This window comes from Rattus rattus, chromosome X (genome assembly GCF_011064425.1).
Source record: "Rattus rattus isolate New Zealand chromosome X, Rrattus_CSIRO_v1, whole genome shotgun sequence".
NCBI classification, from domain to species: Eukaryota; Metazoa; Chordata; class Mammalia; order Rodentia; family Muridae; genus Rattus; species Rattus rattus.
In genome coordinates, this window is record NC_046172.1 from 10140612 (window position 1) to 10284790 (window position 144179).

General features: G+C 42.1%; 2 long non-coding RNA genes across 2 annotated transcripts; both read right to left on the reverse strand.

The window, feature by feature from the left end:
* Positions 1 to 38130: 38130 nt before the first annotated feature.
* On the reverse strand, positions 38131 to 74489 carry LOC116888981. The gene is made up of 3 exons (XR_004386357.1): positions 74360 to 74489; positions 38825 to 38858; positions 38131 to 38255 (listed from the first exon to the last, which is right to left on the reverse strand). It is a non-coding gene; the product is annotated as an uncharacterized LOC116888981 (long non-coding RNA).
* A 280-nt stretch (positions 74490 to 74769) lies between these two features.
* LOC116888982 lies at positions 74770 to 84043 on the reverse strand. The gene is made up of 3 exons (XR_004386358.1): positions 83849 to 84043; positions 79500 to 79558; positions 74770 to 74914 (listed from the first exon to the last, which is right to left on the reverse strand). It is a non-coding gene; the product is annotated as an uncharacterized LOC116888982 (long non-coding RNA).
* Between the last annotated feature and the right edge of the window lie 60136 nt (positions 84044 to 144179).

The following is a 144179-nucleotide window of genomic DNA, read 5'->3' on the forward strand; positions in this document are numbered from 1 at the left end:
GCCTCTGTTTCTCTTCCAGGATGTTTCTGCTCCTCTTAGTACTTTTTCTTGGACCATTTCTGGCTGTACTGATTGAGTGTCTGGATCCATTACTTGTGGAGCCAATTCAACCAGGATGAAGGAGGATGACGATTATCAGCCTATAGGATGAGTATCCTACAGCTATAAAGGGAAGATGAAAGGTAGGGAAGGGATGTCAAGCAATTAAATATTTTCTTGTCTATTTTAGATAAGGACAATGAACTTGAGGGCATTCTTAAGTCAGGGTTTCTATTCCTGCACAAAACATCATGACCAAGAAGCAAGTTGGGGAGGGAAGGGTTTATTCAGCTTACTGCTGTTCATCACCAAAGGAAGTGAGGACTGGAAGCAGGACCTGGATGGATTTTACTCACTGACTTACTTCCCCTGGCTTGCTCACTTTGCTTTCTTATAGAACCCAGGACCGCCAGCCTAGGGATGGCACCGCCCAGAAATGGGTCCTGCCACCCTTAATCACTAATTGAGAAAATGCCTGAGAGCTGGATCTCATGGAGATATTTCCTCAAGGGAGGCTCCTTTCTCTGTGTTAACTGCAACTCGTGTCAAGTTGACACACAAACCAGCCAGTACAAGGGTAGAAGTGAAAGTAGGGACTCCCATAGTAGATGTCCTGCTGAGAGCTAGAAGTACAGTACTAATGGCTACACAAAGTTTCAGAAGTTAGTGACATCTATAAGTGTCAGTAGATATCCAGTGATGAGCAACTGATTTCAAAGAGAAGACCATAATGCATAGCCTGTAGTTGTGGGCAATGTTTATAGATGGGATGGAAGTGCGGGAGCTGCTGAAAGAGAATATGAGGACAAAGCTCACAGATGAGAACCATGGAAACCAAAGCAAGGAGCCTAGCCAACTTTGTGTGATAAGAAAAGGGGCAAGGAGTTCAAAGTCCATGGACCAGCTCCTCCTCTATTTAAATGACCATTGGTCACTTTTAGGAACAGAAGAAAGATCATAGTTTAATCCTTTCATCCAAAGAAGGCAAGGCATGAAACCCTTGTTTGAATTTACAGGAAATTCCTAACAATTGGTTTGGCAGTTACAAAAATCTGAGGGCATCTCCAAATGTCTGCAATTCAAGCTCCAAAAATGTCTTCTCAGGATGAAGGCAGTCTTTAATTACAAAGAAACTTGAGCTTCCCATGTATCCCCCAAGAAGGTACCAACCTACACTTCTGGAAGCACTGTTTCACTGAGATATGCCTGGTTTCTAGGTCTTGAGTGTCTTTAAAACATTTAGTCAAGTGGTTTGGTAACAGTGCAGACAGTGGACAAGCCCCTATTGCTCACAGGGGTGCCTCTGGGGCTTCTTTCACTGCAGTTAATTTCCAGGACATGGCGCCACTAAATATTAGCATGTCCCCTCGTGTTAATGGCAAATGGCAAGAGGCTCTCATAATTTAGATATTTTTATGGCTGTTCTGTGGAAGCTAATTTTGTCTAACAAAACCCCATTAAGTTTTAGCTCTATCCTTTTCCCTTCCTCCAACTCCCAGAACTGGGACTTATATGTTAATTGCAGCCAGTCTATGCTAATTAGGTTCCATTTTCTATTTCTTAAAGAGACAGATGCCACCAGGTCCTGCCCCAATCATCACTCCTTCCCACCTCCATGGCTAGTTTTTCAGAAGTTAAATTCCACACTGGATAAAGAATTCACTTAAGGCGTGCATTTGAAGTTGGAAGGCAGAGAGGTCAGGTGTTTCCATATTCCTCACAACTTCCTCTGCAGGAGGAATGCTTCCTTCCCATGAAATTCTAAGTGTAGCATTTCTAATTGAGAAACAAATCAAAACACTATTAGATTCCTTAACTACACACAACATTCAACAAAATACCCCTAAGGCCTACCATAACCATTATGTTGAACAAAAGACCCTCAATCCCAGAGCTTTCATTTATGTTGTGATAAGTTTGGGCTCGTCACTGTAAGCTGAGCAGAGAGCCACAAGGCGGGAACTGCCTAAATAAAAGAGCAACTTCCTGTGTCTCTGCTTATTTCCATTTGCTAGGACCCCAGCAGACACCGGGGAGAATAAAAACTATGTGGGTAAGACAAAGATCTTACCCATAAAATGTCTCCAGACTAGTGGGAAGACATAGTAGTACGATTTGAAAGAACTTGCCCACAAGCCCTACTGTGAATTGCGTTCATGTGCATTATCTCATTTGAACCATCATAACGAGATGAGGTGTGTGCTGATTTGTCATGATACAGAAGGGAAAACTGAGGCCCGTGAAATACTTGTTACAGTCCATGGGAAAAGCCTATGTTAATAGAGACGAGTATTCCACATGGAATCAAATGGGAAAAGATACAATGGCACATAAAGAAGGCTGTGTATGTGGGAGTCTAGAAGAAAGAAGTCATAAAAAATTGAACCCAGTCATTTCATTTACAGGTATGGGTCAGAACTGGTGGAAATAGGATGCAAAATCAGAATGGTCAGGCTCTGAAGCCATTCTTCACTGTGATGCTGGACGGCAAGCATCTAACAGTGATCACATCAGTCAGGGAAAATGAGTAATAGGGAGGCACTCTGACTGCGATCCTGACCCAGAATTCAAGAGATGGGACCTGACTGTGACTTGAAGAGAAGTTTTGGTAGGCAGAAAGTATAATTTGGGCATTTCCACTGAAGAAAAGAGCGGGAGAATGAATAAAGGGTAAGATGCAGCTGTAAGACAAACACAGGACTCTGGATAACAAGGGATGCTGGGAGATGAGGCTGGAAAGGTGGGATGGGACAGTCCTGGAGTTCTGCTTGTTATGCCACATGAACAGATGTGGAATCTTCTTCGGGCTAGAGCATCTCAATATTACAGTCCCCAGAATTTCCCTGGGAATCTTGTCAAAAATTGAGATTCTGATTCAGCAAGTCTTGGGCAAGAGGCCTGAAATCCTGCATTTCTAACAAGCTCTTCAGTAATGTAGATGCTATTTTTAATCACATGGGTAGCAATGCTTTGAACAAACAGCCTGCTAGCCACGCAAGGTCAGGGACTGTGCTTTTCTCTCTTTGTTCCCATACAATGTCTACCCCTGGTGGTGTGTGCAGAACAGTCCCGCTCTTGGGTTGGATGCTGCTGACCGTGGTCATAATTTCTCTCCCCTGTAATCAGCCTCTTGCCCTTCCCCAAGGCTTTGCCCACTCAGCTGTAACCAAGGCTTTCCAATACCTTGTTGTGGAGACTACTGGCAGACCTATGCTCCAAGGTTCTTTTCTCTTTAGAAAGGGGGGTAAAAAAAACCTCAAATCTCTGGGTGTGGGGGGAATCCTTCCATTACTGGAGGTCTATGCAGATTCATTAGCACTTTGAGGAAGCCATCAGAAGTTGATTGTGCTTGAAGGGGTTGCTCGTCTCCTCCCATTTCCTAATTTGATTTCACGGCTCTGCAATGAAGTCAGAATTAGAGGCGCATTAAAGGTGGGGAAAGGGGAAAATAAATTCCACCACCAATAGAATCCTGAAATTCTCAAGGTGCCTTTTCTCAGTGACCCCAAGGAAGGACCCATTTCACTAGAACGAATTGTCCTCCAGGAAGACCACAAGCTAAGGCTTCAGGGCTGTATACTCAGAGTGCAAGACAGACTACAGAGAATTCTCACACTTGTGGGGGAAGGGGAAAAAAATTCTGGCTGTCCTGGTTTGTCGAAAGCCCATCTTGGGGAGTGCTGAGTGAGTTGCACTGAGTTTCGTGCTTCACAACACCCTGTCCCCTCTGCATCTCCTTGAGCTTAGAAGTGCCTCTGAGTTTAATGCCATGGACTTGCAGCCCTAAGGTCAAACAATGGCCAGGTGCCCACAGCTGACCCAGTCGCTACCCTTCCTTCTTCCCCTTCACCCTCACTCCTTTTCCCTGCATGTGTATATGCCAAACACCTGTTAGGCTCTGCCTGAGGACTTTATTGTGGTCTTCGGACATGTTCAGACCTCAAAGCAGATGAAGCACAGATGGACATGGGGTTGGGGAGCTCGTTACTTCCTAGCCTGGAAAGCATCCTTTCAACCAATGAAGTTGGCAAATGTATCCCCCGCTTCTTCACTCAGGCCCAGGACATACTCTACTGCTCCTGATATCTCAAGCAGCAGGACTGAGCTCCTGTTGCCCTGGATGGTCACTCACTTGAGAATACTTCATGTAGATGCTCTTTTCCTTCCCCGCCCTACTTTACCACCTCAGCCGCAGCACTCCTGGACTTGACTTTCAACTCAATTATTTGCCCTCAAGTGTTTACTGGTGGATGGGACTTCTGGAAAAATCCAAATTAAGAAAGTACCTCGAAGCATTCTCCACTAAAATGCCACTGTTTCAGGCTGCCAAGGGTTCCTGGCTTCAGGACTAGATGGAATTTTCTGACTGAATGTTTTCTGAACGAAGTGAGAGAATTGCTCAGCATAGTCCTATGGATGGGGGTAGAAGGGAGCACACTTGGGAAATCTGGAAATGGCACAGCACAACCGACTGGTGGCCAAAAGTAAAAGTAACGGTTCCAGCACATCGGCCATTGTGGCTCTTTAGGGACTGTCTCCCATTGTTGGGTTTTCCCTGCAAATGTGGAGAACGTCATGGGTTTTCTAAGCCATGGGGTTTGAACTTTGTCTTGCCTCTTCCTGTGTGTGGCCTAGAATGGAATCATGTTTTCTAAGCTTTGGGTCCTTGGGGGTAACTGGAGAACAGAGTAGCGCTCATGGGACTAAGCTATCAGCTACAGGTAGCGTTTCTTGGAGCCCCTGATGAGTCATTGGCTTTGTTCTTGACTTGCTGAATGGCCATGTGTCAGTTTCCTAACAATGCTGAGTCTGTCTCTTTTCCAGTGAACAACTCCAATGAGTTTGAAGCTCACGAAATTACCTAGATTTGACTTCTTGATCCATAGAAATGGCAATTTCATGTGTTGCGCCTAAGATCGTGCAGTGTTTCTGTGAGGATTTATAGGCATATCGTAGAAATACTTAGTGTGTGGACTAGGACATAGTAGACATGCATCTTATTATTAAAGACAGCTGCTATAAATATTAATTAGCATGTTCTGGTCGGTGATTGCACAAGAAAACAGCAAACTCCACCTTCCCTACCTGAGATTTCAACAAATAATAATATTCCACCTCCACAAGGATCCTGTTTGTCTACCCAGAGAGCAAGGCCACAAGACAGTAATAAGCACTGGACAGCCAGATGCTTCGTGAACGACCAGGCTCTGCCTAGTTCTGAGCTCCCTGAATGACACAATTTTTTGTTTGTTTTTCTAAATATCATATTGAAGCCATTGTGAATGAAAGAATGAGAGATGATTTCAGCTTCCATCTTTTGTGATGCTCAGCTTTAAAAAAAATAAAGGAGGTCCCAGCAAAATTAACTTTATCATTTTAAGAAACAGCCGCAGCAAATACATTCATTATCCTACAACACCAAGCGCTGTGCAGTAGTGCGCGCGGCATCTGTCTGCTCTCTAATTCTGCCGTTATTATTACTCACTGAAAGGGTAGGCGAGAGAGAATTCCAGGCAATCTCCCTTAGCAGAGGTGTGCAGGTTTCATGGAGCACTCAAAACTCCCCTAAACGTGCTCCAAGAGCATTTGGCTTGCTAATCATGTTGACATGACAGGAAAAAAATCGAAAATAGCTAATGACCTTAATTTTCTTATATCTGACAGCTAACCAATTCATCCTACCCCAAACACTTACTCATCTAATTTCCTCCTTTCCTCCCATGCCCCTGTCTCTATCTCTTTCTCTCTCGTATATGCAAGCATATGTGTATACATGGACCACTCTTTTCCAAACCTGTCAATAACAGCTCTATCTATCCCCGTCTCTTCCTTCTTTGAGTTCATGGGCCTCTGTGTGCGTGTGTGTGCATGTAACCGAGCTTTAGTTTGTTTTGCAGACTCTCAGGAAGGTCACAAACTGCAGCTGCAAATGTGCTACTCAGATGGCAAGCAGGGACCTAAAAGCAGAATGGTTTCATCAAAGTCCTATGACAACTAGGCACAATCAAGAGAAGAAGTGGCACACATCAGTTAAGGTGGCCATTGTGCGTAAGATGGCGGTGCAGCCATGGGGCCTGGGAGGGAGATGGGGAGCGTGGCTACTGGATCTGGTCATCGAGTCTGGGCTGGGGAGGCAACTGAGCTTGCGCTGGTTTCTTAGAGAGCAGGAAGCCCAGGGAAGACAGGTAAACGTGAGCCCGGCACCAAGTAATTCAAGATCTAGGCTCAGAGAATCTGAAGCCAGTGCTGTATCTGTGGGCAGGAAAAGTATGAGATCACAGGCTGCAGCTGCGCCAAATGAAATTGAACTATTCTGTCTCTCTCTCTCTCTCTCTCTCTCTCTCTCTCTCTCTCTCTCTCTCTCTCGCTCCCTCCCTCCCTCTCTCCCTCCCTCCCCCTTTCTCTCTCCCTCTCTCCCTCTCTCTTTCTCTCTCTCCCTCCCCCTCTCTCTCTGTGTGTGTGTGTGTGTGTGTGTGTGTGTGTGTGTGTTACACAGGAAGGATTAATAGTTACATGGCTATTTTAAAGGGTCTGCTGTCCCACAGTTTGTATTGCAAGATTGATTTCTCAGAATGTTTTGTTTTCACTTTGCAAATCACCTCTCTACCAGAACTGTAGGTTTTGTGTTGTAGAAGAAGCAAACATTGGGTGGAGTGGAGGTAAAGTGTCTAGTAGTTAAGTTGGACCTGTACTGCACCTTTCTCCAGAGTGTTTTTCTCCTCTATATTTCCTTTGTCTCAGATTACCTTGGTAACATATAGTTAAAATAAAAAGTCTAAAATTTTGTTTACACACCTTGGGAAGACTGGAATTCTCTTCTCATTTACATTCGCATGACCCCCACCTCTCCTATGCTTTCAACATTGCAGCGCTCTCTAGCTTAAGTATCATTAGCTTTAGATATTTCCACCTCAACCCCCGCCCTGAGCATTTTACTCACTTCTTTCCCTTGCTGCCTTCTTCCTCTGCCCCTCTTCCTGCTGCTACATCTATCTGCCTGTCTGTCTGTCTGTCTGTCTGTCTATCCGTCTATCATCTATCCCTATCCATCATCCATCTCTCTCTCTCTCCATCTATCCATCTCTCTCTCTCTCTCTCTCTCTCTCTATCAGGCTTAGAACTCCCGATTTTCCTACCTCAGGCTTACAGATGCTGGGATACAGAATACAGTTTTTTGTTTTTTTTTTTTAACCACCATACTTGTCTCAGAATCTTCTACTCCTGTCTCCTCATAGGCCATTTGTTTCTTCACCTGGAATGGTTTGATTTCCCTGGTGTTGTTGTAGAAAGTCATCTCCACTTACCCTGTATTTACCAAGCTCCAAAGCACCAGGGCTCCCCCAAGGTGATGACCACTCTCTAGAGCAGTGGTTCTCAACCCCCAGTATTGTGATACCTTCTAGTGTCGTGACCCCCAATCATAAAATTATTTTTGTTGCTACTTCATAATTGTAATATTGCTACTTTTATGAATTGTAATGTAAATAAATATGGTGGCCTTGGGTGACCCCCCTGAATGGGTCATTTGACCCCTAAAAGGGTTGCAATCCACAGGTTGAAAAAACACTGCTCTCCAGTTAGGCTCATCTTCCTCACTTTATTTCTTGACTCAAGCTTGGGAGTGGGGAATGGGGACCTGCAGTAACTAAAGACCTCTGGCGAGGGGCAGCAGCCAAACAACTGAAATTTACAGAGGAGTTAAACTCAGGCCATAGGGACCCTCCTGACTCTGCCTTCCTCGGTGCTGGAATTACAGATGTCAGATGTTTGCCACTGTACTTGGGTTTCCTGGGGGTTATGGGGATCAGAAATCCAATCCCTATGCTTGTGAGGCAAGCACTTTACCTAGTAAACCATTTATTTTTCAGTCTCTGTAATGACAATTTTCAACCAACTATCAGTCTTCACTCTGGGAAAGGGACAAGGTCAGACTAGCAGAAACTTATCATGTAGAGAAATAACTGACTTAGCATGAATATCTGCTGAGGAAATGGTTTATTTCAGCATTTTATCATATTCAACATCTACTCTCTTCTGGTCTCCTTTTGACTTTGATTACTGAAAAAAAAAACCAGCATAATAGACAAAGCGTGAGTTCCTTAAACATGGACCATTCGAAGGTGGGGGGAAAGGAAGGGAATCAGAATGGAAGATGCCAGTTTGCTCATCCACTATTCATTTTTTTGGTTTCTGTTTGGGGTGTCATCCTTTGTCACTCTTTGTCCTCCAGTTTGGGTGGTCTACAGTACTGATGGGTTCATGTTTATGGCTACTAACTCTGATTGTACCATCTCTTTCCAACTTCATTTCCAATGGCACTATGCTATACCTGGGAGCAGTCAAGGTAGACATGTGTATAGGACTGAATTTGGCCAGTACTAAAAATGAACATCTATTTTCCACCACCTGTGGTTGTGAAGAATTTGCCAGCACAACCTTGAGCTTCTAGCTATTTCCCTAGACATGTGGTGTGAGAATGACCAATCAACATATTATAATTTGCTAGTGTGTTGGTTTGTTTTATTCTTGCTAAAATCCAACACCTGATAAGGGTGACTTTATAATAAAAGAAGAAATTATTTTGACTCATGAAACACAAAGTATGTCTTGTGATAGGCATGGGGACTTCATGGTCGTGGCAGTATGTAACCAAGGATCCTCACATCTTGGTGAATCAGAAAGTAAGACCAGGACATAGCCCTCAAAGGCTTACCCCCAGTAGGTTACATCTGCCACCTAGTCACCTAGTTCTCTTGTCCAAAATGATCAAAGACTGCCTGAAACAGAATCACTAGCTGATGACCAAGTATTCAAACACATAAGTCCTTTGGGGATATTTCCCATTCCAAACCTAACCTTTGGCCTCAGTGACTGCTTTAGAAATGAATGTGAATTGAAAGCAAACCAGTGACGCATAATACTTGGATATTTTCTGCAAAAGAATTTATAAAGAAAATTTCTCCTCACACAGACTAGAACTAGGTGGCTTCCAGTATCTAGCTTACATTACACACATACATACATATAATTCACCCGAGACAAGGAAAGAATCAGATACCAACTGTTAGTAGCAGGCCAGGCAGATCCTTGGCTTTAAAAGGAAAGTGACCCAATACATTTATTTTCTCTTCATTTTTTTTACAAGTCTATATGAGTTGGAGTGGTTTTGTGTGAAAATATGTATTCCCACTAACACACACACACACACACACACACACACACACACACACACACACATATCAGATGATACCTAGTATCTGGGTTTCATCAGGCTGTAGTAAGAGCTGCAGATTCCTCCTATCCTATAGTGATGGTATCCCACACAACCCAACAATGTTATTTTTTATAGCTCTATTCTTCAAATAGAGACTGTTTTCCTCTCCCATGAGTCTGAGCTGACCTTATCATTTGATTTTTCTCAGTAAGATGTAGTAGAAATGATGTTACAGAACTAAGGATAAAGCTCCAGTTTCCGAGAGGCTTCCACTCCACTCTCAGAAGCCCAAGACCACAGTCCCCAGAAGCCATCATCAGTGTGGAAAGAACCACATGTAAAAGGACTCCCAGTTCTTTTAGGCATTTCTTCCGAAACCACACTCCTAGGCCATCCTGCAAGTTTTATCGCTGTATGACGAGAGAGTCTAAAAAAATATGAAAAGAAAACAAACCTATAACTATGTCACTAGAATCTGGAGCAATGGAGCCATTGTTTGATATCACCAGCATCATATTAGTTGATACAGCAAATAAGAAAGAAAGAAAGAAAGAAAGAAAGAAAGAAAATAGATAGATAGATAGATAGATAGATAGATAGATAGATAGATAGATAGAAAGAAAATAAAAGTATGTGCTTCTTTTTGGCATCCAAATTTTCTACTTTAATGGGAAGATCAAAGTTTTATACAGAGGAAGAGAGGCTAAAGACTTGGGCTGGAACCCTGGTTCCTCTACTTAATAACACCCTTGGGAGATACATTTGATGTTTTTGTGCCTCCATTTCCATCTCTACTAAGGTTTGGAAATAGTCTACATTGATCCTCAAGGTTTTGCTTGTTGAAGCTCCATTTTCAAAGTTATAAGTTAATACCTATAAAAGGTCAGAAGGATCATTTACAGTGCTGGTCAGAGATGGGGCTTTGGGAAGTGGTTATGTTTAGATGACTTTGCAGAAAAAGAGAGCACACATGAGCAAACACATGAACTTTCTTCCTATCTCACCAGGTAATGTGTTGGGACTCCTTGGGGCTGATTAATAAGATAAAATAACCCTTTCTCAAAGAATATGAAACTATCCTGCCTGACGGATTTCTTTGTAGTGATGAAACACAGACTCATGTACTCCACTACATGACTCCTGCCCAATTTCTATTTTAAAGCCCTACCTAACTCTGATATCTGGACTGTTTTATTTGTTTGTTTGTTTGTTTTAGAGAAAATGGCCCCCATAGACTCATAGAGAGTGGGATTATCAGCACTTTTGGCCTTGTTAGAGTAGGTGTACTTTTGGAGGAAGTGTGTCGAATGGGGTTAGGCTTTGAGATCCTCAGATGCCTGCCAAGCCCAGTATGGCATTCTCCTTCTGCTGCCTGCTGATCCAGACACAGAAGGTTCAGCTCCTTCTTCAGTTCCATGTCTGCCTACACACCATCATGTTTCTGGCCATGATAATAATGGATTGAACCTCTGATCCTGTAAGCCAGACCCAATTAAATGTCCTTTATAAGAGTTGCCATTGTAATGGAGTCTCTTCACAGCAGTTGAAACCCCAACTGAGACAGGTTTAAACAAGATTGTAAGGTTGAGAAAGTCATGTAAGGATAAATATCCTTTCCATTCCCTCCCCCTTACCCTCCCTTCTACCTTACCCTCCCCTATGAAGCCACCTTGAGAAGATAGCTATTTATAAATCAGGAAGAGATCTCTCCCACAATGTCACTATGATGGCATTCTGATTTGAAGCTTTTAACCTCCAAATCAGTAGTAAGAAATTAATTTGTCAAGTCATTTAGCTTATTATATTTTATTTTCGCTGAGGTTTTGCTGACAGGAAGTTAGGTGTTTGTGTAATAGGTGACTGAATATGTGGAAGAAGCTCACAACTTAGCAATAGGTGGAGATTAGAAGATCGCTGATGTTCTTGCTAGGAAAGCAGATGCTAAATGTGACTCGGGTGAGGTCTCAGATGGAAATAGGAAACCTATGATTGGAGGTTGGAGGAAAGGCAGTCCGCGCTACTGAGTAACACATAACTGAATTTCACTTAGTGCCATGTGGAAAGCAGAAATTACAAGGAAAGGAATGGAATGTTTAGCAGAAGAGACCTCAAACCGAAGTGTTGAAAGAGCAGCTTATGTCCCTCCTGACCATGTGTAGTGCTTTCTTTCATTACTTGATGACCAGAATACCTTCTCAGAAATGTGTGATTAAATGCTGTTGTCATTCTTTGAAAAATCATAAATGGTACTTACAAAAACCTAGATTGTAGAGACCTAGTATCCAGCATGGCTGTTTGATGAAGTCAAGAGACCTAGTTGATATAAGACATATGAGGTCATTGTCAGCATTTCGTGTCATAGGAGTTCACAGTGCATTATATTTAGAAGGCATAAAAGGAGCAATGGTTTAGTCTAAGATGATCTTTAAAAGTGTAGTGTAATAAACACATAAACAAGTGTTTATTATAACTCGTTTTTTTGCATACAGTGTATAACTGTATCTGGTGTTCTTTATAAGACTGGAAGCACATTACATTTGTTTCCACCAGTATTACCACAAATGCAACAGTGACTCACTGTACTACTCTGTCACAAGCAAATAAGAAAATTTTCAGCTCTATTTAATCTTAGGTGATCTATCATTAACTGAAGCATTACTGTGCAGTTGATGACTTTAAAGTATGGAGGCTGAGAAATAAACTGAAGAAATAGCTGTTAAGAGCGACCAGATCTTGAAGATTTGGAAATATCAAGCTCTGTCTTCAGGACGAGAGAGAGAGAGAGAGAGAGAGAGAGAGAGAGAGAGAGAGAGAGAGAGAGAGAGAGAGAACTTGCTGTGAACTTGCTGTGAAGAGAACATGAAGGGTGTTGCTGAAAAGGTTTGATAGAAGGATTATGGGTTCAACTTGTGGAGTTAATCACCCATCCGCAGAAAAGCCAGAGGCATGCATGGTACTGTTCTAGCATTTGCACTGCCAGTGCGAACAGGTGCAGAGGAGAAAATGTAGGGAGGCTATTGTGCTCATTGCATGTTATAGGATAGGATTGTACAACTATTCGGCTGTAAATGTGTCTTTAAGTTGGGGGAGGAATGATCCTGAAGGTGACTGAGAGATCATCAAAGATGGTGTTCCTGATAGGCTCAGAATGCTCAAGCAAGGCAGTAAATCTGCCTCTGGCTCAGCTTCAAAAGGCAAGACCACTGCCTAATTGAGCTGTGCAGTCAGTCCCTGGCAAAGAATCATGTGGTCAGCAACATCTTGCTTAGCTCTTAGGGTAGTATTACCACTTTAGTGGACTTGGAGATCCAGGCATGAATGAGGGAGAATTATTCTTGGACCCTAAGTTCTAATAGAATTTGCCTTGCTGACCTTTGGACTTGCTTGGAACCTGTCACGCCTCTCTTCTTGACCACCATAATTTCTCTCCCTTTAGAGAAGAACTCTAATATATAAAACTACAAGAAATAAACTTCTGTAGTATATGCCACCCACTCTATACTATTTTGTTATGGTAGACTTCTATACCATTTGCAAAATGGCAGTAGTAATGTACCTACCTCATAGGCTTGACACAATGGTAGACAATAAACAACTCTTTATATGCCCAGTACCTAACACACAGGAATATCCAATAAATATTTGCTCTTATAGTAATCAATATTGATACCTGTGCTATGCGAAATACATATACATTGTTGAACAACAATTTTATCTCTAGGAATTGTCCCAGGTTTAGCCCAACTTATGGTTATATCAAGATCCAAACTTGCTTTATCATATTTACAAGGAATGGAGAGAGGAGCAGACAGCAATCTATTATTATTTGAGATTAAAGAGAGCCCTGGAAAGAGTTCACCATAAGAATGAAAGGTAATGTACCAGCACTTTACATTTACTGAGTACTTACTATGCACTAGACATAGTAACAAGAGCATTACGAGGGGTATTCCAGTTCAGCTTCATGAGGATCCGATAAAGTAATTTCTATCAATATTTTCATGTAATATGTGAGAGGACCCAAGATACAGAGTTAGATGACTGACTATAATCATCCTGTTGGTGAGAGTGGAGGCAGGCATTTCAATCAGCCCCAAATGACTAAATCTTATTTTTCACTTCTCATGACACTACTTTGGTTCTAGAACAACCAAATGGGGTGGGTCAACACCACTAGCATTCATTAATATGACAATACATCTAAGTTGGCACAAAGGAAAAGGAAGATATAAAAGGGCAAAGGGATTCTCCAGCAATTGTAGAATAGTGAATGTGATGGAGAAAAACTGGCAGTGCTGACACCAGCCTCTTGATGGAACAAGAGAGGTATTTCCCGTGCCCCAGCACCAGCTGTCCAGTGTGGCATTTCAACACTGGATCAGACCTCAGTGATTATCTACAGCTGCCAAGCATCTCTGGCAGAGTTGGGTTGGAGTGGCAATGTCTTTGGCAGACATTGGAGGTGAAAAGGCCATTTGGCTTAGGCGGGGATGAAGAGCTCTATCATAGTAGCTGCATGGGAGGAACGGTGTTGACACCACAGGTTGCTAAGCACAAGAACATGCTGAACACAGTGGGAAGGCTCATAATCATTGGGGAGGAATCCTAGGGGTTCTTGGTTCCTGCAGTGCATGTGGGAGTAGAGCCAGAGACACTCTGTTTTCCATGGCTATGGCTGTGATGCTCTTCTTATTCAAAAATATAGTATGCAGAGCACATTAAAAACAAACATGAAGCCATGTGTTGGTCAAGAGAGAAGCTACTTTTATGCACTTTTATTTGCCAAGAACATCTTTCTCCATGAAGATGACTCTTCCATGACTCTTGAGACTTCTGTCATGCAATCGACTCTTCTGAGTTAAGATAATACCTTTGGGGAGTTTGATTGAAGGCAAATACAATAGCTCAGCCTATTATTATTATTATTATTGCTCTTCCATTAACACCTGTAACCAATCCTGATGTAGTGTTCATGATTACCTGGATCTTTCCCATCTACAATACTCCTGGTGGTGGAATATGGCTATAGCACACCAGTAGAATGAGCAGAATGCTTGCATAACATGAACAATCCCTGCGTTCCATCCCCAGGACCACAAAAATAAAGTAAAACTCTCCCAGCTGTCCCTCATAACAGGATCAGCCTGTCATTTCAAATATATGGAGACAGCCTGAGATATACCAAAGAATGAATCTGCTTGAGATCCCACCAAAATAAGAAGGAGGATTCTATTCACCTTTCTGATTGCTAATCTTGATGACCAACTTGATAAATGTGGGTACAAGGACCATCAACTAAAGAATTGCCTGCATCAGATTGGTCTATGGAGCTTGTCTGTGGAGTGTTTTCTTGATTGCTTGATTGCTAATTGATGGAGAAGGGCCTGGCCCACTCTCAGCAGTACCACCCTTGTGTAGGTGAATTTGAACTGTATAGGAAAAGTAACTGGATATAAACCTGGAAAGAAGCCAGTAAGTATCATTCCTCCACAAATTCAGTTCTTGCTTCCAGGTTCCTGTCTCAGCTTCCATTTATGATGAACTGAAACTTGTAAGATGAAATAAACCCTTTCCTCCCAAAGTTGCTTTGAGTTATGGTATTTAGCATAGCAACGGAAATCAAACTGGAACAACCTCATTGTCCTCGCTCCTCCAGCGTGTGCTTGTGAGCGCTTCAGCACATACGGATTGCTGATCCTTCAAAAGAAGTATGGTGGTCACAAGTCTGTTGCACTTTTTCCACTGAGGGATAGATCTAATTCTATCAAACCAAGACGCTACGTTTGTAGTGACACCATGTGGCATCTAAGTCTAGGCTAGAAGTTTTGTAGGTACTGCTTTGATTCATATCTCCCTACTCTTCTCTTTCCTCCTTTCCTTTCCCTTTTTCTTAATGTCATGCTGTAAATACCCACAAACTCCATGGAGTGATCACTTACCCAATATGCCAGTGTTTCCCAAATGTTCCTTTGCACACAAGTGATTTGGGGCTCTTGTTAGTCTGAGCCTTTCATTCTGACTCCACAGGAAGGAGAGGAAGGGCCGGAATATCTGGTCCCCTAACTGTTCCCAGATAATACTGCTGCTACTGCAACCTAAAGACCTCATCCAGAGGAGTAGTGTGGCAGTGTGAATGCTTATATATTTGAATGTTCAGTCACCAAGGAGTGAACTCTTTAAAAGGATTAGAAGGATTAGGTGTGCCCTGGTTGGAGTAAGTGTGTCTGTCACTGGGTGAAGGTTCATGTGAAGCCCAGTATCTCTCTCTTTCTGCCCTGCAGATTAGGATGGAGAACTCTCAGTTCCTTCTCCAGTACCATGTTTACCTACATGCCACCCTGCTTCCTGCCGTGATGATAATGAAGTCAACTCTGAAAATTTCAGCAAGTCTCCAATTAAATGTTTTTTTTTTTAAATAAGAGTTGCCTTTTATCATTGTGTCACTTCACAGCAATAGAACAGAGACTAATACGATTGGACTACCTTATCCCCCTGCCCTCACAACTACAATAAAGAAGGAGTTCTGGTTTATAGTAACTAGTCTCAAGGGTCCAAATATTAATGTGACTGTTCAAACTTTAGGGAGTTTGACGTACATCTTTTGTCACCAGGCTCTCACTCTGGCCTCACCTTCATTCTCTGATCCTTGAGCTCTCCATTGAATAAATTCAGACGAGACACACAGAGCACAGTAAAGAAGATAGACAGAATTCATTACACTGGGTTACCCCCCAGGGATTAGAATTCATTAAATCAGGATATTCCCAGGGTCTGAGATTGGACTATGACCAAAGAAACAATTGTATAAGTCATATTCTTGCCGAGTGAGAGTGGACAACAGCCAGAGAAACCATGTCAACCTACGTGCACCCAGGTAGACTTTATAATATTTCTTAAAGTTTCTTGAAGAGACAGCTTTCCTGAAGGACAGTTTCCTGTCTAGGTGATTGACAGTCTTTAAGAAGAGTAATATGTCTTTGTTTTTTACTAGATAGCCATGTTACCACACAGTGCCAGAGATACAACTCTTTTTCTCCTTTCCCCCAAATAATCTAGAAGAGTAGATTTAAAAAGAATTAAACTAAGAAAAAATTAAAAATCTATAAAGTAGCCATGCAGGTGGAAATAGGCATCCTTTAATGGTTTCTGTTGTACCAAGGTGCAACGGTTTCCACAAAGCTTTGCTACTCTATCATTCTTTCTTGGTTGGTACTTTAAATACTTGGAATGGACAACTGTAATACTCCTTCCCATACATTCCTCTTCACATAGTGTTTTAAATTCAAAGGAGGAGCAATGTGATAGTCTTACCTTCCTTAAAATAAAATTAGTGTGTTACCAGGGATACAGGGAGTAGGGGGTTCAAAGCTGATTACACAGGTGGGGTTCATCCATAATGGCTTTCAAGTCTGCTAAATGCTAATGAGATACCTAACAATTTAAATTATACTTACTTTAAGGCTAATATGTAGAGGTCACTTAGCTTCTATACTAGCATGATTTCAGAGAAATTGCTAGAAACATTTCACTTTTCAGAGACTTATAGGCTCATCAGAAATGTATCCATCAGAAATATCAGGGCTCTATAGCTCTCGACTGTTCTCATTTCTGCCATTAATCAAGATGTCCAAGAAAAATATAGTTCTGTAGGTATTTATTCATTAATTTAATGTAAATGTATGGAATACTTTTTCATTGCTAGACCCATGCCAGGTGATAGGTTAGGAGTGTTATGGGGAAACCTATTTCTTCCTTCACAAGCAAGTTATTTGCCATCATTAAGCAAAGATTGTCGTGACCTACAGAATATCTGTGCCTCAAAATCAGAGCAATTAATAAGTAAAACAACAGGAATAATACATGACGAGTAATGTGACTGCTAATATAGCCCCATAGAAAGAGATTCTAACTGCCACCCTGTCTTAGTTAGGGTTTCTATTGCTGTGAAGAGACTCTATGAGAACAGCAACTTATTAAAAAATGTTTAATTGAGGCTGGCTTACGGTTACAGAGGTTTAGTTCATTATCATCATGGCAGGAAGCACGGCACTGCGCAGGCAGATGTGGTGTTGGAGATGGAGCTTAGAAATCTATATCTGCATCTACAGGCAGCAGGAGCAAGAGTAAGTGAGCAATCAATAGAGAGAGAGAGAGACGGGGAGAGGAAGAAGGAGAGGGAGAGACCTCAAAGCCAAAGCCCAATGACACTGTTCCTCCAACCAAGTCAAAAGCACTCCAGCAAAGCTACACTTCATAATAGTGCCACTTCATGGTGATCAAGCATTCAAATTTATGAGGCTATGGTGGCCATTCCTATGCAAACCACCACATATCCCCTCCTGCCTTTTAGCTGCAGAAGATCTTGGGAAATATCTGTGCATAAGTAGAAGGCTGACCCTGGGTAGAATTGTGTGCGATGTGTTTTCTTGAATCTTTATCTGTGCTTGAGGCTCAACTTTTCTATGATGCATCTGCTTTTGAGTCATTTATGTTCCTCTAAGTAACCCCTCAGACATCTATAAATGATCTCCCAAAGTCACTGGTTCAAAAGTCACTGAACTTGGATGGGAGCATTTCTGCTTTAGGGTGAATAGATACTTGTTCCCATCTTAAACAAGAGGTAAACAAGAGGTAAAGGGAAACAGTAAAATAATCATGGGCCATGAAACCACAGAGCTTACAGTTTAGGGAAGTTGGTTCTTATACTACTACTACTACTACTACTACTACTACTACTACTACTACTACTACTACTACTACTACTCCTCACTCACTCACTCACTCACTCACTCACTAGGCTGCCATGAAGGAGAATGAAGACTAAGAGTAGGTCAACCAAGTTTGGGAAGCAGGGTTGACTTTGCTGGAGAAGGATAGCTCATTGTGTGTTCTGAAAGAGGCAGAAGGTGGGTATATTCAATGCAAGGGTGAGACTCAGAGGATGACCATTAACTGGGATAATTTAATGCCCTTTCTGGACCCCAAATTCCTTCTTCTGGTCATATCGTCTAAATTGCGGGGCTACCCTTTTCGTTTTTTCTATAGCCAGGCAGATATCTACCCTGGAGGTAGCCATGCTAGCTACCTGAGAACAAAGTCAGTGTTCTTCCTCTGTGTATCAATGTGCCTTATGAAGCCGATCAGTAGGAAAACTGCTTTCCTAGAGATTTCAGGAGTCTATGATTCTATTAACACCTTGGCTTCGGCCTTCAAGTCCCCATAACTGTGATACAATTTCCATTGTTTTCAACCATCTGCTTAATAGTACTTTGTTATGACAGTCACAGGAGACTAGTATAGTGAGGGAATTAACCCATCGAGCTGTTATAAAGATCTGGTCTGAGTGGTATGAGAGGACGGTCACAGATCATCTCTTGTCCTGGAACAAGAATATGATTTCCCTGTTCAGACAGCTGATGTGAATAAATGGTGTATACAGGACAACAGTAGAAGCTGAAGGATGGTCAGTAGGTCTCTATAGCAGTCATGGGTATAAAAGTATCTTTTATTCTCCTATAATAGTTATCTCTGAAGCGTACTACCTAGGTGTAGTTCTGGAAGCTTCCATCCTCTTACAATCTAATCAAGGTTTAGACTGTTTTCAGCCTCTGAGAATTTCTGCTGAATAAGCTTTACTCTTCCCAGTTCCTTCTGAGCTCTAGCTGGGTGACTCAACTCAGCTATTTTGGCTCAAAACTCCTCTCCATTCTAAATGAATCAATCTGACTTCTCTCTTGGCCTCTCCCTAATAGTTCTTCTTGGCCTCAAACTAACTCTGGTAATCTATTGTAATCTTCTGGTTCCTTCTCATGTTTTGACTCATTAGTGTTTACCTATGTCCACCTTGTACATGCTTCAACCCGTCTTTGTATAACTGTCCCTGGAAAAACTGTCTCCCTCCTTTTCTCTGCACTGCCCCTGAAATAGTTTTCCTTTCCTTTCTCCTCTCATGAGAGTTGGCCACATCATATTCTGTCAAATATTTCTGTAATTGGCCACTTTGTCTGCTACTCAGTTAAACATCACTTTCTTTTTTTATTGGATATTTTTTATTTACATTTCAAATGTTATCCCTTTTCCTAGTTTCCCTTACATAAACCCCCTATCCCATCCACCCTCCTGCCCCTATGAGGGTGTTTCCCACCCACCCCTTCCTGCCTCATGCCTGGCAATGTACCTATACTGGCAATTGAGCCTTGGCAGGACCAAGGTTTCTCCTCACATTGGTGCCCAACAAGGCCATCCTCTACTACATATGCAGCTGGGGCCATGGATCTCTGTCCATGTATACTCTTTGGACAGTGGTTTGAATACCTGGGAGCTCTGGTTGTTGGTATTGTTGTGCTTATGGGGTTAAGCCCCTTCAGCTCCTTCAATTCTTTTCTCTAACTCCAACAATGGGAATACTTCTCAGTTCAATGGTTGGCTCAAAGCATCCACCTCTGTATTTGTCATGCTCTCCTAGAGCCCATCAGGAGACAGCTATATCAGGCTCCTGTCAGAATGCACTTCTTGGCATCAGCAATTTTGCCTGGGTTTGGTGGCTGCATTATATGGGCTGGATCCCCAGGTGGGGCAGGCTCTGAAGGCCATTCTTTCAGAATCTGCTCCACACTTTGTATTTCCTCTTGGCAATATTTTGTTCTCCCTTCTAAGAAGAACTAAAGCACCCACTCTTTGGTCTTCCAACTACTTGAGCTTCATGTGGTCAGTGGATTGTATTTTGGGTATTCTGAGCTTTAGGGCTAATATCCACTTATCAGTGAGTGCATACCATATGTGTTCTTTTGTGATTGGGTTACCTCACTCAGGATAATATTTTCTACTTCCATTCATTTGCCTAAGAATTTCATGAAGTAATAGTTGTTAATAGCTGAGTAATACTCCATTGTGTAAATATACCACGTTTTCTGTATCCATTCCTCTGTTGAGGGACATCTGGGTACGTTCCAGCTTCTAGCAATTATAAATGAAGCTGCTATGAACACAGTGGAGCATATTTCCTTGTTATATGTTAGAGCATCTCTTGGGTATATGATCAGGAGTGGTATAGCTGGGTCCTCAGGTAGTATTATGTTTAATTTTCTGAGGAACCTCCAGACAGATTTTTGGAGCAGTTGCACTAGATTGTAATCCACCAACAATGGAGGAGTGTTCCTCTTTCTCCACATCCTCTCCAGCATCTGTTGTTACCTGAGTTTTTGGTATTAGCCCTTCTGACTGGTGTGAGGGGGAATCTAAGGGTTGTTTTGATTTTAATTTCCCTGATGACTAAGGATGTTGAACATTCCTTTAGGTGCTTCTCAGCCATTTGATGTTCCTTCGTTGAGAATTCTTTGTTTAGCTCTATACCCCATTTTTAATAGGGTTATTTGATTCTCTGGGGTCTAACTTCTTGAGTTATTTGTATATATTGGATATTAACCCTCTATCAGATGTAGGATTGGTAAAGATACGTTCCCAATCTGCTGGTTGCCATTTTGTCCTAATGACAGTATCCTTTGCCTTATAGAAGCTTTGCAATTTTATGAAGTCCCATTTTTAGATTCTTGATCTTAGAGCATAAGCCAATGTGTTTGAGGCTCTTCCCCACATTGTTTTCCATTAGTTTGAGTGTATCTGTTTTTATGCAGAGGTCCTTGATCCACTTGGATCTGAGCTTTGTACAGGGTGGTAAAAATGGATCAATTTGCATTCTTCTACATACTCACTACCAGTTGAACCAGCACCATTTGTTGAAAATGCTATCTTTTTTTCCACTGGATAGTTTTATCTTCTTTGTCTAAGTTCAAATGACCATAGATGTGTGGGTTCATTTCTGGGTCTTCAATTCTATTCCATTGATCTATCTGCCTGTCTCTGTACCAATACCATACAGTTTTTGTGACTATTGTTCTATAATACAGCTTGAGGTCAGGGATGGTGATTCCCTTAGAAGTTCTTTTATTGTTGAGGATAGTTTTCACTATCTTGGATTTTTTGTTATTTCAAATGAATTTGCAAATTGCTTTTTCTAACTCCATGAATAATGGAGTTGGAATTTTGATGGGGATTGCATTGATTCTGTAGATTGCTTTTGGCAAGATGGCCATTTTGACAAAATTAATCCTGCCAATCCATGAGCATGGGAGATCTTTCCATCTTCTGAGATCTGCAATTTCTTTCTTCAGAGGCTTGAAGTTCTTGTCATACAGATCTTTCACTTGCTTGGTTAGAGTCACACTGAGGTATCTTATATTATTTGTGACTATTGTGAAGGATGTCATTTCCCTCATTTCTTTCTCAGTCTGTTTATCCTTTAAGTAGAGGAAGGCTTTAGATTTGTTTGAGTTAATTTTATATGCAGAAACTTTTCTGAAGTTGTTTATCAGCTGTAGGAGTTCTCTGGTCAAATTTTTGGGGTCACTTAAGTATAATATCATATCATCTGCAATTAGTGATATTTTGATTTTTTTCTTTCCAATTTGTATCTCTTCGACTTCCTTTTGTTGTCTGATTGCTCTGGCTAGGACTTTGAGTACTATGTTGGATAGGTAGGGAGAGAGTGGGCAGCCTTGTCTACTCACTGATTTTAGTGGGATTGCTTCAAGTTTATCTCCATTTAGTTTAATGTTAGCTACTGGTTTGCTGTATATGGCTTTTACTATGTTTAGGTATGGGCCTTGAATTCCTGATCCTTCTAGGACTTTTAACATGAAGGGGTGTTTGAACTTTGTCAAATGCTTTCTCAGCATTTAATGATATGATCCTGCAGTTTTTACTTTGAGTTTGCTTATATAGTAAATTACATTGATGTATTTCTGTACATTGAACCATCCCTGCATCCCTGGGATGAAGCCTACTTGATCATGATGGATCATCATTTTGATTTGTTCTTAGATTTGTTTGTGAGGATTTTATCGAGTATTTTTGCATATGATATTCATAAGGGAAGTTGGTCTGAAATTTCCTTTCTTTGTTGGGTCTTTGGTATTAGCATAATTGTGGCTTCATAGAAGGAATTGGGTAGTGTTCCTTATGTTTTTTTTTTGTGGAATAGTTAAGAGAGTATTGATATTAGATCTTCTATGAAGATCTGATAGAATTCTGCACTAAACTAATCTGGTCCTGGGCTTTCTTTGGTTGGGAGATTTTTAATGACTGCTTCTATTTCTTTATGAGTGATGGACTGTTTAGGTGGTTTATTTGATCCTGATTTAACCTTGGTACCTGGTATCTGTCCTGAAAAATGTCCATTAAATCCAGATTTTCCAGTTTTGTCGACTGTATTGTAGTAGCATCTGATGATTTTTTTAAATTTTCTCAGAATCTTTTGTTATGTCTCCCTTTTCATTTCTGATTTTGTTAATTTGGATACTCTTTGTGTGCCCTCTGGTTAGTCTGGTTAAGGTTTTATCAATCTTGTTGATTTTCTCAAAGAACCAACTCTTGGTTTTGTTGAGTCTCTTTCTTTAGGTTATGAAAATTTACTTCTATAATTTTGTTAAAGATATTTACTGGCCCTTTAAGTTGGGAATCTTTGCTCTCTTCTATACCTATTATCCTTTGGTTTGATCTTCTCATTGTGTCCTCAATTTCCTGGATGTTTTGGGTTAGGATCTTTTTGCATTTTCCCTTTTCTTTGATGGTTATGTCAATGGCTTCTATGTTATCTTCTACTTCTGAGATTTTCTCTTCCTTCTCTTGTATTCTGTTGTAATGCTTGCATCTAGGATTCCTGATCTCTTTCCTAGATTTTCTATCTCCAGGGTTGTCTCCCTTTGTGATTTCTTTATTATTTCTATTTTCACTTTTAGATCCTGGATGTTTTTGTTCAATTCCTTCACCTCTTTGGTTGTGTTTTCCTGTAATTCTTTAAGGGATTTTTGTGTCTCCTCTTTAAGGTCTTCTACTTGTTTACCCCTGTTGTCCTGTATTTCTTTAAGGGACTCATTTTTGTCTTTCTTAAAGTCCTCTAACATCTTCATGAGTTGTGATTTTAAATCAAAATCTTACTTTTCTGGTGTGTTGGGATATCCAGTGCTTGCTGTGGTGGGAGAACTGGGTTTTGAAGAGGCTACGTGTGGCCTTGGTTTCTGTTGCTTATGTTCTTGACCTTGTCTCTTGCGATCTGCTTATCTCTGGTTTTAGCTGGTCTTGCTGTCTCTGACAGTGACTTGACCCTCCTGTTAGCCTGTGTATCACCACTACTGTGAGACCAACTCTTTCCCCCATGGGATCTGGGTACAGAGAACTGTGGTTCAGGGTCAAATCCAGGCTCAGGCTTAAACCAGAAGGATCCTGTCCCGGACTGCTTCTCAGTTCCTTTGTCCTCAGGTGCGTACTAATTGTGTGTCTGTATTCCAGCCGAAGGGATTACAGGTATGTGCTAAGGGCTGAGCCACACCTTAACAGGGTTTTATAGTATATAATACAATCTTGGCATTCACAATGTGATCAAATACTCTGACTGACTGGGTTCACGAGACATTAATGATTAACAATGGAGGGATCATATTAATGCACATAGCAGAAGATGGTGATGCCTCAAATTTCTGACTTAAGGACCTGGGGATTACTTTTGATTGTCTACTTGATAGAATTTTTTATCACCATGGAAGATATCTCTAGGTGTGGCTATGAGGAATTTTCTGGATGGGTTAATTGAAGTGGGAAGCCCACCCTAATGTGGACGATACCTAAGGTCTCAGAGAAAGGATCAAAACCTCAGTGTCCATCATGCTCTGCTCTCTGACTGAATGTCATGTAACCAGCATCTTCCAACTTCTGCCACCATTTCCCCGCCCCCAACCTGACGAACTGAACTCCCTTAACTGTAAGCCAAAACTTTCCTTCCTTAAGTCCCTTTTCTCTGGTGGTATTTGATCCTAGCAACAAGAACAATAACTAAAGCAGGGGCCCAGTGTGGTTTGCTGTCTAATTTCACCAAGTTAAATCAAGTTTCGTTTTGATTTAAAAACATGTTTGGGTTACTTTTTTTGGCTACTTTAAGAAAAATGGAGCTGTTCTCAGTGAACAAATTATTGTTCACTGAATAGAGAATAGCGCCAAGGCCAGCTGCTGTTTCATTCTGCAGTGCCCACTCCAACCTTTATCTCTCAAAGGAGACTACTCGGAATGACTGGGAGATAGAATTCAAAGATGTTCCAGTGCCTTACAGCTTGATATGTCCCCCCTCAACTACATGTGGTCTGACTGAATCCTTTGAATAGGGTCTGGATATCAGAGGTAGAAGGAATCAGGGATTTTCTGCTTCAGGCTTTGAATAAACAAGCCACCATGAGCTCTCTAGCTGAATGGAGAATAATTTTTGGAAGAAGCTCCTAAGTCCCAGATGAGACCCTCAGTCCCAGCCAATTCTCCCAGTGAAATGTTGTGTGTGACCTTGAACAAAGGACTAAAGTGTGGTCTACCAGCTTTCTAACCCATGAAAACAGTGATCAAATAAACAATGGTCTAAGGGCTCAGAGTTTGTGGAAGTTGGTTATTCGGTGATAGATGACTGATATGGTAGTAGGTTATCCTGAGTTCCTGAAGCCAGATTTAAAAAAAAAGAACATATTCAGCCTGTCCTATCCTCTCCTTGTCACATTATTCCCACCCATGAAATGTGCTCGATGTGGTTGAGGTGTTCTGGTAATAATAACAGCAGATGCTGGAATGTTTGGATGAAAGCATGGCCAGCAGGCAGTGAAAGCCTAATAAGGCCCCAGCGGAATTTCTCTCCTGCAGGATGAAGGTGGACTTTTTCCATTCCTTCAGCTTCGGCTTGCGTGTGTTGCATTGCATGCTGGGGAGGGGTGTTGGGAGACAAATATCCCAAATGTGAGGAAAGGCTGACTGTTATGGGTCCCAGAAGGTGAAGAAGAAAGCTGTTTTGCTCTTCGGAGAGAAATGACTGTTAGCTGTGGACTTTGTGGAATCTGAGGTGGAACAAGGAAGCTTTATTAAGTAGAAAAGGCTCAAGAGTCCATCCGCATGCCGCTGTGAGTGATGGGGTGGGTGTTCAGCCCCCCTGAAACCTGGATTTGAGTCTCTGTCAACCTCTTCTAGTGTCTTAGCCAGTGTGTCTGGAAAGGAGAACCTATAAAAGACAGACTTGGGTAGTTTATTTTAAAGCAATCCCAGGAATCAAGAGCGAAACAGAGGCAAGTGTGAGACAGGGAAGGAGATGGAGCCAATGGAATGGTGGAGCAGCAAGGTTTTATTGTGACCACGAGTCTGCTTTTGTAAGGGCTTTGGTGAAGGCTACAGAATTATGCTTGGAAGAATCGAGTAAGGACTTGGCGATTGGGTGTTTATTCACTGGCTTCTGCTTTCCAGAGTCTGAGGGCAGTTATTCCCGGCATTAAGAGCTGCCTGTTCCCTGAACTTTTAGGCTACTGTTGCATGAAGATGGTTTCCATGACTTTAGAGAAAAGCCTGAAAACCTGGCAATAAAAACATGATAAGACAATCATGGTAAGAGAGGCTTACATTCCCCAGCCAGAGGAACTAGCCTACCAAGGTGTCTCTGACATCTGAGGTGGGCCAAAAGTCTGAGACCCAGTGTACAGGAAGCATCTGTTTCTGAGCAGCTACCTCTACAGTGGCCAGGGAAACTCAGGCAGCTGAGCAGAGGGGGAAGGTAGGGAGAGGGAGATCTACTTTTAGAATTCACATATGCACACAATTGCACACAGAATTCTCAACATTTCATAGACTTCATTTCCAAGTCCATTGAGAAACACTGAGGTCCTAAACCCCGAATCTCAAAGAAGAATGAGACTTATATCCATGTTTCACTGCCAGAGAGGCAAGTGCTTTCAAATTCTGTCTGACTTCTCTATGTAGAATTGCAGGCATTTTGCCTCTGGGAAAGGCAGATTCTATTGAGAAGATGCTCAGACCTTGCTGTGTGGTGCCTTCAGATTAGAAAGGGCTCTGCTTGAGGTGAAAAATTCTTCTGCCATGTCTCTTACAGGTGGTTAGTTTGATACAATTCTAGCAACAAACAGGACTTGGATCTAATAGTACAACAGACTTTAATGAAAAGAAAACACACAGAGCTGTGGTGTGATTATGGGGAATGGAAACAAAGAGCCAAATAAACAGAGGCTAGCAGTGGAGGGAAGCAAGAATACAAGGCAGAATCAGTCATCTGAACTCAACTGAAGCTGAAACCATGAAGAAAGAACAACAGAATAGGAGCAAACCAAGCAGAGGTTATAATTTTCTCATTACCACAGTAACAAATTAAAACAAATCAAGAGTTTCAAAACAGTTCAAGCTCTCTACTTTACAGCCAGAGAGAACCCAAAACAAATGTCACAGGGCCAGAATCAAGGTGACAGCAATGCTGTAATCCTTGTAGAAGCTCCAGAGATGATTGATTTCTTTGTCTTCCTCATACTTCCTGGATAAGGGCCCTTTCCCTGGTTGCCTCTCATAAAGATCTTTTGTGAGTGCCCTGTCCACATGGAGATAATCCCGGGCACATCTTCAACCTCAAGGTCCTCAAGCACAGTCAACTTTCACTGTATCTTTAACATAGCCTCGGGTTCTGGTAAATGGTACCTAGACATTTAGGGGAAGGCCAGGATGTTTATCATAGCAATAGAATAGAATAGCAGCCGTTACCAAAGATGCGGATCCAGGATGAGACTCTTCAGACCACCTGCTGTTGCCTTGCAAAACAGAATCTGATCATAAAGTTGGTAAAGTATCCAGGAGATATGTACAGGAATGTGAGGAGTGGAAATGGACGGATGCTGGGTTGAGTGGAATGAAGATGGAGAATAACTAGCACATTGGCTGTGGCTACAAGAGGATCATTTTTTGTGCTAGAGACATCAGGCTATTTATATACTCAGGAAAACGAAGGCCTGGAAGATACTTATTTTAATACATATGAAGGTTTCTTGGACAATTATGCCCACTCCTTATAATCAAAGTCATCAGTAAATTAAGATAGTCCAACAAGTTTTCATTTATTCCAATCCTTTCTATGTTTCAGAATTCAATGAGAGTTCTGATTTTCTCTGGGAACCTATTTTTGTTGGCATGGAGCCCTAATGATCTATCCTATTTCGTGATTCACTCGTCTACTTTACCGACATTTTACTGGTCACTTGGTACTAGGATCTGGTCTAAGCCTTTTGTAGTAGAGTTGAGTGCCGTATTCCCTGCCCTCAAGAAACACACAATCTACTCTGGGAACAAAGAAGGAAAAAAACCTTTGGAGAACAAATGGAGAAAATAACACTCGAAGGAGATGCCATAAAATCTTCAAAATTGAACCATAAAAAAATAGAAGATCCAAACATGGAAAAGCATGTTGTTGAGAAATGTCTTGGGAGTATTCAGAGAAGAGAGAGGAGTTTGAAGAGGTTCCACATAGAGAGCATGGTAGCCAAGTAGCAACAATTTTGAAAATGCGGGCTACAACCAGGCTAAGGACATTGCATTCAAAATATGGTGATGTTCTCCCCCAGGAAGTACTGCAAGGCATTTATGTCCAGACGATGTGGCAGAAACAGAGGCTTGTGTTAGGAAACTGATTCAGGGACACTGGATAATAATTTTATTAGAAGTCTTTGGTTTCAGGTTTTAAAGTATATCCCTAGAGTCCAGGTTTAGGGTGAGGAAGTGTGTGTGTGTGTGTATGTGTGTGTGTGTGTGTGTGTGTGTGTGTGTGTGTGTGTGGTGTGGTGTGTGGTGTGTGTGTGTATGTGGTGTGTGTGTGTGTGTGTGTGCCCTTCATCCTCAGTAATAATCACAATTTCGTCAGCATTACACCTGGGGATTTAGTACAACATGCCATCGAGGGAAGTAAGGCTCTTAGATTGTTTAAATGCCACTGGGAACTGGGATGAGAGTCTTGGCTGAAGTTGATAGTGATGTAGACAAGCAAGCAAAGTGTGATCTAACCTCTTTTCTGGACTGCTGTGGAACTTGGAAAATGAGGGGATGTATCTGGTTCTGTGTGCTTTCCAGGTAAGAGTTAGGCTCAATCTGTCACTGGAGTAGATACGAAATTCACCTTGAGGGTGTCGGTCATTTGAGTTCGAAATGACCTATGGCTTCTGGAAAACTTTGTGTTCTATAAAAAATCAGATAATTGTGCATTCATTCATTTCATAGTCAGTGAGAGGGGCTGGAAAGGTAAACACAGATCCACCAGAGCCCTTTCTCTAAAACACTTCGCCACCTGGCTTGCAGATTACAGCAGAAGGAACTTGTGTGTCCCAGGAAAGAGCTGCATTGCATTGTTGTTGAGTGTGGGGCTGCCCACTCTTTGCCCCATAGGCTCCAAGTCCTCCCCATTTCTCTGTACCAACGGTAGCCTCTCAGCCTCTTGCCACAGTGCGGACACAGGGAAGATGTCAAGTCTCCTTTTACACTGGTTATGGAATGTGCTCGCTCCCCTGGGACGCAAATATGAGACATGAGATGCTTGTGGAGAGCTTAGAGGGAAAAATGGACAAGGCCGTTCTTTTCTTTCTTTTTTCTTTTCTTTTTTTGCCTTTGAGAGCCACTCTAAAATGTTTTCTACTTAGAGTCTTCAAACTAGTCTACTTGAGAAAGAAGTAGAACAGACTAGGTTTTTGTTATGGTTCCACATGACCAATGAGAATGAGCTCAAATTGTAAAGTTATGCAATCTCTGTTGGGGATGCTCAGGGTGATGGATAGCCAAGAAGGACTATTTAACAAAGCAGGAAAGGTTTGGGGGTCTGTAAACTGCAGGCCAAAAGTTTTACAGAAGAACCTACGAGAATTACACAATTAAGCTGCCTTCCCCCTTTTGGCTCCCAAGTCTTCATACTCTGTGTGCTGCAGGGTTGCCCTGGTGAAGGACAAAGGGGTGCAGCCTAAGAAAACACTTCTTGGAAAATGGTCCGTTGTATTCTCAAATAAACAAGGTTGTTACAGAAAAAAATCTCATTTTTTTTTCTTCTCAAAATACGTATACAAGTAGATGTGGAAAAAAGTATTGGATTGATGGTGAATCAAAAGTTTATAAGTTATGTGCTGATTTTTGGATTTTCTCTCCCCCTTGGGGCTTTTTTTTTCCTTACCAAGTAACAGACATCAAAAAATGGAATTGCCCTGACAAAGGTAGGTCTCTCTCTCTCTCTCTCCTCTCCTCTCTCCCTCTCCTCTCTCCCCTCTCCCTCTCTCCCTTCCCCCTCTGTAACTTTAATTGTTTCAAATGCCTGTTTTTAATGATGTGTCTTAAACACTTTAAACTCCCTTGTAACCCACCACTCAGCAGAGGTAGTAGAAAAGAAAGGATACAGGGAAAGTGAACCTGTTTAGGAAAGTTCTTTGTAGCAACTCCTGTCTGTGCTGTCTGGTCAGCAGCAGTGGTGATGCAACCCAGCAAGAAGAGCCAGGCCTCAGCCTTGGCACAAATCAGCAGCAAGAGGGACCTGAAGGGACACCAGGAGAAGTTCTTGGCTGTGCCTCTCTCAGCAAAGCAAAGCTCAGCCAAGATGTGAAACCCACAAGCTTTGCACAGTTAGCTCTGTAGGGAAGCCTAGCACAGCTTCTGTCACTGTCCACTGAGTCCTTTTTATACTGTCTCCAAACATCACATGTCCTCTATGGGTGTTGCCTCAGCATGTGTCTTCTCTCAGCATGTGTGTGCATCTGTCTCAGCTGGCATCACGCAGCCAATCAGCCCGAGTCTGCAGAAGTGGCAAAAACTGCAGCATACCACCCGACAGTTTTTGGTGTTTCTGTGGCGTCCCCAACAAATATGGCTCAACTATGCAATGTGAGGCAGACCACTACACACATGCCATTAGTGAATAATCCCTCATCACGTGTCCTTTCACATGCTTGCTTTAGCAGAACATCCTCTCTCCTGTATCAGCAGAACGTTCCTTCACGAGTCTGCCTTAGTCTTTCACCTGTCTCCACTTCAGCTAAACGTTGCTTCATGTGTTTGCCCCAGCAAAACACCACCTAAGCAACTTTCCAAAGAAACTTAAATTTCTTCTTCAGCCCTTTTTCTCTTTCTCTTTTCTCTCTCATCTCTCTCCCTTTCTCCTTTCTTTCTCTCATCTCTCCCTCCCTTCTCCTTTCTCATTCTTTCCTTTTCTCCTCTCCTCTCCTCTCTTCATCTCTTCCACATTTCTCCCTCCTCCTCCACCTCCCCCCCTCCTCCTGTTCCTCCTTCTCCTCCTCCTCCTTCTCCTCCTCCTCTCTCTCCCTCAGTATGAGGAGACAGAGGCAAATATTTCATAGTATTCCAAGATTTTCAGAGAAATGAGTTGAAGAAAGGTGGACACTAAATATTTGAGATACATTCAAGACGGGGACCCAAATCCTATAGGTCTTGCTGTGTTATGGAATCTGACCTCTCCTCCCACGCCTGATGACTTTGTAGGGTACAGACTTCTAATAAAACTGGTTTAGGATGGTAGGCACTCATTCAAAACAGACTGTGTTTTACATATACAATAGTTCAAGTCTCAACTGCAGGAGACCACCATTTGCCTAATGGAGACTTCCTAACCTAGAAATTCGAGGTTGAAATCCCACCAATGTTCCGGGGAGGTTATTGAAAACCCATCATTGGTGGCATTTCATTGTAGTCAGAAGCTTTCCCTGTCACTGCCCTATAGTGAGCATCAGAGTGAGGTTTTCGCCGTGACCTATTAGCTCTGCAATGGGCTGCCTGCACACTTGCAGCAGATGCTGTCAGCATGTCACCCATGTACCCCTGTTCTTACACATTGGGCATGCCAGAAAGCCATCTCTGCCAAATGCCAGCAGATGCACTTCCAAGTCTTTTAGCTTTCTTTTGTCATTAGAGCCCACTTTGCAGCCCATGTGGCCAGCCAAAAGAGCCAGAAATCAGATTCCTTTTGACTAGCCCTCGATAAATAGCTAATCAGAGTTGGTAAATAAATATCCTGAGCTTCCTCACCCCTCAGATGGGATAACTCAGAGGCATATGTTCAATACTGGTTCCCAGCATTTTCCCTGTAGATTTAAGCTGAAGTTGCCAAGAGTGGTAATTGCCTTGATATTCCTTTTACCTGCTGGTCTTCCTGGGAGTCGCTGATTTACTCTCTGGTGCTTCCTCCTTCTCTCTCCCTTGTACTACGTGCATTTAAACCCTGCCTTAAAGGAAAATCTAAGCTAGGGCACGGCTAGAAACTAAAAATGTTGGACGCCAGAGCCCATGACCATAGGCAGCCCTAGGCTAAACCTCTACAAAAGCTTCTCCAAGTTCAAGCCACGAGAGTTTGGTCCTTGGAAATTGGAGACTGTCCTCAACATTCTAAGTAAGAAGGTGATTGGAATAAAGAATGGGGAATATGAAAGGCCATGGGTTGTATAAACTGCATCTTTGCTTTCCTTTTAAAATTAATAAATGCCCATAGAAGCCACAGATTGTGTTGTTAGACATATTCTGATGACAAGTCGAGGGAAGAGCAGCTAATACTTCTCCGTCTCAAAGTGTTTGGTGGCAAAGCACATCTAGCAAAGGAACTCAGGAATTGTCATTGGCATAGTGTTTTGTCATTTCAAGGGACTCCTTGATGAATACCAAGAGCCATGGTTTAAGAGCCAGGGCAAAGGACTATGGCTCAGCTTGTCCCTAATAGCCATAATAACAGCTTTCAAGAGCCCATGTAACAGGCTGAAGAGAGAGATCCATGGTACGGAACCCTTGCTGCTTTTACAGAGAACCTAAGGGTCTCCCAGCACCCATGTCAGACAACTCACAACCACCTCCAATACCAGATCCATGGCACTTAATGCCCTCTGTGAACAAGCCACAAATATATACATAAATAAAAATAATTTAAATCTTTTACAGAGCATATGCAGGCCTTAACAAGGGGCACATTTGTATCCAAGTAGTGACATGAAGTGTGCACTCTCTGGTTCCTTCAGATGTCTGGGCTGCAAATGCTACCTTTGAAATAGTCTTGCAATGAGGGGACAGTGATTAGCAACTAAGATTAAATTTTCTACTACTTCAAACAAGATTAGCATAAACATAGTAAAGTGTAATTCACTTCTTATGGTCAGGCCTAGGTTTGTTTGATTTTTTTATTTTTATTGCCCTGCTAATGAAACTTTGCTATATCCTGACTTGCTAGGCTTTCTAAAATGACCAGTAATTTTACCTGCTTTCAAATACATTTACTTTCCATGAACCGTGATGGCTATTCTTGGTTGTCAAGTTGGCTACATCTGGAATTAATTAAAACCCCAAAATGTAGAAGACTGTGAAGGATTTGTACTTAGTTTAGAATGGGGAGATCTACTTCTAATCTGGAACTTTGGGGTGGGAAGATCCAGATCTTTTGTGGTCGGAGGATCCACCTCTAATCTGGGCCACACCTTCTGCTGGAAGCCCATATAAGGACTGGGAAGAAGGAAGGGTTTGTTCTTTGCCTGCATGTGCTCATAATGCTAGGAAGTCTATTCCCTTACTGGCATTAGAGTCAAATTCTTTAAAGTTCCAAGATATACTGAAGACCAGCTGAGAACTCCACCGTTGTGGACTGGAGAACTACTGGATATTCGTGCACCTTCTGTTCATAGGCAGCTATTATGAGATTAGCTGAACCACAGCCTGTAAATCATTCTAATAAACCATATACATACATATATATATATATATATATATATATATATAGAGAGAGAGAGAGAGAGAGAGCGCAAAAGAGAGAGAGAGGAGAGAGAGAGAGGAAGAGGAGAGAGAGAAGAGAGAGGAGAGAGAGAGAGAGAGAGGAGAGAGAGATTAAAGTTCTGTTATGCTAGAGAACCCTGATTAATAAAACACATGTTTTGATCTCTGCCAGGGATCCACACTTTCTCAGCACTTATTTTCAAAGCCTTATACCCCATAGGTGATTCTCCTTACTTAAACAAGGCTAATGATCTTGGTGCTGGAGAGATGGCTCAGTGGTTAAGAGAATTTGGTTCTCTTCCACAGGATCTGAGTTTTCCCCCCAGCACTCACATGATGGATCACGATCATTTGTAACTCCAACGACATTGGATCTTACTATTTCTTCTGGCCATTCTGGTTACCTCTACACATGTAGCCTATACTCACACAAACAGGTATACAAAAATAATTTTAAAAGCATTAAAAATAAACAGAATGATTTTAAACCAAACTCTGAGCACCTTTTGGTTTGAGGATGCAATGACCCTCCTGGCTCTCCAGTTGGCAGTGCTATATTGGAAAGTGATGAAATATTAGGAGGTGGGCTTAGCTAGAGGATGTTTGTCAGAAGGCATATACCTATGGAGATTGCTCGTCCCTCACCATGTGTATATCTTTGTGTACGATCTGTGCAGTGTGAGCGAATTGCCTTTCCCATGGGCTCACGCTGCCATCACGTTCTGCCTCATCATGAACTGGGGACTGACAGAGCTAAGGACAGCAGACAGAAAGAACTGAAGTCAAAAATCAAAAGAAAACAGTCACTTTAAGTTTTTCCCTCGAACATCCTGTCATAGATATGAAAATCTAACACAGAGCATGTGCCATTTTTTTTTTCTGTCTTCTCAGTGCTCTAAGGGAAAGAACCGAATTCGGTAAGATAGTTCCAGAGGTAGCCTCCACTGTACTCTCCTCTGGTGCAATGATACACCAGATGTATTTTGTCTTAATGTTTGTTTGCTTCTTTTCCTGCTCTTAAAACAAAGTATCACAGACTGATCTTTATAAAAATCAAGTAATTTCTTACACTTTTAGAGTCTGAAAAGTCCAATATCAAGGAGCTGGCAAAGTAGTACATGTCTTCTTACTGTGATAGAACATAGTAGAGAGTGCTCAGTGAGGAAAATTGTGTGATAGTAAGCTCTCACAATAAAGAAATTCCCTCCACGAAAGAGGAACACTCCTCCTCCATTGTTGGTGGGATTGCAAGCTGGTACAACCACTCTGGAAATCAGTCTGGCAGTTCCTCAGAGTATTGGACATAGTGCTACCTGGGGACCCAGCTATACCACTCTTGTGCATATACCGAAAAGATGTTCTAACACACAACAAGGACACATGCTCCACTATGTTCATAGCAGCTTTATTTATAATAGTCAGAAACTGGAAAGAACCCAGATGTCCTTCAACAGAGGAATGGATACAGAAAATGTGGTACATTTACACCATGGAGTACTACTCATCCATTAAAAACAATGACTTCATGAAATTCTTAGGCAAATGGAAGGAACTAGAAAATGTCATGCTGAGTGAGGTAACTTAGTCACAAAAGAACACACATGTTATATACTCATAAGTGGATATTAGTGCAAAAGCTCAGAATACCCAAGATACAATTCATAGACCATATGAAGCTCAAGAAGAAGGAAGACTAAAATGTGTAAGCATCAGTCTTTGTTAAAAGAGGGAACAAAATACTCATGAGAGGAAATACAGGGACAAAGAGTGGAGCAGAGACTGAAGGAAAGACCATCCAGAGACTGCCCCACCTGAGAATCCCATCCCACATGCAGCCACCAAACCCAGTCACTATTGCTGATGCCAAGAAGTGCTTGCTGACAGGAGCCTGATATGGATGTCTCCTGAGAGGCTTTGCCAGAGCATTACTAATACAGATTAAGATGCTTGCAGCCAACCATCAGACTCAGCACAGGACCCCAATAGAAGAAATAGAGAAAGGACTAAAGGAGCTGAAGGGTTTGTAAACACCATAGGAAGAACAATAATATCAACCAATCAGACCCCCCAGAGCTCCCAGGGACTAAATCACCAACCAAAGAGTACACTTTGGGGGACCCATGGTTCTAGCCACACATGTAGCAGAGGATGGCATTGTCTGGCATCAATAGAAGGAGAAGTCCTTGGTTCTGTGAAGGCTCTTTCACCAGTATAGGGGAATTGAAGAGTGTTGAGGTGGGAATGGGTAGGTGGGAGGGAGAGCATCCTCATAGAAGTGGGGTGGTGGTGGTAGAGAGGGGAACCAGGAAAGGGGCTATCATTTGAAATGTAAATACATAAAATATCCAATAAAAAATGAAAAAAAGAAAAGAAAAGAAATTCCCTCCACAACTAACCTGCTCTCTGGTTAGGGATATTAGTCCGCTGATGAAGACAGTGTTCTTACAACCTAATTATGTGGATTGTGCTATCTGTGTGCTGAGTAAGTGCAGGTGCCGATAGAGGCCACAGGAGTCAGTCTCCTGAAGCTTGAATTTCAGGTGGTTGGGAACTGCCTGACATGGATGTGGGAAATGGACTCCCTTTCTGTGCGATAACAGTAGGTGCTCTTTATCCACTGAGCCATCTCTCTCTTCCTATCCCGCATTCACCTCTTAAAGGTACCACCTCCACATGCTGTCATAGTGGAAATCACACATTAATAGGAAGTTTGGAAGGGGCATTTAAACAATGAAGACTTTTATGCCCAGAATGTGACATAGACATTATAGGCTGTATATGTGTGTGTGAGTGTGTGTGTGTGTGTGTGTGTGTGTGTGTGTGCGCGCGCACACACACACTCATTTGTATATGTGTGTTTCAATTACTCTCCCTACCTTCTACCTTGTCCACTTCCTTCATCTGCTTATTTTTACTTTTCTATAAATTATTAGCTCAAAGCCTCTCCTTCAGGAGACCTATTATTGGCACATCACTACTCAGATTGGTTGAGGAGTCCAAGTCACTGTGATAGAGTGAAAATAAAAATGGATGTTTAAAAGATACCTTAATCCCTAGGGCCTATAGGTATTACTTTATATGGATTAGGTTAAATTAATGATATTAAAATGAGAAGATTGTCCTGGCTCATCCAGGTGGTCTCCATGTGTATTTAAGTGTATGTTTTCAAAGAAAGAAAGAAAAAAAGAAAAGAAAAGAAAAGAAAAGAAAGGAAAGGAGAAGAAAAGAAAAGAAAAAAGATAAACAATCCAGAGATAACTGGGGAGCTTCTTCACAGGGAAAAGGCCAGGTGAAAAGAGAGAGGAATCATGAAGGTTCTGGTCTTAAAGAACAGAGAGATATGACCACACATCAATAAAACTCAGTAGCTATCAGATACCATAAGAGTCGAGGAAAATAATGCAGCCAGGTGATGGTGATTTGGGACTTGTAGAAGTTTAAAATAAAAAAAGAATAAATTCTTACTTCTTATACCACCAAGTATGCAGTAATTTGTTACAGCAATCTCAGGAAAACATTCACATAACAGGCACCACTGTTTATTGTACACTGGTGCTATCATTCCATTAATGTCTGAGAAGGATTTTAACTTCAGCTACATAGAATATTGTAAAACAGTGATGTACTTGTATATACAAATGTATATACAAATATATATAATATATATACTACATATATGTATGTATATAACTAAGTCTTACTTACTAAAATTTAGGTCATCCTTTAATTGTGTAGGAAATAGGTTATAAGTGTATTGTATACCTCTGACTTTGTTACCAAAATGCCATATGTTTTTTTTATTACACAGCTTTTGTAAATACCCTAATGTTTTATTTTTAATTGTCTTCACCATGAAATTAATTAGACTCATTACTAGATCTGAATGTTGTATTAAATAAAAACATTCATTACTATATCACAATTTAAAAAAATAATTTAGTAATTGATAGAATATTAGTTTCTTTTATGAGTTTAACTATTTTTACATGTAATGAATTTGAAAACCCAGTTACAGTAAATGATTCAGAGAACTCACCAGATGTCAAAAAGGTATGGAAAAGATCAATGCATTGCACTGGACACAGCCTCCAGAAAGACAGAGGTCCTCTGTGTTGACCATCATGTCTTGAACTTGTAGACGTATACTCTCATATAGTAGGAGCTCAATAAAGATTAGTTTCATGACCACATGAATCAACGAATGAACCATGAAAGGCCTGTCAAGACAGGACTGATGAGGGGATTTAGCATACAGAAGTGGCCTTTTTACTCAGAAGTCAACACAGAGAGAATAGTCAAGCAGGCATGTCCAATGTGTCCCATAGAAAATATATCACATGCCTTCCAAGTTAGGTATGAATAGGGCTCAATACAAAATCATAAACTTACATAAAACATTGTGAGTCTTTTGGCAATTACTTTTACTTGATATTGCAGTTCTCAAAATGTAAACTTTGTAGACAATGATAACATGCCATGATGTCAAAAGTTGGCTAACCCTGATAGAGCTGCCAATGAGGGCTTGTGTTGATTCTTAGTCAGAGGCCCAGGTCGGTCTTCCTGTTTTAAAGAACTATGTCCTCTTTAATCCTGTCAAAAAGAGAAAGAAAGTCACTCAATGTTCTAATGATGAATTGCCACATACCTACTGCAAACTCGGCGATATCAACCAGTTTTATTGTATGCATGGGTTCTGCTGGGTAGGAATTCACATACAGACAGTTGAGATGGCTGGATAATGTCCCTGTTCTACAATGTGTCTCAAGTAAGGAGATTTAAGTAGCTGTATGAATGCATGGTTGGGGATGGAGATCATCTGGATCCTTCTTTACTAACATGCCTGTGCTTAGTCATGGTTGATCTAAAGACTTAGCTCACCCAGTACAATTGGCCAGAACATCTAAACAAGGCTTCCCTTGAATGCTTGGCTTTCTCTTAGCATAACAGAAGTATTACTTCTGAAAGGAGCATCCTTAAATGGAATAATTAGAGGATAAGCATTTCAAGAGATGTAGAGGAATATTCTTGATAGTATATGGCCTATTCTTGGACTTCACAGACATAACATGCTTCAACGATATTCTTAGTCAAAAATATTCCCAAGACTGTGTGAATCATGAGGAAGAGGATCACGTCTCCATCTCTAAATAATAATTTAAAGGTTTTTTCCCTTAAGAAGTTAAAGGTGTTTTATTTTAAAGCCAGCACAATTGTGTTGAGGTAAGAGGTGTCAAAGGCAAATTACCCATGTATTTGAAATCCTCCTGGAACTTGCCTTGAGTGAGTTGGACCTTCATCGAATGCAGATGAAGCTCTGGATGTTTGATATCGACTCAGTTCAAGAATGATTCATGTATTGTTGCTGCCACATCCAAAGGATGAAATGGAAGGGAAGACAACTGAAATATTAATCTATGGAGGCCTGTCTTTTCATGGGTTCTTATAAATTATACAAAGCAAGTTACTGGTTTTAAGTGGATTAGCTGCCCATCATGTAGGCAAGGTCATGGCCCTGTGCTCTAGCTAAGGAAGATTGTTTCCCTCTAGTTTAAATGATAATATATCTACAGAAACGTTGAACTTAAACACAAGTAGTCAAGCTGGAATCTTTTATTGGGAAACCAAATGCATTTCCTTAGAATGAGGCACAGAAATAATTTTTTAAATTCTGGAGATCTAAAGTCAGAATTGAAAAATAAGACAAAATTTCAGTCTATTATTATGAATAAAATTTAAACCTAACTGGTGTCTAAAATTCTCTAGACTAGAGGGAAAATCACTGGTATTAATAACTTCATAGTTGTCTAACCAGGTCATTCAAGATTATCCAATGATTGGCATAATGCCTTTATTATCATTTCTTTCATAAGAGTATGACCACATTTTTATATTTAAAGAGTTCCTTTAAATTTGAGGGGAGAGGAAACTTACCATTTATTATGCCATTTTATCTTCATAATTACACCTTAAGATGGGAGAGGAAGTCAAATTACCTCACAAATAAAGAAAATAAGGCACTAAGAGATTTAATGAATTATCCTCAGCTAATCAATAAATTATTTTCAGACCAGATCTCAACATCCTCAATCTGGTCTCGAGGTGAGTAGACAGTACTCATCTTGCAACATAACCAAGTGAATTAGGTCCATATTAAAGAAGCTTCCAGTTTCTTCTTAGGTATACTCTTCCAAAGGCTACAGCCCAAAGGATGAGAAAATAGAGTCCTCAAATTTTGATCCGAGTAAGCTTGCTTCTCTAAGTCTACTAAGCTTATTGAAATCTTCTGGGCTTGTGACTCTCCAGAGATGCTGTTAACTAGAACAATAGGTAGTTGTCAAGCTGAGAGTTTGAGAGTGACCATAGATGCCTTCTTGCACACTGCTTTTTGCTATTGTCAACTAATCCCCAGACTTACATTTCATGATTTAGTTACTTGCACCAGACTTTCATCTATATGGGCTATGCTTTTCTGAATTTTTAAAATTTTTGCCTTCTTCCTTCTGTGTTAGTTGCTCTTCTGTTGTTTTGATAAAACATTATTTACACACACACACACACACACACACACACACACACACACACACACACATCTTATAGAAGAGTTAATTTGAGCCTGCAATTCTAGAGATGTCATAGTCCTTGATGACAGCAAAGAGACAGGGACACAAGTGACAGGCATTCACATTTTCAACTATAAACAGGAAGAAGAGAAATGCAACTGAAGGTAGATTGGAGATTTAAACGTTCAAAGCCCACCACAAATAATGTACTTCCTTTAGTAAGGCCACCTGTCCTAAACTACTCTCAGTGTCACCAACCAGAGACCATGTGTTCAAATGCCCAAGACTACGGGAGACATTTTTATTTAACCCACCATATCCTTCACATCTAATTCATCATCAGATTCTCTCTGATATTTATAAACAAGCTCCTCAGCCCTGCATATACTGGGAAATGTTTAACAACAACAACAACAACAACAACAACAACAACAGCAGCAGCAGCAGCAGCAGCAGCAGCAGCAAAACGAAAACAAAAGTCAACCATACAACAACAGCAAAACCACAAAGCCAACAATTTGCCATTCCTCCCATTTGAAACATTTGCCAGTCCCTGCTCTGTAAACAGAGAAACTAGGGACATGTTTGAATCTGAAGCCGGGAAATGTGCACAGTTCACCTTTGCAAGGAAGCTCAGTCAGCTCTGACCTACTGCAGATGCACTCTGCCTCTCCTCTCGCGCCTTGTCATTAGTTGATTACCGTACCCAGTAAATCAGTTTCTGGTAGGGATTGTGCAACATCTTTCCAGTTGGTCTGTTTCCCTCTTTCCTTAAAATCCTGTCTCATATATCATATCATCTGCCACTCCCCACCTACTTATCGCCCAGCAACCAAACAATTTTCCAAACCAGACATCTGATAATATTTTCTTGGTTCTTGACACCCAAACCTGATTCGTTGGCACAGTACAAATCTCAAGATGTTACTCAAGTTCCTTCAAGGTCTAGAGTGGTGGTTCTCAATGCTGGCTGCACCTTATAACTATCAAAGGAGTCTATCTTTTTTTAAACACTTTCATTTGCTCGTTGTGCAGTTTTGGCATTAATCGTGATTTCATAAAATATTGCATCCAAATATAATATCGTGATTACTGAGAATTTTTAAGTTTGTTTTCTTTTTAAAAATTTATTTATTTGTTTATTTTTACACTCTAGGTTTTATTCCCCTTCCATTCCGTCCCCCAACTGTTCCACATCCCATACCTCCTCCCCAAACCCCTGCCATTCTCTATAAGGATGTTCCCACCCCACCGACTCCACCAGACCTCTAAACTTCCTGGAGCCTCCATTCTCTTGAGGGTTAGGTGCATCTTCTCTGACTGAACCTAGACTCAGGAGTCTCTGCTGTATATGTGTCGGGGCCTCATCTCAACTGCTGTATGCTGCCTGGTTGGTGATCCAGTGTCTGAGAGATCTCAGGGGTCCAGGTTAATTGAGACTGCTGGTCCTCCTATAGGGTCGCCCTCCTCCTCAGCTTCTTCCAGCTTTTCCCTAATTCAACCAGCTTCTCTTCATTGGTTGGGTGCACATATCTGCATCCAATTCAGCTGCTTTTTGGGTCTTTTGGAGAGCAGTCATGGTAGGGTCCCTTTTTGTGAACACTCCATAGCTTCAGTAACGGTGTCAGGTCTTGGGGCCTCCCCTTGAGTTGAAACCACTTTTGGGCCTGTCGCTGGACCTTCTTTTCCTTAGGCCCTTCTCCATTTCCATCTGTGCATTTCTTTCAGACAGGGAGAATTATGGGTCAGAGCTTTGACTGTGGGATAGCAACCCCGTCCCTCACTTGATGCCCTGTTTTTCTGCTGGAGGTGGGTTCAATAAGTTCCCTCTCCCCACTGTAGGGCCTTTCATCTAGGGTCCGTCCTTTAAGTCCTGAGGGTCTCTCACTTCCCAGGTCTCTGGTACATTCTAGAGCATCCTCCCAACCTTATTTCTCGGAGGTGGCCTGTTTTCATTCTGTCTGCTGGCCCTCCGGGCTTCAGCCCTTTTCCCCCCTCCCAATACCAGATCATGTTCTCTTCTAGCCCCAGCCCCTTGAGCTCCCCTGTCCCTCCCTCCCTGCTTGTGGTGAGTTTGTTTTCTTAAAACGTTTTTATATGTTTGAGTGTTTCTGGCTGAACGTGTGCATGTATTCCACACACATGCAGTACCCCTGGCGGTCAGAAGGGGGCATCAGATGCCCTGGAGTTGGAGTTACAAACAGCTGTGAACCGCCCCTTTGAGTGTGCGGAACTGAACCCAGGATCTCTAGGAAAGTAGCAAATGTTCTTAACCACTGAGCAACCACTGCGGCACAATTACTGAATTTTGGGATATGCTCAAGGCAAGCGCCTCGCTGCGTTTCCTCCATGCTATCTGAAGACTTTATTTTTAAAATTCTTATGTCAGCACAGCATCCCCCATTCATTTCAACAGAACCTCTGAAAGTGAAAACAAGCCCCAGAATTTTCCACGCACCTTATTATTTCTAGGATTCTAATGCCCAGTGAACTTTGAAAGCTAGTGTCAAGTTTTCTTGACTTTCCGGATTCATCTCTCACCATGCACTCCCAACATTAACCAGTAGACCCTGGGATGAACACTTCCATCCCCAGAAACTTATTATTTGCTGTGACTCTGATGACTCTTCTTTTGCTCCCATTTGAAAAAAAAATGTAGTCTTCATTCTAGATTTCCTCAAAGATGCTTTGCTGGATGTTCCCATCCCCCATCATCCATCACTCATTGGATTTGTCATCTACTGCTGGGTAACACATTCTCACAAACCTAACAACTTCGAGCAACGTAACATTGTTTGTCTCATGGGGCATGGGGTCAGGAGCCTGGGTACAGCTTTAGTTTCGTTCTTTACCTCAGAGTCTTTCTTGGGGCAGCAACCATATTGTTAGCTAGGCCTTAGGTCTCATATGCATATGAGACCCTGCCTCTTCTGTCCTTTTGTCGTAAAGTAAGGAAGGACTTGAGGTTAGAAGGTATTGTAGGCATCTGCCTCTATCCCTTCATCTCTATGTCTGCCTCTCTGCCATGTGTTACTAAGGATTGGAATCCTACAAAAACAATTTCCCTAACTACTTTGCCAGGAGACTTTCAGATAGTGTTTGCTAATTGGAAGAACTGTTGGGTATTGGGAAGGTGAAAAGAAGATAGAAAAAATTTTTTTCTTTTCTTCTTTTTTCTGTTTCTGGGGCATCTTAATCAGTATTGCTTATCTCCAGGCTCCAGCGACTTGTGCCATTCAGAAAGGCCTCTGGAGTGACTTGTGCGATTCAGAAAGGTCTCTGGAGTGACTTGTGCGAATTAGAAAGGCCTCTGGAATTTTTTGGCGATGGCTCAGTTCCAACCCTGTCAAATGTTCCAGGAATGTCAGTGGTAAGTGGATTCTGGCTCTTGTGACCTGCCTCCTGCTCTGTAGCTCAAGCTTAGGGGTGTCTATGACTTCCTGCAATTAGTCACTAATCTCTGGGTTACCTCATGTCACAGGTTAGGTTCTCAGGAAGCTGACACTGAGCTGGAGTTTGGCAGGTCGGCTATTTATTAAGGCTTAGCATTTGTGAGTATAACTGGGATGCAGGGCTGTGAAAGCCTTAGCCAACCCCACAGGGAGATGGAGAGTAGATAGGGCCCATCAGTTACCTGGCAGTGGGCCAAGAGACTGTCCCAAAAGAGCATGGCTTTGGGCAAGATGTTGTTCAAAAGCTGAGGCAGGCCCTGAAGACTGCTGACAGCTCGAGGCTGTTTGCCTGCAGAACTCCCAGCAGGTGGGACAACAAGACTTTCCTCAGCATGTCCCTTCTCCCAGCCCTTTGAACACATTTATAATCAATTCCACGTGCCTGGTTCCTTCTTTTTTTTTTTGAAATAGCTGGAGCACTTTATACTGCCTTGGCTGAACATGAACACGTACGGAAAGCACAGTGCCACCTATGAAATGGGAAGGTCATTTCTCATTTATCATACAAAGCTTGCAGAGAGAAGGTGCAAAGGAAAGCTCCGGCAGAGAGAAGGAGGCATCTCAGAAAGAGAGAACAGGGCCAAAAGACAGGCAGCAGGCTGGCCGGCTCATGCCCTCCACACACCCACAAGCATCATTGTTGAGACAGGCAGCAATGGAGGGATCTAGAAACACTAAGATACATGGGTGAACTCTAAGCCCGGAGAAGATGTGTTGTTTCTAGTTTCCTAGTGAAAGGTACAAGTTACTCAGAGGGAACAGTAGTATCATGATAGTATACCATACTCCCGTAAAGGTACCTGAAGGAAGGAAGGAGAAGAGGGGGGCAACAAACCAAACCAGCCAGATTATTTAGAAGTGTTCCCAGGCACTCCATCCTGATGCTCACAGGGGCTGGGAAGCTTGGAGTTACTTAGCTAGGCTACCACAGGAATATAGCACTCTGTTTATCAGGAAGAAGAGTGGAGAATAGATATTCAGTAAGCAATTGCCAGCATGGGCTACAGATGAGGATAATGAATTTAAAACTGAGTATTTTTTTGTCTGCCAAAAACCCAGAGTTCCCATTGTTATGGCTCTCCCCTTGATTTTTTGAAGAGGGTATTCATGGGTGAAATTCCAAATCCAAACCCACTGCTCTTAATTATTTTTCCTTTATGAATTTTGACTGTAGAATAAAAGATACTTAGATGAAAATTAGTGCCAAAATTGGCTAATCTAGATTGAATTGTTGAAGAGAAAAGACAAAGAGACAATCCACTATCCAGGTGGCCTTCCTTCTTGCAGTTCCATAAAGAGGGCTTTGGCATTGGGGGTAGTAGCCATCTTCAAGTGTGCCGTGGTGCATTATGGGACTCTATAGCCTTCACTTTCATCTCTTGTCCTTATTCACTTGACTGTATTCCAGTCATCCTGATGGGCTTACTTGGCCCATCTCAAAGCTGCTGCCAGCTGCATCGCTACTCAGTCTTGTATCTCTACTCAGTCTCGTATCCATCTTTTCGGGCTCCATTCAAACACTCAAGTTTCTAGCATTCCTTTCAATTGGATCTCACCCTTCTCCCCTGAGCACCCAGACAACCTTAGTGATACTACTCCATTAGGACAAGCAGTATGACTAGATCATAATATGGGCATGTGCTTGATTTCATTAAGTCAAGGTCTTTGCCCTATTTATCACTATAAGGCCAGGCCCAAGGACAACACCTGGTAAATATTTAAACTACTCATTATCGGTTTGTTGGGAGAACACAGGATGAATAAATATTATAATTAATGGTTATACGGTGAACGAACAAACATATACTAAAAGAAATGGGGGGTGGGAGTGGGAAAGGGCCAGCAAGATGGTTCAGCAGGAAAAGGTGCTTGCTGCCAAGTGTAATGACCTGAATTTTCTCCCCAGGATCCACACAGTAGAAGAAAAGAATCTATTTTAGCAAGTTTTCCTCTGGCCTTCACGTGTGTGCTATGCTTATGTGAAAACACACACACACACACACACACACACACACACAGCACATAAATGAAATAAAAGAGAAGTGAAGAAGGAAAAGAGGAAAGGGTTTAGGGACAGCAAAGAAGAGAGAAGGAAGGAAGGAATAAGGGGAGGGAGGGAGAGAGGAAGGGAGGGAAAGACAGAGAGAAAGGAAAGTATGAATGAGTGACCCTGCGGCTCACTCTGGGTGAGCATCCCCTGGCACCAGCACTGACAGCTTTCCAGGGTGGATAACACACACTCAGCAGTCCTCACACCTTCTCTTTGTCAGATCCTCCCTGACAGGAGCCCTTTCTTGTCACTGCTCATTATCTTCTCTGTATCCGAGGTGCCTTCTCTCCTCTTCCCCACAGATAAAGAAGGGAATCCAACTTAGCAGGCTCAGCGTGACCATGGGGGAAGAGCAAGCCCTGACTGCCTGCAATCCGGACAGACTCAGCAGCAGCTGCAGTGCAATGACTGAGACAGGTCTCTCTGAGGTAGACAAAGACAGGAGGGCCTGGTGACTTGTCATTTAACAGGAGGAAGGCCCTGTTTTTGCACAAGAGAAGCAGACGATAAGGCCACAAATGCAAAACCAAAAAGCTGTATTGGCCAAACAACAAGAATTGTTTAAAGTTAAAAAAAAAATGCAACAAACTAAGCAAGCCACTAACAAAATAGGCAGACAGATAACAAAGCCATGTCACCTTAACGGGAAAAAAAGCTGGCTTGACTTAGGGGTGAGCTTATCTTTTCAAAGACTATATCTGCTTTCAGCAGGTTTTATACAAATATAAGGGCAAGCCAAAACTCTTTGATTCCAATAATAATTCCTCTCTCTCTCTCTCTCTCTCTCTCTCTCTCTCTCTCTCTCTCTCTCTCTCTCTCTCTCTCTCTCTGTGAGTGTGTGTCTGTCTGTCACTCTGTCACTGTCTGTTTCTCCCTCCCACCTTCCCCTCCCTCCCTCTCCTTCCTACCTTCCCCTCCCTCCCTCTCCCTCCCACCTTCCCCTCCTCCCTCTCCCTTTCTCTTCCCTCCCCCTCTTTCACTCTCTCTTTCTTTTTCCTCTCTGCTCCCAAACCCCTGCTTCCATCCTCTCATAATCCATGCTTCCTCTCACTATGCACTACTCTTATATGATCCTTGGCCACTGGGCAAGGCCCCCAGTTCTAAGTGTCCTCTCCCCGATGTTGTCCTTTGATCTGGAAGGAAGTAGCAATCACAGTTCCCAGAAAGAAAGGCCCTCTTCAGAGCAAGGTACTACATTTCCTGTCCTATCGTACCTAGGGCTAAAATCAGATTATTTGGGGACAGAAGACATTTCATCTCAAAGCATTTAACAGACAGTAACTAAGGCACTCTCCCTGGTGCCAGAAGTACTTCCTGCTATTCTGAAGGTGTAGCAGAGTTCCTAGCTCCTTAGTTAAGATGAAAAGAAGAGCAGAACAAAGCAAAACCTACCTACCATACTTAATTGGTATTCTTTGTGTAAGTCCTATATCATAGAAAGGTACCTCCTTATCAGATCCCAAATGCAAGTCACACCTTCTATTTCAGTCTTGACGTGAACAGAAATAATTATTTCCACCCATTTCTCCTTCCAGCTAACAGAAAGGTGACATGAAGGAGAGCGCTTCTATACCGAGATGAAGAAAGATATAAACCAGAATCTCAACTAAACAGTAGACGAAGATACTAATGCACAAATGACACAAGGGTGGGAACCAGGTCCGCTCCTTAAACAGGAGGGTGTGTCTATAGCACACTGACCTCTGAGTGCCTGGGAGAAAGCAGAGTTGTTGAGATTGAGATTTAGGAGATTCTGTGTGTATGTGTGCCTTTGGAAGACAGAGGAGACAGGAACCAATAATGTATGAGAGCGTACCCTAAGCCATCACTTAGAAAGTCATCCAGTCACATGCTAATTCCAGAAGGCATCATCACACAATGTTGAGGGTAAAATGGGTTCCATTTATTTTTAGAGTCATTTATTTTATGTGTTTTGCATATATATATATATATATATATATATATATATCTCCCATGTGAATGCCTGGTGATCAAGAGGGAGATCTAATACCCTGGAACCAAAGTTACAGATCATTATGAGCTACCATGAGGGTACCAGGAACGAGCCCCAAACAAGCTATACTTTTTCATATATTGCTTATTTATTCACTCTTTACATCCCAATCGTAGCTCCCTTTCCCCTTCTCCTCTCAGTCCCAGCCTACCACCTTTCCCCACCTCTTCCCTCCCTCTTCCTCAAAGAAGGGTAACCCCACACTCACCCCATACCATACCAACCCATCCTGAAACATCAAGTTGAAGCAAGACTAAGTGGCTCCTCGCCCACTGAGGGCAGACAAGCCAGCCCAGACAGGGGAAAGGAATCTAAAGGCAGGCAGCAGAATTAAAGGAATTTGGAGTCATTAGAGACAGTCCTTGCTCCACTTGTTAGGGGACTCACATAAAGACCAAGGTACATATCTATTACATATTTGCAGGGGCCCTAGGCCCATACCATGCATATTCTTTGATTGGTGGTTCAGTCTCTGTGAGCCCCCCCTGGGCCCAGGTTAGTTGACTCTGTAGGTCTTCTTGTGGTGTCCTTAACCCCTCTGGCTTGCTCAATTCTATCCCCTACTTTTCCGTAAGACTCCCTATACTCCACCTAATGTTTGGCTGTGAGTCTCTGGATCCATTTACTGTTGGATAAAGCCTCTCAGATGACAGTTATGCTAGGCTCCTGTCTGAAATCATAGCAGAGTATCAGTAATAATGTCAGGGGTTAACTCCCTCCCAGGGGATTAATCTCAAGATGGGCCAGTCATTGGTTGGTTATTCCCTTAATCTCTGCTCCTTCTTTATCTCTACACATCTTGTAGGCAGGGCAAATTTTGGGTCGAAGGTTTTGTTTGTGGGTTTGTGTCCCCTTCCCTCCACTGGAAGTCCTGCCTAGATACAGGAGGTGGCCACTTCAGTTTCCATATCCCCTGTTAGTTGGGGTCTCAGTTATGGTCACCCCATATCCTCCCAGGAGCCTCCCCCAACCCAGATCTCCAGTTTGTCCTAGAGATGCCACCCCGCCGATTTCCTTTCTCTCTCCCAGCCCTCTCCTCCCACCTCTACTCTCCCCACACCTGATCCCCACATCGTTCCACTCCCTATCGTCTCTCCCACACAGGTCCCCCCCTCCATTCACTTCCGATGTCTGTTTTATTTCCCCTTCTGTGTGAGATTCAAGCATCCTCCTTTGGGCCCTCCGTGTTACTTAGCTTCTTTGGGTCTGTGCATTGTAGCATGGTTACCTTGGATTTTATGGCTAATATCACTTATAAGTGGTTATGCACCATGTATGTCACTTTGGGTCTGCACAGAGGGGTAATATCCAAAATATATGAAGAACTCAAGAAATTAGACACCAACAAATCAAAAAAAACCAATTAAAATATGGTGCAGTGTTAAGCAAATTCTCAACAGAGGAATCTCTAATAGCTGAGACGCTTTTAAAGAAATGTTCACCATCCTTAGTCACCAGGGCAGTGCAAATCAAAAGGACTCTGCGAGTCCATCTTACATCCCTCAGAATGGCTAAGGCCAAAACCTTAAGTGACAGCAGCAAGGGAAACACTCCTCCATGGCTGGTGGGAGTGCAAACTTGTACAACCAGTTTGGAAATCGATTTGGCCATTTCTTAGAAAATTGAGAATAGTTCACCTCAAAACCAAGTTATACCACTCCTGGGCACCTACCTAAAAGATGCTCCACTATGCCACAGGGACACTTGCTCAAAGCTACTTTATTCACAGTAGCTTTATTCATAATGCTCCAAAGCTGGAAACAACCCAGATGCCCCTCAACTGAATAATGAATAAAGAAAATGCAGTACAGCTACACAATGGAATATGATTCAGCTATTAAAAACAAGGACATCATGTATTTTGGCACACAAATGGATGGAACTAGAAGAGAGAGGCAACTCATTCCCAATTCATTTGAATAGTCTGCATTTTACTTGAGTCATCTACTCACATGTTTATGGAGGCTGAGAAACCCTATGATGCGTGATCTGTTAGCTAGAAGCCCAAGGAGAGCCAATGGTATAGTCGTAGTTCAAACCCAAAGGCCTGAGACCCAGGGCAGCCAATGATATAACTCCTGTTCTGAGTCTGAAGGCCCAAGACCTTAGAGCACATATGTCTAAGATGAGAGAAAATGGATATTCTGGCCAAAGTACACAGTTCATCCTTTCTCCATTTTGGGGTTTCTATTTGGACCCCTTATGGGTTATCTGACACTTGTTCACAGAGGAACAGCCTCTGCTTAAGGACTGGAGGCTGCACAGCCACAAAAGCATCTCCTTCAGGAGGATCTAATTCAGGACTGACTGAGAAACCAAGGGTTGCTGACGCAGACAATACCAACCAATCAGGAACTATTGTTAAGAAGAGATGCTTTCTTGGGACCGACGGGGCACGGGTGGAGGGTATTAAAGGAGCTTGCAGCACATTCAGTGGAGTTTACTGTGGCATTCCTCACCTGCTCCCAATCTGTTTTGTTGATTCTGCACCACATCACCTCCAACCCCCAAGGGCAGGTACGGTTGGGCATCAAGTAGTGCAGACCACAGGCGGCAGTTGACATGGGTGATGGCAACCTTCTTCACACAGTCCTATTGTAGACATACCCCCACAGAGGCACTCAACACTCTTTACCAGTTATCTGGGCATCCATGAGCTCATTCAAATTAATATATAAAACTAACCATTGCAACAGGTATCCAAGGGTATGCAATTTTTACACGTATAAGGAGACATAAAACTTGTCAGTCATTAGAACAAAAGTAAGCCATCATAAAAGACTAATGGCTTCACAGACAAGGGTCAGAGAAAGAAACCCACTTCCTGGTCCCCAAAACCTTTTCATTTCTGCCTCCACTCTTCATGTCCTTGGGTTCAGGGAGACAATTTCCCATTCTTCCCATGCCTGCTTCTTGCTCTTAGATAGTTAAATTAGATTTCTTATATGCTCCAAAGTCCACACATTGTACTTCCATTGCCTCTATCAAATTCAGTGGCTTCTACATCAGTCTTCTACTGCTGTCCAAAAAATTTGCCACAATATTTAGCAAATTAGTCTTTGAGGATTAGGAACCTAGGTATGACCTAACTGGCCCTCTGATTGCGTATCTCTCATAAGCCTGCACTCACAGTGTTACTTGAGTCATAGTTCCATCTGAAGACAAAACTTAGGGAAAGTATTCTAAGTTCATTCAGTGGCTGCCTTCAGAATTCAAAAGTCCACTTTTTAGTTCATTCACTCATTTTTAACCTTTCTGTGCTGTTATCTCATGATGTGGTAGTTGGCTACTCCAAAGCAAGTAATGTTAAGAGAGCGTGAGAAGTGTCTAGAATAGAAACCATAATTTTTGATTTTTAGTGAACCCAATCTTGGAATTCATAGCCTACCACTTCTGCCATATTTTGTTGATTATAAGTGAGTCACTAGGGCTAGCATACCATCAAGAGAGAAAGAATTTCACAGTGGCATGAATATCACATTCCAGGGCTTTGGGGAAGAGAGTGTCCTTAGAGACCACTTGTCACAACTTCCTGTGTCAGATTAACACTCAAAATTCACTGAATGTATATTTATAGCAGGTATGCTATATTTTCTGTACCCTTTCGGTCTTTGTTTCTGGACATCATCTGATGAACAGAGAATCTGAAGCCCTCCCTCTTTCTAGCAAGTGCTTATATCAATACTAAGGACAAAACTTATCAGGAGCTTGCACATCCCTTGGAAATAGATACTATTCCTATACTTTGCAGTGAATGGCATAGCATGCCAATAAAGATACCATTGGTGACTGACTAGATCTATAATGATACAGAAGAGGGAGTTCTAGTATGACATCCTGGCATCTCTGCTCTAATTATGACTGATTTAATCACTTTGACCTTGGGCAAGCAAAAGCTTCATAGGGCCCCAGTCTCTCCTTTACCTTAAAACACAGAGATTAGACCAAACACCACCACAACAGTATGTTCTAAAGAATTACTTTGTATTTAAATTTTGCTTGGAGTGGCATATCAGACACTTCCAGTGGCCCTTCCCATTCCTTTGGCCCATTTTTAACGTCTGCCACATCTGTGGTGGGCACTCTCTTCATGCTGACCATTCCTTCCTATCTCTGGGTCTTCTCTAATCAGATGGGAGTTTGCCTGTTCTGTGTACTTGCACAGCTTACAAAAGGGAGGGCATTTGTACCTGCAGAGACAATCCTTAACCATGGTCAGATGACAGATAGTGAATAAAGGTCTCCTGTTCTTCCAGTGGATTCTACAAAGCATCCTCTGTTCTTCCTTGATAACTAAGGCCACTCATCCTATTAAGGTCTAGTTCTCCCCTGTCTCTCTCTTTTCCTTGACCCTTTTCCTACATTCCTTCATTTGGATCTACCTCTCCAGTTATTCACCCTTTTCCCATGACTTCATGGTACTATATTTTCCTTTAAAGAGAACCAAAACTAAGACAGGGAACTATTTCATTCTCTGTTGGGTCTCTTCCATTAAACCCAAATAATGAGGAAACTTGGATGAAAAAAGGCAATGTGTGTGATCTGAACACAATCCCAGACAGACAGAAGAGCCTGGTCCTTCCGGTCCTGTATGCCAGGTTCAGTTAAGAAGCTGTCTAACTGCAGAGAAACCCTCGAAAGAGCCAGGCACCATTGCCTCTTGCAAGTAACCCGGAGCAGCTACAGATAAAGTAGATTGGGATCCAGAGTTCCCAGTCCTGAGTTGTCCTGGGCTACACTGGGCATGTGAGAATTTCCAGTGACGTACAAAATATCCTGGAGAATATCCATGAGGCCAGACATTAACAAAAGAGCTTGATAGAGAGATTTGCCACCGTGGAGCAAAAATGGATCCTACAGCCAAGTGAACTGATTTGGCCACCTGAACCGACTAGTTTGAAGTCATGGCTATTGACTGAGTGGCTGGTCAGTAGCAAACAGGGAGCTGAGATAGTAAGGAGGATCACACATCTCTGGGAGAGGACAGCACAGGTTCATTCCAGTCAACAACATGAACTTTAGCAGTTGGCAGTTACCAGGCATTGTAAATATCAGTTGCCATGGAGACATGAGGACTCCCAAAAGGAAACAGCAGCACCCTTAAAGAACCCTTTCTTTCATCACTATGAGATGTAGCATGCTCCTTCCCCATACTCAAGTCACAAAAGGGAAAAAAATTAGGGGAAAAAAACAAGAGGAACTGACCATTGAAAGGAAAAGATAGCAGATTTCTAAAAGGAATTATTTAAATTATTAAAATGGATCACAGTTGACAGACCAGACCAAGTTTAATCTCTCTCTCTCTCTCTCTCTCTCTCTCTCTCTCTCTCTCTCTCTCTCTCTGTCTGTCTCTCTTTCTGTGTGTGTCTGTGTGTGTGTGTTGTGTGTGTGTCTGTGTGTTTGTGTGTGTGTGTCTGTGTGTGTGTGTGTGTGTCTGTGTGTGTGTGTGTGTGTGTCTGTGTGTGTCTGTGTGTGTCTGTGTGTGTGTGTGTGTCTGTGTGTTTGTGTGTGTCTGTGTGTCTGTGTAGGTATATGCATATACATGTCTGATTTAGGAAATTACTTTTCATAAATGTATGGAACCTGGAGGTATCTTTAATTTTTTTCTAGGTGTCGATGGGGCAGGAAATAAGACTTCTTTATCAAAGAAAGGTCTCACTATGGAGATTTTTCTAGATTTCTGAGCTGGGAACACAATCCCTGCTCAGGGCAGGTTCATTTAAGCTAGGAATCCACACACAGCAAGTGTACTGCCAGTGTCTGGTTTAACTTGGAAGGCAGATGTCAGGGGCCTTAATACACTCAGCAAAAACTGTGAAAGAAGGATTGGGGTGGAGATGGTAGCATTTATTCATTTCATCTCCTTGGGCAGTCTTTTTCCCAGCCTTCCTCGGTTGTATCAATACTACCTGTGTCTCCCTCATTTTCCCCAGCCTCCACTGGGATGTCTCTTCTGCTGGTGACAGTTGCCGAGAGTTCCCCAGGGCAGGTCAAAGTATGATTTGTTTTTCAAGCTCTACCCACTTATTGATCTCCTGTCTAAGAAATGTCAGCAGCAGCCGGGAGCTCTCCCAGCTAAGGCACTTAACTTGGAAATCTGGGGTATTTGCCCATGTAAAATCCTTCCACTTCTACCTGTCTGGCTTTAGAACTATCCCCACCCCCACCTTGAGAAAAGTCTTCTAAGATGAAATGGCGAGACTCAAATACTGACGGGCTTTGAACCTTGGGTTGGGAACCAGATTTAAATTGGGCAAAAGACGTAAGCTCAGAGGCAGTGCTCCTCACTTCCTGTCTTCCCGCCCCTTCTAGTTGTCTTGTTCCTGAGAGCAGGTGGGAAATTTTTCCAGAAGAGTTTGACCAGGGCGGATGCCCAGGGGGTTCAGGAGTCAGAAACTAGAGCTCTGGTCCAGGCTCCGGACAGAAGTAATGACCTGTTATTCTCATGCCATCTCCTCACCTCACACCCCTATCTCCATGCAATTTAAATGCAGGGCTGTAAAGAGGGCGGGGAAGAGAAAGAGATTGTGTGTTTAGTGGTTAAACCTTTTAAAGTTTAAGTGCATAAACAGGGCCTTCTCCGTATCTGTCTATAGCAATTCCCCTGACAGTTACAGCAAAATTACAGAAACTGGGTCGTTTATATAACCCTTTGTATTGTCAAAGCACATTAAACGTCTGCCTCTCTGCACCCTGCTGAGCTGTCTTCAGCTGTCAGCTCCCCATACTGCAGCTCCACACACTGAGGGTAAAGGACTCTGGCAATGCGCACGTGGGGAATACCGGACCCTCAGGTGCAACAAATTTTTAAAAAGGAGATTTTAATTTCCTCTGCATATGAGCAGCCCACAGTTTTAGAATATCCCGGCTTCTCTGAATCTCAGCCAGATGCTTAGACACCTGGCTAGTGGGCTTTTTCCTCCCCAGTGGGCAAACCACAATACCTGTCTTTCCTTTTGGATAAGGTTGAAAGGGCTCATTCATTCATTCATTTAAAGGAGAATTATTGGATGTCTTTGAAACTACTAGTACTTTGAAGAATATGGATTAGTTGCTGGTTTTGTTTTACTAATTAATTTAGCATACAAAGTGATGAGTTTTATTGATACATGTGTGTATGCTATATGTGTATATATATATATGTATATGTATGTGTATGTGGTATGTGTGTGTATGTATGTGTATGTGTATGTGTATGGTATGTGTGTATATGTATGTGTATGTGTATGCTATGTGTGTATATGTATGTGTATGTGTATGTGTATGTGTATGTGTATGTGTATATGTATATGTATATGTATATGTATATGTATATGTATATGTATGTGTATGTGTATGTGTATATGTATATGTATATGTATATGTATATGTATGTGTATGTGTATATGTATATGTATATGTATATGTATATGTATGTGTATGTGTATGTGTATATGTATATGTATATGTATATGTATATGTATATGTATGTGTATGTGTATATGTATGTGTATGCACATATACTTTATTCTTGTCCCCCCACTCACATCCCTCCTCCCTTTTCCTGGTCCCCTTCATCCATCAATGTCCATAGTGTCCTTCACTCTGCTTACATACATACATCTCATACATCTCTTGCCCCCTTAAGCCTCCTCTCTTCCTTTTATGATCCTCTTTCTAATTGTGTGTGTGAGTGTGTGTGTGTGTGTGTGTGTGTGTGTGTGTAGAGTAGGGAGAGGAGAAGAAAGGGTCTTTATTAACTCCATATTCCAATTTTAAGCCAACAAGTTAGATACTACTATCACGGTGGTTTTATAGCAAGGAAAGTGAGGCATAGAGCAGCCCAGTGGGTGCTGTGGTTTGCTGCCAAGGTGTTTCCATTCGAATTGGAGCACTGGTTCTCTCAGTTGCTGGGGGTATTAACAAAGGGACAAGTCACATTTGATGCCCCTCCCAAAACTGACCTCAGGAGATTGATTTAAGGACAAAGTGAGGCAACATTACAGTGGTTCACTGATTCACTTAGATTCAGAGCAATTCGCTAGGGCCACCTTCAGTCTTGAGAGCCTAGGGAATTGAATAAAGCCCATTTATTGAAAGAAACTCTTTAGTAAACCTCTTACATTTTTGACTCTGGCCCCACTATCACTTGCCATGTGACCTTGACAAGTTGGGTATTACTTCCTTCCCTAGCTCTGGCGGGATCCCAGAAAACACTCTTGGCAATACAGGTAGAGATGGAGAGAGAGCTGCCGATGCAGATCAAGAGGAGTGGAAGCTATGGTTACAGATAGAAGATGGAGAGGGAGCGGCAGATTCAGACGGAGATAGAGATGGGGAGAGAAGTGGAAGGAGAGGTACTAATGAAGCCAGGCATGCAGTTGCAGTGAGAGGTGGAGTGTGTTTCCTGGGATATCACCTGAAGCAGAGGGGGAAGAAAACCAAACTTGTCACAGTCACATGGGTACTGGTGGTGGAGGTAGTTTTCACCTCACTACTCAGCTCTCCCTTATTTCTCGAGAAGTTTCTCCCTGCCATTGTGGTGACTGGCCCTTTATTCATATTTCTTGAGTCACTTAATCCTTCAGCCCTGAAGGTATCATGACTTTCAGTTTGACACAGGGGGGGGTCTCAAGACCCAATAAGTTCAGCAAGACTGACTTGTTTTGCAGCTCCAGTCTCATCTCAAGCCCAGACATTGCTTCAGCCCTGTGTGGGAAATGTAGAATTTTTCAGAGGTACTACTTCTATTTAACGGATTCCTTACATTTCCTGGAGCAGGCAACACTTTCCTTATCTCTCTTGTTGGATGTGTATCAGGAAGGTAACTGCTAGAATAAAAACAGGGGTGCTAACTGGAAGATGCCCCTCCTGTGATGTGATTTGTGGAGCTGTGAGGATTTTCCAAAATTGGAAATGTCCCTTATTCACCAGCAACACCTAAAATTCCATTTTTTTTTTTGAGACAGGTTCTCACTCTCTATCCCTGGATGGCCTAGGACTCACTATGTAGACTAAGCTGGCTTTGAACTTACAGAAATCTATATGCATTAGCCTCTTTAGTGCTAGAATTAAACCATATACTACCACACCCAACTCTATGTTTTTTTAAAGCTAAGTATCCATGCATATCATCCCACTTCACACAGGCATTCACCAAAGATAAGAAGAATCATAATTCTTATGCTTATATCTGAATGCGCAAAGACGCTTTACTTATTTCAAGCCTGGAAATAATCCAAGTGTCCATCAACAACTGAATTGCTAACTAGTTGTGCCATATCAATATTTTTCAGAAATAAAAAATAAATTGATAACTGTCTCAACATGGATGAATTCCAAAATCGTTGAACAAAATAGCTAGCTGCAAAGGGTCCATGCTTTATGACTGGCACTTAGCTGAAGCTCTTGAACAGGTGAAGCTAATCTATGTTGATGCAGGACAGTGTGGGCTAGAAAGTAGAAAAGAGAACTTTCTAGAGAGGTGGATGTTTTCCATATCTTATTGGGAAAATGATTACATGGGTGTACCTACTTGTCAAAATTCATCAAAATGAACAATTAAAATGGCTACATTTTGTTGTGCATGATTTATACATATCTAAAACTGATTTTTAAGAATAGATTGCAAACACAATAAAGAAGACATTCTTAGCAAGACTGTACATGCACGCCATTGCAAACCCACTTGTGTTTTCAGGGACAGGAAGGCCTTAAATGTTTCTTCTTTCACAAGTGTGCATACACTTACTGAACTCAAGCACACAGGAAACAAAGCGAACATCCAAAATAACCATTGTTAGCTGCGTATTTAGCAGATAGCTTGCTTACTAGAATTCTGCCTCCCTTGGGGGTTAAATTCTTACGGAAAGATTCTAAAATAGTATAGTAACCAATCTTTCACTATGAATGGTAAAGAAGGACTGAGGGCCAGTTCTAACACCAGACTGCCTCACCTGCTTTGCCAGGAAGATGGTGGAGAAGCCACACAATTCCCTCAGATGTCTGTGACTTAATGCAGGTTTGAAATTACAATCCTGTCACGCTTGTTTAATGCACTACAATGCAGTGAAATCCTATTATCTGTCATCTATTAACTGTGCTGACAGATGCAGATGGAACTGTGGACAACAGCACACATACCTCACTCCCTTGGGAACCAGGGAGCTTGGAAAATTCTGTCTCAGCAAAAGTTTCCATGAGCAATCATCTCAGCCTCCAGATGCAAGCGGGGATGCAATGCGTTGTGTTCAGTAGCACCTGGTAGAGGGAAGCATGTGAGTGGGCCTGGGTGTGCACGTGCATGTACCAACAGGAGCTAGGGCAGCAGTCTGTGAGATATTTCAGAAACTAGCAGCAGCAGCAGCAGCAGCAGCAGCAGCAGCAGCAGCAGCAGCAGCAGCACTTGGGAAGTTGAAATACTGCAACCTATGAGTCAATCCAAGCAGAAAGCTTTCGGTTTCTAATTCTGTACCTGTTGTTTCCAACACCTTGCAACAAGTCAATCTGTGCAGACGCTCACACTCTTGGTATTTCTCATATTCAGTTCTAGTAGGGTGCAGGATCAGCAGGGGTCTGATCCATTTATTTCTTTGAGAAGACCCCTGATCGTCACTGATTATTTTTGCAAACACTCAGGAATTTTCAGTGTCCACATTCATAAACATTCAATTAAAAAAAAGCTCATCTGGGCTGACAATTCATTTTTCCTTCTACAGGCAAAGTTGACCTACGCCCCCAAACAACAACAACAACAACAACAACAACAACCAAACCAAACAAACAAAGAGGCATGAGAAGTCCTCATTTTAGTTGTTAGTCAGGGTTATTCAAGAGACTCTTAAAGCAAATCGACAAATGTTATTGCCCCTGGTTCCTTCCAAGAAGTGAAAGGCATAGCCTTATTCCTGAAGATGCCATGCACTTCAGAAGCAGGGCCCAGAGGACTCAGAGTTGGAACTGACCTGCATGCCTTTCCCCCTGAGAACTAGCTTTCATGGAACTAGAAGGTACTCTGCAATATTTCAAATGAGAGAAGCAACCAACACTTTTACCCAGCTATGATGCCTATGAAACACAACAAAGACAAACATGGCATGATAACCTTAAGGGTATAGGCGGAGTGGCATGCATACTTTGGTGGTAAGCCCTCTACCTGGACTCAAGAGTTGCTTAACAAAAGAAATCATGCCTAGGACTGGAAACCTAGCCAACTACCCATGGCCAGTTAGGTCTTGGATCTTGGAGGAGAACCTATAACCTCTACTTTATTAAATCAACATAATCCCCAATCTAAATATTTATTCTTATGTGCACATATAAGTGTAGTTCTCTCCTCTCATCTTTTTGTCTCCTAGTAATGTCAGAAGCTACACCAATATTTGTCTTTTTTATGCCTAAACATGAGTAGAGGACAACAACATTACACATGCCAAAGTGGACAGGGATAGGGATAGGATAGCCCAGGAAGCTTCAACCCTACAGAAAGAACTACGGGCAACTGAAGATGCTGAGCGTGAGAGAAATAGTCTTCCCCAGGGAAGCATATACCAATTGGTTGTCCAATACCAAATGGTCAGCCCTGAATACAAATAAGACACAAATCACATTATACAGACTGAGCAGGTTATATTTCAGAATATATGTATATATTTATAAATATAGTCACATGACAATAATTAATGAAAAAAGAGGTCATTCATTTGAAAGAAAGCAAGGAGGAGTATCTGGGATGGTTTGGAAGGAAGAAAGGAAGGAAAGCCTGATTCAATTATAATCTCAAATATAAAATAAAAGCCTCAATCAGTTTTTGGCTGTGGTTCTTCAACATCTATTTATCAAGCATCTACTTCATGCTAGATCCTGATTATATAGCCAGAAACAAGACAGAAAATCCACATCTTCTCGAAAGGCTGTATTTTAAATCATCAATGAATAAATTACATAATGTGTTTGATAATACAGTGAGGGAAATGTAATACAGGGAGAGGCAGAAATTGGCCTCAGATTTAGAGAATATGTTGGGCACATTCTGAGTGAAAAGAATGCTGTTGAGCAAAGGCTTAAAGAGGTGGAAGGAGTCACCTCTATAACATCTGGGAAGACAGACACAAAGAGGAAGACCAGCTTACACAGAGGTGATAGAAAAGGAATGTGCTGGAGTAGTAAAGAAGCAGCAAGAAGTCCATATCCCAGTACTAACTCACCAAGAGAAACCACAACTATGGGGGTCAGATTGTCAAGGTCCTTGTAGACAGTCATAAGATTTGGTCTTTGACTTGAGTGAGGTCGAAGCTTTGAGAAGAAAGTGGATTTGTTCTGACTCAGATTTCGAATGTGTCTCTGGCTGCTATGCTGAGAACATGCTGTCCCGCTGGGTCAGAAGCAGGAAAACTAGTTTGGAACATTTTAATTTTCAGACATTCAATAGCTATTCAACTGAAATGCCAAGTGGGGATTTGAATGTACAAATCTGGCTGGAGATTAAAAACTTGGAAGATACCGGCATATATACGATGCCTACAGTCATGAGAGTGGATTGAATTATTACAAAGGTTGGGATTGGAGACAGAGAACAGTAGCCAGAGAACACACACCTAGTTTTCTCTGACATTAAACGGTTAAGATGTTCTCTTGAATACAAAAATCTCTTCAGTCATTTTTTTTCTTGTAAAATAATGTCCAGATTGAAACCACACTAAATTATCTTAAGATGACAGTAATCATGGTGATAGCTGACAGTGGTGTCATTTATTTTATGCTTTACACCTGCCTAGTCACAGAAAATAAAGAAAAAACGATTTGGAATAGCAGCATAGAAATCTTAGGAATCCAAACATGGTATCTGCAGATTCGTGGATTTATATCAGTTCGTTTTTTATTCTTTCCATTTTGCTTGGTGAGAACCTCTACCATTGTCATCACCAGGGACCAGCAGAGCAGGACCAATGGTAACAGTAAAGTAGTTCCTTTCTGACATTCCTAATACCCTAGATCTTTTTTTTCCTCAAGAGATGCTAGCACATCTGTCCTCCTACATCACTGTGTCGTTCACCATCCTGAAAAGTTCTTAGTACTTTTTGTCAATCCTCTTCAAGCTACATATCTGCATTCCATACACTTTGAAAATTCAACTAAGAAATAGATCACTGCCTAGGTCCCAGGCAGCATACTGGATGACTCATAACCAGAACACTTCTGATGTATACTACAAAGGCGTTAAAATTTGAACTCCTTTAGGAATGAGGCCAGGAGATTGTGGATAGTACCTTCCAGCCTGAACTTAACTAGATGAGGTATCTTTCAAAATAAAGCTATCATTATCACTCTAATACTCTAATAATTTAATACATAAAAATATCCAGAGTAGAAACCCAAGTTACTTATCATACGCATGACCATTAAAATGTCAACATGCAGGGGGCTGGAGAGATGGCTCAATGGTTGAGAGTACTGATTGCTTTTCCACAGGTCATGAGTTCAGTTCCCAGCAAGCACATGGTGGCTAATAACCATCAGTAATGGAATTCTGACATATATAAAACAAATACGCCTGTTTTAAAAGTTTAAAATGTTTTTCAACATGAATGGGAAGAGACAATAACACCAATGATGGGGGAGTGCATTTGTTTGAATTATCTGACAAATGTTTTGGAAAAAAGAAAGTTCAAACAATCATAAATACTCCTGTAATAGATTACAAGTGGAGACTCTAAAGATCAGGGGAAGCTTTGTTTTACTTTTGAGATAAGGTGCTCTGTGTTTGAGGATGGCCTAAAAGTGGAAATGTAACAAAACCTGGCATGGACCATACCACTGTGTCTCAGCCTCCCAAGTGCTAGGATGTGCATCCCAAACACAACAGTCAATAGAAGTTCTTCAATGGAACATTAAAAGAATTTTAAAATTTAAGAAATTAACCTAATGTTATAAGAAAGAGTCAGTAAATATGAAGACAGACCAACTACCAATCTGAATAACAGGCTTTAAAAAGACGAATAGGACAGATCATGGAAACAAATTAAACAGAGACATAGAGGAACTAACAGAAGTTATGAACCAAATGGACTTAACAGATATTTATAGAACATTTCATCCTAAAACAAAAGAATAAAACTTCTCTTCACCTCAGGGTACCTTCTCAAAAATTGACCATATAATTGGTCATAAAACAGACCTCAACAGATAATGAAGATTGAAATAATCCCAAATATTCTATCAGATCACCACAGACTAAAGCTGGTCTTCAATAACAACAACAACAACAACAACAAAAAAAAACAACACAGAAATCCCACATAAACATTGAAGTTGAACAACGCCTTTCCAATGATAACTTGGTCAAGGAAGAAATAAGGAAAAGAAATTAAAGACTTCTTAGAATTTAATGAAAATGAAGGCACAACATACTCCAACCTTATGGAAGTAGTCCAAAGGAAAACTCATAGCACTGAAGTGCCTCCAAAGAGAAACAGGAGAGAGCATATACTTGCAGCTTGACAGCACACCTAAAAGCTCTAAAACAAAAAGAAACAAATACACCTAAGAGGAGTAGAAGTCAGAAAATAATCAAACTCATTGCTGAAATCAACCAAGTAGAAACAAAAAGGATCATCCAAAGAATCAACAGAACCAAAAGTTGGTTCTTTGAGAAAATCAACAAGATAGATAAACCCTTAGCCAGACTGACCAGAGGGAACAGAGGCAGTATCCAAATTAACAAAATCAGAAATGAAAAGGGAGACATAACAACAGAGACTGAGGAAATTCAGAACATCATCAGATCTTAGTACAAAAGCCTATACTCCAAAAAAAAAAAAAAACTGGAAAATCTGGAGGAAATGAACAATTTTCTAGACAAATACCAGGTACCAAAGTTAAATCAGGATCACATAAACCATCTAAAAATCCCCATAACTCCTAAAGCAATTGAAGCAGTTATTAAAAGTCTCCCAACCGAAAGGAGCCCAGGACCAGATGGGTTTAGTGCAGAATTCTCAGACCTTCATAGAAGACCTCATATATACCAACAGAGGGAGCTCTAACCAATTCCGTCTATGAAGCCACAATTATGCTTATACCTAAACCACACAAAGACCCAACAAAGAAAGAGAACTTCAGACCAATTTCCCTTATGAATATCGACACAAAAAGAACTCAATAAAATTCTTGCAAACTGGATCCAAGAACACATCAAAACGATCATCCATCATGAAGTAGGCTTCATCCCAGATATGCAGGGATGGTTCAATATATGGAAATCCATCATTGTAATCCACTATATAAACAAACTCAAAGAAAAAACCACATGATCATTTCATTAGGTCTGAGAAAGCATTTGACAAAATTCAACACTTCTTCGATGCAAGTCCTGGAAGGATCAGAATTTAAGGCCCATACCTAAACATAGTAAAAAGCAATATACTGCAAACCAACAGCCAACATTAAAATGAAAATGAAGAGAAACTTGAACAATCCCACTAAAATCAAGTGACTAGACAAGGCTGCCCTCCCTACTTTATTCAATATAAATGCAAGTCCCTAGCAGATAATAGACATGAAAGGAGGTCAAGTGATACAAATTGGAAAGGAATAGATCAAAATATCACTATTTGCAGATGACATGATAGTATACTTAAGTGACCCCAAAAGTTCCATCAGAGAATGACTAAGCCTGATAAACAACTTCAGTAAAGTGGCTGCCTATAAATTAACTCAAAAAAAAAATCCATAGCCTCACTCTATAGAGGATAAACAGACTGAGAAAGAAATTAGCAAGCTAAACACCTTTCACAATAATAGTCCCCAAATAATATAAAATACCAATACTTGATGTAACTCAAACCAAACAAGTGAAAGATCTGTGTGGTAAGAACTTCAAGCCTTTGAAGAAAGAAATTGGGAAGATCTCAAAGATGGAAAGATCTCACACTCATGTGATTGGCAGGATTAATATAGTAAAAAAATGGCCATTTCTTCAAAAGCGATCCTAAAGACTCCAATGTAATCCCCATCAAAATTCAACTCGATTCTTTACAGAGTTAGAAAGAGCAATTTGCAAATCCATTTGTAATAACAAAAATCACAGAATAGTGAAAACTATACTCAACAACAAAAGAACTTCTGGGAGAATCATGATCCCTGTCCTCAAGCTGAATTACAGAGCAATAGTGAAAAAAAATTGTATGGTATTGGAACAGAGACAGGCAGATAGATCAGTGGAATAGAATTGAAGACCCAGAAATGAACCCACACGCCTATGGGCACCTGATGTTTGACAAAGGAGCCAAAACCATCCAATGGAAAAAAGATAGCATTTTCAGCAAATGGTGCTGGTTCAACTGGAGGTCAACATGTAGAAGAATGCAAATCGATCCATTCTTATAGCCCCATACAAAGCTTAAGTCCAAGTGGATCAAGGATCTCCACATCAGGCCAGATGCACTCAAACTAATAAAAGAAAAAGTGGGGAAGAGTCTTGATCACATGGGCACTCGGGAAAATTTCCGGAACAAGACACCAATGGCTTATGCTCTAAGATGAAGAATCGACAAATGGGATCTCATAAAGCTGTAAAGCTTCTCTAAGCAAAGGACTCTGTCATTAGGACAAAACAGCAACCAACAGATTGGGAAAAGATCTTTACCAATCCTACATCCAATAGAGAGATAATATCCATAATATACAAAGAACTCAAGAAGTTAGACTCCAGAGAGCCAAATAACCCTATTAAAAATGGGGTACAGAGCTAAACAACGAATTCTCAGCTGAGGAATATCTAATGGATGAGAAGCACCTAAAGAAATGCTCAATATCCTTAGTCATCAGGCAAATCAAAACAAGCCCGAGATTTAGAATGGCTAAGATCAAAAACTCAAGTGAAAACAGATACTGGCGAGGATGTGAAGAAAGAGGAACACTCCTTCATTGTTGGTGGGATTGCAAGCTGGTACATTCACTCAGGAAAACAGTCTGGTTCTTCCATAGAAAATTGGACATGGTACTACTTGAGGACCCAGCTATAATACTCCTGGGCATATACCTAAAAGATGCTCCAACATTCAACAAAGACACGTGCTCCACTATGTTCATAGCAGCCTTATTTATAATAGCCAGAAGCTGGAAAGAACCAAGATGCCCTTCAACAGAGGAATGCCCTTCAACAGAAAATGTGGTACATCTAAACTATGGAGTACTACTCAACTATCAAAAACAATGACTTCCTGAAATTCATAGGCAAATTGATTGAACTACAAAATAACATCCTGAGATAACCCAATCACAGAAAAACATACATGGTATGCATTCAGTGATAAGTGAATATTCGCCCAAATGCTCGAATTATCCAAGATACAGTCCGCACCACATGAAGCTCAAGAAGAAGGATGACTAAATTGTGGCTACTTCACTCCTTCTTTAAAGGGGGAACAAAATATTCATAGGAGGGGATATGGAGGCAAAGTTTGGAGCAGACACTGAAAGAACAGCGATTCAGAGCCTACCCCACATGTGGTCCATATGTATATATATATATACAGCCACCAAAACTAGATAAGATTGATGAAGCTAAGAAGTGCATGCTGACAGGAATCAGAATCAGATGTCTCCTAAGAGGCACAGCCAGAGCATGTCAAATACAGAGGTGAATGCTAGCAGCAAACCATTGAACTGAGAACAGGACACCCGTTGGAGGAATTAGAGAAAGGATTGAAAGAGTTGAAGGGGTTTGCATCCCCATAAGAACAACAATGCCAACCAACCAGAGCTCCCAGGGACTAAACCACTCCCCAAAGACTGACCCATGGCTCCAGCTGCATATGTAGCAAAGGATGGCCTTGTTGGGCACCAAAGGCAGAAGGAGCCCTTTGCTCCTGCCAAGGTTGTACCCCCAGTGTAGGGGAATGTTGGGGGGCCGGAAGGGGTGGATATGGAGGGGAACACTCTTATAGAAGAAGGGGAGGGGGAGCAGATAGTGGGCTATGGACAGGAAACCGGGAAAGGGAATAACATTTGAAATGTAAGTAAAAAATATATTCAATAAAAAGTTTTAAGGAAAGAAAAAATATTATTTTGCTTTACTAGAAAAAAGATGAATAGGACTTTGGGATCTAGAGGATTTAATATTCATGTCATCAGATCCCAAATAGAAGAGAAAAAGTATAGTGTTAAAAGTAGCTTGAAACAATAATATCTGATAGTTTTCTGTATTAGCTAGCTTTCTTTCACTATAACAAACTACATGAGATAATTGACTTAAAAGAAGAAAATGAATCTGGTGATGCAGTCCTGTGATCCCACTTACTTGGGAAGTTGATGTAGAGGATCAAAATCTAAAAGTCTAGCTAGGCTACAGAGAAAGGTGAAGGCCTGCCTAGGCAACTCAATAAAATGCTATTTAAAGTAAAAATCTTTTACAAGTAAGGTACAGATATAGATGTGCAGTAGAATACTTGCCTGGCATGCTCAAAGCTTAAGGTTCAGTTTCAAATATCCAAATAAATAAAGGGATGGATAGATAGAAAGATAGACAAGAGATAGATAGATAGATAGATAGATAGATAGATAGATAGATAGATAGATATAGAGATAATTGATAGATTGGTAGATAGATCGATAGATAGATAGATAGATAGATAGATAGATAGACAGATAGATAGATAGATAGATAGATAGAGATAGATAAAGAGAGAGATAGAGAGATAGAGAGAGAGATAGATAAATGGGTGGGTGGGTGGGTAGGTGGATGGATGGATAGAAAGATAGATAGATAGATAGATAGATAGATAGATAGATAGATAGATAGATAGATAGATGATAGATAGATAGATAGATAGATAGGCAGACAGACAGAGAACCAGGAAAAGTTTGTTTGGCCTCTCCATCCACAATGGGTTGGGCCCACCCACATCAATCATTAATCAAGAAAACAATTCAAAGACCTGCCTACAGGCCGATCTATTGTAGATATTTTCTTAGTTGAGATTTCCTCTTAACTATGCCTAGGTTTGTGTCAAGTTCACACACACAGAAAACCCAGCAGAATACTGATTTTTAAAAAGTCATCATAATCATAAACATATAAATAATGCATTTTACAAATGAGAGAAGGAAAAATAAAGCCACCCCTTGGTATCAGAAAATACAAAGAAGTAAGTAGATTGTCTCTAGAATAATTGCTATGGAAAGTTCTTAAACAAAATGAAGACTGATAGTAATAAGTCTCTATCTCAGTAAAGATATTCTTCTCTTTTGAGATGTTTACAATATGTTTAACAATAGAAAGAAAACAAGGGTTCTATAAGTGTATCTTCTAGAGTTTTAATTGTAAATAGATGTGCTATGTAAGACAAATACAACACAAAAATGTAGTAGTGTACAGGACTGAAAAAACCCAGGTAACATTTCTACTTTTTAATTAAACTGGAATTTTTTAATTCAAAATAGATGGCCAAACATTCAGTATGTATTTTACAATCATAAGGGCGACCCCTAAAATAATTACATGATATATAGTAAAAAGATGACAATAGATAATATTAAATTCTTAAAGATATTCAAATAATGATATGATTGAACAGTGTCTTATCCTGGATTTAGTATACAAAAGGTAAGATGAGTAGTAAAGTAAGCAAAAGTAAAGACTAGAGTTTGGGGCTGGAGATGGCACAGTTCTTCCAGAGGTTCTGAGTTCAACAGTAGATGGGATCTGATGCCCTTCTGTATGTAAAATGTACATGTAGGGGAGAACTTTAGCATACAGAATAAATCTTTTTCTTAAAAAAGATGAGTTTAATTCATGGTATAAATCATATATAATTTTCTTTATTTTTAAATGGATCTGGTAATATAATAATCTAATATTTCATGTATTAATATATTTCATTATCACTGAAATTTTCTATAAATTGACATTTTCCCAAAATAAAAAATGTAGACACATTTCAGGTAACCCAAAATTAGGTCAAAAAGCTGGAGCAAAAGAATTTTTTAAAATGTAAGAATTAAGCAGAAAGCAAATATTAAAATGTAGAAGTATTCTAAACATGTCAATAATTGCTATAAATGGAAAAACACATTTTATTAAAATAATGATGCAGAATACATTGATATAAGAAGGTGGCTCATCGGGTTGGGGATTTAGCTCAGGGTAGAGCGCTGCCTAGGAAGCTACAAGGCCCTTAAGGTCTGCACCCAGCTCTGAAAAAGAAGAACCAAAAAAAGAATATGGTCATCAATAAGCTGTCTACAAGAAACTCATTTCAAATATAATGATGTAGGTAGGTTAAAAGTGAAAGGAGATTAAAAAAAGGGATTCGGCATGCATTCAGCAAAGAACCGTGAGCATAACTGCATTAATATCAGACAAAAAAAGATTCAGAGCAGTGAAAGTCACCAGAGATCAAGCAGGACACTAAATACCCACAAGAGGATCCATTCACCAGGAAGATTAAAGAATGCTGAATATGCTTGTATTTAACACAAGAATTTCTAGGACATAAATAAGAAAAAATTTGACATAATTGAAAAGAGAAACAAATAAGCCCACATTTTCATCACCAAATTGTCAACAGTTCTTTCTCGATAATAGAAATGGTAGGCAGATCATGGATGAGTATATAAAAGAACCACTCAACAAGGAGGTTTTACCTGGAACTGGAAATGTAGGTAATTAGTCAGGTAATGAAATCATGGTTATTGGAGGAGAATCTACAACCACTGATTTACTATACCAGTATATTCCCTAACACCAATTTATAAGGAAACTTCATTTTGAAACAGCTAGTGACCATTACAGAAAACCACAACCAATCAATATGCAAAGTCATGGAGCACAGTCCCAGTGGATCCATCTATAAAACCCATTCCCACAACTAACATGGCAGAACATTGCAGAAGAGGGGGTGGAAAGATAGTAAGATCCAAAGGGTTAGCGAGTTTGCTGCAAGATTGTATTTCCTAGTAACATCAGAATCTGTATACAGGAAGTCTCGCCGACATGACTGCCCAAACATGAGCTGAACAATGAGGACATCAAACAAATATGCCAAATTGCATGAGGAAAAGCCCTCAAGCACTCAGCCCAACACAAAGGGCTATAGGAAACCAAAGAAAGCTGGAAACAGGAAAGGTAGTCTTCTCCAAGGTCATCCCTGAAAACATATATACGTGTAATATTATATGAACTTAACGGGTTATATTTGGTGATAAATTTGTGTGTATATATGTATATATACATATGATAGCGAGTGATTCCAAAAGAGGTCATGAATTTGAAAGAGAATGGAGAGTTGGAAGCAGGACAAGGAAGGGAAAATATTGCAACTAAAATACAATCTCAAAGCCAATCAGCCAACCAAACACACAAACAGAAAGAAACAAATAATAACATCAATCAAATGACATTTATTGACTATCTTATTCAGCAACAGCAAAATGCGCACCAAATTTTCAGGTGACTATGAAATAGTCATCACAGTAGAAAGCATAAAGCAAAGCTTAACAATTTAAAAAATGATGCGGTGAGAAATTCCTATGCCATATGGAATCAAACTAGAAAAAAGCATTAGAAAGGCAAATGAGAAAGATCCAAACACCAGGAAGGTTCTACGATTAACACCATACATTTAAGCAATCCATGGATCAAAGTAAAAATACAAGAGAAAAAAATATAAAACACTTGAACTGAACAAAACAAAAATACCATAGCTTGAAATTTATGGTAAGTATATATCAACAGTGCTTAAAAAGAAATTCAGAGATTTCAATATTTATAGTAAATAAGATAAAATGTTGCAAATAATAATGAATAATGTTTATCATAAGGTAACAAAACAAGAACAAAATCAGCTCCAATTAAGCACAAGAAACAAAACAAAAATGGGAACCAATGAAAGATAAGCTAAATAACAGAGAAAATCAATGGAATAAAAATAGGTATTTTGAAAAGATCAATAAAATTGATAAACTATTGAGAGTGGAGAGAGCACACCAATCATCAGTATCAGAAAGAGGGAATACTACTACAGATCTTGTAAATGCTAGAAAGATAATAAAGAAATGATATGGACAATTCTATGCAAAAGAATTTGAAAAGCTACACGAAATGGATCAAGTCCTTATAAATCACAAATAAGAAAAACTAAGATGAAGTAAATAATCTAACATTTTTTCAGTAACCAAACTAGCTACATTTTGATTCAAAACCTTCCATAAAAGTATTTCCATGCTCAGGTTATAAATTCTGCCTAATACTTAAAGAAAAGTAATGCCATCAGTTCTTTACAAAAAAGTCTGTTCTAGAAAAAGTAGAAGATTTAAGTGCTTCTTAATTCGTTTTCTGAGGTCCACAACATTTCCCTGTTACTAAAAACAGACAAAATTGTCACAAGAAAGAACACAACACACTAATATCTTTCATAAACATACATAAAATCTCAAGTAGGCTTTATCCCAGGGATACAAGGATGGTCTAATATATGGATATCCATAAACAAACTCAAGGAAAAAAAACCACATGATCATTTCATTAGATGCAGAGAAAGCATTTGACAAAATTCAACACCCCTTCATAATAAAAAACCTGGAAAGATCAGGAATTCAAGGCCCATACATAAATATAGTGAGAGCAATATACAAGAAACCAGTAGCAGACATCAAACAAAATGGGAAGAAACTTAAAGCAATCCCACTAAAATCAATGACTAAACAAGGCTGGCCACTCTCTCCCTACCTATTCAATATAGTAATCGAAGTCCTACCTAGGGCAATCAGACAACAAAAGGAGGTCAAATGGATACAAATTGGAAAGGAAGAAGTCAAAATATCACTATTTGCAGATGGCATAATAGTATACTTAAGTGACCCCAAAGGTTCCACAAAAGAACTCCCACAGCTGATAAACAATTTCAGCAAAGTGGATGGCTATAAGAGTAACTCAAACAAATCAGTTGTCTTCCTCTACTCAAAGGATAAAGAGGCTGAGAAAGAAATTAGGAAAACAACACCCTTCACAATAGCCACAAATAACACAAAATACCTTGGCATGACTCTAACCGAACAAGTGAAAGATATATATGACAAGAACTTCATAGAAGTTCTGAAGTTTCTGAAGAAAGAAATCGAAGAAGATCTCAGAAGATGCAAAGATCTCCTATGCTCATAGATAGGCAGAATTAATATTGTCAAAATGGCCATCTTGTCAAAAGCAATCTACAGATTCAATGAAATCCCCATCAAAATTCCAACTCAATTCTTCATAGAATTAGAAAGAGAAATTTGCAAATTCATTTGGAAAAACAAAAACAAACAAACAAACAAAAAAAACCCTAGGGTAGTGAAAACTATTCTCAAAAATAAAAACTTCTGGGGGAAACACGATCCCTGACCTCAAGCTGTATTACAGAGCAATAGTGGTAAAACAACAACAACAACAAAAAAAAAACTGCATGGTTTTGATACAAAGATGCAGGAAGATCAATGGCATAGAATTGAAGACCCATAAATGAACCCACAGACTTGATCTTTGATTTGACAAGGAGCTAAGACTATCCAATGGAAAAAGACAAATGGTGCTGGTTCAAATAATTTGGTAAGAATGGAAGAATGCAAATTGATCCATTCTTATCTCCTGTACAAAGCTCAAGTCCAAGTGGATCAAGGACCTACATAAAACCAGATACACTGAAACTAATAGAAAAGAAAGTGGGCAAGATCCTGGAACACATGGGCATAGTGGAAAATTTCCTAAACAGAACACCAATGGTTTATGCTCTAAGGTCAAGAATCGACAAATGGGACCTCATAAAATTGCAAAGCTTCTGTAAAGCAAAGGACAATGTCATTAGGACAAAATAGCATCCAACAGATTAGGCAAAGGTCTTTACCAATTCTATATCCGATAGAGGGCTAATATCCAAAATATACAAAGAACTCAAGAAGTTAGATTTCAGAGAATTAAATAATCCTATTAAAATGGGGTACAGCACTAAACAAAGAATTCTCAACTGAGGAATATCAAATGGCTGAGAAGTACCTAAAGAAATGTTCAACATCCTTAGTCATCAGGGAAATGCAAATCAAAACAACCCTAAGATACCACCTCACACGAGTCAGAATGGCTAAGATCAAACATTCAGGTGGCAGTAGATGCTGGCTAGGATGTGGAGAAATAGGAACACTCCTCCATTATTGGTGGGATTGCAAGCTAGTACAACCACTCTGGAAATCAGTCTGGCGTTCCTCAGAAAATTGGACATAGTACTACCTGAGAAAACAGCTATACCACTCCTGGACATATAGCCAAAAGGTGCTCCAACTTATAACAAGGACACATGCTCCACTATGTTCATAGTAGCCTTATTTATGATAGCCAGAAATTGAAAAGAACCCAGATGCCCTTCAACAGAGGAATGGATACAGAAAATGTGATACATTTACACAATGGAGTACTACTTATCTATTAAAAACAATGACTTCATGAAATTCTTAGGCAAATGGATGGAACTAGAAAATATCATCCTGAGTGAGGTAACCCAAGCACAAAAGAACGCATATGGTATGTACTCTCTGATAAGTGGATATTAGCCCCAAAGCTTGGAATACCTAAGAAAATATTCACAGATCATCTGAAGCTCAAGAAGGCAGAAGACCAAAATGTGGATGCTTCATTCCTTCTTAGAAGGGAGAACGAAATACACACAGGAGGAAATACAGGGACAAAGAGTGGGGCAGGGGCTGAAGAAAAGGTCATCCAGAGACTGCTGCACTGGGGGATCCATCCCATATGCAGCCACCAAACCCAGTCACTACTGCTGATGCCAAGAAGTGCTTGCTGACAGGAGCTAGATATGGGTGTCTCCTGCGAGGCTCTGCCAGAGCCCTACTGATACAAATGAGGAGCTTGTAGCTAACCGTTGGACTAAACAAGGGTACACCAATGGAAGCGTTAGAGAAGGAACTGAAGGGGTTTGCAGCACCATAGGAAGAACAACAATATCAACCAACTAAACCCCACCAGAGGCCCCAGGGACTAAACCACCAACCAAATGAATACACCTGAGGGCCCCATGTCTCCAGCCATATATGTAGTAGAGAATGGCATTGTCAAGTATCATTAGGAGGAAAAGTCCTTGGTTCTGTGAAGGCTCATTTTCCCAATGTAGGGCAATGCCAGGGCGTTGAGGAGGGAGTGAGTGGGTGGGAGTGGGTGGGTGGGAGTAGGAGCATCGTCATAGAAGCAGGGGTAGTGGACAGGGCATAGGAGAAGGGGAAAGGGGATAACATTTTAAATGTAAATACGCAAAATATCCAAGAAAAAGAAAATTTAAAAATGTATAAAAACTATCTCAAGTAGAATATTAGAAAGTTGAATACATTGATTAATTAACCAAATGGGTTATATCCCAGAAATGCAAAACTCAAAAAGTGAATGCATATAATTGAGAATATTGGCATTTTAAGTGACAAAAAAGTTAAGAGTACCTAATCTTTTCTTGTCTAACTGATGTTTGAGAAGCAGATGATAAAATCCAATGTCCACTCATGACTTTAAGTCACTTAAACCACTTCTTAGTCCACTCAAAATAGAATGACGCTTCCACAACCTGATAAACTCCATGTACAAAATCTTACTGTTAACATCATAGTCAATAGCAAAGAATGGAACACTTTCTCCCTGTGATGAGAACAAAGGGAGGATGATCAAAAATTTCCCTCTAATTTGGCACCAGTGAATTAACCCTTTAGTCAAGGAAAAGAAATAAAATGCATATAGATTGTCCCCTTATAGTCTGTTAGTCTGTATAAGTAGATGTTAGTCTATAAAACAAAGGCAACACCAAATTTACTCACAGACTCAGTGAGTTTACCAAGTTTGCAGATAAAAGTTAAGCATACAAAACTCAAAGACAATTTAAAAGACTTTATAATACACTTTATAATACTCTTTATGATATACTTTATAATAGTTCCCAAAGAGTAAACCACTTAGTAGTGAAGAAATGTGTAAAGGTTCTATACAATAAAAACTAAATAACGAGCAGGGGGGGAAAAAGGGGTTCTTATGGCAAAGTGATATACCTTATGTGGTGGTTTGAATAGTAATGGCCCCCATATACCCATAGGGAGCTGCACTATTCAGAAATGTGGCCTCGTTGGAAGAAGTATATTACTGTGGAGTCAGGCTTTGAGGTTTCAAGCCACACCCAGTGTGGTAGACAGTCCCCTTCTTCTGATGCTTCAGGTCAAGATGTAGAACTCTCAGCACCTCCAGCACCATGTTTGCCCGGATGCTGCCTTGCTTCCTGCCATGATGATAACGTGCTAAACCTCTGAACTGTAAGCCAGCCCCAATTAAATGTTGTCCTTTATAAGAGTTACCATGGTCATGTGTCCCTTCACATCAATAAAACCCTAACTACGCGACACCATGGTCATGGATTGTTGCAGTTCAACACAATAAAGTCTTGCCAAAATGATTTATAGGTGTAATGCAGTAACCAATCAAGAAGCCAGGAGAATTTATGTGCATGTCGACAAGTGGTTGCTACAATTTATATGGAAAGGCAAAAGCACCAGAAGAGCTAAAACAAATTTGAAAAATAATAAAGAATAAATAAAACTACAGTACTTGATTTTAAGACATGCTTCAGAGCTGGGAGGCCCCATCCCTAGTTGAGGAGCTATAGGCAGTTAATGACTCCTAGAGAGAGGGTGACATTTTTCTTCAGTGGTGTGGTCACTGGTACACTTCCCATAATCCAATAAATAACCTCCTAACACACACATGCAGGAAACTCTAATTAAACTCAATAGGTTATAAATGATAATAATAACAATAGCCATGAACGTAGGAGAGGAACTTAGTGGGATGAAACATTCTTGAGGCCGTAGAAGAATCCAGGAAGACAATTTTTGTATGTTTGTGTGTATGCATGTGAAATTGTAAAAGAGTAAATTAAAATTGGGTTCTTTTCTCTTTTTTGTAAGGAAAAGTGTATTTCACAGCCATTATAAAAATACATTTATTCAATAATGGTGACATAAATATAGTCCTTGCTTAAGACCAAACCATATGACTAACAGACTCTTCCTCCTGGACGTCACATGATGATAGATCAGTCATTCCCCTCAGTAGACACAAGCTGACTAGAATCACAGGCAAAGACTCATTTATGAAGGATAGTCATGGGTCAAAAAGACAATACATTCTGCACTTAACAAAAGAATAGTCAAGTTTTCCATATATATGTATATATATGTATATACATATATATATGATAAAACACTAAGGAATTTAGCATTTCTTCTTTCACTCAGTTTCCAAAGACTTGTCTGTTAGGTGTTTATGTGAATACCAAAACAGCTTATCTCCCCTCCTGCTCCCATTTACCTCTCAATGAGTCTACTACCCACCTGAGTTCAGAGTCCAAGTTATCAGTGGCAACGCAGGCAACTAGTCATACAACTGACACTGTTTGCGAAGCATTCAAAGAACGGGAATCCCTTTCTCCATGAGGTAACACAGGCACCCATACGTGTGAGAAAAGCAAACAGCCAGAAAAAAGACATAAGGGGCTACAAGAAAGGGGGCAAGCACAGCACATAGGTATACCCCTACCAGCTTGCTGAGCCACATCCCTGCATCTGGCAGTTACCTTTTCAAAGGACTCTTCACTCATCAAAACTCAAACACATCACATCAAACGGTGTCTGTAGATGATTCTTCTCTTCTCTCCGCTTAAAGAGTTCTATTTTCAGTGGTAAGTCCTGGAAGCTGAACGGAAGCCATGCTGAAGAACACCACCAGCTGCTGGGAGGAAAGACTGGCCTCCTCCTAATGGGTCCTTGGAAGGAGGTCATTCTCACCCTAGGGTTTAGGTAGTCCAGGTCTTACCAAATCCAGCCTAGACTAGAGTACCTTTCTTCCAGGGTCAGCCAAATGTGAGTTCTCTTCTTGTCCAGTCAGCTCTGCAAGAAGTCAAAGGAAGCCACCATTGGTAAATGAGAGAAGGTAGGTACTATGTCTCATCACTCACTGGCAAAGCCTGGCTTTGTGATTTCAGAGAAATTTTCCCACTTGAGAATCAATGGACAATGACAATGAACTTGGCTTCATGGCTACAGCTAGGGTCTCTGATCACATCTGAAATAGTCAAACACCAAAGATTCTGGACTGTTCCAGGGCCCAGTCTGGACACGATCAGACAACACTAGGTTCCACCAGGTCCCAAAAGACACACTGGGTGGTACAGTCACTAAACCTGAAATTCATCTTTGGTTCAAACCTGGAGGGTTTGTAGAGAATGCAGTGTGGACTGAAAATCTGTTTGGGGGACATTGTTTTTCTTGGGGATGACCCCATCCATGAGTGTGCTCCCAGGGGACAAGCCTGCTCCTAGCTCCCAGAAGAACAGCTAAGTTCTAACCTCACCAGAGGAGCACAGCACACTGAATGCCTGCTTCTTGTCATCTCAACTCTACCTTAAGAATCTTTTCTCTTCCTCCAGAGCCATCCTGGTCTACGTTCTATGCCTTCTGCTTCTGCCACAGTAAGAACACAGGTTGGCTGCTATCCCTCAGGCAGGCCACTGTGGTCCGATTCTCCTCCCATTACCACCCAAGCCAGCTTTTCGGCCATCTGAGCTGAAGGCCTTCAAACAAACAAACAAACAAACAAACAAACAAACCCACATGAATTTGGTAAAACTACTTTCTATCTGGCCACTTAGTTTAAAATAAATCCAGATACAGGCGTATACATGATAAAGGAAGGTCATGAGTTTGAAGCCAACCTGGGCTACTTAATGAGACCCTGTCTTTAAAAAAAATTACTTAAATTTAATGACTTCATATGAAGAAAGGTATCTTTGGACAAGTCCTTTAATCCTCAGCAAGTTTCAACCCAAAAAGAAGAAAAAGGGGGAAAGAAAGAGAGAAAAGCAAAATCTGTCAATCAAAATGTTGCACAGGATTGAGCATTTGCACGGACCTTCACCTTCCTCCCGGCTTCTTGCTGTTGGCTTCCGTCTCTGTCTGAGGCTCTGTCCCTCTTCCTCTGGGTCCAGCACTGTCACTCACCACTCTGCTCTCCTATAAGGACTAACGTTTAGGGGATGAGGGGTCGCTTCCCTCTGTGGAGGAATCCCTAGGCTGGGTGAACGTCCTTATAGTGAATGGTGTAGTCCCTGTGAGACTATAACTGACCATTCACAGAGCAGTCTGTGAGAGGCACACATATAGCAGAGGGAGGGAAGGCCTGGTAGGAACCAGTCTGGAAATCTGAGTGGCCCAGCACATGAAGGTGTGGGGTTTTTGTGGTCGTTGTTGTTTTGTTTGTTTGTTTGTTTGTTTGTTTGTTTGTTTTGCTCTGAGCCCACTCTGGATACTGGAGAGGCTCAGTGATTGGTGGTAACAAAGAGAACCTTAGGCTGGAATGTGCGATTCCCATACCCCCTCTTCCCTTCTCCCTCCCCTAAGTCTCAGCATCTCTGAGGGTCCCTAAGTGAGTGTGTGGATGTTGAGTCTGTGGATTTTAGCTGATATGAGCGTAGGCATCGTGTAGCAGGAATAAAAGCATAAAGAATGCTCCAGTTAAGTTGTTCATTCATGCCCTGTTGTGTTGGGTGGTGGTGCCACACACCCTTAATCCTGGCACTAAGGAGGTAGGTGGATCTCTGAATTTGAGGCCAGCCTGCTCAACAGAATGAGTTCTAGGATGCCCAGTGATACACAGAGAAACCCTGTATCTGGGGGAAAAAAAGACTTAACTCTGTACGTACAGAGATGGAAAGCTGTAGAAGTTAGGTCTGGTTCTACATCTCCGCCCCATGCTCCCAGAAGAAAGAATCAGATTCAAAATATATTTCCAAATACTTTGGACATATAGCTAGATTCTTTTCTGACTAGATATAACTTGAAATATCCCATTTATTTTGAAATGACATTCTGCCATGTGCCTGCTTACCCGTGCTCAGGCTTCACGGATCTGTCTCCTTACCTCTTTGCAGGTGAATCTCCCCAGTGCCTGGCTCCATTCCCCAGATGTCCCACCTCTCATTTCCTATAGGCCATAGGTTTTTAATTGATAGGTCATGCATGCATACAATATACAAGATATTCGCTACACAAAGCAAATGAATATAGAGGCAGGCCAATGGGGAAAGCACCTACGAATAAACTTAGTAGCACGGACAACTGATTTTTAATGAGGTTTCAAGGAGTGAGCACTGTTCCCACTTGGCATTAGTGTTTCATGGGATCCTCAGACCTTTTGTTGTGAGGTCTGCGAAGGAGGTAACTCTCCCCCACTGGCCATTTAGAGTCCCTGGCCTTCTGGATCCAGCCGACAGAGAGGAACAAACTCCGATAGACTTACCCACTCAATATAGTTTCATATCGCTAACGTGAAGGTCACGTTTTCCCCCAGGAGATTTGGTAGCAGAACTTCGGCTTTTGGCTCTTGTTCTGACATGTATGAGAAAGGTCCAGGACAGATGCTCACATGCTACTTCTTGCTTCCTTTAGTAATCCTCGATGGCTTGAGATCCCAGAGGCTTTCCCTCATGAGCCTGCTCAGCATAGTGGTCGTACGGGAAGGCCGTACCTGCCAATATATTGTCTCCCTTACTTACTGCCTATAAGTTTTGCCCTTGCATTGACCAGGGAATGAAGGAAATCAACAAAAGCAGCCAGGCACAATGGCAGACCAAGTCATATTGCCTAACTACGTGAGGTACTCATCAGCAGGTGTGCCGAGTCTAAGGTCTGAACACAACTGGGGACTTGCATCTATTTCTAATATGTATTTTGGGGCTATATAGTTGATATGAGCTCAGTTGTATCTTGTCCTGAATTCACAAGCTGGTGTTCTGACCTCCTGCTCTGGCTAGTGTTTATGGCAACTTGACACAAACTAGAGATATTTGGAAATAAAAAAAAAAATCCCAATCGAGACAACGCCCTGACCAGATGGGTCTGTGGTTAGTGACTGATAAGGGAGGGCCCAGCCCCACACACTTTCTCTCCAGCAGTCTCCACTCCCAGCATCCTTCCAGCGTGCTTGCTATTCTCTTTCCTGCAGAGACAGCCATAGGTAATACTTGAGTGCTTGCCACAGATCCTGCTAAAAGGGACCTTCCCTCACTGTCAGCAGTCACTAACAGCCACAGGAGCAGAGCTTGGAGGCTCTGTGGGCTCCTCCACCTTCTCTGCTCTCCTCTGGAACCAGTGGCTTTCGCCTCTGGGTGCAGCTGCCTGGTACTTCCTGGAGAGGGGACGGGGGCTGTTTTTAGCGTGCGTCCCCTTACTTCTACTGTTTCTGTCTATCTTTCTCCCTAAATAAGCAAAGGCAGTTCCTTCAACACCAGGAGCAAGGAAGAAGGAGGGGGCCGAGAAAGGAAAATCTCGGAGTGTTACACATAACAGTGGGCGTATTTTATGGAAAGCAGCCGACAATCAGTGTTTGCAGACGCCTTTTATTTTATATTATTTCCTCATCTGTTCAGCTTTCTTGGGCGGGCGCCAGAAAGTTAATATTCTCTGTCAAAGTCGGCCTTTTATCTGTCAGGTTCAAAATGAAACCGAGAGGCTGGAGTTTGAAAGCATCTCAGGCAGCCAGCAAACACCTCAGCAGCAGCAGCCTACGGCCAGTGGCTGGGGATACCACGTGCCCAACAGCCCTTCCTTTGAGCCTCTCATAGTGAGGTTTTTGGTTAACGGCGGTTGTGATTCTTTGACCAGAACACGAACCACTATGGGATCTCTGGCTGGCCACAGCCCTTGCTGTTACAAAACATCACCATGGTGCCACCCATCAGCCGTGTTACTTCGCAGGTCCCCACAGATGATGCTGGGGATGGCTGGCATTTGGGTTGGTTAAAGGAGGCTAGTGCCAGAGCAGGCTCAGGGAGGCAGTCCGTTAAGCCCTGTCTGAGACCTTAGTGTGATTCTGAAGGAGCTTCGTGATTAGTTGTCTGAACAAATTTGTAGTGGTTTTAAAACATTTTCCCAGGTTCTTTAGAGCAACACCCTCCCTAAAATTGGAACTTAGTTCTGTTCCCTTCATTATGAATTGGCTTTTATGATTCACCCCTGAGTATGAGTGTATGTATACAACTCTGTGTGTGTGTGTGTGTGTGTGTGTGTGTGTGTGTGTGTGTGTGTGTGTGTGTGTTGTTTTATTTGCCTGTGCAGCATAGAGCCAGAGGTTAACCTCTGTTGTTTGGTCTCAGGTACCTGTCTACCTTGGTTTGTTTGTTTGTTTGTTTGTTTTTTGGTTTGTTGGGGTTTTTTGTTTTGTTTTGTTTTTATTTTTTGAAACAGGGTCTTTCTTTCTCGCTGTTCTTGAATTTACAGATTACAGATTACACTGATTGCCAGTGAGCTACAGAGAGCGTCCTGTCTCTTTTCCTCCTAGTGTTGGGATTACACGGACACATGACTACACCCAGCTTTTTAAAAATAGAAGATAAAAGAAGGGTGGCATTGTGATTTTCCAGGTTAGATCATCAAAGTAATATGGCTCTTACTTTGCTCCCTCCCTGGGGACACTCACCTCAGGAGCCTTGGGAGTCATGTGAGAATCCCAGCTGTCCTCAAGATACTCTGCTGGAGCTGTGTGAAGAGGTAGAGAGGCCAAAATCTCCTTTGTAGCAGCCCTAGCTGTTTGAGTCTTCACATTGGAGAGAAGGTACCTAGATATGTCCCCCAAACCTCTAGCCCTCTGAGACTGTATGAGACTACAAGTAAAAGTTACCTCACTGAGTTCAATCTTTTCAGAAATATAAGTGCTAATGATAAAAATTATTAGCCCTGTGGCATCTCATTATGTCTTGGGATTGTGTTATGAAGCTAGATACTAGTACAATGAGTTCTCTGCTCTGATTTCGTTTCCCACAAAACAACACCAGTAGAAAGTAGAACTTTCCTGCTATAGAAATCAACCTTGGGCCATTTATCTTAGGCCAATGGGCCTAGAATCCACCTGTTTCTCCATTCTTGTTGTCTTGGCTGACTCATTCCAGTTTTCTGAACCTTAGTATACAAAATGGAGAGGATAAAATTCAGCTATTTTCACACAGATGGTAAAAGGGTCAAATGCCATAGAGGATGTAGACTTCTCAGTGACCTAACATATAATTGCTATCAAAGAAATCTATGTAGAACCCCTCCATCCCAACCAGGTGGCAGGAAAAAAAGTGCTCATACAGCTGTCCCTTACATGCAAATTTGAATGGTTTTGTGCAACAATAACAGGAAAGGCACTGTATAAAATGCAGGAACTGCATAGGGGCTGCCAGAGATACTGCATGGCTGTGATGCTTCATTGCACTGTAGGAAGCTGAAGGCTTCCACAATCTCTGTTACTTCTTAATCAATTGGAGGGCCTTAGTGATCAACTCAGAGTTTGAAGGTATCCTAGGATACAGTGGGGCTAGGATTTAACCCAGTAGTGGAGTGCTTGCCTAGCATGCACAAACCTCGGAGCTTTATTACCAACAAAGTAGACATACACACACACACACAAACACACACACACACACACACACACACACACACACACACACACCACACACACACACACACACACACACACACACACACACACACACACACACACACACACACACACACACACACACACACACTCACTCACTACTTACCTTAATTTTAAGCTGAGAATGATGCCTTATACCTGTAACCCAGGCACTTGGGATGTTGAGGTAGAAAGATTTTCCTGGGTTCAAGGCTACTTTAGGTCCATAGTGAGACTGTGCTTCAGTAAACTACAGCACAGATTTGCAGTGGGCTAGAATTTCAGAATCTCCCAGGCATCGATGTCACGATGCCCAACCTCAAACCCAGCTGGACTCAAATAGCATATTTGAGGGTCAAGTAAAATTGCAAATGGGTTCTTCAAGAACGAATGCTGAATGCTAATCTTTTGTGGCATGTTCCACCATGACCACACTGAGCTTGTTCCTAGAATTCTAGGCAAAATGCTCTGCACCGAGTCCTCAGCCCTTCTCGAGGCTTCTCCCTTTCTTACAATATGGCTGCTGCTAATAAAGGCGTAAATGCTGCCAAGCACTTATTACAGTAATATTATCTTTATATTATCCCGGCATTACCAGGCTGTGCATAGGGCTGGGAAGGCGGGAGAAGCTCTTCGGTGCTGTCAGTAATCGGAGGAAGGCAGTTTAGTTTAATGATAATGACTTATACTTACATAGCTGCCCTCATCCCAGAGGACCCTGGAGCACTTTACAAATACACTCTCACTCTGTGCCTTTCTAACAAACCTGAGCCTCGGCACTGCTTATAAATAAAATATATTCTGAGTGCCTCTATATGCTGCAAATGTATGATATAAATATGTATAAATGTAACAAATATGATTTTTGCGTGTTACATTTATAATATTCACAAAACTCATGACCCATCATGGGTGTACAGCTATAAAAGAGACTCATAAGATGCAGAAGTCCAATAAATACATGGACTGGGCAGCCATTTAGAGCAGGTGCCAGCCTAGGGCTCTTAAAAGCTAAAGAAAGCATTCATGGTCTACATCCATTGGGTTTCTCTTTTACCAAGAAAGTCATTCTCAGGTCAAGATCACTCAACCAGGTGTGGCCTGGGGTCTAGCAAATCTACAGATATAAATGGCCCTGGTAACTCATCATATTGATTTCAATGCCAAGGTGCTGTGTGATCGATCATGGACAGAGGAGGAAACTTCTCCGCGTTTCAGTATAGACAATGATAACAGCATAGACAGCTAAGCATAGCTAGTGTAATTTGTGCTTTTGCTTCTAGTCTTTCAAGGCCATTCTATATTAGCCCTGAGTGACCATATACGAAATCAGACTACTCTGAGACTGCCATGTCCTAAAGAACCCAGGATCAATGGACATGCCCCAAATAGGCACTCTAGTTGGGTTAGCTTAGACTTTGGACATATAAGATAACAAAACTTCAGGTGATCCCAGCTCCAGACTCAGTCTCTCCCAGTATTTAAGTCCCTCTAGCTGAGGTTCTAGACATTCTGGAGTAGAATATAAGCTTGCACCTTGATACTATAAGCTTACTCCTGAAGAGTATTGACCTGATATGACAATCATTCTTCATTACTAGGGTAGTAATCTATTACATAAGAAGAGTAATGATTAGAAAAATAGTCAAATTCCAAATCCATAAGCTAGCAAAGTAAACTGTGCCTTACTATAGTGAATAACTTGAAAGTCACACGAAAAGGGCATACACATGAAACTGTCAGAAAGACTTATTATTCTCCAAGTATATTATAGGAGTTCTACAAATCAACAACCCTAGATTATAATTATTTAGGAACTTAAAGTGAGAATAATCTAGCTTGATGCCAGATTCTCGAAGAAATAGATAGAGTGAGAGATGAAGACCAGAGACTATGCCAAGGGATCCAGGAAGAGCAGGGCTGGGAGGCATTCATCCCTAGCATGCACCTGTTGCTATCATGAGCACAGAGCTGGCCATTGCGATCAAGTGTGGGAAGCGGTGTTTCACACTCTTACTCTTGAAGACATTCTAGATGCCACTGAGAAAACATATAGAACTGTGGTGACAGCAGAGCGGAGACACATAGATTTGTGTTTGAATGATGCTTCAGTCATCTTTCGACTCCATGTCTCTGGCTAAGTTCTTAAACCCCTAAGCCTGGGATTTCTGGCTGATGAACTGTTCACAGACCCCGTGTAGATACCTGCTTACTTTTATGTGGACTTTCTCAGGGTAGGGGCATAAGGAACAGTGTACTTAGGCTTAGGCTCTAGATGTACATTTCTTGCTTCAAAGCCTAGCTCCAGAGCTTCCTGACTGTGCTACTTTGGCAAGTTGCATAGTGTTTCTGTCCCTCTGTTTCTATGTGGGTTGACTGAGAATAATAGTTGTATAGGCTTTATGGAGACATTATAGGGAATGGAATATATATATATACATACATATATATATGTGTGTGTGTATGTGTGTGTATGTATGTATGTATGTATGTATGTATGTATGTATGTATGTTAGACTAGCAGCACACAATTCAAGGGAGGTGTTCAAGGCATGCTAATTGTCAATGTCCTTCATAACCTGTTCTTTAAACTTTTCCTGACTCATCACATTCTCCCTCCTCTTTGTGCACTGGGGAGCTGTTCCTATCCCCCAGCCTAGTTCATCCCTGCCAGTTGGTACCTCCTAACACCTTAGCTACCATGAAGTCTCCTTGAGTCAGCTCAGCAGACACTAGCCCTCAGCTGGGGGAACTAGTCTTTCCAGAGCACCTTCCTCTCAATTCTTTCCCTTGGCCTCTTCTGGTACTTTCTGGACACAGCCATGTCAAGGACTTCAATGCTTAGCCTAATGGAGTGACAAAGTTTTCCCTGGACCTGACAAATGTTGACAGTGTGTGTAGAAAATGTTCACAGTCACTTTCTCCTCCACCTGTGTGTGGCCTCAAGACTGTTCTGTTTCAGAGGTCTGCTCTTTGTCAGTTTTATGGAACATCTTTGTGTCTCCATTCAACTCTATACCACCAATATATTGAGCTTCTAGGGTGCTACTACCTCTCCATTCAAGAACTCAGAATATCTAGTTAAAACTTCTTTATACATGTGTCTGTCCTTTCTTCATTCCCTCCCTGACCCAGTTGTGTCTAGCCTGGGTTCCTGTGTAGAAATAGGTAAAGAGAGAGAGTCATACTCTGGTTTCCTGTTTGCAGCAACTAAAATTATATGATCCAGGTTAGTGGGCTCTGTGATGTCCCATTCAGGTCCCCATTCAAAGAAAGCTGTGCTGCTTAGTAGCTTGGAGTGTCCCTACACAGCCCTCACCCCCCTCAGAATAGGTCTCAGCTGTTGAATGATAATCAAGGCCACATACCTCCTATACCTTTCGGGTGAAGTACAATGGTCTGGCCATCTTGGCTCAGTTCACTATAATGATGCAGGGGTCCTCTAACTTGATCTCCTTGGAGAAGTTGTTAAGACACATCTTGCCAAGTCCAATGTTGGAGAATCTTGGTTCAGTGGGGCTGAGGTAGGTCTTGGGACAACTGTGACATGCTCCTGGTGATGTTGCAGCTGCGAGAGTCAACACACCAATTACAATGGTTCCTCTTACATGTTTTTGACTTAACTATGATCTGTAATGGTGCTGGTTGATTTGTTTCCCCAACTTGACACAAATTAGAGTTATTTGGGAATAGAGAACGTTGACTGAGAAGATACCTCAATAAGATACCCTATAAGCATCCTACATTCTCTAGGAGAACTTCTTGATTAATGACTAATGTGAGAATACCCAGCCCACTGGAAATGGTACTACATCTAGGTAGGTGGTCCTAGGTTCTATTAAAAAAAAGCAGGTTGAAGAAACAATGGAGATCAAGCTGATAAGCATCATTCCTCCATGGCCTCTGTTTCAGTTCTTGTTTCAGATTCCTGCCTACAGCTCCTACCCTGACTTTCATGGACCTATAAGATGAGTGAACCCTTTCCTCCATGGGATGTGTTTAATCAGTGTTTTATCACTATGACAGAAACTAAACTAGAACAGTAACCAAAATACACTTCAGTAAAAACATACTTCAAAATTTGAACTTTGACCTTTCTGTGAGCTAATACTATATGGTGTGACATTCCTCACTACACCAGGAAGTGACAGTGGGGCATAGCTCCCAGACGGTCCTGTGGTTACACGGGCAAATAGATAGCCATCTACCCTGTACTAAGCTGGGGCCGGTGGCAGGATAAAGCTGCCAAATGCCTTTTTAAGACAATGGGATCATTGGGACATAACTGCATTGCAAGTTGAGGAAAATCTGTATAGCAAACTAAAGAACAGACTGAAGTAGTCATTGTCCTTTGAGTTCCAATTGGTCTAGTCCCTTGGGCTAGATGTTGCACAAAATTCCTTTTCGCTTTGAAATGTCCGTTTAATTATGTTTTATTCCTTAGAATGAGGTACGGCTTGAGTGGACGCTTGGGAAATAGAAAGAAGTTGCCACGCTGAACAGAGAAGCATGTTGCTATTTCTCCAGGGTCGCCCCGAGTTTTCATGCACCCGGGGCTTAGCTTCTACTTGTGTTTTGCATTCAATTTCCCTGCTCACAGCCTTGCCACCTTCTGGAGCTCTGCTTGCGCACAAAGCCACCTCTTCAGGCATGTGTGTAGTCAGTGGGCAAAGCTAGCGACTATTTTAATCTCCTCTTCATGCCCCTTAAGTGGAAGTCTTAAGAAGTGCCACAAGAAAACAGGCATGAGGTGGGCTGTGACTCTGAGTACTAATTGAAGAATGACTCCTCTGTGAGGTGTTAATACCTTGCAAAGAAGTGAATCTACTGGCATTTTTTTTTAGAGTTTAATAAAAATATATATGCACCGTGAGAAAATCACAGCAATAATTCCTTGCACCTTTGTTCTAAGAAGCCCAAAGCACTCCCCATATATTATCATATTCATTATCCTATTTTCTTCACGTTTCTCATTAATTTTTTTCTGAGGTGATATATTAATATGAAATTCTAAATCACATTAAGGATACCACGAACCAAACTTGTTCTCTTCACCTGAACCCCACCTTTCTCTACTCCCCTTCCCATCCATCATCCTCAGCCCTTTCCCCAGCTGGGGGGAGGTCAAATCAGCAGCTGGTAGGCAGCTGATGGCAGCGGCTGGGTGTAGTGGGGGTAGATGATTCGAAAGCAAGGCAGGTGTCAAAGTGCAAGACTGTGCAGTATGCGGCTTTCCCGGCCAAGTGCCCAGGGCTCAAGCCCCTTCCCCAGGGTTGGGCCATCTTGATCAGACCAGGGGACTCTGAGGCAGGTCAGGAAGAGGCCAAGTCCCCTCCTCCCAACTCTCCCCTCCCTCATGCAAGAGAGAAAGAATCAGGCTCATTACAGATATTATCATGCAGCACTTCATATTTCAAAGAGCTTTATAATCGCTAATTAGTTATTGCCAGAGAATATGGAAATGGTGCCTTGCTGGAAATGCACCGGATGGGAAGCCAGGGTTCTGTAAGCAGGTCAGCCTATGTTCGGCTGCCTGGCCGAGCTGGCACTCAGGAAGTATGACCATCCATAGACTGCAAGGGACAAAGTCTGTCATCACAACTAGTGTCATCCTGTAGGTTCTGGACCCAATCAAAACAGCATTCTCAGGCAAAAGAATCAAAGACAATGAAACACCTCCCTCTTTCCAATGTGCTTTGCTTCATTCTCATTTGATTTTTATTAATTTATTTCATTTTACTTGTGTGTTTGTGCCTCCATCTGAATGAATGCACACGTGTGGAGATCAGAGGATAATTTTCAGGAGATGAATGGTTCAATCCATTCACCCTGGGTTCTGGGGATTGAACTTAGGTCCTCGGGCTTGGGGGAAAAGTGCCTTCTTTGCCCTCTGATCCACCTTGTTGATCCTATGTTTCATTCATGCCTTGATGGGTAAACTGGGCCTGGACTTCATTCCAAAGCAATGCTCATGTGCAAAGCAGAGGAAAAGTCCTTTTAGAAGCTTCCTAAAGGCCTCATGAACACATAAGTGTTCTGATCAAGTTCCAAATTCCCTTCAGAAAAATGAGGAACAAAGAACACTTGTTTACCAAGGATTACCTCAGTCTTCATGGAATTCTATTATAATCTCCCTCAGAAGCTGGAGTGGGAAGGGGGCAAGAACCTATACAGCCCTCCTGGGTCCTGAGTTTGCCATCTTTGAGGAACACAATCCATCCCAGGATGCAGGGACTCCTATTAATGGGGATTGAGAAAATGCTCCCTTCTACCACCACCCCCACTACCCCAAAAGACAAACAAAACAACAACAGGTGGTGGTGGCAGAAATCTTCCTTCTAGCCAAGGTAAAAAGTAGGAGAACCATGCCTTAGGAAGCACTCCTGGCTACTTTAGCAACTCAGTGAGTAGACATATCAAGTACAGACGATCCTAGTGTTTTGTCCTTCCTGGAAATGGGGCCTGTGCTAAATACACAGCGGTTTGATCATACACTCCATACTTCTCAAGTGCAATTTTGATGCTAGAGCCAGGCAGCTATAAAAGTGCCAGAGATGTGTATGTGACTCCATCCATTTCAGAAAGTGTCTCTCTGCCAAAGTGCAGCCTTTGGACCAGAGGCAGCTGTTTTGACTGCTGGTGGGGTACCTCTCTGAAGCTACTCTGTGAAATTGATGTGCTTAGCTTTTGTAGCACTGTTGCCTGAGAAGGAGCAGCCTCATATTTCCTTTGCAGATGCTGCCCTTCACCATGATAATGTAGCTCGCCCTAAGCCAAGGGGGCTAATACTTGGACCAGCCTGGTCAGCAAGATCAGAGACAGCTGTGAAGGTTTTTCAAAAGCAGCATGTGTATAGTGTGAGCCTTCCGAACTTATAGCGACCAGTCCTTTCCACCTTACCTTCTGTTTCATGCTGAGACACCCGGAAACAGGACAGAGCCAAAGCCTTCGTATAGCAGCAGCTCTCGACCTGTGGGGTCAGGCCCCTTTGGCAAAATCTCTATCTCCAAAATATTTACATCACAGTTCTAACAGTGGCAAAATTAGATTACAGAGTAGCAACTTAAAATAATTGTATGGTTGGGGTCACCCACAACATGAGAAATTTTATTAAAGGGTTGCAGCATTAGGAAAGTTGAAAGCCACTGGTGTGGAGGATTAACTGTCCATTGAGAACCTTTTAGCAATGCCTCCAGCCCCTAACCAACAACATTCTTCTTTGTCTAAGTTCCCCCAAATCAAAGCGGATGGGTGTGGGATATCTGCCATTCCTGTGATTTCTGGGCCTAAATGGCCTCCCATTCTACTCCTTTGGGCTACCTACAACCATAGCATATTTCTACCTCCAGCATCCTTCAACTCTCTGCTTCTTGTCAACCTCCTCACCTCTAGATACTTCTAAACAGAAAAAAGGCTGCTTCCATGATGATGGTGCCCCAGAACCTTCTCTTAAGCGGAATGCAATAGGAAAAGAACGAGAGCCTATGAAGCTGGGGTGGGCATACCCTACAGCCATTCATCTCTGTGGCTCCAGCTGTCTGCCAGCTGCATCGCATCCCCAGCAGAGTGCTGTGCAAAGGGCCTTAATGAAACACTTAATCCAGTGTAATCTCTTTGGGCCTTGTTTTTGGCGCAGTTGTGGAGGCACAGCCACAGGAGAATGCTCCCTCTCACATGTACACTTGAGTAAGCAAGCCCACCAGAACATAATGTGGTCTCACACACAGGCACACTCTCAGGAGTACTTGAATTTGAATACATCAACACATGCATTTTGACTGTGTCCTCAGCTTTTAGAGGCAGCTTCTGCTCCAACCGCAGTGATACAGACTGAGTCAAGACAGAAATTTCTCCCCACAAGTAACTGCTATTGACATTGGCTTCTGAATGAGATGCAATGTGGGAAGGTGACAGTCTTTCCTCTGTTCACAGGAGACTGTGAAGGACCTGACCTTTTCTTAAAGCTAAGAGTAGCAGTAGCTATAGGTTACACTGTCACCAGGGGATTGGAAAAGCGGGAGGATAAAGGTGAGAAGAGTGGAGGGTGGCCTGAGCAGTTGTTTCATGACAAATGACAAGAGGAGAATAAACACACAAATTTCTTTTGTCTGTAGATAAACAGGGTTCTATGCTTTGCTCAGCCCCTCCAGACATGGCCAGAAACTGGAAGGTGTGTGGATCACCTCTACAGGACAGAGGTAGAAAATCTAGCTCTGTGGCTATGCTCACGACTACCTACATAGCTACTCTTGAGAAAGTGATCTCTTCTCCAATTCCAGGAGCCTCTTGGAGCATCCTGCAGAATAAGACCCTAAGCATGGAGAGATTGCTGTCCGTGTAGTGCTAGAGTTCGAGGCTCAGATTCTGAAGTCAGACTTCCTGCCTTTGAATGTGGACTCCACAAAGTGCCATCCGGGTGAGTTGATTTTGCCAAGCCTTGGTTTCCTTGTGGGTAAAATGAGAAAGCAGAGCATAAGGCCATTTATAAGGACTGCAGTTGTATTCTTGCCTTGTGTAGGAAAAATACTCAGGAGATGGGTAAACCTATGGTTTAGCATTAAACAGCAGTTTTGCAAGGGGCCTGTCTAGATTGAGAAACCAGTCCCAGGGCGTCTAGTTCACTTGTTCTCTCTCTCTCTCTCTCTCTCTCTCTCTCTCTCTCTCTCTCTCTCTCTCTCACACACACACACACACACACACACACACACACACACACACACACACACATACACCTTCTCTCTGCTTGTTTCACCAGGTGACCCCAATCTCTAGCTCAATCCCCTTCCTGTCCCCTACCCCTGTTTTCTTCTCATTTCTCCATTTCTCTCTTCTCCTATGCTTCCCTCTTCTAGGCCCCTGGACCTTTCCCACCCGCCCCTCTGCTCTGCCTCCCTGGGCCTGAGCAGTAACAACAATCACTCAAAGGCCCTATTTCCTTAAGCTCCCCCTCCCCATTTTCAGCACAGAGCACTAGCAAAGCATATGGGCTCGCTGAGTCTTTGCTGGAGAGTTGGCTCCTTTTCCTCCCTAGCTACCTACTCTCATGTGGGTTGTGCAGCATGCCTGAACCTCAGTTTTTTCTCATATGACAAATAGGTATAGGACATCTGCCAACCCATGCACCAGGGGTGTTTGGTGAATATCAAGAGTGCTTGTGATGGTGCTGTCTAGATCGCAAAGCACCAAGTAAGCCATATCCCACAAACCTTCATTCTCTTTCTGTCCCCACTCTTTCACGTGATTGTTCAAAGTAAGATTCTCACCCGTCCTTAGGTGCCTAGCAAGCACCTCCTGTACCTGTCAGATAGCACCACGGGAGAGAAAAAATGCAAAGCATGGTTGGCTCTTCAGGTTCTACTGAGTGAGCAAGGTTTCATGAGATTTCCTTTCCAACCTGGGGTTAGCCAGTACAAGGCCTGATGATTTCCACCCTACTCTGAAATGTTGATTTTAAGTAGGAAGTCCAAGCAAGCTGTCTTCTTTTGCCTTACTCTCCCATAGGCTTCCTTGGTCCTCTTCTCGTGGACAAAGTAGAAATGTACATGTTCCCCTCAAAGGTCTGTTCAGGTCATATGATGTTTATCAAGAGCATAAATCCTTTGGGTTTATGTAGGGGGAAGGAGGGGACATCTTCTGGATTTAGCTTGGGCCCTAACATTTACATACCTGCTTGATACCACTTTTAACTGAGCACATCCCCCCCCACACACACACTTGAATTGTTTCCCTTTACATACAGAGCACACACCCTGAACATTGTTTCAGGGGAGTCCTAGGATATCCTTTGCTAGGAGGAGTACAGAGAATCCTGAGCTCTTATAGCCTCACTTTTCTCACCTGTACAATGGGGCTAGTGGCTGCTTTGACTCCCATGGTGGGTCTGCCTAAAAAAGAGTGTTGGCTAAGGCACAGAAAAGCCACCCTTAAGCTGTAAGAACGGCAGAGAGATAAGCTCTTGTTAGAGATACAAGCCAACCGAGTTCAGTTTCAGTCAGGGAACCAGGAAATGAAATTGGGAGGGAGAAGGTTTATCAAATAAGGGAGGGAAGCAGGGAGGGAAGTAGGTGGTGAGCTGACAGCAGGGGACCCTTGGACTGGTAGCATAAGAGAACGTAAAGGGTCAGACTCCCAGACATAGGTGTTCAAGGGCCAGTTGCATGAGCTCTGGGCATCAAGGTTTACTTTCCATCTGGAGCAGCAGATCCCTCATCTTTCAACCATTTTGAGACTCTAGTTGCCCTGCAGCTCTTCCTAAGAATCAAGACAAAATGACTCACCTCCCGGCTGCACCTCCCTCATCTCCCATCCCGCTTCCTCTCTTTGCCCTGCCCCAGGACTGCCACTCTGAGGCGAATCCTGGTACTGCCTCCTGCTCCACACAGACTCTGGAAGCCAAGGGACTCCAGGCCACTCCGCTGGCAGTGGTAGGCATGGAGCATTGTCTGGAGCTGCCAGACAGCACCTTGAGATGACAGACCATCATCTCCAAGCCCCAAAGAGCACACTGCAGCAACTTCCCAGTTGACAACTGCTGAGGACTGTGTGCTTATCTGGCGTCAGGAGCAAGAGTGACAAGAGTGGGGGTTTGAAGAGGAAGAGAAAGATGAAGAGAATAGGAAGGTGAAGGATGAAAAGGAACAGAAGGGTAAGGAGATGGGGTGAGAAGGTGAAGCTGAAAGGAGGTGGGCAGAAAGAGAGGCGGTGGAGAAAACCTGAAAGTGGAGAAAGGGGTTGGCAGGGAAGGAAGGAAGGAAGGAAGGAAGGAAGGAAGGAAGGAAGTAGGGAGAAAGGTAGGAGACAATTTTATGTTCCCTGTGGCTCCAGTGCCACTCCCTCCTCACCACCCCATGAAGAATTTTTTAAGAAGGAAGCCACAGGGAAAGCAAATGTCGGAAAAGAAAAGAATCGTGAAAACCAGGTACATGAGGGAGACTTCTGAAGCCTACATTTGCACCCTACAATTTAGAGGAGCAAAACCATGTGGTGGCGAGGGTCTGACCAGGTCTCTGGGAACCACAAATCCAGGTTCAAAGCTCATTCTTGTCTATTTCGTCTAGGGTGCTCAATTGCTGGTGGCAATCTGTGTAACCAGCAGTAGGTGCGTGTTTATGAAATGGAGATCATATAAATTCATGCTTTACAGGGATGTAAAAGGTAAATTAAGTGAGGCAAACAACAACAAAAGAATTCGCCTGTGGGAGATGCAGCTGGTGTCCTATCACTCAGCTGCTAACGCAGGTCCACAGCTTCCCGGGAGGGGAGCCCTCTTGACCCTGAACATTTGATAAACTATCACCTCTGCCCTTTGAACTACTAGCAGTAAAAGGTGATGGGAGTGGGGAAAAAAAAAACAAAAACCAAAACCCTACATTCCTTGTCGGAAGAGAGGCAGTTGTGTAGTACCTGCGCTTTTCAATCTTATCTATTCAGTTCCTTTCTAGGACTCTATTTCTAGGGAACCCCATCAAAGGACAGACCGTCTGAATAAACTGAGACTAAGAATAGGTTTGCATTTATGAACTGGGTCTCCTGGAGACAGGAGGACTACAGACAGCTCTGGCACTACCACAAGGAGCCATGAGAAGTATATGTGTTTGCCTCTGGCAGGTGTCAGACTACCCTGGGCTGGGCTCACTACTCCAAGGAGGACATAAAGAGAAAGTTGAGTGGGAGTCCAATGACTCCAGATGAAAATAGGCTGGGTGGAGGGTTCCCTGTGGCTTTCTGCTGTTTCCTGGGATACCAAGCACAAGCAGCTCTTGCCAATGAGGCTGGCACTGTCCATCAGACATTGCAAAATAACCACTGAAAAGTGTACTGACGACGAGGAAGGAAGAAGCAGAGAAGGCTGCTGGTCTGGGAAGCCTGTGAGAAGAGAGAGACGGGATCCCTGTAAGGACGGAGGAGCCCTGGCACGGTTGAATGGGGGATGTGCCTGCAAACGCTTCCATTTTGTGTGCAATTAGTCTAGGGATGCCCTCATTTGCATAAGGTTCATAAATTTGCATAAAATTGCTGGAGGCTCTAACCACCAGTACAGAAAATAAAATAACATGAATCAATTAGTGGGCCTGGCTGCGACTGGAAGCAAGTGCGGTGTGAGGGAATCTCCTTCTAACTTGGGAACCATGCTGCATTGGCGAAGGGCGACGGCCAGAGAGGGTCCGAGGAAAAGAGGTCCGCTCTACCCTGCCTGAAGAGGGACTGGCCTTCTAGAAAGGGGGGAGCAATCAGATGGACTGAGACTGTACAGACCTGTGAAATCCAGGTGAACAGGTGAATAATAGTATATTGTGGATGGTGGGGAGAGCCAGTGGGTCAGCCTTAAAGACAAAAAGTCTGCAGAAACGTAGCAATGTGGTCCCAGCACTTCAAACCCATTGTCCTCTGGCCTGAGCTCACACACTTTCTTTCATTTTAGCTTTCTCAGTATCATCTTAGGAAACCGGTGAAGTAAACCCACTGTGGAGATGCGGAAGAAGAATCGGAGAGAGCTGTTACAACTTGGCCCAGTATACTACCAGCAAATATCAGATAGGGGTCTGGCCAGGGCCAGAGACCAATAGCAACCTCCCAAGGAGCCTGGCGCCGGGCATCCAGCAGGACCTCAATAAATATTTATTTAAGAAATGACTGATGAGCGTAGAGATGAGCTCTGAGAGGAGGTGAAGGTCAAACGGAGGACACCATGGCAAGTGCTTAAGGAAAACAGGTTAAAAGCGAGCCACAGGATGCAATTTCCTTTAAGAAAAAAAAAGTGCCCGATCGGTCATCCAGGGAGTCTGGGGAGGTGCAAAGATGTAACTGAGGCATGATACTTTGGACCCGTTAGACTTTCGGTGGGCGGGGCTTTTACCCAGCCCTCTCTGCTTGCCCATCTTCAGAGCCTTGCCACACTTACCCATACCCAATTTTCAATTCAATTACGGTCCGGATCCCACAGTCCTTGGTGAGTCAGCATGGCCCTGGCTAACGAGAAGGCTGAGCTGGGGGAGCCGACTCTCATCTCTCATTTCCAACCACTCACCAGCCTGGCTGATGAATCACCAATTTCTCTTTCCTTTTCTCCTCTTCTCTTTTGTATTGACCCTGCTGGTTTATAAGAACTCTCAGGATTTTCTTTTTTTTTGTCTCTGCTCTCTCTCTCTCTCTGAACCTCCTCCTCCCCCAGAGTCACTGTTAATGAATCAAATTGCCCTTCGACTTGAATTACAGGGGGGTCGGGGCAGCCTCACCTACTACTAACGGTAGATGGGGTGGCTGCCCCAGATCCACACTAGCCTTGTTGCAATGACTCAGAGTGGATGTTTATTTTGAATCTCGCATTCTTTATCTGAGAAAATGGACTACCGATGGGAAACAATTACCTACCACTTACCCCACAGGGCTGATGGGAGCAGATGGCACGTGTGACAGAGAAGCAGCACAGTGCATTAATGTCATCAACAACGATCACAGCCATAATGAGTCCCCATGATGGGGACCGAACACTGGAGAGAGGAAAGAGCAACAGCTGGGCACTTCTTTGGCCAGCTCTGGTCACAGCCACCCAATGGCTTGTTCCAGTTTCCTTAATAGGCAGAGGGAGATGGGGAGCTTCAAGGATACACACACACACACACACACACACACACACACACACACACACACACACACCTCCTGCTTTCAGTGCTACCTATTATAAGGGAGCTGCTTGGCAGACAGCATATGTGTGGGAATCTATTATTTACCTGGGCCCACTGAGTAGCTTTCTTCTGTTCTGTTTGAATAAAGCAAAGCTTGGGTGTGTGCATGTGAGAGGTGTGTGTGTGTGTGTGTGTGTGTGTGTGTGTTGTCACACAGTAACTCTGCTGAAAAGAAAATACAAGGAAGACTCATAATAAAGTTCAGAAAGCTAGGAGCAAGGCCAGCAGGCACATCACATGATTCAGTGAGCTCGGATGCTTTGATACAGGGGACTACAAAGACAAGTGGACAGGTCAACTCTTAGCTTTAGAGAAGGATAAGGATGAAAGTCTGAACTCCAGCCTGCATTCCTGAGACGTTGAGGGATCTGGGCAGGAAAGGAAGAATCACTCCTCTTCAGATGCTTCCCCTCTTCAGCTTGTATCACAACCGTAAATGTGCTACCTAACCCCACTCCTTAAAGCATGGACCAATCATGAAACCTCATTCTGACCTCTACTTCATAGGCATGACCACTAAGTGTTGGCAGAAGGATCCTTAATTAACAAGGTTTCGAGGTAAAATTTTGCTTTGAAATTAGCTATCTCTGAATCTGTGGTAGCTTCTGGCAGACGTTCATGGGACCTATAAGTTCTAGTGACTTTTCCTTCTTGGGGCACAGAAACCTTATTCTCCTGAAAACCAATGTAATGGAGTGTTAATAATAAGGGCAGTTCCTGGGCCACCTTTGCAGTTTTCTGAAGCAGGATGCTTAGCATCTCTGATGCTATGATCCAAGGAAGCATTGATCTCTTGTGTTTTCGGTGTGGTGTTTCTGGTTTCTGTGTTTCTGGCTTGGGGGAAGAGGCTGGTTTCTCTTACTAATTCTAACAAATGGCTCTTGTTTGTGTCCTTTTGTAGGTAGTGTGTGAGCCTCTGAAGATGTGCAGCCAGATTAAACAGAGTTTAGTAACTTAGAGTTTAGGCATGAAGTACCCCCTCTGAAGACTCATGTACTAAAGGGTTGGTGTTGGGACTGTTTTGAGAGGTTCTGGAAACTATGAAAGGGAGGGGGTAAAAAGTAGATTGACTGGGACATGTACATGAGGACTCTACCATGTCATAGATCTCCTCAAGACTCTGTCTACTGTCCACAGTGTCTGCCCCTCACGATAATGGACCAAACCCTTTGAAATCTTGAACAAAAGAACGCCTTCTCCCCTTAAGATGCTAATGCCAGTTAATTCTGTCACAGCAAATCTGGAAACCTAGCACCAATTCCAAATGACTTGGTTCACGTTCAGGAGCAGCAATATTTAGCATGGTTAAAAAACTAAGGTCATAGGATGTCAAAGTTGTCCAGAAACATAGAAACGAGATAGTGCATGGCTTCTTTTGTCAGAGAAGGAATCTGAGGGTCAGAGGGGATGGATGTGCAAATCCACAGGGTTTATGATGCCCTAACACCAACTCTGGACAGCCTGACCCATTGTCTATAAAGTTATATGTACTTTGTTCCATTAGTGTGTGCTCCTAGGTTGTTATAACACTGGTTTTACTGTTTGACACAAAGGATGATGTTTAGCAAGAGAGAGCAGTGCTTTATGCGTCCATAATTGTTAGTCCTTGTGAAAGCTCAGAACTCCTAAGAACACTTGGGACTTGGTCTGACTCCTGTCTCAAACACTTCTTTGCAAATATCTATTTGTTGCTCCATTCAAAAGGCACTCACCAGACCTCATTGACTTAACACCTCAGCAGCATTTGACACTACCGACCCTGTCTCCTTCCCTCAGTGCTCTGACTTAGACTCCTCGGAAAGCATCATCTGTGGGCTGGGACAGTGAGTGAACTGCTAATGGATGATCACATGAACTTCAAATAATAAAGATTTGAGGCACAGTTTGATCAAATAATTTCTACCTTCTAAACTTCGTCGTTAAAAGTTGGCTAGTATTTTGAATACAGTTTTAGTTTTTACACTCGTTTTCATTGCATTTTATGACAAGTATTGATTGGTGTGCAACAAATTGGGAGTGGTGGTTTTGCTCTTTAACTAGAAGACTTTGGTCATCCTTTATCTTTTCTGACGCTGGCTCTCCTGCCCTCAAATCTACTGCACTGTTTCCCAATATCCACGTTTGTTTGTTTTTTATCTTAGATTCAAACTCCTAGAAATTTAGAACTCAGGGAAGCAGCCCAACCCTCCAGAGTGTACCTCTTTAGTTCTGTTCTCATAACAGCCTATGCTAGACTGACCCCATCATATCTGTAAAACATCACTGTGTTTCTAGTCCCTAGTCCAGGGGATGTATGACACAGAGAGGAAATTCCATCATCTTTTGGTGTGAATGGAGTCACCTTCTGGAGCACTGAATTTTCACCAAAAGCATTTTGTTCCCATTGCTTCCTGTTTTACTTGCCTAGCCTTACTCTTGGAATAAACATCCTGACTTAAAAATTAGCAGTCAATTAAGAATGATCCAATCTCATCTGTGCTCCACATTGAAATGAGACCTCCGACTATAACGTATCCCATGCAGGGGACACCTTACTTTTCCTAGGGCACAATTTATGCTTTCCAAGCATAAAACTCATTTTGAAGCCTTCCCTGCCATTCAGGGAAATTGGCAGCTTATGTTGGGACTAGAGCACAGAGGGAGAGTCAAGAGCCTGAGTTTAAGTCTCAGCTAGTGAGACTAATACTCAACTGAACTCATGGCATACCACAAGCTTCTGCTTCTATGCTTGCTCATTCCGTGGGGTGAGTGAGTGGCAGGTGGTGACCCCTGGAGCTAAACTAAGGAGGGTGCTAATTAGTGACTGTCCCACACTGGAAATAGAAATGTCAAGTGCTACTATTAATAGTCATGTTTCCTGTGCTCTGGCTTCCAAGGTCCCTTATGCCTTCATTCCATAACCTCTGGGAAGAAACAAGAAACATAATATGGAGAGGGAAGAAGATCTGTCATTGTAGGGTACCTCAGTATGGCTGGAACAATAAAATGCAGGGAAATATACTGCCAGTCTGCAGCGGCTCTGCAGACTAGAATCCAGAGAAAGAGGTAAACACCGAAAATGAAAAGCATTGACATGAAAAAATTTCCAGAAACCAATAAAAGAGCAAATGGAAAAGTGAGAAAAACAATTGTTGTACAGGCTGCAGTTGGATATTGAGCTATTAAAGAGTACTTTAATATGTAAAGTGCTCTTACAATCAATAACAAAGTGGGGAACATTTAAGGATGGGGAAACAACCCAAGCAAAAGGCACAAGTAAGCAATCCACAAGAAAAGAAATGCAGATTAACTTTGTGTCAACTAATCATACCCAGGTCAAGTGAGGAAAAGTAGACATTTGCCTTTGTCCATAATGAGCTTTTAGGCAGGTACATCCCTTCTGAGGAGTAATATATTTAGTAGTGACAATGTGTAACAAAAGCCTTGTCATTTGATACAGAGAACCCACGTGTAGGAAAGAATCTTAAGGAATAATCAAATGACTCTCTGAAGCTGCGCACAACACAATTACTGAGCCAAGGGAGTCTCCAGTAGTGAAAGGGAAGCCATCTGAGTATGTGTCCTTGGAAGCTGATGGCTTTAGTACAGATTGGTATACTACAAAGTCACCCTCAAAAGATGAATATCCTAGTTATTTATTTATATGAAGAGTATATGATATGTCCTTACCACAAAACAGAAAAGAAGCTTGGATATGGAATATGAATATACCTGATACGGAGCATTTTAAAAGTGTGTGTGCCTGTGTGGGTGAACATCTGGGCAACAGTGTTCTACAATGCCTTTATGATGATGGCACTGTGTCTACAGTACCTTTACGATGATGGCACTGTGTCTACAGTACCTTTACGACGATGGCACTGTGTCCACAGTACCTTTACGACGATGGCACTGTGTCTACAGTACCTTTATGACGATGGCACTGTGTCTACAGTACCTTTACGACGATGGCACTGTGTCTACAGTACCTTTACGACGATGGCACTGTGTCTACAGTACCTTTACGATGATGGCACTGTGTCTACAGTACCTTTACGATGATGGCACTGTGTCTACAGTACCTTTACGATGATGGCACTGTGTCTACAGTACCTTTACGATGATGGCACTGTGTCTACAGTACCTTTAGGATGATGGCACTGTGTCTACAGTACCTTTATGATGATGGCACTGTGTCTACAGTACCTTTTCACGATGATGGCACTGTGTCTACAGTACCTTTACGACAATGGCACTGTGTCACAGTACCTTTATGATGATGGCACTGTGTCTACAGTACCTTTGATGATGATGGCACTGTGTCTACAGTACCTTTTACGATGATGGCACTGTGTCCACAGTACCTGCGACGATGGCACTGTGTCCACAGTACCTTTCGCATTGATGGCACTGTGTCTACAGTAGTACCTTTATGACGATGGCACTGTGTCCACAGTACCTTTATGATGATGGCACTGTGTCTACAGTACCTTTATGATGATGGCACTGTGTCTACAGTATGGCACTGTGTCTACAGTACCTTTATGATGATGGCACTGTGTCTACAGTACCTTTACGACGATGGCACTGTGTCTACAGTACCTTTACGATGATGGCACTGTGTCTACAGTACCTTTACGATGATGGCACTGTGTCTACAGTACCTTTACGATGATGGCACTGTGTCTACAGTACCTTTACGATGATGGCACTGTGTCTACAGTACCTTTATGACGATGGCACTGTGTCTACAGTACCTTTACGACGATGGCACTGTGTCTACAGTACCTTTATGACGATGGCACTGTGTCTACAGTACCTTTACGTTGATGGCACTGTGTCTACAGTACCTTTATGACGATGGCACTGTGTCTACAGTACCTTTACGACGATGGCACTGTGTCTACAGTACCTTTACGACGATGGCACTGTGTCCACAGTACCTTTACGATGATGGCACTGTGTCTATAGTACCTTTACGATGATGGCACTGTGTCTACAGTACCTTTACGATGATGGCACTGTGTCTACAGTACCTTTACGATGATGGCACTGTGTCTACAGTACCTTTAGGATGATGGCACTGTGTCTACAGTACCTTTATGATGATGGCACTGTGTCTACAGTACCTTTACGATGATGGCACTGTGTCTACAGTACCTTTAGGATGATGGCACTGGCAGTACTGTGATGGCACTGTGTCTACAGTACCTTTACGATGATGGCACTGTGTCTACAGTACCTTTATGATGATGGCACTGTGTCTACAGTACCTTTATGATGATGGCACTGTGTCTACAGTACCTTTATGATGATGGCACTGTGTCTACAGTACCTTTACGACGATGGAACTGTGTCTACAGTACCTTTATGATGATGGCACGATGGAGCATTTCACTTTTCCCTTTAACACTTTCCCACAATTCACTGAAATTTTGCAATGAAAAAAAATGCCACTTAGCATCATTAAAAACTATTTTAGGGTACAGCTTATCTGTTTCTTCAGGCTGTTTTGTAGAGGTACAAGAGGCAAGAAAAATATAGAAAGGAAAATTAGGAAGTAAAAGATCTAATTCACAGTCATTTGGGTTGTTCTTGTATGGAATCACTAATTCAATATTCATTGTGCTTACTCTCTCCTTGGGAGCTTTCCTATCCCTAACAGCCCTAACTCTTTCTTTTGAACATGTCATGGGACATTCTATCATATTAGCTGCCCCTGGAAAAATGATGGGGTATAATCTTAGTATTTGCATTTTTTAAATTGCTAATAAAAATAATTGCCAATTAACTTATAAATTCTCAATGAAAAATAGACTCATCCCTAGGGATGAATATTACCATCTCAAATCTCCGAGTGAGGTTGAAGAGAGAGCTCCTAGGGGCTATTTCGACTGTGATCCTCTCGACAAGTACATGACAACCTTTCCCTTGGGTGGAGCCAAAGTACCACAGATGAAGCACTTCTTCCCATATACTAACTTTGGCTTCCATTTCTTGTAGAAATGAAATCAGGATTTTAATGCAATAAGAATATGATTGCAAACTATTTTATGTTATCATCTGTCATTTTATTCTAAGAGTTAGGACAGAGAGATGAAGGGTTTGTGAACTTTGTTAGAAAAATAAGAAGATAGAAAAATCACTATGTTGGTTGTTTTTTCTCTTGTGGTAAAACACTATGACAAAGGTAACTAATTAAAGAAAAAATTTATTAGGATTATGACTCCAGAGGGATGAGGATCTATAACAGCAGGAAGTTATAGCAGCAGGTGGCAGACATGGTGACAGAGAAAGCTGGGAGCTCACCTTCCAAATCAGAAGCAGGAAGTAGAAAGTAAAGTCAGAGTGGCAGGACTCTGACTTTAAACTCGAATCTTATCTCCAGTGAGAACACTTCTTTAGACTAGGCCACATCTCCTAAGCTTCCAAACAGCACTATCAAGTAGGTATCAAGTGTTCGAATACATGAGCCTGTAGGAACATTTTTCCAATTCAAATAACCACATTTCATTCCCTGGTTCTTATAGTCCTATGGCCATATCAAAACATAAAACATACTCAGTCCAATTTTTAAAGTACCCAATTTCTCAGTCAAAGCACTATTTCAAAGGAAACAAACAAACAAACAAAAAAAACAAAAACAAAAACAAAAAAAACCCTCCTCTCAGACTCCGGGCAACCTAACAATTATAACATCTTGTAAAACAAACAAACAAACAACAACAAACCACATACGTCCAACATACAATTGCAGAACGTATGCAAGTCTGTATTAGTCACTTTTTTATTGTTGTGAGAAGTCATAATGACCAAGGTGACTTATTCAAGGATGGGCTTATTTGGACTTACAGTCCCAGAGGGATAGGAGTCCATCACCACCAAGGAGGTGTGACAGTGGGAAGGTGTGGTAGGTAGTTGGAGCAGCACACTGGAAGTTCATATCTTAAATCTCAAGCAACAAGCAGAGAACTAACATGGCATTCGATCATCAAATCCTGTCCCCCGTAACATGTTTCCTCCAGCAATGCCACACTTCCTAAACCTACCAAAATAGTGCCACCAACTGGGGATAAAATAATTCAAATATATGGGCCTATGGGGAACATTCTGATTCAAACCTCAACAAATTAATTTTCTTTGAAGTATATTCTTTATTATCAAAAGGTGTATATACATACCAATATGCATAGTAATCATGCAGTTTATATATTTTGCACATTCATTTTTCATATACCTGACACAAACAATCTATAAGATCTAAGGATTTACTTTAGCTCATGATTTTAAAGGTCTCAGTCCATGATTGTTTGGCCTGTGATAAGACTACTATGGGGGATACACTCAATGAAGCATGGGGAAGACAGGGGATGGAGGCTAAGGCTCCAATTTTCCCTCAAGGTCACTCCCACAGTGAGCTAACTTAGTACCACCTCTTAAAGGATTTACACTGCCCAGTAGCACCACAAGCCTTTAACCACAAGGGCCACTGGGGGACACTCCAGGTCCAAACAACAGCATGCTATCTACTATTTCAATTTGTATACTTCTGGTAACCAGTTCTTTTTGTTATCTTCACATGGCAAAATTACATGGTCCAACCCATATATTTTGATTATTGCCAAAGTATATATGAGTAGAGTTAAATAGACACTAATATTTTTTATAGTGTTGTCATTGTTTCGGAGGAGTAAACATCTTTGCTTTTGTGGGGAAGCAGAAGAGCATGTATTTTATTTGGGCATTCCTCCAGTGAATGCCTGTGTGTAAGTGTGTGTGTGTGTGTGTGTGTGCATGAGTGTGAATGTCCTTCGTAACTCAGTAGAAGCCCATCCCACATGTTTGTAAAAATTACTCTTAATCTAACATCAAACTGTGCCCTGACCAATAATTGCTTGATTGAAGTTGCCTTTCAACTAGGCTTCTTTTTTTCACCACTTGTATTCCTTTTTAAAAAGGAAAAAATACCCAGGTGATGTTACTACATTGCTTTTGATTCCGCTCATCCATTTTATCTCTGCTGATCCCCCTTAAAACCATTCCATTCTTTGACGTCGGGCCAGAGATGTTAAGTAATCTATTCAAGGTCACACAGCTAATTAGTGCAGAGCTGAGACTGGAACCCTGGCCTTCTCTTCCTTTTCATCATGAAGACGGTGTGAGGGCTGTTACCATGAAGGACAGGTTGCCTAAGTTAAACTGCAGGGCCAGGAACCAGCTGCTTGGAAGGTCTGACAGAAAATATCATCATTTGACAAATTATCATGATCATTATTAATGCTATTATTCATATGCTATGTCTGCAGCAGAAAACACAGGTTTATTTAAAATGCACATAATAATTTGAGTTTTCTCTAACATTTATTTTCTGTCTAAATTATTTTTTAACTGATACGAATGCAAAGACTTGTGAAGACAAAAAGCTAGGCTTTTTAAAAATCCATAACCTTAAATTAAGACCACATTTATTCCCGCCGCCAGAATTCTCTCTCTCTCTCTTTAACCCTTCGGTGGCACTGGCAAACGATATTTCTACCTCTTTTCCACTCAATTTTTATTATTTTTTTCTAGTAACAATTGCATTGGATTACCAAAGTGCAATGCATCTCGCGGGAAGAATTAATGGGATTTTCGGGGAACTGGCCAGATCAGTCCACTTCGCCAGCAAAAAGACGCCTCTAATTGATGTGTATGCAGAAACAGCAGCTGGAGGTGAGAACCACTGTACTCGGATGGTAATTATTTTAGCAGGATAAGCACTTCTGTCCTGATAAGGGAGAAGCGGCAGAGCCTGGGGCGAGACACACCGGACAGACAGACACAGATAAAATCCCAGCAAAAAACGCGACTGCAGGACCTTGCTTTGCAACCTTAAATTGCTAGTGTCTGATAATTCCTGATGGATTGCAACCAGGTGGGGGCGGAAGAGGGGCTTGGCCAGGCAACTGCCTAGTGGGGCAGGTCAGAAAAGGCCTGCTCCCCAGACTGCCAGCTCTGGACCAGAGCTCAGTTAGGGGGCGCTGTCGGGCAGTAAGTGCCGCTTCCCCACCCTTCAGAGTCTCTCAGGCTTCCTATGTCTGCCTGCCTGCCTGTGGTTAAAAGCCCATAGCTCTTTTGGTAAAGAGTAGGTGTGTCCTGGCCAGGTTCCAGTTTGGGTAATTACAGCCTGTCAACCTAAATTCCCCCCAGGATTGCAGTTAAATATGGTACCCGTCTTCACAATTAAATTTTAGCTCTAATAGGACACTCGGTTGTCATGTTACGTGACAGTTAAATAGCGGCCACATCGTACCCCAGAGAACTACAAAGAGTTCTCTAGGGCTAATGAGTGACCTGTCTGGGCAGAAACGAGGTGCTCTTTCTGATGTAGACTAGTAGGTCACTACAGGACTTTGCTCATCACTAAAATTTCTGGTCAAATTCTTGGAAGGAATTCCATGAGAATGGCTACTCCTGTGTCATTCGCAATCCCTTTACCTGGAAAGACGGAGCTGTGGGACAGATGAACCCCTTCCTGTCCTCTTCCTCACAACTTGAATCAGCTGTCACAGGCTCTGTCCTTCCTTTCCTCCAAAGTCTCTGTATCCCTCCTTTTCCCACAGTCTAGAATGCTTTTCTTTCGTTCCCTGCTCACAGAAACGTTTTATTCTGGCAAAGTCCATCTCAGAAACTGCTCCCTTCGTGTGGAATTCCCAATCTCCTATTCCAGTTAAACATTTCTGCTTATGGCCTCCATGTTGGGTTGCTATTGTGCTCGCTGGGCATTTATTGAAACCTGTATAAAATAAACTGCTCACACAACCTGGCACGCACTTAAGGGAGGCTCCCTGAGGGCAGGGGCCATAACTACGTGTCCTTGTAACTGTACAGGACTTAGGCAATACAAGCAATTATAAATACAGTGATATACTATCTGATGTTCTCTCTGATCATAACTATTTTGTATTACCTTCATGGGGATGAAACCGAGAGTCTCTCGCATGCTAGGCAAATGCCACTAAACTACATGTCCAGCTTCCTTTTTCCTTTTAATTTTGACTCGGGATCTAAGTCACTCTGTAACCAGGCCCTGAACTCAATCTCCCTGCCTCTTCCTCCTGACTAGCTGGAATTAAAAGCCTGTAAAACCAAGCACAGTCTGTGCGCTAGTTTTAAGTACATTGCAAATACTCATTCACCTCACCATCTCATAAAGCATTTACTGTCCCATTTTTAGAGATGAACAATTATTGGGACACAGAGAGGTTAAGTAATTTGCCCAAGATCACACAGTCAGTAAATGGTGGCAGCAAGAGTGAAACCCATGGGGGCTATCCCCAGGTAATTCTGCTGCTCCATACTATAGATATTTAATTAAGCACATCAATATCCCAATTGTCTTTAAGACTGCACAACAATCCAGACTTGGGAAAAGCAGAAATCATTTTCTAAGTAGTACAAAGAGGGGAGAAATGTGGCTTTTAGGATTTTTGTGTTTCAGCTCTCCTAAGTAACAGGAGGGCTGCCTTCCCAAATTCACATTCGTGTTTGTCAGTTTCCGTCCTTGGGCCATTATTTCACACAAGAAATGAGAAGGTGATAATCTGGAGTATTCGCAGCCAGTCTTGCCTGCAGAGGTGTGAGCAAGGAGGAAGATAGCATGTTGTGATTAGAGAGAGCAGAAACAAACCCCTGTGATTGCGACGCAAAAGGAAAGGGTCAGCCTCATTATTCTAATGCATAGTTTTCTGCACCCATAGAAATATTTTATTCCAACAAGTTAATTCCTTTAAGTGGTGAGCGCCGAGTGTGGCAGACACGATTATCTTCCTTAGGTTTTTTGCCGCTTTCTCTGGGCCCAACGAGGGGAAGGATTTCTGTGGCTCACCTCCTGCAATTAGAAACAGCCCCACAGGGCAGAGGTGCAGCCTGCATTCCCAGATACTCTGCTGCTGCTGCTGAAATAAGAACAGCCTTTGAGAATATTCTCCTGCCAAAATCATTTTAGCATTTCACTGTCACACAGCAGGAGGCAGAGAGAGAGCTTTCTTTTTGCGTCACCCACAACCTCCAAGACCTCATGAAGTCTTCCCTGTGTACGAGGAAATTAATTAATTTCCTTTTTTATTTTGTAAAAGGAGGCCAAAACATAGTTCAAGATATTTACGTTTTCATAAGGAAAGAAGTCTCAATTGTAAATGAGTTTCTCTTTTAAGACAAGGCTGTAATTAGATTGCCCATAGTGATGATGAATGGGGAGGGTGAAGGGGCTGAGCTTTTTTCTGGGGAAAGAAACATCCTCGAAGGTGGAGGCCAGGGCTGCCTCAGGCAGCCACGCTGTCTCTAACACCAAGGACTGTTCTCCGCCGCCAAGCTGTAAGAAGAAAGGCAGCTTAGAAACCTGGCAGGGCGGGGAGATAAAATAAGCAAGGCAATTTAAGAGGGTGAGCCAAGGTGGTTGCCTACGCAGGGGCTGTGGGCGCCAACAGGGGCGCAGTGTCTTCCGATCCTGTGGGAGCTCAGTGATTTCTGCAAGGGAACTGTTTTCTTTCCCTCCGCCCCCGCCCCCCCCCTTTTAACCTACCTATGTTTTTTCTCTTGCAGTATTGAAGAAGGGGAGGTGGGTGGGTGGCCTGATATCCATTCTAAATTCTGCCTCTGTCTCTCTGTTTCTTTTTTCTGTCTGTTTGTCTGTCTGTCTGTCTCTGTCTGTCTCTGTCTCTGTCTCCCTCTGTTTCTCTGTGTGTGTCTCTGTCTGTCTCTCCATGTCTTTTCTTCTCTGTCTCTCTCTCTCTCCCTCTCTCTCCTCTCTCCTCTCCTCCTCCTCCTTCCCTTCCCTTCCCCCTCCCCCTCTCCTTTCTATATGCCTGTTAGACACAGTATTTTGCCCACTTCCAAATTTCATGTGCTTAAGACTTAACCCCATGACCTCACAATACAACTGTTCAGTGAGGCAATGGATGAAATCATTAGGGTGGACTTAGTCACCTGGCCTGCTTACAAGTGGAAGAAACTTTAGATGCTGACAAATCCCAGGGGTACATTCACAGAGGGAGGACCATCATGTATCAGCTCAGGAAGAAAGTGACATTCTGCAAACCACAAGACTCAGGAGCCACCAGATCTGCTTACACATTGCTCTTGGACATCCAGCCTCGGCACAACACATACCACAGCACTGAAACAGTCTCCTAAAATGTGGTCCACTGGACACCTTGCGGGAAAGTGATAAGTAGATTAAAATGCAGACTTCTGGGCTCCGATTCAGATGGAATCAAATTTCTGGCGTTCAAGAATCTGCAGCCTTACACGGACACTCCAGGTCATCCCCAAGCTAACTGGAGTTAGAATATCCTTACAGCACCAATCTGCTGAGTAGAGATCAACCTCTGGGTTGACCGGAAAGAGACTGCCCAAAAGCCTGGCTGCCCGAAACGCCACCACTAGGAAGGTGTTCTTTGCAGTTAAACATTGCCCTCTCCCTGGTGGATTTCTTTTCAGTGCAAATAGCTCTTGGATGGAGGTGACAAATTAAGTCAATAACCTTTGAGTATGAATTCATTTATCAGCTGAATTCCTGGGGATTGGACAGATGCCAAACCTCAGAAAAGGAGAAGGCGACTACAAAGGGGGGTGGGCAGAGCGATGCTTGTGTGGTCCACATCAGAAAGCTACCACCTTGACAACTTAGCTCCAAGTTAGCCCACAGTGGTAGCGAGGTAACTCATAGATTCATAGATGCCTACTCCCTGTCGTTTGGGGTGGAGGAGGTGGGGGGAGAGAGAGAGAGAGGAGAGGGAACAGGGGGAGTGACTGACTCCCAGCTGTCTTCTATCTTGTTTGTTTGCTACTTGAAAGGCAAGGGCAAAGTCAAGCAGGCTTCCCTCCCTTTCTTGAAGGCAGTGGGAGGAAAGGAACGAGATGATTGTTGCATTAAGGACTGGAGTGGATATTAGCAGGAGCAAGGTGCATTGTGTTTTATCCCTGGTACAGTCCATTCATGGGCCCACCAGAACAGAAAGCAGGCAGGGGCTGAAGCTAGGATTTTAAATGTTTCCTTTGAGCCAGAAGTTAACCTCTCAGTTGCTGGCTAATCTGAGATCCTGGCTTACAGCCTTTCTCCACTTTTGTAGCATAGGTCCGGGCCCGGATTGGGGTGGGGTGGGGTAGAACTTTGTTGGTTTGAGAAAGAAGCTCTTGTGTTTCTGTCACTTCGGTTGTTTAGTTCTACATTTACAGGGGTAAACGGGGCATCCTCCCTACTCCTGCCCAGGTCTGCAGCTCAAGCATAGTGTCATTTAGCTAAAACAACTCGCCTTGATTATAATGTCTTATGTCCACCACAGCCAGAATCCTCGAGGCATCCCTGTGACCTGAGAACATCAAGCAGCTGGCAAGGGCCAATATTCCAACTGCTGACAAGTGGCCGTCCTTAGAGAAGGGAGCCAGGGGTACATATAATAAATGGTTACCTCAGCTTGGAAACCACATCATTGGGATTGATACTGAGCTGAAACCCAGAGCCCTCTTCAGGTCTGAGTAGATCTCAGTCTGCCTCCCGTACTTCCTCTGTCCCACCCACAACTGTATGCTTCTCCACACAGAGAGACGCATCCTGGATTCCCATTTCCATGGCAAGGGGGAATCCAGAGCAAAGGCAGCAAGAGGCAATGACCCAGGATTCCAAATCCCATTGCTGGAGGAAGCAGCAGATGGCTAGAGAGGGAAGAAGATGAGCCAGGCCAAAACCCTGACCAGAAAATCACTGTTTTCTCCAAGACAATACTCATTTTGGTGGCTGATGGTTGTGGTTCCATCCAGGTTTTTGGCCCCTACCCCAGCCCTTTGGCACACAGCCCATATCTTTGTGTGCTGTTCCTTCACCTGCCTGTGTTTGGCCTCAGGAGGTCAGTACTCATGTTGAGGGAAGAGAACCACTTTGCTCTTGTATGTAGGGAACTACAAGGACCAGGAGCCCACCTACCCCAAACAGCCTATGGTGGTTGACTGATAGGGACAGGAGCCTGAAACCTCTGCTGCCTTGGCTTGGAAAGGGTCATTTTATTCTGCAGAGCTTCTCATGCATAGATGGTTAGGGCTGAGGCCGAGAATCCCAGAGTGAGCCTTTGCCTGGCTGCTTCCATTTGCTTGCTCTTCTCCTTGGATCCTCAGACTTGAGACGACTTCTTAGAAAACTACTTGCACACAAACTCATTTTGCATTCTGCTTCTGGTACCCAGCCTAGGTTTTCCATATAAAATCTTATTTTCCTCTTTTATGCAAGTTAGTTTTAAATGTCAACTTGCCACAATCTAGAAGTACCTGGGAAGAGAGTTTCGATTGAGTAGTTATTTAGATCAGGTTGGCCTGTGGCTATTTCTGTGGAAAGCTGCATTGATCATTAATTGATCTAGGGGGGCCCAGACCATAGTGAGTGTCACCATTCCCTAGGAAATCCCTAAGAAGACTAGATGAGAGCAAGCAGGCTGAGTGGGTGCATTAATTTCTTTCTGCTCTTAAGTGTGCATGGGATGTGACTATCTGCTTGAGTACTGACCTGGCTTCCCCTCAGTGATTGACTGTATCCTGGAACTAGAACCCAAATAAACCCTTTCTTGTCTAATTGGCTTGTAGTCAAGCTGCTTTATCACAGCAACAAAAATGAAACTGAGAAAATCTTTATTCCACAACTTCATGAAATTTAGAATCACCTAAGAGACAGACCTCATGGTGCATGTATGAGAGTGTTTCCAGAGAGCTTTGAATGAGGAAGGAATACCCCTCACCCTGAATGGATAGTACCATTGATAAACTGGCATCACACTGAGCAGAGAAGAGAAAGTGTGCTAAGCACTAGCTTTCACCTGTCTGCTTTCTGACTGAAAACATTATCAGCCTTCTCCATACTCTTGCTGATTGCCATACTGTCCCCTCAAATACTGAGCCAAATTAGTATCTTTCTTCTTTTGGTAGCTTTGTCTGGGAATTATGTCATAGCAATAAAAAAATCACTAATATAACTTCTATTGATACCATATAAGAAAAAAAAGAAAGGAAGAATGAATGAAAGAAAAGTAAGAACGGAAGAAATTCTCCCATCCCTGACTTCTCTCTTCAGATACCTTTTAAACCACACCAAATCCTTCTCTGACTCCTCTAAGTTAAAGGACACACTGCCAACTTTACCAGATACTTGAGTGTTTTCCATTGCCCTCCTACTCAACATTTTAGGTTCAGGCTCCCTTCCTCATGCCTAGTCTAAGACAGTGAGGTTGTGAGTATCAAGTGTCCCTCCCCACTTCCTTGGGGGTAAGAACATCTAGGAAAGCGCTGGCAATGTCAGGTATTCCCTTCCAGATTCCCACTGTCTAGGAATATCGAGCCGAATGGTGTCACGTGGATCCTGCTATAGTTCAGGTAGAATTCTTTCACTTTTTCCTGATCACAGAGCTGTCAGTGAATCTCAAATTCTTGCCTAAATAAATGCATCCCCTTGTCTCCGCATTCAAGGTACTCTACCAGATGCCTTATGCACTAGCTAGTGTTTTCGCAACACACATGACACAAGCTAGAGTCATTTGGGAAGAGGGGATCTCAACTAAGAAAATGCCCCCACCAATTATGCCTGTAAGGGCATTTTTTGATTAATGATTGATGTGATATGGAAGGGTCCAGTTCTCCCTGGCTGGTGGTCCTCAGTGCAAGCCATGGGGAGTAAGTCAGTAAACAGCATTCCTCCATGGCATCTGCATCAGCTCCAGCCTTCTGCTCTCTAAGACCCCTTGCCTGGGGAATGGCTGGCCAAGCTGATCTATCTCCGTAACAGTAAAAGGAAGCAAAAAGGCAAACAAACTAGGAGTAAAAAAGCCTTGGTGCCAAGGGGAACAGTAGAATATTTTCTGTGAACCAATTTTGTTGCTCTCAGCCAACAATATTAGAAAAATGCCACTATTTGCCCTCTTGATGTTCACTAGGAGGCCAAAACCAAGTGAGTGTATAAGCCTACACAGTCTGATTTGAGAGCCAAAGGTTCTCATCACTATGCCAGAGGTAAACTCTAGAGATGGATGACAAGGGGTAGCTAACAATGGAGAAGAATTATATGGTGACACAAGGTTGTTGTATCATAAAACCTGAGGGGAGACCAGCCACAAGCTAGAGAAATCAGGATTAATAAGAAGTAGAAGGAAGAAGGGCAGGATCAAAATTTTGGCAAGAATGAGTCTCTTTGGACAACATTTTCTCTTTTCTCCCTTAAAGATTGTGGACTCCTAGATCTGCCCAACATTTCTATGAACCAAAACAGAAAGATACGCAACAGGGTGAATATCCACAAACCATGGGGATGTCAGTGCCTAACATTTTAGACAAACTAGGGTTTCATCTCTTTTCTCTCTAGTCCCCACACCACAGGTTAGAACTGTCTTCTAAGTGATGGCTGTATGTTCAAGCAAGAATGGAACCCCCTACTTGGCTGGCAACTCTTAGAGCCAGGCTCCTGCCTTCTCAGCCATATCCCCCTTTGTCAACCGTCCCTATCAGTATGCTGAGCACTTCAAGAGTGTAAAGCTAGGGGCTTGAAAGCAGGGTAGTTGTAATAGTGACGCAACAGCACTCCCTCCTTTTTATTACCATGGTGCTCAAGTCCTTTTATGAAATCGCTCACTTCCCCTTGCCATTAAAACATAACAGCACTATGACAAGTGGTTAAGTGTTAGGAAATCCAACAGGCCTTGGTGTGAAGCCTGCTTTACCGCTTTCTAACAGTGTGACCTTGAGAAATTCACTGAAATTCTTTGAGTCTCCATTCCTTCCTCTATATAGTGAGACAAATAATACTCAAGAGTTACCGGAGGGCTCCCAGCTCAGTAAGGGTGCAGTAAATTGTAGACATTGTTATTTTTATTAAAGTACATGGAACCTAGTCATCATTAATCTGAAGTCCTCAGCAGGGAAGGACAAATCAGCATGTGCATTAATTAGGGCTTCTCAGAACAGAAAGGATTTAGCTGATAGGGGCAGTGTCTCTCAGGATAAGGGCAGGACCAGAGTAACCATCACGTGAGCAGAATCTATTCCAGGGCACAAAATCCTCCTTCTCTCAATTCAATCTTGCTATATGGAGACTCTAACCCTCACAATTCAGGTTTCCTTTGAGTCAGAATCAAGGCAATCCACGTGAATCTACAAGCGTGGGGGTGGAAGGGTGCAATGGGAGAAACATGCAGTGTTTCAGTAACTCGGTGGATTGAGCTAGCAGAAATGGCACTCCAATGGCAAACAGAGCTGATAAAACGTAATAAGAACAGATAACTACATAGCCTGAGAGGGAGGGAGGAAGAAAGGAAGAAAAAAAGGAAGGAAGGAAAGGGAGGGGAGAAGGGGGGTAGACAAAAGAAATTAGTATTTCCCAGATACTAAATCTGACTCCAGTCTGGCTTTCTGTTGTCTGAGTCAGGCTGATGTGTCCATTATAGTCCAGTCTCCATCTACATCAAGGTTGCTTTACTTTTACGTAGTAAAGACACTTTGGCTTTCTAGTGCTGACCATGGATTCCTCCTCAGAGTTATGTTTTTGAACAAAGAAAATAAAATGCTCTTGAAATATATTTAACAAAACATCAATTTCCTAGAATGAAAACTATCTGTGATTCACTGGGGACAAGCACTCCTAAAACCTCAGCAGCGTTGACTCTACAATGCGATGTGTAGGTAATGTAACGCTAAATGTGAACTTAGTATTAGTGAACCTGAAGATGATCTCGAATCTAATTGGTGAATTTAATCACTCATATGGAGTAATAAAGGAAAACAAGCCTGCAATAGGACGTCCCTCCTTCACAGAAGTGGGGAGGGTGGAAACAATGTCCAAGGCATATTGGAATATAGCAGGTATTCTCTACCCAAGACCGCATGCCTATATAGTGAGAATATGGCTCCCCTGAGTTGACTACTTTGGAAGAAATTCTTCTGAGTGCAGTTTTGTCTGGACTTCTCCAGGCAGATACAAGAAATAAATCTCTTCAAAAGATACATGTATTTAGCACCCCCAAGGTTTGCCAAAACAGTTACTGGTACTTATTGTTTGTCTAGGACCAGAACAATCCACACAACTCTCTGTTTTCCAAAATTTGAGGTGTGTAGCAAGGCTGTACCATTAGAAATCTCACTTAAGTGGCCTGCCATTGGAATTTGCAACAAGAGGGCTGGTGTGGACCTTGGACTCAGGAAATGGCACTCTTAGTTTGGTCTTGTGCCAGGGGTTCTTGTGCTTTAGAATTTCTTTCTAGAAGCTTTCAATATCCCTTTGATGCCTGAATTGGCCTACAGTTCTGTCTGGGCATGGCCTCACCTCCTTACAGCCTGGTTACATAGGGGCTCTGACCACTGAAATCTTCCTCAGTATTTTCTATGCCTCCACCCTATGTTTTGGGTAAAGCCTTGTCTAGGACTTGCTCCATGACTCTCCCTTCACTTTCAATCATCTGCAACATGGCCTAATCCCTAAAGAAAGAGGTGGTCAGATCTTCTAGAGAACTCTGGGCCTTTGGCCTATAGGGCTGCCCCAGGTTTTGTTTCAGTGGGGGAGTATGACAAATTGTCACCTAACCTTACTTTGACTGCTGTGCTGTTTTTGTACTCTGTTTCTGCCACTTATGACATGCTGAAATGTCTGATATTTCTCACTCCTCCTTGGGCTCTGAATCACTTATCCCTCATGGATCGGCATTCCCACAACCTCCCAGGACTTCCCTTGATTGTTCTGCAACGGATTCTTTTCTTTTCTGGATCAGTGTCATCTCTCCCGTCCAACTAGCGTCATACCATGCTCTCCTGGATTGGTCTCAGTCCATGCCGGAAAAGAGAGAAGTATTACACAACTCTCCATTAACTGCCTGTGGGTTCCTCTCCTGTCTTCACACTGGTAGGCGAAGTGTGAAAAACAGATGTGAATTTGTGTGAGCTGTGTTGGCAATCATGCATCCTCTCTGCGGCCAACCCCACCTAGTGACAATAGCACCATTGGACAACCCAACTACACATCATCATTAGCTGTACAAAGGCCACACATTCCCACTGTCTACTCTGCCGTAAGTTCCCCGGGCATGTGCCTAGGTCCCTATAAAAAGCTGTTTTCCCTTCCCCCACCTCTTCTTCTTCCACCCCCACCCCAACCCCCAAGGCAGCCTCTGCATCACCCTTGCCTTTCTCTTTTTAAAAAACTTCCCACATGAGTCCTGTCCCATGGTTTGATTTTGTCAGAACCAGCCACCTAGTTCCATCAGGCTTTGCCTGGATAGAACAATAAATATCTAATCACACCAGATAGGACACTAATAGACCAAAGAAATAATTCTACCCAAGTCTAACTTGATTGACCAATAAGCTTAATTAAAATTGCCTGTAGAAGTGTGGGTGAGGGGTTGTGTACGGAAGCATGGACAACTAAAATGGCTACACCACTGAAGAAAATCAAAACCTTCCCTCTCTTCTTGACATTGTTAATAGGTCCACATCTCTACTGGGGGAGCAATTACAGATGCCAAGAGTTCAAAAGATCAAAGACCATGTAATGCCAGGAAGATAGATTCCAAGGCAGAGATCAACATAAAAAGAAATCGTATTGTAGAAATTCAGGGATGTGAGTCTACAGAGATCAAGGGGAAAGATGATTGGAAGATGTGTGTGGTTTTATGTTTCAGCTATGACATTCTGAATTGTTACATGTGACACCATCACACAATGAATCACAATTTGCTTTTTCTCACAAACTTAGTAAGACTTTACTTTGTGACCATCAGTGAAGCTTACTAATAGTCTTTGAAACAGACAGTGAAGGTCAGTGCTCATGGGTGGCAATCTGGATGATATAGCATCATGGGCAAAGTAATGAGTTCTAATAAATTCAGTAAGTGGGATGAGGGTCCTGAGGAGGCAAGAAGATCTATAAAGTTACAAAAATAGATTCTAAATGGTCACAACATTGTGAGCAGCAGCAGCACTGCATGCTACCTTTTTCTTGCAATGAGGGATAAGAAATTCTCTGGGAATGATGCTTTTGGCAATAAAGAACACAAAGAGATGGTTCTTGGACCTGAACAGGAAGAATGGGTGCCAGGATACTATGAAGAATCTTCACAAGTATTGATTGGCTAGTAAATAAATATGCAAATTTCTCCTCAAGGCTCATCATTCTGAATTCTTTGTCAATAAATCACTCTAGCTCATAGAAACCCATGAATTTTGTAGCAACTTAAGTTGCTTATATAGCTGGCTCCTCCAAAAGTACTTGCACAGGGTTCCCACACAACGTGGAGGTGATGCTAATCAAAACTTCAGGTCCTTATTGAGTTATAGCGTTTAAATCTGGACTCCAGCCTTGAGAAGTCAGGGATTTTTCACAATCTGTCTCAGTGTATGTAAGGTAACCCTTCATTCTTAGTCTAGCAACTTCTGTTTTGTCACTTGCTTTTGAGCAGTAAAAATCTTCAGGCTAATTGTGCTGCTTCCCGGTTCAAAGCTCCTATTCGATGTTGAGTGAATGACTTGTTCCAATGAAGACAAGTGTTACCTTTGCTGGATAAAGAGTACTAAGTAACCTAGAGATCTTTGGAAGAGCCAATGTTTTCTGACTTTTCATAGATGTTTTGTGGGTAATTTTGGTCCCCATGTTCTTCTGTTTTTGCTTTGGGGAGTTCTTACTTCAGCCTGGGTTTTCTCAGGCATTGGAAAATGCTGAACACTTTAGAAAGAGTCTGTCTCAGCAAAGGTAAATGAATACTATTATTTTGTTTTCAGATGAAGTGAACTTGCTTTGCAGGGGCATGAGAACTGCACACAGATCCCACAGGCCAGCATCCCCATTCTTCCCTCTTAGATACCCATGCAGATTGCCTGTATATTCTGAAGGTGCAAGTGGTGACAATCTAATGGAGGCATGACTACCTGGAAATGAGTGCTTAGCTTAAGAGGAAAAGGAATGCTGTTCTTAGCTTGCCTGGGAGGTCATAACAAAATACTGTAGGCTGGATGTCTTCAACGGGTCAGATTTGAGATCAAGATGTTGTAAGTCAGGTTCTGGTGACATGTCTCTTCCTTGGTTTTAAATGTTTTCTTCCTTGTTTCCTTGCCTAGCATTCCTTGGTTTGGGCATATGAACTCTCTTTCCCCCTTCTTATGAAGCCAGTAGTTTTATCAGATTGGACTGTCATTCTTGTGAGCTACTTAATATTAATGCTTCTCTACAAGACCTATTTCTAGATATAACCACACTAACAATTAGAGATTTCACATGCAAGGTTGCAACAGTACACAATACAACCCGTGGCAGTACGTACTCGATACATTCCAGACGGCTTAAGAACAGAATATTCAAGACAATCTTAAATTGGGCCCATTTGGAATCATGACAGCTCCAGGAATAAATATAATACATAAAGCATATTTACTAGCACTGGCTGTGTGAATATTAAGCTATACTTCTTTTCACGGGTGTTTAAGCCCAAGGTTCAAATTTTCACGAAGAGAGTGTAATTGGTGTTTGAGGCAATGTTGGTTTTTGACTGGCTGACGTAGCTTGTGTGCATGGAGAAGGGTAGTTTTGTCCAAATCACACAGTTTTGGCTCTTCCAAGAGAGGTCTTTTTAGGTGGAGAAGAGAATAAGTTTGGTGAGCAGGTAAAAAAAAAATCTATGTACATCCACCAAGAGAGTGCCAGGATTTTATAGAAAAATATCGATGTATAGTATTTTTGAAGGGAAAATATTGTCAGGCTCAAGGAGTGGGAAATTTGCCAAGTATTGCCACCTTTATCTTTTGTTTTCAATGTGAAAATGGTATGAAAAGTCAGTCAGACAGACAGACAGACAGAAAGAGCTATAAATAGGCCCAATTTAAGATTGTCTTGAATATTCTGTTCTTAAGCCATCCGGAATGTATCAAGGAAGTACTGCCATGTATTGTACTGTGTACTGTTGCGACCTTACATGTGAAATCTCTAATTGTTAGTGTAGTTATATCTAGAAATAGGCCTTGGCCTTGTACAGAACCATTAATATTGAGACAGACAGACAGACAGAGCTATAGAAAGAAATACAGAGATGGGGCAACTGAATGCACTTGTAATTCCAGCAGTCAGCATCCTGAAATAATAGGGTTGAGAGTTCTTGGACCACTTAAGATCCTTTTAAAAGTTTTCCGTAGATCAGTTTTCAAGTCTTTTTTAAAAAGTAGAATTCATATGATTACCCCTGTGCAGCATTTTTGAGTAGAATGAAAACCATTTCACGAGGGGTTTGAAATAGTGAGCCGTTGCTACAAATCAAACAAAGTAAAGAACCATTATATTGCGTAATGGTAGCAGCTGACTCACACTTAGCTCTCTCGGGCAGCTCAGCTTCGCGCCATAGGTCCAGCTGCTTCAGGGTACAAGGCATTAATCAGGTACGATCCATGCATTTTCATCTTGGAGTCAGGCTTACTAGGCAGCAGCTATGAGCATATGGTGGGGGAAGCTTTTCCTTCTGCAATGGAACAAGAGGGAGAGGGCAGAGTCAATAGCATGTCTATTTCAAGCCCTTGCTTGCCTCACATCTGTCAATAACCTGTTCGCCTAGCAGCTCACATGGCCAAATTCAAATTAGTGCAGAGAAAGGGGCTACAAAGTTATATGGCAAAAGCATATTGATCAAAACAAAAGAGGGGTTGGAGAGTTGGCTTAGCAGTTAAGAGTCCTAGCTGCTTTTGCATAGGACTGGACTTCAGACCCCAGCAGACATGGTAACTCTAGCTAGAAGAAATCTCACATCCTCTTATGGCCTCCACAGACGCGCTGGGCACACACATATATCGCATACATACATATAAATGTGTGTGTGTGTGTGTGTGTGTGTGTGTGTGTGTGTGTGTGTGTGTGTTTCTCTGATGCTTTGTGGGCTTTACCTAGCAGTTCCTCTTCTCTTCCACAACCCTCCTTGGCCTGACACATCAGACAAAGCCTATGAGGTGTTCCAATGCTCTTCTCTTTGAAAGCACCACTGCCACACTGCTTTCTCTGAAACCTTCTCAGCAGGTTGTAATTATTCTCTTTTGTACAAGAGATAGAAAACACAATACTTAGGCCTATTGAAGAAAAGTCTTTATTCCACCTAGCTAGAGCCTGGCGGTCCTCACTCACCAGGTTCGCAATGATGACTGGAGATGCTCCCCTTTTCAGCAGTGAGATCCTTGGAACATTTTCAATAAATGTCTTTTTTTTTTCACTTTTATTTTTCAAAACAGGCTTTCTCTGTTCAGCCCTAACTATCCTGGAACTCACTGTATAGTAGACCAGGCTAGCCTTAAACTCAGAGATCTGCCTGCCTTTGCCTTCCAAGTGCTGGGATTAGAAGTGAGAGCTACCACCGCTTGGTCAATAAGCATTTCTTATAGGGTCTTCCCATGTTGGCCACCTTACAGTTATGACATACATATAATCCATGTCATACCACTATCCTGGTTCCTCAATAAAAATATGAGAATTCTGATTCATTCGAGATCAGTTTTGAAACCAAGTGATTGGAAAGAAAGGCTAGTAGGCAACTCAGAGAGTAGAACTTTTGATTTGAAGACAAGAAGAAAATCCAAGCTGAGAGAACTGTGTTTCATTGAGTATGTAGTATTCTAATGGCTGCAGAAGAGTGACTCCACTTCAAGTATCTAACTCAGTCAGATGGTGCCCTATTCAGACTGGCTCTTCCAACTGGACTATAGAAAGTACTTGAAGGGACAAAAGGGGACTGAGTCTCTAGGGTCAGTGAGTAGCAAGACAGAGGTTGAGATGAGATGATTGATTCCTACTCTTGCAAGCTTATATCTTTTTAAGGATTTCCTCTAAGGATAGCCTCAATTTGCTACCTCCTGGACAAAAACGCCGGGGAGAGGAAGGGCGGGGGGCAGGTCTAGTTTCTAGCCTGATTTATCCTCTCCCTAGGGGAGAAGGCTGCTGTTGATGGTGATTTGTAAAAGTAATGGCTACCTTCTCACTCGTCCCCACCTCGTTCCCAAATGGCTTTGTTTCTATCTATAGCCTGCTTTCTAACATAACTACCCTGCACATGTGAAATGCGTATAACAACCACACAGTAAGAACACCCATCAAGCAAAGTGGCATGGTGGGAGGCATAGTTACAAGTGGATTTGCATGCACTACAGACTCTATAGGCTTCTTATGCCAAGCATGTTAAGGCATGAAAAACAAACTCGCCAATGAAAAAGCATGGCTTCATCCATGATAGGACTGAGTTCATAGGCAGTTCAGGGTTGCTGCAAGTAAACTCTAAAAGAAATTGGGAAATGCAGAAAGGCACTGCTTTGTATCCATCCCAATGAAGGCATCTGGCTGTAAGAGGTTTGCAAGTGCTAATTTGTGGTAATTGAGGGATGGAGAGACAAGGTAGTATATAAGATCAACAAAGACATGGGGAGCTAATATGTGAAAATGTGAAAAGAAGCACATTCAAGACCCAGCACAATGTGATATCAACACCCACCCACCAGAGTAGCGAAAAGGAAAAAGACAATAGAAGGAATGGGAAGGAAAGCAGCCAGACCTGTCCCATACTGTGGGGGGAAGGATAATTTGGGGAAAATCACTTTGGAATGATATTGCTATAAAATTTCAAGCTCACCTCAGGCTTATCTTGTTACCCAGCAATTCTTCTCTGACACAGATATCAACAAAAACACACATAGATTCACCAAACTGTGTACACTTAAATATTCACAGCAGCTCTATTTGTGCCAGCATTAGAAAATTAGGAAATTTAGGTAGGGTGGGCAAGTAAATCATAATATTTCCACAAAGCAAATGCATCTGCAAGATTGAACCTTACACCTATAGCTACATGCTACATCATGGAGGATTCATAGTCATTGCATGGTGTGACATAAGCTGCCTATAGTAAGGCTTCCACTTTCTTCCTTTTGGATGGTATTGTGGGCTGAATAATATGCCCTTACAAATAGTGAATGTGTACCCTTGTTACCCGAGAACGTGAACATAAGCGGAAACAGTGGTTGCAGATGAAGTCAAGCTGGGATAGAGAAGACCCTTAATCCAGTCTGACTGGAGTTCTATTTCGAAGGGAAGAGTCCCAGAAGTGCAGGCATACAGGAGAATGTCACATGATGGTAAAGACACAGACGGGAGAGAGTTGCAGCCATGAAGCCAGGGAATGCCAAGAATTGCTGGCTAAACACCAGACGCTAGGCTGAGATAACAAAGGATTCATCCTCACAGGTCAGAGGAATCATGGCCATGCTCATTCTTGGTTTTGAATGTTAGAGCCAGAAGACAATAAACTATTGCTTTAAGCTGTCCAGCTTTTAATGGCTTCAAACAGCCACCTGCTTAGTTTCGGTTGCTCTTGGAAACTAATATGCAGGAAAAAGCAAATCATGCTAATTAAAGCACAGACATAGCTTTGGTAAGAGGAGTGCTGTCTACAAAGGGTCACTGAGAAAGTTTTCTTTGTGTATATTACACTGTAATGGGAAGTTAGCACATATGTGTTTAGGACCTTCTGTGTCAGGGTGGGACAGATTCATTGCAATGCAATGGGCAGATAAATATATCAAATAAATTAAAGCGTAAACCCAAGCTCAGTGTGCTGCTGCATGCTTGCACTGCTAGCAACAAGATCACAGTTCTATGTCAGCCTGGACTACATAATGAACTTGAAACCAGCCTGGGCTATATAGTAAGACTATCTCACAAATAAGAAATAAATGTACTAAAAGCCTGCTCCATGTCCAGCACCATGCAATGACCACCTAACGTCTCCTTTAGTCTCTGTCTAGTAATTCTGTTCTTATTTCGGAGTGTCCCATCATATCTGGGCATAGCCATCTTCTCCAGCCAGCACCCATCCAGTTAACAGTGATCTCTAGGGAGTGAAGCAGAGTTGAATTATGGCCATCCAGATTTTAGTAGCAGTCTACTAGGATTTAAATCATGTCTTGGCCACTTTACAGCTATACAACTTGAAGTAAATGATTCCCCCTTCTCTGTCTCTGTCTCTGTCTCTGTCTGTGTCTCTGTCTCTGTCTCTCTCTCTCTCTCTCTCTCTCTCTCTCTCTCTCTCTCCCATCTGTCTGTCTGTCTGTCTCTCCCCCCTCTCTTTGATATAGTGTCTCCATATGAAAAATGGAGATATACATGCCTTACAAGATTATTATAAAGATTTAATCTATTAATCTATGGACAGGGTTCTGGCCAACATATGCCAGCTGTCATGGCATCCCTATTTTCTCACTCTGTCTTTGACTTTGGGTGGCATGCAGCTGTTCCACATACTAAGATCCTGGGTGCATCTAAGAGTAGAGGAGACTTAGCTTCTCACCTCCCTTTTCCATGGAGAAATAATTTATGCATAAAGGAATACAGTTATTATGATTGGCTAAATTGCCATCCCCAGTCCCTCAGAATGTGACTGTAGTTGAAGGCAGATAATTTTGAATTATCAAAATTGAGAATGTCCTTCTAGAAAGAGATGAAGATTTAGAATGGCTAGTCAGTCGAGGAGACAGAAGTAGGTCATATGTTGCCCACTTCATAAGCAACTTCTTTCTGATGTCTACCAGTACCGCGGCTAGTTTTGGGTTCTAAATGCTCATAAAAATTAGATCGCATAGTAATTTTTGGTCTGACTCTTTCTTATCAACCATATGTGTGTGTGTGTGTGTGTGTGTGTGTGTATGTATTTAGTATAAAAAGTATTAGATAGCATGTACCATGATGGCTTTGGGGAGTGTTTTCGCAGACTCCTCTTCTATCTCCCTCAATCTTCTTTTCACCCTTGACTCACCTTGAAACCGCCTCCTGTGTCTCCTATCCATTTTTATGCAACACATGTCCTCCAACCCTTCCCCCACTTTTAGGCTCCCCTGTCACCATCTCTTGATCTTCTCTCCTGTCTTTTAGGCTTTCCTCCTATCTACACTAATTACCCATGCATTACAGGCTAAGATTCGCATATTAGACAAAACGTGATTGTGTTAGTTGTTTGCTTATTATTGTTTTTCTGAGTTTGGAACACCTTGCTTAATATCGTACACTTCTGACTAATACATTTTCTTGAATTTTTCATTTTTTTACAGTGAAATAAAATCTCTCTCTCTCTCTCTTTCTCTCTCTCTCTCTCTCTCTCTGCATGTGTGTGTGTGTGTGTGTGTGTGTGTGTGTGTGTGTGTGTGTGTGTGTGTGTCTTTGGCCAGTTGCAGCTCCCTGCTATTGTGACTAGAACAACAATGAATGTGAATGTACAGAGTCTTTGTGGTAGGGCACGTAGTTTGTGAGCACATGTTCAGTTTGATACACCTTTGACTAAGTATCTTTGGGATCCCCACATTCCTGTAAGAATTATCTGTTGACTCCTCTTTAGCAGTGGATGCAGTCCACTGTAGAGCTGTAGCCCAGTTTGCTCCTCTATTGGTGGACATTTGGTTGGTTCTTGTTTCACTTGGGTAAATGGACTATTTGGGGATGTAATTGCTGGGGAATAGGTCCAGGTGTATGGTTATTAGACATTTCCAGATTCCCAAAGAATGTCTACCATTTTATACTCCAATTAGCAAAGTATGGGTTCTGATTATTCTATATCTTTGTAATAACAGTTGTCATTAAAAAAACTCTAGTCTTTTCATTCTTGTTCGGATTTGTTTGTGCATTCTGATCCACAAATCTGAAAAAATTGGGGAGAGAGAGAGAGAGTTTGGAGAGAGAGAGAAGGACAGCTATCATCTATTTTTATTCTTGAAAAAGACTAGCCCATTGGTAGGTAATGACTGGGGCTTGAAAACATACATGAGCTAGCCCAAAGAGGTGAAACCTCAGTAGCAGGAAAAGCTCTTAGGAAGTCACTGAGCAGGGATGTGAGTGTGCAGGTTTGAGGATATGGGGGACATGAATTGCAGAGACAAGTATCAATCTCTATCAATGGGTGCTCATTGTTGAGGAAGTATCTACTGTAAGCGACTGGCTCCCAAGGGATCCAGGAGAGGAGTAGATGAGACTCAGAAAGATTTACTTCTCTTGATTTTGTATTATCGGTGCCTCCAGCCCCTTCCATTAGCATGAATAATTAACAGCTGGCAGAGCTGCCGTCAGCCACAGTAAGAATGCTTAGGATTCAAGCTTTGTCCTGGACTAAGAGAAAAAAAGGCTTCAAGGGTTTGAATGGGTGATCAGGGTGATAATGGTGTTGGTGAGAAGGAAGACAAAGTATATTAAGGACAATGGCATACGGTCCTTTAGTTTCTGTTTGCCATATAAAATTGCCTTTAAAGACTCAAGTAACCCATGGGTGCTAAATTAGAAGAAGACACAGGAAAAATTTTTAAGCTACACTTACTAACCCTGTTTAAATCTCCTCCCCGGGGAGGTGATAAAGTTAATAGTTGAAGTTTACTTCTTGAAAAATACCTAAGTAAATGTTTGGTTGCATATATGTATAGTTCCTTTGCAAATAAACATACATGCATGCATATGTGTAATGATGCCTTCCTAAATAGTATTCAATTATTATGTGCATATTATGGTGTCTTTCCTTGTTGGTACCTAACAAGGTCTTCATTGTACAGATATGCCACAATTTATTAACCATTTCCCTATGGATAAGCATTTAGGTCAATTGCATTTTTTTACTATATATACCTATGTCTATCTTTATAAATCTATCTACTCATATATCACCTATCTTTGGGGACACACATACAAATGTATTTATTACATAGAATTTTAAGAGACTGGATTGAAAGAGGATTTGCTGGGCCAAACACTGGCCATTTTGAATGTTTCTAGAAGATGCCAAATTGCTCTCTAAAATGTCCTTGCCAATTAAAACTCCCACCAAGGTGTACAATGTGACTATTTCCCTCCACTTTCCCCAACAATGGCTGTTGTCAGCCCCTTTGATGATTGCCAACCCAGGGGGTGAAAAATAATCTCTGATGCCTGTTTATAATTTCATCATAGCAATTTCGAGTTGAGCCTAATATCTCCTCATATTTTCTAGGAACCCCATCAAATAAATCTGTAGGCAAGAAAAGTGATTACACTTCAGGATTAGGAAGAAGGAGAAAAGTGAAAAATATACCTCCTGGTACAGCAGTCTGAGCCTTGGTGTGTCATGTGGAAATGTAGCCAGAATGAAGTTCTTCGAACCTCTGGCAGTGACTTAGGAAGGTGGATTTGGTCAGCTGTATGCAAACCCAAGTTATAGCAGACTATCCGGGCACTCGCCTGGGATAGCCTGCTGAGGTGCTGTCTGCGCTAAACTCCCAATGAGTAAGGGATGTGTGTAGGGTCAGCATATCTTCCGAATAACTCCTTGCTTCTTAAAATAACTCTTCTGCCACAAGCATCATATTCTAGGTGCCTCTGTGCTGGTGTTCAAGGTGGATGAGAACTATCAGGTAGCACAAGAGCTGACTACAAAGCCAGGTGCCATGGGCTGCTCCGAAAATGAACAAGCGAACAAAATGCTTTTCCACAGCTACTAAAGGACAGTAGAGTCGAAACATACTACCCTGACACAGGCTGCAGCCCTTCTCATTGGCCTCCATTCACCCCACTGTCCTTCATCCTCCTGAAGGAAGAGTCATTCCATACCTGTCCACCTGAGCTCCTTTCATGGTAACAGTTGGTCAGAAGTGAGCATGTGTGTGGTGCTATAAGCATTTTGCTAACACCATTGTCTGATAGAAATCTACTGACTAAAATTCTAAGACGTTTTTCTCTTTCTGATAATACACACGCACACATCCATGCACACACATTCACCCTGCTCCCACCCCCAAGCTTGATTCTTCTGCCTGAATTCAGTGATCTCCCCCAACCCCATCCAATATAAGGTGCTCTCTTATTTCACTCAGGCTTCTCATTAAATATTGCCCCTCTGAGAGCTTGTCTCTAAAGACTTTTTGCTACAATAGCTCTTTTTGACACTCTTTGACCCCAGCCCCACTTTATTTTTTTCCATGGCAATTTTCTCTTGATATTTCATTATGCATTTATAAGTCAATGCACTTTCTTATACTCAACTATAAATTCCCCATGCTCAGAAAGTATCTGGAATAGTGATTTCTTTTCAAATTCATCTTTTCTGAAGGCATGTGCTTTGAAAGTATTTTGCCAATGTCTCAGAATTAAGTATGCAGATGTTCCAAGTCCAAGCAATCTCAATCCCCGGATTATGACTGAGAGCCAAACATACATAGATCTGTAAGGGGACAGATATGAAGATGTTCTATAGGAGAGAGAGGAGCAACTTAGAAGCAACCTAGGTATTTATTAAAGGATATGGTAAGAAAGATCAGGCTTTTGTGAGGACCATAGAGCATTGCACTGTGTAGAAGATAGAACAACAACACTCAGACCTTTAAACAGTCTTGAGTGAACACTGCAGGGAAGGGGATGGTATTTATAGTTTAACACATTTTTCTGTAAGTAAAAACCACATATACATTAGAGAGTGCTGTGTGTTATACAAAGTATACAGTTGGCCCACAGTACTTGTAGATTTCATCCTCATGGATGCAACAAATTTTGAAATGAAAATATTTGGAAAAAAGGCATTCATATAAGATACCCAGATTTTGGTTATTTCCTCCAAATGTAGAATAGCAATTTTTTACCTAATATTTGCCTTTAATATTACAAATAATCTGGAGATGATTTAGATTATGTGACTATCATGGGAGCTAAAGAGATGGCTCAGTGGTTAAGAGTACTGACCGCTCTTCCAGAGGACCCAGGTTCAATTTCCAGCAACCACATGAAGTTCTCAACCGTCTGTAACTGCCGTTTCAGGAATCACACACACACACACACACACACACACACACACACACACACACACAAACATATACACACAGAGGCAAAACACCAATGCACATAAAATAAAAATTAATAAATCTTTTTAAAAATTATGTGATATATCTTTGCCACAAATAGAGACTACTAGAGACCATCGCAGAAAACCACAACACACAGCTCAACAGCCCATGGGAACACATCTCCAATCGGTACTTCTATTCATCTATTCCTGCATCTCTCAGAGAACATTGTGGAAGAAGGGGCAAAAAGATCATAAGAATCACAATACCAAGAAGTCTGCTAGGAAACAATCTCTCTTATGAATGGCTACGGAAACAAGAGTGGGAACAATGGCAATGTTGATAGACATATTTACATGGAAGGGAGAAAATTCACAAGGTCCCACCCTTAGACAAAGAACTATAGGCAACTAATGGCTGCTGGGAAAAAGAGACTTATTCTTTCCCAGGATGATTCTGCTTATTGGTTGTCCAATGAAGAGTGATCAGTCTTGAAACTGTATGCACACAAACAACAAAATTAGACTCGGTAGGTTTTATATAGATATAGATAGAGATAGAGATAGAGATAGAGATATAGAATAGATAGATGATAGAGATAGATAGATGTGATATATATATATGTACGTGTGGTATATATGCATATATACATGTGTGTGGTATGTATATATCTACATGTATATGTCTCCATGTATATATAAATATATATTATATATACAGAATATATACTCTATATATGTAATGATAAAAAAAGGCCATCAACTTGAAAGTTGGGGAGACTCAGGAACAGTTAGAGTAAGGGTACTACTTAGGAGGTGCTGAAAGGAGGAAAGAAAGGAGGAAGGAGAGACATAATTCTATTTTATATGTAAAGAAAATAAATTACATGGGACAATGAGTATGAATGAGTACAAGTTACATGAAAAAATATATCATTTTATACCAAGAATTGATCATCCATAGATTTCCATAACCTAGAGTGTCCTGCAACCACTTCCTTAAGGACATCAACAGCTGTATTCAGTGATACCACTGTCAGGGGATCCAGAGGAATTGAAAACTTAAGGGGAAAATGAAAAAAGGCAAAAGGGGGAAATTCTGATAGATTGATAAAGACAGTGTTTGCAAACTAAGAAGTAATGGCTTGCAAAGTTCCACTAGCCTCAGGTTTAAAAAGAAAGAAAAATCAAAATGCAATGTCTCTCCCCTTCTCTATCTGCTAATGCTCCTATTCACCTTTTAAACTTAGTTCAGCCCTCACATCTAGTTCTAAGCTCCCTTGCCCTCTCCCCATAGGATTAATTCTTCAGTTATTGGCATTCAGATAGCATTTTAATATTTTATTTTAGTATTTATAATCTCATATAATGTCTGTTTTCTTACTCATCTGTTCCACTGTAGGTGCTATAGATTCTAGAATCTGGGTCTATCAGAGATTATAGATTTTTCCCCCTCTGCTCTGGCAAATGTTTAATGATTAGGTCAAGGGAACTAAGACTGAGCGTGCGGCAGGCACAAGAATCCACGGTACAGTTTTGCACAAGCAGACATCCAAGGAAACAGGATATAGTGTCTGAGGTCCAACGTAGAGAGCATCCACCTGACTACTAGCAGGCATTTGGTTTGTAGAGGAAAAATTGACCCTCATACTTATTAAACAGACTACATAATCCAACTCACTGACACCTGATACAGGCAGTACTTAGAGTCAGGCTTCATTCTGAGCTCAGGGGAAAGAGGAGGGGATAGAAAGAGAACCTGAAGCATGGGGATTGGGTCGGCTGGGATTGTTAGACTTGGTGTTACAACTCAAGGTGTGGTTGGAATCCTAACTGCAAGGGCGTCAGCACTGAAATTCAAGACTCCATAAGTGGAGTTAGTGGAAGGATTGGGATCCATATGACTTAGGAGATGATTCTTCTCCACATATGTGAATGAGAAGATGTCAGGGTTAGAGGCTAGGAAGACCTCCCAGCCACAATACTTTTTTGCTATAACTCTAATTTGCCTGTGTCGTCTAAATATCGTGTGTTGGAAACTGTTTTCCTTCAATAATTTTATTTTGGTTCACTTCATATCTAGATCACAGCACCACCCTCCTCCCAGTCCAGTCCTTATAAACCCTTCCCCCATCACCCTTCCCCTTCTCCTGCTTGTGTAGTACCCTATCCTAGGATGTCTAGTCCCAGCAGGACTAAGCACATTCTCTCCCACTGAGGAATAACCAGGCAGCCCAGCTAGGGGAAGGGGCAGGAAACATGGTTAGAGACAGTCTCTGTTCCAACTGTTAAAGGACCCACATGAAGACCAAGCTGCGCACCTGCTGCAAATGTGTGGGGGCAAAGGTCAATCCCCTGCATGCTCTTTGGTGGTTCAGTCTTTGTGAGCGCCTATGGTGCCAGGTTTGCTGACTCTGTAGGTCTGCTTGGGGTTACATTGACCTCTCCAGCTCCCTCACGTCTATCTCCCATTCTTCCATCAGACTCCCTGAGATCCACCTGATGTTTGGCTTTGTGTCTGTGTCTGATTCCAACTGCTGCTGGCTGAAGCCTCTCAGGAGACAGTTATGCTAGGTTTCAGTTTGTATGTTCCTGGTGCTGCAAGGCTGATGAAGATGGGCGGTGAGGTAATCTGACAATGGAGCTCTGGGGAACAGCACCATGCATTGGAAACTTTAATCCTCAAGTTCATGTATTGATGGTGTTTGGGAGGTAGGGAGGATTAGACGAGATGGAAGAGTGGGGTCTTTATGCTGGCATTAATAATCATATACAAAGTTTCTTTGGTTTTCTCCTAGAAACCCTCCACAATGTTATTGAGTAGACTCCTTCAGAAAAACGAGTCCTGGACTTACAAGCCTCTGAAACTGGGGACCAAATAATCCTCTATTCTTTATAAACTATCCAGTCTTGGGAAGTTTGTTATAGCAGTATAAATAGACTATGACAGTGGCCACAAGAGCATCTCTGCACTTCTACTATTTTAATTTCATCACAAAAAGAAAATGTAAGGTTTATCTTTATTCATTTTATAACTGCGTGTGTGTGTGCGCGTATGTGTGTGCGCACGTGCGTGTGTGGGCATGCAGACATACATGCAGTTATCTGTGGAGATTACAAGGATACTGAATTTCCTTGAGCTAGAGATACACGTGGTTATGAGCTACGCAGCTTGAGAGCTGGGAACTAAACATGTGCCCTTGGGAAGAATAGGAAGTACCCGTGCCTATGGAGCCATCTCTTCAGCCCCCCAAATATAGTTTTATAGCTTGCTGATGACAGTTCTCTGCTCAGTGCTCTTAGACTGCTTTAGATCTTTTCTGCAACGCCATTCTCACATTAGTCCTCAGAGAAGGTGTTATGAAAGGGAAATCAAGGCTCAAAGAGTTTAAGTGACTTGAAAAAGCAGCAGATCCAGCATTTGAATCCGTCAGTTTAAGAGTGTTGCCTGCACATTCCCATTCATTCTACTATACTCCCCTTTTATTGGATAGTTTACGTATTTACATCTCAAATGTTATCCCCTTTCCTGGTTCCCCCCTCCTTCCCTCCCCCTACCCTCCCACACACCCACTCCCAACTCAACACCATGGCATTCCCCTATAGTGGGGAAAAGAGCCTTCACAGGACCAAGGGCTTCTCCTATTGATGCCAGACAATGCCATCCTCTGCTACATATGCAGCTGGAGCCATGGGTCCTCCCATGTGTACTCTTTGGATGGTGGTTTAGTCCAAGGGAGCTCTGGTGTAGTCTGGTTGGTTAATATTATTGGTCTTCCTATGAGGTTGCAAACCCCTTCAGCTCCTTCAGTCCTTTCTCTAACCCCTTCACAGGGGCCCCGGTGCTCAGTCTGATGATTAGCTGCAAACATATTAATGTGTATCAGTAGGGCTCTCGCAGAGCCTCTCAGTAGACGTCCATATCAGGTTCCTGTCAACAAAGCACTTCTTGGCATCAGCAATAGTGACTGGGTTTGATGGTTGCATATGGGATGGATCCCCATGTGGGGCAATCTCTGGTGGCCTTTCCTTCTCTCTGCTCCACTCATTGTCCCTGTATTTCTTCCCATGAGTATTTTGTTTCCCCTTCTAAGGACTGGTGCATCCACATTTTGGTCTTCCTTCTTCTTGAGCTTCTTATGGTCTATGAATTGAACCTTGAGTATTCCAATCTTTTTGGCTAATATCCACTTATCAGTGAGTGCATACCATGTGTGCTTTTCTGTGATTGGGTTACCTCACTCAGGATGATATTTTCCAGTTCCTTCCATTTGCCTATGAATTTCATAAAGTCATTGTTTTTGATAGCTGAGTAATATTCCATTGTGTAGGTGCACCACATTTTCTGTACCCATTCCTCTGTTGAAGGGCATCTGGGTTCTTTCCAGCTTCTGGCTGTTATAAATAAGGCTGCTATGAACATAGTGGAGCATGTGTCCTGTTATATGTTGGAGCATCTTTTGGGTATATGCCCAGGAGAGGTATAGCTGAGCCCTGGGGTAGTAGTATGTCCAATTTTCTGAGGAACCTCTGATTTCCAGAGTGGTTGTACCAGATTGCATTCCCATCCACAATGGAGGGGTGTTCCTCTTTCTCCACATCCTCGCCAGCGTCTGCTGCCACCTGAGTTTTTGATCTTAGCCATTCTGATTCCTGTGAGGTGGTTATTTTGATTTGCATTTCCCTGATGACTAAGGATGTTGAACATCTCTTTAGGTGCTTCTCAGCTATTCTGTATTCCTCAGTTGAGAATTCTTTGTTTAGCTCTGTACCCCATTTTTAATAGGATTATTTGGTTCTCTAGAGTCTAACCTCTTGAGTTCTTTGTATATATTAGATATTAGCCCTCTATTGGGTGTGGGATAGGTAAAGATCTTTTTCCAATCTGTTGGTTTCCGTTTTATCCTATTGACAGTGTCCTTTGCCTTACTGAAGCTTTGCAATTTTATAAGATCCCATTTGTCTATTCTTGATCTTAGAACATAAGCCATTGGTGTTCTGTTCCGGAAATTTTCCCCTGTGCCTATGTGTTTGAGGCCCTTTTCCACTTTCTCTTCTATTCATTTCTATACTCTTTTTAAAGTGAACGTCTGCTTCTGGTATCAGAGAGGGACAAGTCTTCTTGCCAGCACCCAAGGATTCCTTGACAATTAAGAACTACCCGCCAAGTGCATAGATTGACCCATTTTCTTGTGCTACTGAGTCTCCATTTGGGAATCCCTTGGACTTAATGGCTGTGGCTGGAGGCTCAGGCTTCTGTTTTCAGAAGCACAGGTAGCTGTGGTCCATTGCTATGTAGGACTCGTTACACAACTACCCAGTGCCTTTCTAAGTAAACCACAAAAGATGTTCTCAGAACAGCCAACAACATTCCCGTGAACCAATGCTGTATGTAACTTCCATACTGTTCTGGGCCTAAAATCAGTTCTGCCTGATCCCCTGCCCTCAGAGAAGAGATTTGGTGAACATGTAGTGGTCTGACTTCTTAGGAAAGAGACAGCTATTGCTTCAAATGCAAAAAGACCTCAGCCATGTGTGACAGGGCTGTCAGTACCTTACCATGTCGCCTGATTTACTGCCTCACTGTGCTAAAACCTTGCTTGCAATGACCAGACCCACATCCCCTAAGTACCTCTCTGCTCTTCTACTTTGTCTATGGCATGTAAAGTATACAAAGGCCCAGAATGTGGGGGAAGTGAAAGTTGACAGGAAAGGGGGCACGGATTCTTGTCTTTCAGGATGCATACTTCTAAGATGTAAATTCTAGCTGCTTCCACACATGGCCAATGAAGTTACCTAGTGATAGCTGTTGTGCTGGTCTGCTTGAGAATTCACTCCTTTGTCTTTTCTATTCTATCCTTTTCTTTTCTGCCTCCCTTCCTCCCACTTCTGTCATCATCTCTTCATAAGCCTTCCCGGGTTCCTTCTACCAACCAACTAAACTAGTTATCCTCAATGCAAAGTTAATTTCTAGAGAACCCACATTAAGAGACCAGAAAGGATTCCTAGTATCACATTATAGTATATCCTGAGAAACGCAAATTTGGAAAGAAGACGTTCTTCTAACCCGCTCCCCAAATAGGTAAGTTGTAGTAGATAGTTAAGTCCAGATGAGCCTAGTAAGGGATTTCTAAAATCTGACTGAAAATGTAAAATATTCTGAATTTCCATAGCATCTACAGTACTTTCCAGAACCCTTAAAATTATTTCCAGGCTTCAGTCTCTGTCTTTGAGATTAGAGGAAAAGGCGACCCTGTCCTGTTTATATGGGGGTTCCTCTTCTTCATGTTCTCATCTTCTTTAGTCACATCCACATGGAAATTACTTTTCTGCTCCAGTTAGCAACAGTTTTGGCCTTCCAGGTGAATAGATAGCATCCTCTTGGTCCGCAGGGGGCGTGGGGGGGAGGGTCATGGAGCAGGTGGGGGAGGGAGCATCCAGTTTAATTTCTGTGGTTGGTTCTGGCTGCCCACACATTTACCTAGGGTGCCCTCTCCTAGCTACGGAGCCCTGCTTTCTTATGTTTAATAAAACCCCCAATCAGCCAATCTCAACACTCCTTGTTCCTCCTTATCAGCAGAAGAGCTAGGATTTCATTAAGAAAATGCCTGCGATACAGATGAGGACGCCTGCAGCTCACCATGGGACTGGGCACGAGGGCCCCAGTGGAGGAGTTAGAGAAAGGACTGAAGGAGCTGAAGGGGTTTGCAACTCCATACGAAGAACAACAGTACCAACCAACCTGACCCTCTAGAGCTCCCAGGGACTATGCATAGGGGGACCCATGGCTCCAGATGCATATGTAGCAGAGGATGGCCCTGTCTGCATCAATAGGAGGGAAGCCTTTGGTCCTGAGAAGGCTTTTTAAACCAGTGTGGTGGAATGCCAGGGTGGTGAGGTGGGAGTGGGTGGGTGGGTGTGGAAGCAACTTCATAGAAGCAGGGGGAGGCGTATGAGAGAGGAGGGGGGAGTGGGATAACATTTGAAATGTAAATACGTAAAATATCCAATAAAAAAGAAAAAGAAAAAGAAAAAGAAGAACAAAATGCCTGCACAGAGAAGCTTAACAGATGGGGTGCTTCTCTTGGAGTAGTGTTTTCTAGCCATTTGCACGTCATGAGACCCAAAGTAAATTTATAATATTTGTTTGTTTGACACACTGAAGAAAATGGAAAAGGCTCTTATCCAGAAGCAATTGAGAGAATTTTCTGCACGCCAGGCCCCAGGCAGCTGCCCTGAGAGCTGTAAGGATCAGCAGTGTCCTGGCATAACTGTGACCTATGTGGCATGCCAGTTGTACTAACAGCATATTAACAAGTATTCTGAATTTCTCCGATAGCAAGTCTCAGTGCACTGCACAGCAAAACCACAGATGGCTCTTTGCAGAAGCCACAGGTCTCTGGGTCCTAGTTTTGCTGATTGCTTAGCTTCCTCAGGAATAAATGGCTGCTAATAAAGCAGATTGAGATATAATTTACAACATAAAATTCATCTGTTTTTAAGTGAGAAATTCTATGAATTTGAGCATATTTACAGAGCTGCACAACCATCACGGCATTCCAGTTTTAAAGGATCTTCTGTCGATGCCCCTCCCCCGCTGCCCTGTGAAGAAAGAGCTCACTTTTCACTCACTCCTGCTTCGGAGATGCATCAGCCACTAACAAAGAACCATCCTAACCTGGTGCCCTTTCTCCAAGACCCTTCTGAGGGCACAGAGGTGTCTGCGATGTGTGTGTGTGTGTGTGTGTGTGTGTGTGTGTGTGTGTGTGTGTGTACATTCCTATTTTTCTTAAACTCTGAAATATTTGCCTTCAAAGCAGCAAAGGTGAGATAGCATGTTTAGCCAAGCATGCACTTCAAGAAGTCTGGAACAATCTACATAAGATCACAAAGCTCTGGTCCTATTACTCTCTTTGAGAATTAAGGTACACACAAAGTTCACATGCAGAAAGCTCCCTGGCTCTGTCAAACATGGATGCCTAGAGGTTCTTTTGATCTATCTCGATATAGAAAATATAGTTAGGGGACGGGCTAGCTACGCCAAACATAAATGTGTATAGCTGTAAGCTTTGAGAACCAGAAGCTTATGGTTCCAAGGATGAAGGTTTGTTGTTTTAGGTGCTCAAGAGAGGGGCACACTGCTCTAAGCTTTGAGTACGAATATCCATCAGCTAGTGTTTTAGTCCTCCTGTTTTCGATATTGAGAGCCTCTGCATTTTAACCTTTGGCAGCGATACTGAAACCATCATGTCTTGCTGTCCTCATAGACAGGGCTCCCATCTTCATCTCTCATCAGCCTTTCATCTTCTGTTTTCTCAGCATTTCCACCATGTCATGCTCTGGTGTTAGCTTCTTGAAATATCTGCCTTTAATCACTGTCTGGAACCTTCCACTCTCTGAGACTAGTCTCCTCTGTGTGGTGTGTGTGTGTGTGTGTGTGTGTGTGTGTGTGTGTGCGCATGCGCGCGCACGCTCACGTTTCTGGTATGTAGGTAAGCTAGGGCATATTGAAAGCACTGACCAAGTTAATTGTAAATATGAAACTGTAATGTAGCTATCCCTTCAGTGGACAGAGAGTAGTTGGAAGCATCTGAAGGAGTCCAAAGCTGCCATGGCTGTCCCTCACAGAGAAGGGCAGACTTGCAACTGCTAGGGCTTTCTCTCAGGATTAAAGAGAAAAGGAAGTGGGGTGGGGGAGGAGCGGGGATTGTGGATTTTTAAAGTAGCACATAGCAATAGTGTAGTGGGGTAGGGAGAGCTATAAGTTGGAGCAGCGGGGAAGGTTAGGGCTGGAAGAGCCTGGCGGTGTTGGTATGCATCACAGGTACAAGGTAATGGGAACAGAAGGAGACAGGAGGTTAGTGTGGGGCTTTGATATAATTTGCCTGAAGTAGGAAGAGACACGGGAGGTGGCTCTGTAGACTGAAACCTGTTTTACAGGTTTCTGAGGAATGCTGCTTGTGAGCTCATTGGCCTGCAATCTTTCTATAGGTCCTGCCTGAGCTGAGCCCAGACTGTCATTTTGGATAATGACAGAGTGGCACTGCCTTTCTTTCTTGTCCATGGGAACTGAGACCTAACAGCTGAGACCTCTTAGTTCTTGGCAACCCTTTGGGTACTGTTAGCTTCCTCCCGATGTTAGAGCTCTGAGCTTTAGGTGCTGGGGCCTTTAGTTCTCTGTGACTCTTGAGACCTCTTCTTAGTTGCTTTGTTGTTGCTGCTGCCAGACTTGGAAGCCTCAAAGGTCTTATCTGCTCTTTGTGCTAGCAGCCCAGACTGCTCTACCCACGATGAAGACCACAAATAGGTGAAGAGAGCATTTGGAAGAAGCCTTTCTTGGTACCTAATGTTTTGCACATTAGGAGGTAGTGACTGTCCAGGAAAGAGGACTCTCAAACAGTGAAGAACAGCCTGTTTATGTGACCGAAAAAGGGGGCACAGCGTGCTTGTGCATGGACTATAATTTCATCAATTATAGCCTTGGGTATGCATGGCTTCCAATTCCACCTATTAGAAACCTTACAGTCAAAAAAGCCTTTTTGCTGAGTCATTGGGGAACCTCCTCCCCCCAACACCCCTACACCCCGTTCTGAGAGAATAATTGTAAGGGGGCAGGACCATCCGGTTTTCAGATCTTTCCCAGAACGGTTGCTCCAAAGCTCGTGCAAGTTTCCTTGTTCAGTCTTGTATAGGGCAAAGGGTCCCAGGGGAAACTTGGTTTTAGTAGCAGCCATGATTGTTAACAATTCCTCTAGGCTCCGCCCAACAACAGCTTTAGTTTTTGCCTGCCAGGTAGGAGCCAGGAGCCAAGAGACCACCATCTCTCTCTCTCTCTCTCTCTCTCTCTCTCTCTCTCTCTCTCTCTCTCTCTCTGTCTCTCTGTCTCTGTCTCTCTCTCCTTCCCTCTGTCTCTCTGTGTCTCTGTCTCTCTCCCTCTCTCCCTCTCTCCCCTCTCTCCCTCCCTCCCTTCCCCTTTCTCTCCCTTCTTTCTCCCCTCTTTCCTCCTCCCTCCCTCTCTCCCTTCCCCCCTTTATCTCTCTCCCATGTTCCCAGTCAGCCTTTCTCTCTGTTTTTTCTCTGCCCCTTCCTTTCTCTGCCTCTACCTCTTTTCCAGGTCCCCTCCCTTGCCCCAAATATGCTCCCTTTTAAACAAAGTCTGTCCTGCAGTATGGCTGATACCTCAGGGAGACCCCTTTACATGGGCCCGCTGAAGTGTTTCCTCCTGCCACATTATGTGGCTGCCATTTTATCAAGCACATCTATGGTGGCAGTGGTCCTATACGGGAGTGAAGTTTCTTCAGCATGTATTGGGTTCAGGGTAGAAGTCAAAAAATTTCACGTCAGATACAGAAGTTTGAGAATGAAAACTTTATTTTTCTGAGCCCTCAGGGCCAGTTTGGGATCTGAACTTCATTCTAGAAGATTATAGAACATTTTTTTTATAGAATAGGAACATAAAGCAAGGTGTGCGTGGGGGGGCCCACAGTGTTATCCAACTGTCTTTTGACGTTATGGGTTAAGCAGGGGAGTACCCATTGGAGACTGGGCCATATCTAGGGCACCTGGCTTCAAGGTCCTGAGTTCATTTTCCTAGACATTAGGACCAGAGCTCAGAGTGATAAGGGGACGAAGGAGCAGGTCAGCCCCATGTAGTTCATTAGGGCACAACAGGCAATTGGTTGTATATTTTTATAACTTATGCACCTTGGTTTAGATAACAGCAGTTTCTATATTCGTTACTGGTTAACAGACAATTAAGAAGACATTTGGAGAAGTGGGTTGGGTGTTCATTCCTAGGCCTGGGAACGTGAACTTTTTTGATCCTTGCCAGCAAGACGGAGATGCTGTCTTTGAGATGCCTGGACTCAGACAACTGCTTACAACAGAAGCTATAGGGAAGTCCCCCAGCTCCCCTGGGGTCTGTGACCTTGAATTTTATTTGTCCTTATGATCAAATGGAGTCAGAAAACAAACTGGTAGGACTTAGAATATGTTTCTTTTGCTTGTTCCCAACAACTGTAGAGTTCAACATAGGGTGATTGTCAAAAAATTGAGATGCTTGACTGAGAGAGGCCCACTCAAGGCAGTCTGGCATTTGGGAAGGATATCGCAACTGTCATTCAAGGGGTCGGAAGGCTTATTCCTAATAGCTTAACTTATTTAAAGAAAACAAAAATGCAGCAACAATTGGCTAACATGGAATTAACATACTCAACAATGTCTTTACCCTCTAGCAAAACACAGAGAGGGCCGGTTTCTGTGGTTTATCTCATTCCCCATTGTGCTTCCTTTGTGAGACAGTATGTAGCCCAGGTTGGCCTGGAACTCTTACAACCCTCTAAATCTTTCAAGATTATGTTTAAGTGACTCCACCTCTGGTTTCAGATCTTATTGAAAACCAAGTCATAAGACTTTCCCTTGTTGTTCTCCAGCCATGGCTGACTGCATTTGATGGTTTGTGAATATGTATAAAAGGATTCCAGTTTTAACTATATGTTTGCCATCATATTTTCCAAGTAAAATATATAAATCACTATAGGTATGTAAGGTTCTCTCCCTACCCCTCAGTGCAAACTATAACTTTATTTAATATTTACCTGTTGTATTCTTGACACCTATTATTACAAGTGGTCTCAGTTCTTCACTCAGACACATATGGAATTTTCTACTAGTTCCATGTGTTCCTTCTGAACTTACGTGGAATGTGCCATAGTGGGTTCCAGAGCCACTGCCCCTTCAGTCACAATTAGAAGGGCCTGAGTGTTTATATCCATACCCTCCAGGGAGTCCCGAGACAACCACAGGTGCAAAGCAAGGCAGACCTGAGCTAGCTCCCTTTCTGCTTCAGCCCGGACTGCCTGTCCCCACTCTCCATTCAACCCGATGCTACTTCTCTCATTCTAGCTTGCTTCCCCAATTCCTCTCCAGCTTCTGGGGGCACTTTCATTGGAAATCACTGCAACACCATGAATGCCAACGGCTCTTTCTGCCTAAGACTATCTTCTTTCTCAGGGGGAAGCTGAGTGCTGTTGCTGGCACAGTTCCCATTTTACCAGGTGTTTTCCAAAGCGCTGCTAGAGATTCACGGTGCTTGCATATTACTATATTTTCGAAAACCTGGGCTATTGTCAGATGTGATGTTTTTGCCAATGGAGTGGTTAAGAAATGGTACGCCATTGTTTTACTTTGGCATCTTCATACTTGTTCCTTGTTCTTTCGGCTCATATGTTCGAGAAAAGCCCATTAATACCACTTACCCTTTCCTCTGAGTTGTTTTTCCCTCTTTATTTGTCATGCAAAAATTCTCGTATGCTCAAAGTTTCTTTATCACAGTACGTGAGCACATTGTGTTGTTTCAAAATAGAAATGCGATTTAAAAATTGTAAAAATGGCATGTGTTTCCGTTAAAGTGCAAATAATTCGGAAGATGAACAAATATAAATATAGAAGTTGTTTTGAATAATTTCCACTATGGCTTCAGGTTTCAACCCTATGTGATAACAAAAAACAAAATCACGGTTAACACATAGATACATGCCCTTCCAGAATATGTAATGCACAAAAATAGCTTTACATAAATTAATTCACTAAATTTAATTGAGCATCTGCTCTGAGTCAAGTATAAGTGTTACCACTTATACTTGTGGTATATACAAATCCTTGAAAATACACAATATGATAAACACTATTTTACTAGCCAGATCAATTACCAGTTTATTATAGATATGCTTCTGTGTTAAACATAAATCTCCTTGATGCAGCATAATATTCCATTGGAAAGCTCCATCATATTTTATTAAATAAGTTTTCCACCAACAAATCTTTTGACTGTTTCTACTTTTTATATTTTAGAAAAGTCCTTCAGTGAACATCCTTAGACATACGTCTTCTTGCAGTTTCTGATTTTTCCTTTAGGATAAATGTGCATGCACTGAGTTTCTTGATCAAGGAACCCACTTTCAATTTTGCCAGATTATCCTCCAGAAATCTTACTCCAATTTACTCTTTCACCAGCAGTATGTAAGTATGTCCATTTCCCTATCCTATCAATATTTTCTTACCTACTATAGAAAGTCCCCATTGAGTACATAAAACTTCATTTTCTTAGAGGCTTTTATAAGTAGATGAGAATAATCCAGATACAGTCCAATAAGATACTTAAATTCTTTCATTAATTTACCAATTCCTCTCTTGAAACTGCTTATCATCAAGAGATCAGCAAGAGATCTAGGTGTAAAACCCATAGGGTCTCTGAGAGAAGATGGCTCAATGGGTTAAACATGCGTTTGCTACCGAGGCTCGTGACTTACATGTGATTCCTGGAGCCCACATGGCTGAAGGGAAGAATAGCTTTCATAAGTTGTCCTCTGTCCTCCACATGCCCACTGTGGCACACATACTACTCCTCTCCACAAATAAATAAATGTATGGAACAAACCCTCAAAGGTATTTTGGTTTCAAATACCAACAAGAATTGTTTTTCCAAAATACCATTTCTTTATGTGTCCACGTAGGAGGAATATCTGTCACTAACTGACAGACTCCCTGGCCTACCTACAACTCCTGTGGGTCTTTTAGAGATGCACATTTCTGTGGCACATAGAACTACACACTTACTTTGCTGACTTCTTCCTATTATATGACTATTTTTTTGGTAAAATTTGGAGCCCGGTGAAAATATGCACGTGGGAATAAAGTGTGAACAATCCACCTTTCAGAGTAGAATGCAGGAGCCATTTTGTGTCTCTCGACCAAAGCATTGTCCTTTGTCCACTGTGCCCATCGAAATGAGTTCTAGATTGACTTTGTCCATCAACCCCATGGAAAGAGCCACAGTGAAATGATAAAGAAAGTGGATGCATCACTATGATGTCAGAGGATAACAAATTCCGGTTAGTGTTGACATCCAAACAGGGTCTTGTTTATTTTGGTTTTGGCGTGTACACTTGATGGATAGGTTTTCTAGAAGCCTCTGTTGAGGTTCATTGTAGGGAATATAAACCCATGTATTATATAAAGGGAGAAGTTTAATATAGAGAAATGGGGGATTTCATTATCATTGGAAAGCTTAAAAGAATGATGGCTAAACTGCATGCCAATGAGTGACCTAGTGGGATGGTGGCTGTGGTATAGCACTGACCATACCAGAGTAAAACTACCCATGATTCCACACTACAATATTGAGCTGAGGAACAGCGCGTTGCAGCTGTGAACAAGGGAGTCAGAGATGCAGAATGATGAATGAGCCTTAATCCATGAGCAATTGTTGCCAGAGCCTTGCGACCCTCAGAGGCATAAAGCATGGCTAAGACCTTGCCTATAGAAAAATGGCCTAATGGCTAAGTAAGGCTGTGACTTCTGTCTTACATTCACTTTTGGGAAGTCATCTGAGCAGAATGTAAAATTTGTATCTGTAATTAAAGTTGTCAAGGTATATAGGAGAATGTAGTTTTAGTTTCTCTAGCCTTTGCATAATGGAAAGGCGGGGCTATGAAGCTGGACTAAAGAACAACCAATCCAATTTGACTGTCCACCAGCAAAGGCAAGTGACTTCATCCATGAAGACACACACACACACACACACACACACACACACACACACACAGATAGAAAGAGGGAAGGTAAGTAGTGTGAATGTGGCTTCCAAATGAATATACTAATTTCCATTTCTGTGACATCTTATATTCTCCAGCAGAATTATCACCTTCAAGAATTCCAAATGTTGATATTGACATTTTTTGAGAAACTTAAAGTTTGCTGGGATCCCAATAACCTTTCTTTGTTTTCGTGTTCATGCACCATCCTTTTGTCCAATCAAAGCGCCCAGTTTTCTTTCCATAACAAGTGAGTTTTTCTGGGAGGGGCTCTCCCATGCGTGTCATTTATTGTAGACTTTTGTGAAGGATAACTATTTGCAAGGTTTATTGGTTTGTAGTATAAGCTATTGGGATGGTAGTTACCTCAGCAAGCAACTTCCATTTTAAAAAGAATACCTGAGGCCCAGGGGAAGTTAAGTGTGTATAGTCTCTCAAAGCTGGTTAGTGTCAGACAGAACTTGAACCTAGATCTTTGGAATACTTGAGTCGGGTGTTGGCTGCTATCTCCTCTAAACCATCTGTTGAATCTCCAGGATAGAGAACATGTTTTCTACTGTCAAGGGATAGACCAAGTCCTATTATTGGCTAACTCAACAGTCACTCCCACTACTTCCACTCTAACTGCATCTGACTGAAATCACTGGAAACCACACATTCATTTTCATGCTGATTTATAGCTGGAACTGACCAATAGGAGAAAGTAGGAGTCTTTTCAGGGGCTGCTTTGTTAAAAGACAATGGCTATTTAATGCTATTCATATTTCTTTAGTCACTGTCCCATCTTCTTGTCCTTGAGTAAAGTTGTAATCATGGCAGGCACAATCATCCCTGAATCTATGAGCATGAGGGGGAATTCTAGCACTCAGAGCTTGGCAGAGCAGAAGGGAGAGAAGAGTGAGTCACTGATGGTGTCACCTCGCTGCCTGAGATACTGTTGAATACTGTTTTTCAAGGTGAGGCCAATGAAGCATTTTGTGATTTGATCTGTAAAACTCTTCATTAGTATTATCCAAGTAGCATTATATATTATAGAAACATTATAAAAGTGCAGCTAAGTAAATAAAGGAAGATAAAATCACGCATGATCTTACCAATTAGAAACGAGTTATCTCACCCATAAAGAAGGGGGGAGGGATTAGGGGATGTTTGCCCGAAACCGGGAAAGGGAATAACTTTTCGAAATGTAAATAAGAAATACTCAAGTTAATAAAAAACAAAAAAAAAAAATGAGTTATCTTTCTGTATAAACATTTTATTCTCTCTCTCTCTCTCTCTCTCTCTCTCTCTCTCACTCTCACACACACACACACACACACACACACACACACACACACATATATAGTAATGTATACCAGGACAGGATTTCAATACAGACTGCCTTGATTCAAATATCTAATATGGTATTTTAAAGCTGTGTAAATTAAGTTCTCATGCCTCAGTTTCCTTGTCTTTTAATAGTCACTTTATCTCCAAGGGGTAGTAAGAAGATTAAATGAGTTCATCTTGGCAAAGCACCTGGGTAATTATTTAGCAAACTACAGTTATTATTATGGTTACATATTTACACAAATAGAAATGCCAGTGTACTTGCAGCCTCATGATGTCTCAGTCACGGAAGAGTTCTATCCTGAACCGGAGAGAATGAGCTACTCACACATTCAGTCACAGTTCAGGGCCATAGTGAGTCAACTTTTATTGTTCATAGTTTCCAAACGTCCCTAGGATAGTTCCTCACATCAATATAACTTGCCTCCCACATGAGGTGGAGTATCATTGTGCTGCAAGAGTTTTCAGTGCTTTCTATGTTGTTTTGTCACAGTTGATGCTACTCCATTTCCTTTAGTAGTTCCTTGTTCGGCTGCTTTTCACCACCACTGCAGTGGAGTACCGCTATTGTGCTTCTTTGAAACAGACAGAGTTTCTTATTATCTTCTTTTGGTTGTTGAAATTTCGAGTTTTCATCTTAGTGGCAAGAAGATGGCCAGAAATACCAGTGTTACAAAATCAAGTGACAAGCCCAAACACATGTAAATGCTATTTACGGTTTTCAATGGCTTGCGAGTCTAAATCTTCCCCAGGCAAAAATAAGTTGAAAAGCAAAGTGATTAGTTTTGTATTCCGAGTCAGAAATGCCACTGCAGTATAATTTATGTGGGGGTGATCAATAGCAATCAAATAAAACAAAGTTCAAGGGAATTATCCAATCATTTGGCTGTATCAACGTTTCACGGAATGAAATACTGTTCATAATAAACAGCCTATTAGTTAGTGGTTTTCAATACATTGCAAAAATGCTCATAAAATCTTTATGGCTCCACCCATCAAAAGGTGGAGCCTATTTTTCTACCCTTTGGATTTCTACGTGGCCTTGTGACTTGCCTTGCTAAACAGGACTTCAATTAGACATTTGAAAACTGGAGGCTGGAGGGATTGCACAGTGGTTAGAGCACTTGTTGCTTCTGCAAAGGACCAAGATTCGGTTCCTAGTACCCAGAGGATGGTTTACAAGCATATATGAATCCATCAAGCATGCATGTGATGTACATCTTCACATACTGGCCAAACACTCATAGCCATAAAATAAATAGATAAATCTAAAAGATATTTGAAAGGAATTGTGCATTGGGACTTCATTGGCTAGTATGCTGAGTTCAGACCTAGAGAATGAAGGTTCATGAGTGCTACTCATACAACCACCCCAGATATTTTAGTGAGTCTCCAGACATGTTAATAAAGCCATCATGGACTACGATCTCTAGCTAATTCAGCTCAGATCAGAGAACTAAGCAAGTCATCCACACAATGATGGGTATGAAAATGTCTGTTTTTCTCAAGGCACTAAACTGTCATCATGTATGTAGCTCCATGTACCATTTTTGTGCTCTTTGGAATTCAACCAATGGCTTGGTTATGCTTAGCTAGCACTCTACAGACTGAACTACATTCCTAGCCTTCCAGGAAATTAGTAGAAATTCCATTGTCTCTGAAAAATTCAAAGCCAAGAAAACTGGCAATTACATGCAAAAGAATGACCTCATAGTATTGCATCACACTCTCTTCCAATCCAGTACAGTTCAATGTTACTGGGAGAAAGCATATATGCATGGCTTTTCTATGAAGAAAGACAGTAGGCCATATATAAAATATTCTGCTTCATTTGACCAAAGAAAAGATTTCTATCTAATCAACTCATAATATTGATGGGAGAAATAATATAGTTGGGTGCTTGACGGTGTCTAAGAATGAAATAGTCTGGTGGCTTAAGGATTTGTGTTATCCAAAAGTTAGTACAGGCCCAGGAGTCAGGGAGAGATACCCAAATAGTGACTTTTAAGCAGAAAGAGGAGTGGAAAAATACATTTAATGTTCTCAATTTTGAAGACGTTTCCTAGGAGTTCATTGGGTCCCCCCACCTCCAAGCAAAATACCGATCAGAAGGAAGCATACACCAAATATGATGCCACAGAGACCAAAAGAAACCTCTGTTGTCAGTGGCACAAGACAACCTGAAGTAATTTGAATGATACCAAAGGGAACAAGAGATTATAAGATGCTGAAAAGGAAACTGGTAAACTCTCTAATTGGGAAATTGGATGAAAGCGATCCAGAGGTTATTCATTCCCATAAAAGTCTTGAGAGGACAACGAATGATTTTGGCAAATGCTTTCCTAAGGATAAGCAGAAATAGTTGTTTCTTCCTCCTCCTCCTCCTCCTCCTCCTCCTCCTCCCCTCCTCCCCCTCCCCTCCTCCTCCTCCTCCTCTTCCTCCTCTTCCTCCTCCTCCTCCTCCTCCTCCTCCTCCCTCCTCCTCCTCTTCTTCTTCTTCTTCTTCTTCTTCTTCTTCTTCTTTCTTCTTCTTCTTCTTCTTCCTTCCCCTTCTGCTTTTCTATGCACAAACACACACACACACACACACACACACACACACACACACACACAAAACACACAAAAAGAAATGAGAAAATGTGGCCCAATCAAAGAAACAAAAGAAATTCATTGGAACTCTCCCAAAGAAAGGGAGACTTGTTAATTATGACAAAATATTGTGTCAAGTAACTCAATCCACTATGTAAAAATTTATACGAACAAACTATGTTAGAAAAAACAATACATGTACAGAATGGGACCATCAACAAAGAGAAAGAAGCTGAGTTAGTTGGTAAGATTGTATTGATGAAGATGCCATCCACTTCTGCTGCAGGACATAAAGAAATCAAGCTGGAATTGAACCAGAAACATCTTTATTGGCTGACTATTGTTTGTTGTGCAATCATTGAGGTCAAAGGTGCTATATAAGCTATTAGAGAAAAATCATAAATAGTTTCACCTAGCTGTGGATGCTGCATGTGACAATACTGATCTGCCAGGCAAAATATGAACACCAATATATTACATGACTGTTATGGGAACAACCAACAACTTTCTGCTTTGAGTTCAGACCAATTCCATAAGAGATGCTTAATGTCTGGTACTATAATCCAAGTCAAAAGCCCATGGCTGGAGAAGTCACAGATTCTGGGAAGGGAATCTACTACAGTTAGTGGGCTAAATGGGCAGGTTGTGAAAGACCTTATAAATATTAAT